This window comes from Choristoneura fumiferana, chromosome 3 (genome assembly GCF_025370935.1).
Source record: "Choristoneura fumiferana chromosome 3, NRCan_CFum_1, whole genome shotgun sequence".
NCBI classification, from domain to species: domain Eukaryota; kingdom Metazoa; phylum Arthropoda; class Insecta; order Lepidoptera; family Tortricidae; genus Choristoneura; species Choristoneura fumiferana.
Window position 1 is genome coordinate 14,747,716 of NC_133474.1, and position 144,179 is coordinate 14,891,894.

Below are 144,179 nucleotides of genomic sequence, written 5' to 3' on the forward strand. Positions count from 1 at the left end.
TAACTCGTTTAGTATAATATTCTATTTTTAAAAATTTTATAATGTTACTTTATCATAATAATAAAATAATCTCGGCCGTATCTGGGATCCTGATGTCTTCTGCATATCCGAGCCGTAGCAGGGTCACCTTAACGCCTTCACAGTAGAATAATCTCTTGTTATTTTACCGGAGACTATCCTGTAAAAATTAATCCATCTGAACATGAAACTACCGTGAGACTCATTCATATTAAATGGTATTGTACCGGATAACACACGTCTTAAATCGAGTTTAGCTCGACATGTTTCGGGCTAATCCGTAGCCCTTCTTCCTAGGAGCAATGCGACTCGGCGGCTGCTGCAACACGCGCACACCCGAAAAATGTCGGGCTAAACTCGATTTAAGACGTGAGTTATCCGGTACAATAAAATTTAACATTAATCCATCTGGCAGAATTATGTTTAACTGAGTACTTCATCCGTAGCTTCGCACGCATAAACCATTAGATTCATCAATTGTATCGAAATTCCGGGATTTTACTAAATTTCGGGAATTTACTAAATTCCGGAATTTTAGAAAATTTCGAGATTTTACTAAATTCCGGGATTATAGTAAATTTCAGGATGTTAAACAATTTTGGAGTTATACTAAATTGCCCTGAGAATTCAATAAATTATCTTATCTTATCTTAATTCCCAAAAATGAGTCGTAGTTTTTATACATTATAAACGGCTGTGCCAAATTTCATGACTATAGCCAGCGGATGAAATTTCGAGATTTTCCCGATCCCGTGGGAATATCGATATAAAAATTAGCTTATGCGTTATTCCAAGTGCCCAGCACCAGATTTCATTCAAATCCGTCTAGCTAATTTAGCGTGAAGGAATATCAAGCGAAAATTCCCATGAGAATTCCCAAAAAACACAACGTGGTCTTTGTTAACATAGCATTATAATCAACAGTGCTAAATTTCACGACTATACCCAACGGTTGAAATTTCGAAATTTTATCCCAATCCCGTGGGAATATCGGGATAACAAGTAGCCTATGTATTATTCCAGGTCTTCAGCTATATACATACCACATTTCATTCTAATCCGACTAGCCGTTTCAGCTTGAAGGAGTAACAAACACACAATTTCGCATTTTTAATATTAGCAGGGTTTCAAAAATAATTATGGAATATAAATTCAATTTAATTTTAATCTATGATTATGATTATCCAGCTATTTGTTAAAAACATGTACAGTGTCACAGTTCCAATTACAAGCTTCTTAATCAGAGGGCGGAGGGTTCTTTGACGAGGCATTTGTCAATGTTAAGCGCGAATAATTCAGCGCACTGGATTCCGTAGATGCATCGATTTATCTCTAAAAGCTTAGTTCAATCAATCGCTACGAACGCGTAGAGCGCGCTACGGGGCCTACGCCGTAGCAAATGCTGGAAACCGCCGTTAGAAAAATGTTAGTATGTCAGTTAGGGTGACTTTGAGCTGTACCTTATATCTGGTGTGGCCTTTAACAGGAGCAAATGATTAATAAATCGTACTCGTCAAACTCAACGACATTAGTTCAACAACTTTTTATTTAATTTTATTACACTTGAAAGTTTGTTTTGTTGGAATTGGAAGAAGCAATGTAAAAAATTTTTTTGATGTTTGTTGTGTGATAAGTGACGTTAATTGGGATTTAGAATGGCGAACATTGATAATACTAAATTAACTTTTTATGAAATAGGGCAAATCTAAAAGTTTATTATTTTTAACCGCCTTCAAAAGGGTCAAAAGGAAAAGTTTAACAATTCGGTTGTATTTTTTTTATCGTTACCTCACAGCTCCACGGCATTTATGAACTGAATTGATTTGATTGAATTATATTTCCGATATGGTTTCACGGGATAACCGTAAAAGTAACAAATTTGGAGTTGAAATAAAAAATACAAAAAGACTCCAAAAAACCAATCATAACTTGATTGCTTAGTAGCGACATCTCTTGTCTGGGTGAGCGGTTGGTTCCGAAAGAGTGTGATGTCTCTCGATGAGAGCGGAACATAGATGTCGCTAGTGCTGCTGCATAAGTAGCGTAGTAGAAATAAGCAACCTGAGATATGTATGCATAGGAAAAATTCGTGTCTAGATTCCTGTCCAGCGGTGGTGTAGGGGTTATAGCACGCAGCACGGATTGCTGAGGACCTGGGTTCGATTCCCAGCGCTGGTCTTTTTTCTGGTTTTTCTGTGCATCCATGTCTCAGTTTGTATTTCCGATATGGTTACCCGTAAAAGTAATAAATTTGGAGTTGAAATAAAAAATACAAAAAGACTCCAAAAAACCAATCGAATTGACAACCTTTTTTTAAAGGTTGACTGGCAGATATTCCCCAGGGACAAATTCGACTTTGTACTTAGCACTTTTGTGTGTAACCTTTTTGTACAATAATGAACAAACACTTAATGTCGTTCAGTTTGACGAGTACGATCTATATTTTAATTCTTTGCTCCTGTTAAAGGCTCCAACCAGTATGACATGAATGAACTTCGAAAAATTCAGCTTAGAATTTTCGCACTACAGCTAAAAATTTGTTTTAATAATTAACCAGCAGATAACCAGTAGTACACAAATAAATATTTTTTGTTAGAATACATTTAGTAATTAACAATTACTACAACTTAGATACCTATATAGCTACATGGCTACGAATAAATACAGACATTAACTTTATTAATTAATGTTGGGCACAGTTTAAAAGGTTTAAAATGAGTAAACAACACACAAAAAGTAAGAACTATTGAATTAAGTTAAGAGATGTCTCTCGCGGTAGCGAAAACCATCAGCCCTTCCCACGGGGCCCTAAAAACGCGCTCCTCGCCCGCAGCGTCGGCGCACCGATTTAATTGCATCCATTAATCCGCAGACAAGCTTCCTCCGCTTAAACGCATCCTTTTTACTGCCGATTTTACAGTAAGCATTATTATAATAACTGAAAATTACCGACCGCAGTGGACATTCAAACCTTGAGTTTTTATTTACGCGTACTAAACTATTATTACAATCCCCCATGGAAGTATTAAAATAGATTAGCAAACTGTAGTTGAATCGCTATCGAGATTAAGTTAATTGAAAATATGTGTTGAAAGTTTTATATATATATTTTAAAACCTTAATAACTTAAACATAGACATACGTATTTAGTAGGCTCGGGATTGCACTAGACGTACGCAAAAATCTATTCTATTTCATGATTCTACGTAGCTTGGCAAGGGTTGACAATTTGAATACTTTAATTAACTAGGCCGATTAAAATCAAGAATAAAAATGTTAATCAATGGGCGACTGTGTCGCACTTTCCATACTAGTTCTTGGACAAAACACATCAGGTATACCCTATTCGTTTAATCCGTGTCTATAATATTTTTGTTTACTTACCTTTAAATATTTTTTTATAGTACAGTTACGAGTTTGTAATCTAAGTATAGTTTAAAGCAGAATATGTATATTACCCCAATAGTAAGTACAGAATACTAAGTTCGTGTGGTTTACAAAACTTACGTGCTTAGGTAAATGTATACTCGTTTATTATATTCGTCTGTGCCTTGATCCTCTTGATAAACAAACTACTATTAAGATTATGTTAAAAAAAATTAGTCATTAACAAAATCAATTGATTTGTTAAAAATACAATTATCGTAAAGGTAGTTTAATTAGTAGATATCCAAAAGAAACAGTATGAAATAAATGAATTTATTGAGAAATAAAATAAAAAAAGGAATTAATTATTTTAACATTTTTTATTTATTAAGTATTTTATATAATATTCACATAGATTGTTTGTGGATCAAATAAAAATAATTTCATTTCAATTATCTAAGTGGCAATTATTCCATAAAATAACAGAGTATACCGGCCTGGTGCGTCTGCCGCATGCGCACGCGTCTGATAATTACAGGCAAAGGTCGCGCGCGCACATTGCGCCGCTTCGCCCGCGCTCCTCTGTCAAGGGCTTTATGTACTAAATAGCGTACCGTTAGGCTGGGTATGACAAATGTAACATTGTAGACTTTAATTATGGATTTTTTAATTTTTACGACACCAAGGGTCTAATTCATCGCTCTGTGCATACGTCCTGATATCTTAAATGTGGGATACTTATGTTATGACTTATTCGTAAAAAAATCAAAGTCAGGAAATCCGCTACTAAAATATTGCAGTTGATCTAGACTTCCACAAACAATATAAGATCTAAATCTATAAATTATTCAACGACGGAAAACATTGATATCTATCATTTATCATGTTGTTAGGCACTATTTATCACAAAAATATATCTGCTTATTCGAACAAAATGAACATACACGGCTCTTTCTTTAACACAATAATTAAATACAAGGATATTTTAAGATTTAAGTGCTGAAATTATTCCCTATTTTGTGATGCTTTAATGTACCTCTGTACCGAAATATACCTACAAATAAAATTAGTTTACCGCAACGTCTTGCTTAGAGTTTGATACTGAAACGTCATTATATATACTTTGTAGCCACTAATACTCGTATAATCCCTTAATACCGATTTGCAGTTTAATTGCGCATTTCTTTTACTGTCTTTACCCATCCAGACCTTGCCTCGTAAAAATGAATTCGATAAACATAAACGTTACATTTTACTTAATGATAGGCCGAAAGATTATTGCTTCATCAAGTATTCGCATGAAGCTACATTATATGGTTCATTTATGTAAATTACGCATTAAAAAGTACTATTTTCATCCCTTGGCAGCAAAAACATTAAGAGTCGCAAACATTGTAATTAGCTGGTATTAAGAATGCTTAAAATATTTCTGCAATCTTTGCACGGATAAAAATAACGTTTCAGAGGTGTGTTATCTGTATCCGCTGGTACAGTAGCCTTGCTAGTTACGATACGTTTTGTCATCGCCTTCTTATTGCCTACAGCAGAATTTAACGATAGTATAAATATGCATATTGTACAAGCGCGTTACATGCATATGTGCAGTCGTTTTAAGTATTTTATTCCTATTTGATAAAACCCTAGCCCTGTTTTGCTAATTTACATTGGTGTAACGATTCTTAAATTAAATGAATGTCAATTACTTAGATAATTGATATGAGCTCTACGTGCTCTCTACTCATAATAGACATTTTTCATTTTTTTTAGAAAACAGAGCAATATTTTTTAAAAATGTTTTAAAAATGAGGCTAACTAGTTATTGACTAACAGGGAAATAATGTTTCAAAATGCCGCATTATTGACCATTTTAAACAGTGCACGTTATTTCACTAAAATTAGCAGTAGGTAGATAATTCACTGATTTTGTTTATTCATAATAAATTGATTGTAAAGATAATATCATACATAAAAAGTCTTGAAGTCACGCGATGTGGTATTTAAATATTCCGCATCAGAAACGAGCCATTATATGTATGAAACGTAAATAATATATTGCCTCAGGTAAGAAACTGAGGTACAAAGGAATCTCTTTAAAAATTCGTAAATTTATGTAAAATAATAAGTGAAATGCTCGGTTTCCAGGGTCCGAGATCTTTGTACGAACATTGTACTTTGTACACAGCTGTTTTCGATGTATTACTTGTAACTCGGGGGCCGTATCATCCCGCAATGTATACTCGTAATACTACTAGCATAAGTTTTTCCCTAACTAATTTTTAATACAGAGTACGTCATAAAACAGTACACAAAGAATTAACATTTTCAGTCATTTATATTAACACACTTTTACATACTATTGACAGTTACGATGAAAGCGACACCCTCATTCACTTTTACTTTAAGCTTTTATGTCGTACTCTAAGTATGTCGTAGCATAGTGTGAGCTGCAGGCGTTAAGCACCACTTTAATAACTACTTGGTAGTTCTTAGTCATGTAAGGATCTATTATTGCTTGAGACGGAAAATTGCGCAAGAGCTCTTTTAAATAACTATCTATTACCAAGACAGCCGCCAGCGCATCTATGGAAGGTTTTTTTCTTACAGAAATTAGCTTTAACACTGAAATAGATTTTCTACATTAATACTATTGCTTCAAGCAGGGATAGAGGATTGATGGTGTTATGTGGGACATACCCATAATTGTTAACTTAATTATTACTTTGCATTTTCTAATAGATATCATAAATGTCAAGGTTTTGGAGAAAAATGTTTTTGACAACCAGTTTTTATGTCCATGTACGACGCTTTGCAAACTTTTATCCTGTTCAAAGAAAGCATGGGCTTAGTGACACCAGGTCGTTAATTTTATCTTCACAGGAAAGGCAAATTTTATTTTCTAGGGTATACAAAGGCTATTGAATCTTAGACTTCAAAGAAAATCCCTTGTTACATTTCACCCAGTATATTCCAGGTATTCTGCATCTCATGTACCTTCTTAGCACCCATAACAAAAGCTTCGCTTGTTTTTGGGCTAGGTAAATTGTTGTAAATTGTCCCATGATAAAATTACTAAATTAAACGAATAATAAGCCAGGAACGTAGTTTACGTTTAGTCATTTTATCAATACGTCTCACGAGAGTTTAAGTAATTTTAGTCCCATGATATTGATTTATTTATTTATCGCATATGTCTAGTTTTTAACCACGATGCACTTGCGTTAAGCCTCTGAGTTACCCAGTGCGACGACCCGAACTTTTTTAATAGGACAGTTCTTAGCATTTTTTTAATTAACTCGTCCCGATTCGCAATCCAAGGCGATCAATGGTATGTGGCCGTTAACGGTGAGAAGCGCGTTTATTGGTCGCCTAAAGCAGATGTGGCATTGAGCGGGTCGGCGGATTGTCACAATCATAACCAGATGAAATTCACGGTCAGTAGGCTCGTAATTGTGGCTCTGCTGTCCCAACGCCGATAGGGCTGCTGACGTTACAAAGCTTAATTGGTAGAAATAGGCAGCTAGGTATTCCATCGGAAGGATACTTTTTGATGAAACAAAATATGCAGTACATTTTAGCTGTGCTTTTCATTTCCTTTACCTTTAGCCCATTTTACATTTCGCACTTTGTTCAATTGTTCAAATTATAATTTGTCGTCCATTTTATACAATAGGAACCTATTATCTGAATGTCTTTTCGGTTAACAAAATAGGTACAGTACAACCAAAAGCTGTCGGTTTTCTTCGACTTCCTGAAAATTCGAACAAGAAAGAAAAAGAAAACCGATCTTTTGTTTTGAGTTTCGAACGACATTAGCAAATTAAGTAAGTAATTAAACAAGTGCACCTAAATACGAAATTACAAATACGGCATGGAACATTTTAGTAGCACCACAGTACCTTGTTCCACACAAAACACTGAAAACGTGCTTGTCAGTTACATTGCTAACTTCAAGAGGGTCCTGAAGTGAACACAGTGCCGCGGGCAGCCCTGGCAGCGCGACACGTAATTGCTATCGGCCGTCAGTAATCAACCGGCTAGGCCGTTTATCGGAAACATCTTTATTAAATTTACCAAACTAGTACTAGAGGTAGACAAAGGATACCAGCCATTAGAGCGTGTCCCACGATACTTAATTTTTGTATATTTTTTGTCGTTTGCGTCAAAAAGAGTCGTTTTGTTTCATTTGCTCCTAAATTCAATTATTACGCTTTTTTAAACCAGTATCAATTAAATACTAAGATATGATGGCATCATCAAGTATTTTAGTTATTTCGCTATCAGAATTAAATCCTAGCAGTAAAATAACCTGTATCCAAAACAACACCTAGTGACAAATTGACACCAGTTGGTATTCCTGTGAACAGTAGGTAGCTATGCAATTATTTTTTGCTCTACGTAACTAATTATGTACCAAATATTGCGATTTTGAGCTCATTGAATTATCAGAAGGCTTCATGAATGGTGTCGTTACAATTTCTAAGCTCACCTTTTATATAAAAGAACAATAAAAGTCGACGAAATCCTATCATGTCGGACGCGCACGCGATTCGACAGCTGCCTATGCGCGCCAGCAATTTATACGCTCCTAAGCCATAAATCCGTCCGCGTCGTCGTCTGAACTAAGCATATTTTTCACAAAATTACAAGCTTCATGCGGCGTAATCGCTGATGCATTCGCCGCTATAAATAAAACGTTTGCTGCGCGAGCGCGCTAAATCGAATCCGACGATGGCTGGAACTCGTCCGCGTTGCACCTGCGACAATTTTTATAGTATATATTTGCATTAATTCATTTAGGCCTGTTTTCATCGCGAAGGTGTATAAATGGGTTAGCCGGTAAGTGGGGGCTCTAGACCGGTGCGGTGACGTCGCAGGGACGGGGAGCGGGCGCGCGCGCGACGCTTTATAGACAAGCTCTTATAATGCTAGAGTGCATATAACGAGTTTTGGATCAAGACAATGATTTTAGGTATTTCGTGCCAGGAAAAGTATAGCCGATAATTTAATAAATACTAAATCTAAGTGAAGAAAATTGCAACAGATTAGCTAAAATACACTTTTGTTAATCTGTTGCAAAATTCTTCACTTAGATTTAGAAGTCACATTATAATCCTGGATTAAGAAACGCACGATTTAACGACATGCACTTTCCATGTTTCATTATAACGGCAGCCTAATCGCTTCACTTGTTAACATTTTTAGGTAGTTAACAATAACTTGGAGTGAAAATTTTCGTTAGCCAACTCAAAAAGTGAGAGAAGCGATATTTCTTTCGATACAACACCCCGCAGTTCACAACCTTTGCCATACTGTCACTTGAAAAATTTAGACAAACCGATGGAAGTCGATTTCTTACGGCGCCACGCCACTGATAATTACATGGATTTGCAAATATGCAAAAAAATCTAAACAACAATGTGTGCTTAAACTGTTAAAAGACAAAGTGTATATTACTTAATTCTTAACGTTTTTATGTTAATGTTAGACCGCTGCCTTCGAAGCCCCAGCTGAGGCTGTCAAACTGACATTAGTGTCTTGTAGAGCATGTGTCGACTACATTACCGACATTAGTCGCGCGGCTCTGGCTACTCGAGGAATCAAACATGCGTGTCAGTTACAACTTCTAGATATCACATCACAGCTAACATCTTACATACTGGTTCTCAAGCGGCATTTGTTTATTTGCATTTGTTTTCTATTTATCAGCCTTTGGATATAGAGACGGTCAGTAGAGTTAATTAACATTTATAATAAGGTAACGGGTAGGTAGTTTGCTGATGCGAGCAAGGCTCTCTTGCAGATTATAAAAAAATGTAACAGCTGATTTAAATTTAATGGGATTATTAGAGATTAACACTTTGAGCAGGCACATAATTCTTACTATGAAATAATTAGACGTAGTTTATCAAAAAGTATCCAAAGCACTAGTCATGTCATTTTTAAAATTCGCTTTTATTCGTACTTAAAGTAGATTCAAAATTTAAAAAAATAATTGTTGAGGGTTGGATCCTTTTTGCTAAACTACGACCAATTGAATTACAATTTCTAATGCATTAGTATGTAACTACAACGCTTTATATATTTAACGTAAGTATTAAAAAGGTAACTGTAACCACGTGAAAAACGCATCTGAATTAACGTTTTGTTCTTAAAAGTAAAAATATACGCTACACACATCCAAACATTATAAGTATTATTAACAGTTGTAACTGTTCCTTAAATGAATAAGTAAACAAAATATATAAAAAATAGATTTTTTTATTTTTTATTTACAAAACTAAAATAAAAACAATAAATTTAAAAATCAATAACCCGACTGCGTAAAAATACTCAAAAGAAGAAAACAAGACTTGGATGTAGGGACATAGTGATCTAGAACTCTATTAAGTAGCTAACTTAAACTTCAACAGTCGGGACCCATTAGGTACCTACGTACTAAGAATTTTAGAGTTGGTCACGATTGTCTATATATTTTTGTAATCTCATTTTAAATCCCTTCATTTTGATACCTTATTCGATAGGTTTGAATAAAAAAATTGTATATTCTCAATTTGGCGCTAAAAATCGGCCATTTTGATTTTTTAAGAATTTACCCGTACCCGTGTCACTCGCGTCATCGAGACGAATCCAATGACGTATCATTTATCAAAATCGGTTCAGCCGTTGAGTAGTTACAAGAGGACATAGGAATAGACATACGAGTAGGTACATACGAGTCAAACACATAACAACACTTCGCAGTCGGGTAATAAAAATTACACTAATCATTAATTAGGATGGAACGATTTTATTTTTTTTGGATTTTGAATGCTGAATAGTGTTAAAAAGTTGCGATTTGTTCAAAGGTTTATGAGAAAAATAAAAATATTCAAATTTACTTTGAGCCCTCTACTGTCATTTAAAGATTGAAAAAAAACTGTTATATTAAATTCCGGGAAATATTGTATTTTTACTTAAAATTATGTTGTCATCTAATTTAAAATATACTTTAGCTTAAGTAAAACGCTTTTGTAACGCATTAAATGTACCAAAATTGGAAATTAAATAGACGGACAAAACTACCAATACCACCAATTTTCATTTAAGTATGTTTATGTGACTTGTAACACGAAATTGTATGTATTGATACAATTTTTGATTGAAGCTGATGTCCCGTCAGTTTTCAGCATAAAAAATATTTATTTATTTTTATGTGAAATTACGAAATTTTCATACAAGAATCAAAATCTTCGAGGAAAGGTAGAGGGCTAAAACATATGTCGAAAAAATAATATACAAATATTTATGTAAGAAACTAGTCCATATGCAAGTTTTTAGAGGTATTCGAGACTGATTAAACAACTTTTTTTTTCTCCATACATAGACGCTCCACCCTACCGTTAATGGATGTTATTTATTTAAGAATAACATCCATTACACAAACTTCTCGTATTATCAGTCGAGCTTTCATAACAACTTTGTAAAGTATTGCGAACTTGGTCCTACACAAAACTTACTTATTACTTTATTACTAAATATTCGAAATTTTCCCGTGTGGGAACTACAGTCCAAGTCCTTTGATCCTAAGTGGAGGCCTATGCCCTGCACTGCAAAGAGATGTATATATGCATAGAAGTGATGAACACAGATATCGTTAACTAAATAATATTAGTGACTTCTTATATAATGGTAAAATGCCTTACGTGTGGTTCCCACTTTGAAAAAAGCTCAGAGTTTACGTTTTCAAATGGTTTAATTTAGTTTATTTTTAGCAGCGACCTTTTTTTCAAAGCTAGTGACGTTAAGATTTCAAATGAAAATTAAGTACTTAATATAAAAAAATACACATCACCAAAATATTTAAATGCTATCATACAAAAAACGGTGTAAACGCACGTGTTTGCGCGTGAACATGGAACGGCACTTGAGTAAGGAATCTACGGCCGGGGCCGGATCCGGGCCAACCGTCGCCGGCCACGGTTTATGTTGATTACTTCGTCTACTGGCTTCTAACGTTCTTCATACCTGCACTTCCCATGAAACAGTTAATGGGTGTAACGATTCTAGAATCCATAAATGATATAAACATTGTCAGTACATTTTGGTTTACAAAAACGTGTACCTTTTTTTAAAAGATTTTATTTTATTTCACCTGTCCCGTTGTCTGTCTGTCTGTCTGTAATAAAATCTTGCAAGTTAAATTCGACCAACTTCCCATAGTTGGATCGACTGGCATACTTATGTAAATTGCGTGACAATACAATAATCTGGTAGTGACATCCTGGTAGTCCGGCCAGGATCGTCTCCACAGGACGGAACTCTTCAACGGTTAATGGCATCGACTTAAATTTTGGTATGCAAATGTAGTTTGGGTGACAATACAAGTACAGTCAACAAAAGTACAGTCAGCAAAAAAGCTAGTATTAAAAATGATTTTTTTGCCAAAAACCTATTTTCAATATACCTCGCTTTTATTAGCGTCTCTTCAATGCTCAGTGGAGAATAAAAAAAAGTAGTTGTGGAACGCTTTAGATATATGGTAATCGCACTCTATTATTTCGACACTACGTTGTTTAACTCAGGATAGATAAAATCTCCACAAATTATTTGATATTTTCTTAGACTGAAACTATATCTGTTCAAGGCATAGAAAAAACGCGATGCTAATACCCAAATTATTCTAAGTCACAAAATCATTTATTATGCATAGACAGAATATGAAGGGCCCCATACAAAAGACATCAACGGGCTGGCGCGCGCTCCGCTGGCCGCACTTCGATTTCTCCCCACAAGAAAACTTAAAAAGCATATGTAAAATAAAAACACCTCACTTTTTATGATACACCTCATGATATTCTAAAAAATTTAAGCAGTTTTTCTTTAACGTAAAAAGATGTGGGGTGACGTTAAGAAGCCGTTAACTTGAATTGCAATGAAGTGTGTATGTTCTAGAAGTGGCAAAAAACATGAACAAGAAAGATTACTTAGGTACTATCAAACTAATTAAATTGTGGCGCACTGTGGAATGTTTTCGCTAAATATGTCATAGTAAAATCGCGATCCAAATGACGCATACTTTGACAACGTTCTACTGTGAGTAGCACAGAGACAAACAACCCATATATGTATGTGTAGGTATTTAATTATTTATTTTTGATGTATTGTTTAGGTTAGGTTAGGTTAGGTGTGTCTACTCTTGTTTCTGTTGTCCTTTCAATCGTTCAAAGGTTAACTGGAAGAGATCCCTTTAAGGGATAAGTTCGCCTTTGCACATCTCTTTCTCTTGTTAATTTTAATTTTCATATGTTTTATGTACAATAAAGAGTTACAACTTACAACAACAACAACAACAACAACTACAGTCAGAGACGTCAATTTAACATGAACTTATTTTTTATTTATTTATTCAACAACATTGATATATATTTCAATGGCTAGTTACATAGAAACGTCATGATTCTGAGAGAGCAATCGATCGCCGTTTTTGAGCTTTGGTCAGTTTCAAAAATTTAGTTGAGAACAAAAAAAAACATAATGAAAAAATAAATGTTGAAGTAACAACCTTTGTTATTTTATATAGGTACTATTTTTGCTTCAATATTACAACATGTGAGGACTAAAATCGGGTTATTATCAACATAAACTACTTGGTCCGCCCAACGTGCTCATAAATAGGAGACGTACACTCTCTTGACCCTATAGAAATATTTATGGTATTTTTCAACACCTTAGGCCATGTTAAAATAAAAGTGATTCTTGCACAACAGACACTGCTTAGCCTTTTGCGTTAACAAAGTATCAGCAGTTCCTCTGATGTTTCGCATGCTAAATAGCTCGAGTTAAAGATGATTTCTTTATCAAAAAATCTTATTTATATGCATTTTTTAATAAATTCCAGCAATTAGGTAAATTGAGTCATAATTGATAAATGTAAGTACAGATATCCAAAAGTACCGTCAGCAAAAAATCTTGTAATGTTCAATAAACGAAAAACAAGAGTCATTATATTGTTCAATCAAGAGTATTATCCTGTGGAATGGCAGCGCCATATTTAAAATTACTGTGCCAATCTTTCTTGACTGCAGTGGTAATTTCGCGAATTCGCATCACCAAACTATTAATTTTATAGATAAGCCTTACAGTGATAGTTAGCATAAATGCATATCTAATTAAATAACAATGTGACCTTCAATTTCTGTGAACTTTATTATTCATTATCAAATATCTGATAACCAAATTTTTCTCACTCTAACTATAATTACACCTGTCTGGCGAAACAAAGCCCTTTTATAGTCTTTCAATATCGTATAATACGAGGTTCCAAAATACCAGCGCACGCAGCCACACAGTGAAACTTGAGTAAACGATAAGAACGAAATTTCTTCCTGTCGCGGCGTTAATAAATGCCATCCTTGTCTATTTATGAACGCATTCTCAAGAATAAGCAAGCGAGATATAGGTCTACCAGTTTATATTTGAAATACGTAGCCGGTCGCTGCCACTCTGACAGCGTGCCAGCCGGTCGCCTGCCAAACAAGGGTGCCGGACCCGGACGCTTCACTCCTTAGCGTAGCACCTCTATCATCATCATCATCCGCTTATGTACGGCCCACTGCTGGTCACGGCATCCTCTCAGAATGAGAGGGCTTGGGCCGTAGTTCCCACGCGGGCCCAGTGCGGATATGGAACTTCACACGCACTATTGAATTCGCAGGTCTGTGCAGCCTTACTCACAATGTTGTCCTTCACCGTAAAGCTCGTAGTAAATTTCAAATGTTTGAACCCACTATCTTCTGCTTGACCTATAGTGGTTCGCCACTAGGCCACCACACCCCTTTTTTTCCCTAGCGCCTTCCAGTAACATTAATTCCACAGTCAAGTTTGTCAGCGGCGAGCCCCGCGCCTGCGCCATGTGGCCCGCACATGCCCCGCACCAAATTGCAGGTTATTTGGTTATTTCTATGCTCTCATTCAATAACACGGGCCCGCCGTCGCACCAACGCGTAAACATCAATCAGGCGCTTTGGTGGTCTAGAGTTTACAAACGTCACTATTTTATCTTATAATACTTATGATTATGATACAGATTGTTTTAAAGTTAATCCGGAATAATCCAGCAGGTGGTTAGGTACAGTTGAATGTAAAAATATGAACGTATCCAACACTTCAAAAATATCACAGACTCCTATTCCGACGTACATACTCGTAATAAGGCTGTGGTGCTGTATTTTTGAAGGGAAGGATTTCTAGCGGAATTTCAAAATGTAGTCACACCGTTTGAACATCAAACAATGTATAAATATCCTGAAAAACATTTACAGGGGTGTTCAGTGAAAGTGAGACAATCACCCGCTGGAAAACCGAGTATTGAATTTTAAATACTCTGTCTAAAACTAGATAATCAAATGTAATTGAGTAGGTATAATTAATTTGACTATTGGATCTTAAGAAATCGTAAAAGTGGTTTTTCTTTCCTATTAACATTTAACAAAATGACACTGAATTCCTACCTGTAAGTATATATACATACCTACCTAGTACAAAAAATTCAATTTTCATTACGACGTAACCCCTAATAAACAATCAATTACTAATCACATTTCATTTCGCTGATGAAACATAGATTAATATGAAAACAAGATGATAATGCATGACGGATATAGTTAGTAGCGCTCGCAGGCCTTGCCGACGGCTACCCCAGACTCCTGCGCAATTTATTATCGATAACACGCACGGGCCCGCATCCAATCGCCAAAGCGCGGGAACAGTACCTGAGCGACGACGTTTTAATTGTTACACATTGTTTTAGGCAGCGCGGCCGTTATCTGATGAAATATGTCCGTTATGATTGAACAGTATGGCGCGGCACATGGCGCGGCACGTGCGCCCGCGCATCCCCGCGCTGCTCGCTCAGGGATGAACTCTATAGACTTTAAAAGATACAAAACTGGATAAATCTAATATTTTTTTTATCACAGATGTAATAATCAGAGAATATATCTATGTAAGTAATACATTTAAACGAGAAATTTTAAATACAAATATTTTGTTATTTGCTATGCAGGGGTTGAGGTTTTCGGGGGCAAACAATCGATCTAGCTTGGTATTATCTCCATAAAACGCATGTGTTCGAGTTTTAGCCCTGTGAAGCTCGGTTGGACCATGTGCTTGAAATATCATCCCTGGCGTATTTCCTTCCACAATCGTTACTGCCACTTTTCGCCTATCCCGCTGTTAATGATCACGCTGTTAATGATTTATTCGTATCTTCATAAGTTTCACTAGATAAAAGTACAAACTGATGAAAAGCAGTCCTTTCTGAACCACCATCTTTGCAATAATCCATTTTTGTATTACACAGATGTTGATTCTGTAAATTGGTTCCTGAAACGCTATTAACAAATCTGAAATGAAATGATTGACTTATGCATATACTAGCTGTTTCCCGTGACTCCGTCCGCGCAGAAATATGAAAAACAGTTTACGTCCAATTTTCAGATCTACGGAATATACACAAAAAAACATATAAATCAGTGAAGCCGTTTCGGAGGAGTTTGGTCACAAACACTGTGACCCGAGAATTTTATATATTAGAGAAGAAGATAAAAGAGCACCCAGCTTTCTTTTTTTTTCTTTTCATCTCGTGTATTTTCTTAAGTCTGCGGCGAGGGAAGCCACGCGTCGTCGTGGAGTGATCGCTTGTTAATCATTTTTCGGTTGATGGCTCGCCGCCGCCCTTCACGGATTATTATATTCACAGCCAATTTTAAGGGTGCATGCAAACTTTAGAAAAAAAGTTGTGCCTACAAACAACGTGTTATGTAGAAAAAGTCTGGCTCATCAGTTTACAGTGTAACAAGAGCCAGAAGGACGAGTCCTACTACGTGCTGTTCTTAAACACATTTCATTATTGTAGTTACTGACTTTCAACGTCTTAGTGGTTACGTAGGTACATGTAGCAAAGGAATATAATGTAGAACGATGAACTACATATGTTGTACTTACACACACACACACACACACACACACACACACACACACACACACACACACACACACACACACACACACAAACATCACGCCTGTATTCCCAAATAAGGTAGGCAGAGCACACGAAACGTTACCGTTTCGGAGCCACTTTTAGCAATTTTAGGTTTTAAATTTGACAAAAACGGTACAATAGTGACAGGTTGCTAGCCTGTCGCCTACGTTATACTTTAACCTATACCCTCAGTCGCCTCTTACGACATCCACGGAAGAAATGGAGACGTGTAATTCTAACCCGTCACCACACGAGTATTTACTCATATTATTATTATTATAGTTGGTAAGCACTCGATTTTAACGTCCTAAATACCTACTGCCTCGCTGCAATACCTGCTGCCAGCTGCGTAACAAGTACCTTACGTTACTGCTTTGAAATGTTCTTTGAAAAGTGCATACAACCAGAGGTGTTCATAAATTTATACAGCGAATAGCCGAAACATATTACAAAACGAACATTCCTTAGGTAATATTGTAAAATGAAAGTAACACTGTCTGTCTGTCTCTAAGTTACCTCTTGCCAACGAACAAATTTTTAAAAAATTTAAATATGGGTCTGAGATAGTTTGAGACCATGCAGAGTCATAGGATGGTTTTTATCTCAGAAAAGTATAGTTTTCGCAGGATAGCGATAAACGAATTCTTCACAGACGATGTCGCTGCAAACAGCTAAAAGTGCAAATAATAATAATAATAATAATAATTTATTTATTTATCAGACAACATAGATCCATTCATTTGTTAGTACATACACACTTAAAAACTAAGTTAGACATGTTTAAAATTAAATTGAAAAATAAAAATTAATATCAAATGTCAAATATATAAAACCTTAAAATTACAATTACAGGTCAGACTTGACGTCCAAAAGAAATACATTTCCAAAAATTTGTCACCAGGCATTTTTGACAACATGTGTTTTGGTCCAATGGTGCAATATCGGACAAGATACATCCTCCGATATTGCACATAGAAGGCTGTTACTGCTGCCCTCATCCTATCCATGGCTGATGATATTCGTTTGCGTATCACGGCTCCAAAACTATCAGTACGCGCCTCCGCAAACATGCCGGATGCACTGCAGAACGGGGGCAGCCGCAACAGCATCCTGAAGGTGTTGTTATATTGGACCTTTAGAGCATTGAATGACTTTTGTGCGAAGCGAACCCACAAGCTGCAGGTGTAGAAAGTCTGGCAGTAGGCCTTAAAAAGAGTTACTTTGACCTCATTTGTACACCGAGCAAACCTGCGGGCCAGCATATTGCACCTGACAGTCAACGCTCTGCGCTCTCGATCCATGTCCATGTCATCAGTAAGTGCATCGGTGACCCAGTGACCCAGATACTTAAACTTTTTGACCTGTTTGAGTGGAGCGCCGTTAAGTACGATAGATGGAACAGTCTCATACGTTTTCACGCCTGCCTTGAAAAGCAACAACTCACTCTTCTTTGTATTGTATCTAAGTCCATGGCCCACCGCATACCGCTCACAGATTCTGATTAGCTTCCTTAGACCACTAATCGAGGGACTCAGCAACACCATATCATCCGCATAGCTGATATTATTGATGACATGGCCACCGACTGAACATCCAACCGCTGCACTGCTGAGCTCCTCAATAAGGCCATTTATGTACAGATTGAATAACTTGGGAGAAGTCAACCCTCCCTGTCTCACGCCGTTATTCAGCCTGTACACAGCAGAGAAGCTACTCCCCCATCTCACAATGTTCGTCTGGTTCCCATACCAATACTTTAAAAGCAAGAGATTTTCTGCTGGCAAAGTGGTTTCTAAACGTATTTTCCTCCATAGTACGTCATAGGATACCATATCGAACGCTTTGGAGAGGTCCAAGAAACAAGCATATACGGGTGTCTGTCTGTCAGTGTAGTAACGGATGGTATGCTTGAGACAATAAATCGCAGATTCGGTAGACAGTCCATGATTGAAACCAAACTGAGCATCATGAAGTTTCATATTGCAACATAATCGCTTATCAAGCATACCATCCAACACTTTAGCCGTTATTGTGGCTAACGAAATGGGTCTATAGTTTTCTTTATCCGACACATCTCCAGTCTTGTTTTTGATTATCGGTACTACTACAGTTTTCATCAGCATTTCAGGCAAGTATGAATGTGCAATGCAAAAATTAAAAAGAAGCGATAATACTCTCGGGAGGTGTACGCCTCCATTCTGGAAATGCTCCACACTGAGGCCGTCATGTCCAGGCGACTTGCCACGAGTCATGTTCCTAATAATTTCGGTAATCTCCTTAACAGTAACGCGTTCGAATGAGTCACCAGGACCGACCCCAGCGGAGAGCACCCCCGCGGAGGGCCCGAGAGGAGATTGGACCTGGAAATGCTTCATGAATAGATCTGCTATTTGAGTAGGCTCACTGACACCATTGACGCTCACAGGAATGCCAGGTTTAGAATTCAGGCTGTTTGTTGCTTTCCAAAAGTGGGAAAAATTCTTACTAGCGTGATGAGAAGCTATGATATTCATTCTAATTTGGTCTTGATTATTTTGACACCACTTTAGTTTAGCCTTAAACAAACTTCTAGACTCACACATACTTACAAAACAGGCTCCCTGTCTAGGTCGCCCCTGCAAACACCATAACCGAAAATGCAATTGGGCCTCCCTGTGAGCATCCCTGACATGCTTATTCCAACCGACAATACATTTACGCTTCCTGTGAACAACATTGCCTGCCTTACTTGCAATTGACGCATTGATTAAACTATCAACAATGTTATTATACAACACATCTATGATGCGCTTGTGACTGTCATTAAAACATATTTTATCCGCACAGCATCGTAACTCAGAGGGGAAGTCAATATCTCTGAGCAATGCATTGCACAATTTCGTATATTTATCTATTTGCACTGGATCCCTTTCCCCCCAGATTACACTGGTATTATTATTATTACTAGCACTAACATCAGACTTCCACTTAGATTTTATTTCATCAAAATTACAATCTATTTCCAACGGAAAATGATCAGACCATGTCACATTATACAATACTCTTATATATACAATAGCAAAGTACCTAAGTACGTAATAAGAGAATTAATTAATTATTTAATTATTTAAGCTCTGATCTTGCATTTAATTCGAGTTATTAAGTATTTGTATCAATACACAAATGTTTACCATTACATAACTATGGTATTTCGAGTTGCATTATTAAAAAAATCGGCCTTTACCTACACCTGGTAACATCAGCCATAAAACTAAGGCAAATCAAGCAAACAAAAGTGTAATAAACTCTGGTGGTGCGAGCTAGTGCCCGTATCGTCAACCGCGGTCCGCGACCCTACCATTGACATTGAACTGTACGCAGAGTCAGGGGAGGTCGGGCTAGCTTGCCACTTGGTAAATTATTTATTACATCCATAAATCCTGCTATTACAAAGCGTCTGATGTTAAATAAACGTATTTTTTTACGCAATGTTTTTGCAGGAACCACGCAGGGCTTTTTTTCTTGTTAGGTTTCTACCAGTTTTATAAAATTGGGAATAGATACTTGAACGGAAATTATGCAGCAAAGTAGCTTTTCTATTGTTTTAAAAATAATTGAAATTTATTTCGAAATAAATACAGATAAGTAGAATTAAATTAGTTATTTTTAATTTCTTTTAATACTGTACTTGCATTATTATCATCTAAACTATCAAATTTCAAGTCGATGCCATTAACCGTTGAGGAGTTCGTCCTGCGGAGACGATCCTAACTGGACTACCAGGATGATACTACCAGATTATTGTAGGTATTGTCACTAGACGTGCGTCAAATTCAGCTTCCAAGATTTGATCAAAATAAATAAACAGGACAAGGTAAGTAAAATCTTATAATAAACCGGCCAAGTGCGAGTCTTACTCGCGCACTGAGTTTTCCATGCAAATTTGTCGGTATTTATGAATATATCCAGGCCAAATTTCATAGTTCTAGGTCAACGGAAAATACCCTACAAATTTTGATTCCCTTGAGTGACGAAAAATAGGTTTTTTGCGGCATAAACGGCCGTAACTTTTTTTATGCTACTCTAGAAATTTGTTTTTTTTTACAGCTTCAAGGCACTGTAGTCTTGAGTGTATGGTTTTAATTTTAACTCGATATCTTCACGCGTTTCCGATATAAAGGGTTTTCACAGACCGACGGACGAGCAACAAAGTGATCCTATAAGGGTTCCGTTTTTTCCTTTTGAGGGACGGAACCCTAAAAAATATTTAAAAAAAATGTTAAATCGTGTTGTTAATGCTATTTAAAATGCGATCTCTCCGAAAAAATTCTATTTTTGTTTATATAAGCAGCGAAATACTATAAAAAATAATACTTAGAAGGAATTTCAACAAAAATTATATGTATTTATGAGTTATTGTTTGCATATTTAATAATTATTGCGTAAATACTAATGTAATCGGTTAATTAGGAAGTCATGCTTATTAAAATTATGAAAAGTTATCGTATCTATGTATGTATGTAAACTCTTTATTGCACAAAAGAAAAGAAACAAAATATAATTGACAAACTGTGAGATACTACAAACTTTGATATTGTTATGTATGTTTACCAATACTATGTGATTAAATGCTATGCATTTTCAAATAAGGTTTTTTTTATTAAAACCGTGCTAAGTAATTCATTGTTGTGCATATAATATTCTGTTATGTGTTTTAATTAGATCCTTCTGTAACACGTATTCGATAGGTACAATACGGTAGGTACGCGAGTAGTACCTACAAAATGGTCGTTAAAGATATATTTTATTGGAAGAAAATGTACACATAACTTTAGCGTTCATCCTATCTATTAAACAGGCATATACCCGCTCGAGACCCACCTTACATGAATTAATTGTTAAACATTTTAACACATATATCACTTCTTTTTCAATTTAATAATATTTAATATTCCCTGCATCGCAGTTCATTCGGCCCTGAGCGCCCCCCGCGGCCGCCCGCATGCGCGCTGATTTGCATGCTCCTGCGCAGATAGTCGGTAACGCCGCTCCGAAAATAAAGGGACCTGAATGACGCAGTTAGGCAATTACGGCAGGCGTTATCTACACACGATTGCCCGTAATAAAAGTGAGCTGGGGGCACAATAATATATTGCTTCGAATCAGGTAGGTATCTGTATTAAATGTTTCACTGGGAATTACCTAATCGCACGAGTTTTCCTTATACATACCATACTGTATTACATGATACTTGACTGGCAGAAAGAGGGTTTGACGTTATTTTTTTTGATAGGGATAAGGTTTTCTTTTGTTTTTATTTCCTCAAGTCCTGGACAGTTTTCGGTTTGGTTCAAAAAAGCAAGACTCGAGATGCCTATGATTTTTTATGAAGTAAGGATCTAGTAACCTATGGATAAAACTGTAGCATAAATTTATATTATTAATGTAATGTCTTGCAATTTGTTTGTGCTTAATATAAAATAAAAAATATAAATAAACAATAAAATTCCAAAAATCATAAAATCAGCAACATACAGAGTAAATATCTGGCAGACCCCAAACTAGACAGAGCCTGTATCTATCTTGTATATTATTATTATGGTATTTGTAAACTAGAAAGCACATAATTAAAGTTAAAATTAATTTAAATTCTTCCGATATCTTCATAGTCATCTAAAATGCACTTAATATTGGCTATAAATAATCAATTACTTAGAAAGTCCTTTAATTTCCCACAGGAACTCAATTAGCCCGAACACCGTTATGCAATAAAACGATAAGATTGCAAGTGTCCATTCACACAATAAAAACACCCTCAATTTCAATTTAGATTAAAATGAGCCAATAAATTGTAACATTTTTAAGTGTTTTGCGAAGAGGAGTTGTCAAACGGACCCGATCGAAGCTATGCGAGAGAAAACCTCTATTCGAAATACGATAACGATATGTGAGTGATAGATATCGCTTGTAGATGGCTTGTAGTGTTGCGTCTCTCTCTACCCAATATTGAGATAACGTAACCAAAAAAAAAGTTGGAAAACCCCCGACATTGTCACTTCAAAGTTCAATATCACAAAAAAGGCTGAACCGATTTTGATAAAACATGTCTAAGAACCATTGCTAGAAAACCTGCTCTCAAATAAAACAAAACCGTATTCAAATCGGTTCACCCGTTTAAGAGCTACGGTGCCACAAACAGACAGACACATAGCGGTCAAACTTATAACATACCTCTTTTTGCGTCGGGAGTTAAAAAAAGAACCAGATGGTGCAAAAACAGACTTTGATACAAATATCTACGAGCAAAAGTCGACTTCTCTAGCAATACAACAACGACTGTTATGTCTAACTATGTACTAACTAATAATAAAATAAGATCCCATCAGTATCGCTAGTAGAGGTGGGTAAATCCGGATCTGAAGATTCAAAAGAGTCAGATCCTCAAGCGGATCCGAATCCCTTAATGACTCCTTTCAAATCTTATTGACTCCGGAGTTACTAACTCCGACTGGATCGAGCGGCTCGCCTCGCTCGTGATCGCCGTCACGCTCACTCACACTGACTCGCTCCGTCCGCCTGCTTTCGCTCTCGCTCGGCTCGGATCGGATCGGCAGGGCTACTACGAAACTCGAAGTTCGTATCGTACCGTCCCTCTCGCTCTCGTATTAAATAGTATAAGTGTCAGAGGGACCGCACGACACGAACTTAGATTTTGGAGTTTCGTAGTAGCCCTGCGGATCGGATCTTGGACTTGGTTCTTATTATCTATGTTTGGTTGGTCGGTTCGGTTCGGTTCGGTTCGTAGTAGCCCTGCGGATCGGATCTTGGACTTGGATCTTATTATCTATGTTTGGTTGGTCGGTTCGGTTCTTGTACTTCAGTTCAGTCAGCGGGTGGGGCACCGCAGTACCGTACCGACACCGACCGACCGAACCGAGCCGGAGCGGATCGGCCATAGATAAATTAATAATCGCTCGAAAGAACCGGAGTCAATAAAGGAGTCGGATTCAATAAGCGGATTCGGTACCGACACCGGAGCTGGATCTAGTGAGTCAGATCACTTCGCGGAGTTGAGATTACCCATGTCTAATCGCTAGCACATCGCCCCGCGTGCCGAATAAAGCCCGGGCCATACTTACAAATAAATGAGGTGCAACTATTAGCGAGGACGTTGTTAATTGCGCGCGCACACCTGGGCCGCAGGTGAGGGGACGCCAGGCCTCCGACCACAGCCCCGGGGCTATTTCACAAAACTGCAAGACTAAAGGGACACTTGGTCCTGGACAAGACTTACAGAAATCGTAAATGGTTAACGCCGCAGGCAAACTTTTGTTGAAATAGCTTGAGTGAATTTAATGTTTATAATAAATACATGTGGTAGAGCCTTGCTGTAACCACTGGCAAAGTACCCGCAGTCCTAATAATGCTGTTGGTGTAGGTGGCGGTGATCGCTCACCATCAGGTAACCCGCATGCTCATTTGCCAGCTCTGCTATTTGATAAAATAATTAAATAATAAAAACTTTATTTACCTACTTCCACACAGGCTTCTAATCTATTACAATTTTTGTAAATCTGGGGGCATTGAACCGGCCAATCAATGTGAGAACTTGGTGTCTGTACTAAGAAGACCTGTATGTCAGATTACTTGATCACTAAGCCACCTCGGTAAAGCAGCAGAAAGCGAACTGATTATTTTACGATCGTACGTAGGCATTTTACTTAGCAGATACCCATCCTTCCACCGCGAACGGAACAGGCTCCGCACTGATTCGCTTTAACTTACCTATATCAGGAGTTTCCAATTAAACATTTAACATTGAGACTCCCTTTGCAGGCTTTAATTGTTTTCCGACGCCCTTATAAAGAAAATAGACGTCTTAGCTCTAGATATGGGTGCAGTGGTCTCGGGACTCGCCTGGAAGAGCAACACGTAAAATCAGTATCATAATAAAAGTCACTCGAAGTTTAAGACCCAAATCAAAGTTGAACGGCACAAAAGTAGAACCCAAAATGATACCCTATTACAGTCAAAACGGTTTAAAACTATACCGAAGAGACAGCAATACATATTTGGTCGTTAAACACGGTTGGTTGTTATAAAGAGTATTATTTTGGTTTATAAGATCATCTTGGGACTTCTTTCTTGGTCGTTACCTCCGATATGTCGTTATAAATATTGTTTTGGTTTTGACCATATTGTCTCAAATGATTGAGAGGGAAATATGACTTAAGGTTCTAAGTACCTACTTCCGTGCCGTCTACTATGCTTTCGTGAAACGGGTCCCAGAGCAGTGTGGGAATAGAGGTGCCCCGCTATTGTTTTAGGGCTCGCTTAATTGATTTTACGGCGTTTATTGGTGGTGTGATGACCATACGAATAAACAGTGCGTGAGCAACGCAGCTTTATGGTCTGTGTTGACTGCTTGTTTTTAATTAGCAAAGTTTTACTTATTAAATCGAGGGAAAGTGAATCTGAACGTTGAATACTCCCACTTGCTGGATGGATTATGAAACTGTTACAATACATAATTTATATGTGGCTCTGTGCACGACATCAGCGCCACCTAGCGTCCACAATCTTATATCGCTAGTAATAAATTAAATATCGTTTTCAGATCAAAATGAGTATCATTTTGAAGACCGGTTTTGTGAGTATCACTCAATATAAAATTTCAACCACAAACCATTTCATAAGGAAAATTGTTGCTGGACATGTCCGAGATGTAGAGGAATTAAGAACAAAACAGGGACAGTATTCAATAATTCAAGCTCGCATCATAACACAAACATCTATTACTAAAATTAGGTAGTTAAAGTCTATACAAATTGCTTTGTTAATGACAGATTCATATGAGTATGACAGATAACAGCGCCAGAACTATTTCTACTTTTGGCCACCGTGAGCGCTGCGATAGATTTCATCACCCCCACCTAGTACTTTATACATGAACGTGTGATTGTAACATGCTTTAGTGCGTAAAGGTTAAAACAGATATAAAAAATAATTAATTCAATCAGGCCTTCGTGAATGAGGCGTCACCCGCGCTCACCTCATGATAGCTAGGTCTATGCAACTAATGTGTGTTCATGCAGATCCTCCACCTACAAACGCGTCATTGCAATAGTGGTGGTGATGGTTAGGTTTGTGTTATTTGTGTGTGTTCTTACAGTGGAGGAGCTGCAAGAACACATTTTAGTTGTATAGACGTAGCTATCATAAGCCGTTATTCCGTTTACTTGACCTATCTAAAGTATCTAAGTGTACGGAATTTACTGTCAGTCAGCGGTTTTTTTTTATTTTTATTTCTTCTTTTCTGATTTCAGTTTTAATTGAAAGTAATTACCTAACCATTTATTCAATCGATTATTAGAATTCAATTATTTCTTGGTATTTTCATGTATTGCAATCGCCACGTTTTCCTAGTGACAGATGTATACACATTTAATTCTCTATCTCAAAAATACTGAACCGATGTTGAACAAACAAGTGTGTACTTACGTGTGTGTGTAGGTGTATGTTTGATTCACCTTCACGTTAAAACGGCTGAACGGATTGTGATGAAATTTAAAATTGCCGACCCAATAATTGTGACAGCGATTTAATTACTTGCATTTCACTATTGTGAGCTCAGTGTAAGATTATAACGCAGTAAATATCACCGAATTAGCAAGTATCACCGATAAGCCAAGGCTTGGCCCTAGCGTCTGTTTATTAAAATTTGGGTTAACGGTAAAAAAATCCGATTGATTCCTCTCCACAATTGGTGCCATCACTCTATTTATACATAGATACTCTAGGATTTTAATGGGACGTTAAATAAAAATACCTGTTAACACTTTCCCCTTTATTTAGAATAATTAGTAGTTATTTATCACATGTCTGACAGAATTTGTATATGTAAGCACACTATTTAAACATTCTCTTTACGGAGAACAGTTCATACTTCTTATTGTTTGGTATGACGCGGCCAAGCATGGCGATAATTACCCTATCTGAAAAAAAAAACAGTGAGACCGACCGGCCCGTTTATAGCTCAAATTTAATGGCCATGCTAGCCGCGTCATTCATACACACTTGTTATACCTAGTGCCATCCTCGAAGACGCGTGACGTCGCGACGGGTCCCACTGAAAAACAGCGTTGTGGCTTGCCGCAACATTATGCTGAGTGGGTCCCAATTTATACTATTCGATGTTTTTTTTTTTATTATTTCTTCCTAACGTGTTTTTTCTGTGTATCGAATATGTGTAAATAAATGTCTCTCTCTCTCTCTCTCTCTCATTTTGTCAAAATTAGCCATTAATGACATAATATTGTAACAAGAACCACGGCACGCGTCATCGTGAATGACTACCTGTGCTTGTTACGCTTGCAAAAAAACTTGTCAAATGCCAGCGCAGCAACATTTGTTCCGTAAAATGTCATGTAACCTGCTATAATGACACGTTAGACCACCAACATGTCATAATCATAACCGGGTGCTGTTCAATTAATACTAAGACATAAATCCAATAAAATACATCCTTATACGATGGTAAGAGCGGCGGAGATATGCAGCTGCGCCGCGCAAGCGACAAGCTGTTCAGGATTATACATAGGTACTTATACGTTGGGAATTTAGAATGAATTAAAAGTGTAGTATGGCTAGTAAGTATTTTGTATTGAAGAAGTTCTTTGGCTCGATACGTCCGTTTGCTTTTTTAAATCTATGTCGACATGTACACTTTTAATTACATTAAATACGGCATAATTAGCTTAAAGCGGGTAACAGTCAGAAAATACGTTCAATAGAAATAACACGGCCTGAAGAGGTTTTTTTTATTCGACTGGATGGCAAACGAGCAAGTGGGTCTCTTCCCTCCAGGTAGATCACCTCCGCCCATAAACATCTGCAACTCCAGGGGTATTGCAGATGCGTTGCCAACCTAGAGGCCTAAGATGGGATACCTCAAGTGCCAGTAATTTCACCGGCTGTCTTACTCTCCACGCCGAAACACAACAGTGCAAGCACTGCTGCTTCACGGCAGGATTAGCGAGCAAGATGGTGGTAGAATCCGGGCGGACCTTGCACAAGGTCCTGCCACCTGCAAAACAGGACTACCAGGCCATACAATATACATATTATCATATTGGGTATACCTATTAATATGATGTACCTATACTCACTATTGAATGCACATGCAATGGTGTCATTAGTCTTAAGGGGATAATAGTGACTATAATTCATGGGCCACGTTTTTGCGATTTGATGTTTCAACGCGCAATAAATGGCCACTATTACAAATAAAATTATACTTTGCTCCCTGCTCCGAAAAAGCTAGTCTAGCTTATAAGAAAATTACATCAAAATTTCAAAAATAGCTTATAGTAAATCAGATGCCTCATCTCTATGTAAAACTAATTGTAATAAAAACTTTCCCTGCGTTAAAAGAGATGATGAATGATTTTAATGATGCCATTTAAATTATACACAATATTAGTGATACCCAAAACGATATTTAGCAAAATATTTTTATGGTACAGTCGAGTTCATAAACTGTGAGCAAAAATTTGATCAAAATATCTGAACACGCTTCTACGCCTTTAACAATATAGTCGTGTTCATATATTTTTGATCAAATTATTGCTCACAATCACAAGTTTATGAACTCGACTGTAACTATTCTCGCTTCAGAACCTACATTTCCTATTTAAGTGTACAGTCAAAACTGAAACAAACAAAACCTGGGAGCAAAAATACTTAAATCTAGTAATGGTAACTACAATAGAAAAACACTAGGTAAAATAAAAATGGTCAAGGATCTTACAAATAATATCAAAAATACCCCATTAATAACACATAATTGCGAAAAAAAAATTGAGATCTCTCCGTTAGTGTCTTGTAAAATTAAACTAGTTTGCTAATGTTGTTTGAAACTCGAAACAAAAAATATGTTTTCTTTTTCTTTCTCATATGAATCTTCAGGAAAACGAAGTAAACCGTCGAGTTCCGAGCGACATTAGCATTCAAGGTCATTGTCTTGAAACTGCTTCTTTCTACAGGTCCAACATATTTGACTTCAAGACGTTATATATTCAAATAATCGAGTGCAGGCAGACATAAACGAGGGCGAACAAAAATAAGCGCATCACAACAGATAGTAAAATTTTGTTTGTGCAGAAGTCATACATAGCAGAATTGCAACTGACGTATTTATCTTATAAAAAATTGTTTCACAGGTAGAATTACGACATACATATTATGAGCCTGAACACAATTGGTTATGGCTACTGATACATAAGTCAAATCAAAAGTAATATCGGTAGGTAATACTTCTATCATAACATGCCCGAACGCAATTGGGAGCATAGTCATGTGAAAATAAAATCAAATAAAAGTTGATTTAAAGTGAATTTAACTAGTATAGATTCTGCTCTATTATGTAACATACGAACATCTGAATATACGTCTAGAAGTAGAGATCATGTTTTTCTAAAATTATGTTAGTTATAATGGGACAAATACTAGAATAAGAACCTCTTCTAAATGGTAAGAACGCGGTAAAAACAGCGACACTAAGGCTACGTACGTACTATGCGCTCTCTTTTTCAAGCGGTACTTTGAAGAGGTACGGCGCGCTAAAACCGCGCGGTTAGCCGCATAGTGCGTACGTAGCCAACCACGCCACCATTGAGACCTCACGCCACGCCATTATGATCATAAACACATCGAACGCTACAATAATGGTGGCCAAAGACTTAAAATACGAAATCAACAGATCAGTTCGCAAAAAATATACAGAAAAAACCCATTACGGCACAAAATATAAATACCTAAACTCATGTGGGCAAGGAAACTTCATCATACCAATCACCACAAGACTAAATCATAGTTAATTGGTTAGATAACCATATCGAACCTGCAATCCTGCACTACCTACATCCTTAAAGAATAAGCCTCTGATATATCACTCATAACTCCCGCCTGTGCATCACTATACGCCACTATTATTGTGAGTACATAATATTAGTCTAACAATGAGCACTATTCTGAAAAAATATTTCTTTATAATTTGCGAATAATCACATATTTTTAAATATGTCTAGGTGGGCTAACAATATCTATTTTAAAGCGGACATGTATTTGAATATACAATTCCAATAATGTTTTACACATATATTTAATGCAAAGAGAGCAAAATGCGACGGAGTTACAAATATCAATGACGAACATTTTACGCAACTATATTGATCTGTTTGCGAAGGATAACATCAAAACCGATCAACCTATAGTGCATATCATGTAGTTTAATATCACTAAGAGTAAAATATTAACTATTTTATCGAAACATTCCTATACACCATGCCTTTATTCGTATAATATGGTTTACAAATAAACATGACATAAAATTAAAGTTATGATGTAAATACATATATATTTGGCTACTTAAGGCGATCCGGTTCTATGTGATTATCAAATTCAAAAGCTGTAGTCTCGTTACTGAACTAACTACTTTTCTATGAATGTAACTCTTAATACTATCTCACAAATGATCTTAGCCATCGTAATGATAATGTAACAGCTAAATAATAAGAGATTTCTACACGATGCGGTCTTCATTCCGACAGCGCATAGGTGTGTTAAAGTAAAAGCGGAATAATTGTCGCTACTTTTCCTTATGCACATTTGAAAAGATCTGATCATGTAGAAACTGCTTTAGTCCGACAATGTTAGGAATTTCCCATTTATTCTATGTAACAGAGACATTTTGCATGATTTTGAACTTATAGGTGTTTTCACAGTGCCATGGAATAAACGGTAACTACCCTAAAGACGTTTTGCGGCGTGTTGGTATTTATTTGTGCGCTAAAGATGTGAGCCTTCTCACACCGGACTTCGACGAGCCTTTAGTCTTCTTTGTTTGCTCCTTCACACCCCTGAAAAAAAGAAATAAAATTATAATCAATCACCAGTCACTCAGTATACTTATTGGTAAGTATATAGATACATATATTGAACTTTAAGTTTAGCTTAAGAGGACTGTGTAGTGTAATCACCGTTTTTCATAAAGACCATTTTTTTATAGATATTTTGTTAGTCAATACTAAAGCTAGGTTTGTAATTTTTTTTAAATGTTCCCTATAAACTTAAGGTCATCTCGTGTCTCCTGTGTCTCTAACCAATCAATGTTTTAAAAAAAGGTCAAATCATTTACGTTAACTCTTCGACCCGTTATCGCCTTTTATATGAAAAGGCTAGATTTTGGTTTTACTTCACTATTCATCATCATCATCCAGCCTATATACGTCCCACTGCTGGGCACAGGCCTCCTCTCAGAACAAGAGGGTTACTTCACTATTGTCTCATGGGTATTAAGCAGACAGAAATTTTGTGGAAAACAGGTCGATCAACTAGGGATTCCCTGCCAATAAAAATGTACCGACGATTATAAAAAACAAAGCCTTATACCTAATTTAGTTACAAAACTTATCTTATTTATTATGGCAAAAAACGGTTATCTATATCTTTTCTAATATTATAAAGAGGAAAACTTTGGATTTTTGGATGTTTGTTACGAATAAACTAAAAAACTATTGGACAGATTTTAAAAATTCTTTCACTATTAGAATGCTAAAGTATTCCAAAGTGCCATAGGCTATTTTTTTTACAGTCTCGCGCGGTTTGCGCATCCGCCACAGACGCGGAAAGGTAAGGAAACGAAATCAATAGAAAATACGGGATCTTGGAGTACGGAATACGGAATTCAACAGAAGATTACATGGGATTAAAGCGAAAGAAATAAAGATATTATAGGTACACATGATAAATTAAATTTAGTGAGATGAGGAATACATATTTAAAATTTAATATCATTATTATTATATATAAATATGTTCAATACGTTATATATAGTTGTCATTAGAGGCTAAAAGGACAGAGATGGACGTAGATAATGGGACTTTGTAGGATATAAACTGTTCATAAAGGAAGTTGTCATGGATAGGACATGAGAGAAATATATGATTAGTGTTTGCAATACCCAAGCCACACTCACAAACATCAAACTTGACCAGTTTAAATTTAGCAAGGTTGGCGGCCATAGGCTATATTTATTAACAGAAACAATTAGGGGTCCGTACTAAAACTACAATAATGTAACTCAGTGTAAAAAAAAGTTGCCATAAAACATCTTTCATCGCATTGATTATAGAACAAAAAAATGTTTTACTATATTAAAGAATACATCAAAATCTACAAAAAACTTCGCGATACTATATATAACAACTTATTTACATTTTAAAAGTTGACAGAAATGATGAATAAAATCAAACCATTTTATCCATACCTTTGTATTAATCCTTATCCAAATAAATAATTTTATATTCAAGACGGTTTCAATAACTGTTGATTATTTTTTGAATTATCCAAATCGGAGATTCCATTCAAAAGATATTACGAAAATAAAAATATCAATCTAACCAAAAAATGCATTTACTCTACGTTGACGCGCCCCGTCTTCGTGCGTGTCGGGTGTAGTTTTTGGGAAATTGAGCTGAAAAATGTGTGAAGTGCCCTCGATTAGAGACCTTTTTAGTGTTCTGTGCCCAAAGGGTAATAAAAACGGGATCCTATTACTAAGACTCCACTGACCGTGTCTGTTTGTCACTAGGCAGTATCTCATGAATCGTGATAGCTAGACAGTTGAAAATTTCACAGATGATGTATTTCTATTGCCGCTATAACAACAAATACTAAAAACCGAACAAAATAAATGTTTAAGGCGGGGCTCCCATACAGCAAACGTGGTTTTTTTGCCGTTTAATGCTAATGTCTAATGTTGTATAGGTACGGAACCCTTCGTACGAGAGTCTGACTCTTACTTGGCCGATTTTTTTTACTTTGACCGTGCGAAGCCGAGGCGGGTCGCTAGTCCTGGATCTGCATAGAAAATTGTAGAGAATTGATAGATTGAAGATTGAATTGATAAAAAGGGGACACCTGCTCCTAGAGTCTAGGACCTAGACTACGAAGTGCAAAATTCGAACTTCGTATCTTGTCGTCCGCCCGCTGATGCTATTTAGATAGATAGATCTAATCTCCTATCCCTATCTCCTATGCCTATTCTTTAAACGAGCAATTATTGTATATATAATCAGAATCTCGGAAACGGCTCCAACGATTTCAATGAAATTTGATATATAGGGGTTTTCGGGGATAATAAATCGATCTAGCTTGGTCTTATCTCTGGGGAAACGCTTCTTAACGAGTTTTAGCCCGAGTCAAGCTCAGTCGCCCAGGTACTTGGTTTATTATGTGACGAGTGTGAGCACGTGTAGAGAGAGAGAGAGAGAGCACTAACAAGTATCTTGTGAGGTCCTCGATGTCGACCAGCATGGAGTCCTGGCCCATGTGCAGTTCGTCGCGCGCCATGAGCAGCCGCACTAGCGACTCGTTCAGCGCCTCGATCTGCGAGTGCAGCTCGTTTACTATCACCTGCAACAACACTGCAATCTTAATAACTAGTTTTTACCAGCGGCTTCGAACTAGAGGTGAGACGTATTTACTGGAATAGGTTTTGGCTTGGACGTGTGAGTACGCGTTCTCGCCCGCGATTCTTTTAGCGTACGAGTATTTAGGAGTACGGCGGCTGACAACGTTCCGCCAACTTGTAAACAAGCTGTTATATGTACATTTTTTAATTGAAAAATTTATAATAACTGCTGACAGTCCTAAACCTGTATGAAGTATGAGGGGAAGTTTTTAGTCGATATTTAATATGTTAAAATTTTTAAAAAATATGAAGAAAGACTGAACTGTGAGGTGGAATTCGATTCGATTTTGTTCGATAATATTCGTAAAACTACTAAAAGTAGTACGATGTATACGCAATCACGGGAGCGTATTTACGGGAATCATTTAGTTTACGCAATGAGTAAATTGAGTTAAGTACTCGTAGATACTCGTGGACCTAGTCTTTGGATCTAATCTTTTTGTGGACGCGTACTCGCAAGACTCAGTCCGCGTTTTGCCTAGTACGGTCTCACCTCTACTTCGAACGCGTATACCATATTACGCTGTCTGAATAAAAAAATGTGTTCTAATTGTATCTCTGTACAGAAAGCTCGGATTTTCAGTTTGACACAGGATGGTAATGGTAGGGTGCGACTTTTTATGTTCAGTTTTTCCTTTTAGAAATCTGGAAGACTGATAAGACAACATTGTTCGAATTAGTCTACGGTACAAACAAATGATTATTATTGTAAGGTGCTATGCCAAATGGTGATATTTATGTAGTTGCTTCAACAAGGGTGATATGTAGTAAAAAAGTTAACTGGGGTATTTTTGTCTAACCTTCGTGGAAAAACCGATATTTTCCCTTAAACAGAAGTTAATCTCGTTAGGATTTTTAAGTAGCGACGGAGAAAACATCAAGGTTAGAATAAAACAATATAAGTTTAATACAAGTAGAAATTTATACACGCCATTGGGATTGCGGTTTAGTTTAGTTATCATGAACTAAGTGTGTAAGTTATACACTTACCTATATTGTAATGTTATACAGTATAACATATAACATTACAATATAGGTAAGCATTATTTGACATTTCATAAACAACTGCAGTTTATTTTAAAGTTAACAAAACGGCGATCAACGTGACACCAATACAAACTTAGGAAACACGCAACAAAAACCTATTGTTTTATTTTTACGAGTCGCCGCACGCCAAGAACAAAATCAAGGTCAATAACGTACAAAAGACTTAAATCATAACAGTAACTATAGCTCTGAGCACACGTAAACTGTGCGAGGAATAACCATACTTCCGTATTAACAATACTTTTATTTAATGAAGTATTTATTGGCTGCGATTGATGTTGACAGTGTTTCAACTTGACGAGTTATGTAATACTTAGTTAGCCACCGTGACAAACTCTCAGAGTACCTATGTCAAATACTTTCGTCATAAAAATTATAAATTAATACTAAAGTATGCATAACAGAAATTTATAAACATTACAAAGATCATTTCTAAATACCTAAATTATAAATTAGAATAATGACTGTTGATGAATGTTTGTTTGATGCCTATGGCTTTACCTATTAAATGTCATTACTAATATATTTTTTAGTAGACATTACACAGATACTTATTCTGTTGTTCTAACCAAAAGATATTTTAGTTGCGTATAAACATGCTAATATCGTTTTCATTAAGTGTCTAATAATCTTTAACATATTTGTATAATGATAGGCGACTGCTGTGATAAATTTTAAATAAATGGGTCAATGATATATATCTGATCGTTTCCCAGCCTGACAGCAACAGATCTCGAGCGATTTCACTACTTTCTACCAAATGCGAATATTGCACTGATTTTATCTATTTGCATTCAGCAGAAAGTTTGTTTAGGTTGCTAATTTGGCTAGGTAGGTAATTTTTACCTGTCTACCCGAAGGAGGATTATGTTTTTAAAGCGTGCATTTGTATAGGTAGAGTCATTCACGATGACGCGTGCCGTGGTTCTTATTACAATGTCATTAATGGCTAATTTTGAAAAAATCACACGTCTTCGTGGATGGCACTAGGTATATGTATGTACATTTCTTTGGTTCTCTCTGTAGCCTACGGCTGGACGGATTTGAATAGATGAGATATGCTGGGTGCCCTGGTAGCCTAGTAACCTATGGTCCTTTAAGCATAGGATCGTGGGTTGTTCTGAATTTATGTGCAAAAACACTTGAAATTTACCATGAACATTACGGTGATGGAAAACCTTGAGAAAACCAACATTAGCAAAGCAATTAATAGTGCATGTGAAGTTCCCAATCCGCATGGGGCCCGCGTGAGTACTACAGCCCAAGCAGTCTCAATCTGGGCTTGTACCTATCCAGGAATTTGATAGCTATAGGGCCGAGTGGACCAGAGATGTGATTGTGGACAGTGCCCAATAAGTACCTGAAGTTGAGCGACGTTCATATCGGTGAGCAGCTGTCGCGAGACGCGGCGGCGGTCGGGCGCGAGCGGCGCGTTGGCCTTGCGCATCGAGCTGCGCAGCATCTCTGTCACCGGCGACGCGCCACGACTCCTGCGCTCGCGCTGCAACACAAAACACTATCTTAAGGAAGAAGTTCTTTTGCATTTTCTTGCTGATTTAGTCCCATGTTGAGGTTAGAAAAAAACACCGCTATAATGGATGTTACGATATAAGAGAGTAGCTTAAGATTAGAGTGTAACTTTTCATTGTATCATCATATCAGCCGTTAGACGTCCACTGCTGGATATAGGCCTCCCCCATGTATACAGACTAAGTAAAAGAGTGAAGCCACTGTCTTAATTTATTTTATCATATTCTCATAAAATTCACAAATAGTCAATTAAGGAGTATTCAAGAACATACAAACATTTTGATAGCAATATGATAAAGAAAAACCTTTTATTGTGTTATCATATAATAATAGAATTCAAATAGCTACCTCCATTTGAATCCGAGCCATTTCCTTAGCTTGAGCGAGGGCAATCCTAGCTTCAGTTTGGAGTGTAGCCTGAAGTGCGTAGAAATCCGATTCTTTCAGCTCAATGTGCCCAAGAGATTGTGTGGACCGGGATTTGTTTGTTTTCAGTGACAAGGTTGAAGGCCGTAACTTTGCTCCTGAAGTAACAAAACATCCATGACCAACTGAATACTGACTTAAGATTACTAATAGTAATTTACTATGCATGCTCACCAGTCAACAATTAAAACAGAGACACTGTTACAGTTGTTTCAACTATGTAATGTTAAATCATCAAACATGTAATTTAATGAAAAATCTATATTATTGAAATTTTAAATTGAAAGTATTAGTGTCAGCCTACTAGTGCAACATCATTGCTCAGTTTAGAGGTAAACGTGTCACTTATATAGAGGGTACAGTTTCAGTACACATTTCATATTTTTCATACAGGCTAATGCCTACTATTATGCAGGGCGTCCCAAGACCATGCCACATGGAGGGAAAGTATCTTAAATATTTATAAATTTAAACAATATCATTGCGTATTTGTTATAGGCCAAACATTTTATGTCAATACTTGAAAAATACTAGGCACTAGTGTAGATAGCACTTTATGATTTCTAAGACCGTCCTAGGTATAGTAGTTGACTGCTTTTATGCCCAGAGATTATAGTCAACAACATTGCACATAGGCAATTAGGTATCACCTATCTGAAAGGAAATATACCTAGTGCCATTCACGAAGACGCGTAATTTTGTCAAAATTAGCCATTAATGACATTGTAATAAGAACCATGGCACATGTCATTGTGAATTACTCTACCTATACATCTACACCTGTTGGAGTCTGGAGTGAATTTTTGTTCCCTATTTTAATATAATAGTCTCACTTTCCATTGCCATCATGTACGGTAGGTATATAATATATAGGTATAGATAGGGGACTTAGCCTTAAGACATACAAATGAACCATGAACAACAAATGAGGTTATTAGTTCTACCCATTGTGATTTAAATAATTGATTGAACACTCTTCCACAAACAATGCAACAAGTACTTACCAGTAGGAACTATGCCAATTTTGTCATGTTTTGTAATATTGACTGACAGGGGCCTCGTCTGGTATGGATGGTTGTTAAGGCTGTAATTAGACTTGCTGAAAATGCTTGATCTTGCCAAGCTTTTGGTACTATAGTTGATATTTTTATCCAGTTCCAAGGTCTGAGATTCATTGTCAGAAGCTGTTTCATTCATGAAACATATTTGAAGGTTCTTCCCTGCACAGCCACACCACAAAACAACACATTTTATTACACATAACACAGATAGCCCAATTTTAGATGAATAAATGGAGAGGAAACTTATTTAATAGATGGCCCAATATGATTATTGATTATGGATAATATGATTTATCAACATACAACACTCACAAGAAAATAAAAATGAAAAGGTAATAGCCATAAAAACAGTTTATGAGAAGCCTCATAAGTAAAATATATCTGCCTTTCTAATTTGCATTGAACTTCACCATTAGCAGACTAATTACCGAATTAGAAAAAAGTGTAAGGCTATGGCTTCATCCAAAATAAAACTGCATCAAAACATTAGTTTACAATGAAACATCATCTGGTGTTAAAGAAATGCTAGCAAAGTCGGTAGTTAGTAAGCTAAGTAGTTAAGTAAACTGAAGCATAGTTTTAAATGAATTTTGTGTTCAATACAAGGGTGGGGAGTGTCCAATTTCATCATAGGCACCCTAAACAATGAAAGACAAGTAATTAAGTTACATTTTCAGATGCAACATCTTACAGTTTAGTGTACACAACCCTAACTGTATTGGTCATCACTGTCGTCATTTATAAATTTGGGCAATCCAGAATGGAGTTGTTATGGCATCTCACCACTGTTTCAATAGGCAACTTTTAACACAGCAAAATTAAACAGAAAAAAAAGAGTTTTTTTATCTATATTTAATATAGAAGATATAATTTTATTTTGCCACAGTCAAGGGCAAAGATATCGACATGGTCAAAGTTACAAAAATATGTATACACGTCTTTATGCACTTAACATTAAGGTTGTGTATACATATTTTTGCAACTTTGGCCGTGTTGATATCTTTTCCCTTGACTGTACAATGAAAAAGTACTACATGTTTATGGGTGGAATTCATATAGTATGAAATATTCTGTTGCATGATGTACAAACTAACAATTTTACTGTAGGAAAAAGTGCTATACCTATGAATGGTTTTACCTATGGACACCATTGATATTTAAATAAATTAAAACCAGAAATTTACATTATTAAACAGATTAGACATCAACTAAGTTTTGCTGCAAGTCAATACTGTAATACATCAAAAAACTTAATGGATATGTTTGATTTGCTGCATACAGTTTTTTTTTATATCAATGGTATCCACAGGTAAAACCGTCCAGTTATTTTACTGTCAACTAATGTTTTACATGGTCCAACTTTTTCAAGTCCACCCTTATAACCCACACCACACATAATATGCTTACCTAAGGTCTAAGTTTTGGTCATGGAACATAAAAGTCACTTTAATATTATGACAACTTTAGTCAATCCGTGTACCACCAATACCACTAGATTGTCTGTAAGCCCACAAACTAAATGAACATCAATTTTTTTTGTTACTCACCATTTTGAAGCCTCGAGTGTAGGCTTGGCTTCTTCCCTGGCCTGTCAGTGTGACCCAGACTGTAAAATTCCTCACTGTCAGCCCCCATCGCCAGCCGTTTTCTGATCTCTTCTCTATCATTGCGTTTCTATGTTTAAATAAAAAAAAGGATAAACTTATGGTATGTGATAATATTAAATAACAATCTTAAAAGATAAATATGCTTAGAAATCAATACATTTTTACTATCAGTTGAATCTTCAGTGATTGTAACTATTCTTGTAAATTTGTCTAAGATATTGTTGTCCGCGAGAACTGGCCATTCGAATTCTGTTTCGGCACATTCTGCTGTACCAGTAGCTCTTGGACTTAAAGCTGTAACATCACAATGATATTCAGGTTTAAATTGCACATCTTGTTTGGCGAATTTCGTCTTGAGCAAATGCAGACTTCGTTTGAATCCTGATATTTGTACGTGGTCTCCATTGTTAGGCACTTCTATCGACGTTTTACTAAATCGCCTTTTAATGTTAGTAAATAAACCTTCAAACATCTTAATCTTAAAGCAGTCTTCTAAATTTTGGCAAAAATATGGCACAGCCTGTTTGTACAATTAAATTAACTAGCACGTTACAGTAAAATCAACAAAATATAATATTGACGTTGCTGTCATTTTTCTATTTGACATATAGGGCAAGGACAGTGACGTTCCATTTTCATCAACATTTCTAATGACCCAAGTGTCCCAAATAGCCCTTTGTGCCAATTATAGAATCGATGTAAGTGCAAAAACTACAAAAAAACTTACAAGGCAACAAACATTATCCACAGATTCATGATTATCATACGTAATCGTGTATAAATCCAGAAGGAATCTCGTATCCTTTTTATAATGTCTTTGTTCAGAATTAAAATATGGCATCGACGCCATCACTTAATAATAAAGTAGCGTAAGTAGCTGTTTTGATAGCAGTGCTAACTTAGCACAGTAAATTAAGTAACCGTAGTTCAGTTAAACACTGTCCGCACACCTTGTTTAGTGGTGGTGGCTTGGTAGAGACTGGCTGCCCGTGTGCCTACGCCGTTGAATCACCGTAGAAAGCTAAACCTACTACTTATTGATAATTATTAAATTGTTACACATGATGGTTGCGGTAGACGTGGTTCAGTCCAGTCAGACGCGAACCTTTTACCGTTACCTTAGTACAAAGAGGCGCGATAATTCAAATATGTAACGTATTGATGGAATAATAAGTATATAGGTATGCTAGCATTATTGCTTATTGCTCCAAAATTGATAAATAAGGTAAACTAATATAATATCTTACCCGCCTCTCTGCTTCTTTCGCTGCCTTCAAATGATTTTCAATGGCATCCAAATCTAACTTAGGCAGGGCCGTTTCTATATTGTAGACATCAAAACTTCCTGAAATATATACATACAATGCTTTAAAAAAAAAGCGGCCAAGCGCGTGTCGGACCACGAGTAGTTTAGTCACAATACTAGGTCTCCATAGGTAAGATTGTGGCAAATATTCAATATTATAATATCTTGACCGACCAAAGTATTACTCGTTACTTAAAAACCTACTTAGCCGTGATAGTTTTCCTTTGATTTTTCTCATTTTTCCAGCCAGGTTTAACTTGTAGATGGGGGGAGGGGACTCTTGACTCAAACAAGAATAAGCATTTTGAAACTTAAATACCTATTTTGAAAACGGAGCCCCGAATTTAAGGTCTTCGTAAACTTATCCATGATAGACTCAATCTGGATTGAGACGAGTAAAAAAAATTCATCTCCGCTTCACGTGTAGGGGACTAGCAATCTCTGAGGTAAGCTAAGCCAACGACAGACGGACGGACGGACGTGGCGAAACTAGGGATAAGGATTTCTTCTAGGACTACAGAACTCTAAAAATACGAAGAATATTTGAGTGCGGGGAATTTTGTTGACTGGTGTATTCAATTTTGCTGTATTATTTACAAAAAGTATACCTACGTACTTAGTTGTAATTTAATGTTTAGGTAGGTACCTATTTAGATGAATGCACACAAGTGCCTTTCGCTCAGACCTAGGTCATAGAAATCGATAAAAATTATGACGAGATGCCTAGGTGTTAATCTATCGAGTAAAGTGAAAGTCTATTTAGTTATTGGATATACAGATAACTAGCTGCAACTTATATAAGTAAGCTATCAGAAAAGTTGTTTATACATTAAAGACAACAGATAGATATAAGTAGACTATTTTTATTTATTATAAATATTTTTAGGGGCCTTGAATATCGCGCAATACATACTAATAATTAACCTTATTTACCTATACTACACTATTAATTAGCACAGAATAAGTAATAGTACAAGTACTTTTAGCTCGTTTGAACCACTTACCTAAATCATATTTGTCGGCATTTTCAGTTTTTCGGACGGATGAGATGATTTGAGCGGTTCTGGTATACTTCTTTGCTGATGCTACTTCCTTCTTCTTGTCTGTAGCCGCAGCAGATTCTCTGAATAAAGACATTATTTTCAATTCAATTCACTTCAGTACCTACGTAAATATTAACCACTACCACACCCATTTGTATATGAATTATGCCACCGGCCTAAAGCGCCACATCACTTCTACCAAATTGAGTTGATTAACTTCGCGTTGGTGTACCGCGGCATACCTTTTCTCTCGAATTTATCAGAGTTACATGCTCCGTCAAATCTATTTTTAAGGAGTAACGCCTTGCATAGGCACGTCAGTAAATCAACCTCGAATTGTACAGTCGCGATGTAAAGTACTGATCCGTTCACGGCACCACATCCAATGATCATACGTACCTACTTAACAAACAAGTTATACTAAATATTTATCCGCCAAATAGGGCTGAAATCAGTTTCGAATGTGAAAGATTAATGACTACTAAAATTCAAAACTTTCACATTGTACATAATTATTACCGGGATGTGAGTTAACATAGAATTAGTTTGTACGAGCGTACTACAAAGCGCGTAGATAGATACTAAATGGCAATACAAATATGTTCCTATGCTATTTCTGGCCCGATGTATGTGTCGGCGGCCAATCGTAAAATCCGCCAGATCATGAAATTCCTAGGCATATCGTGAAATGGCGCCATTTCATGAATTGGCTAAGGAACATCCGCCATATCGTTAAAAACTCAACGTTTAACGATTTGCCTAGTGACGTTTAGGCATATCATGAAATTCCGCCATATCGGTTTTGGCACTTTGCTGGTCGCTGCCGCGGCACGCTCGCTTCGCCAGCTCGGCTAGTGCGTTGTGGTCACAATTCATACTAACCAATCCTCGCTTCGCTCATCGTACCTAATTTTTTCTTTTTTTCGGCATATCACGATGTGCCCGGTATAGAGTAAGGATTTTTTTTTCATTCGAATGGATGGCAAACGAGCAATTGGGTCTCCTGATGGTAAGAGATCACCACCGCCCATAAACATCTGCAACACCAGGGGTAATGCTGATGCGTTGCCAACCTAGAGGCCTAAGATGGGAATATCGACGAATGTGTTGTTCTAATCGATCTGCCGTATTGTTTCTCAGGCACATCGTAATATGCCTGGCCAACTTTTAGGCATATCTGAAATGGCGCCATTTCACGATATGCATAGGAATAGCGTGATCTGGCGGATTTTAAGATCGGCCGCCGACATTGTACCATCAGCCAAATATGTGGTCTACCACCCTAAAGTTGATAATCGTTTGCATGTCATAAAACAATAATGCCAATAGACGTGTCTCTTAACTTGAAAGTTCGACTTTAGCGACATATCCATTTGATAGGAATTTGTTTAAAAATTGATAGTCCACTTATTTGGCTGATGGTACCTATTAGCACCCTAAGTTAAATACAATCGGGACGCATGCGGCTGCCTCAGGTGCTGGTTCACTGAGTCAATACTGAACTAATACTAATACGAGTATATAAAGTTTCTTAAGTTCTTTCGTGATTTCTCTGAGTTAAACTTGCTCTGAATAATATGTATACTTACATGTGAGATATGGCAGCTTTTCTAGATATTGATTCGGTGCTGTTCCCAATTTTGCTGCATATCTTATTTCTAGGCGAACTTGCTACTTCATTGGAATTGCCGTCGGTGACGATCGGTGCCAGTTCCTTTTTATTCCTTATCCATAATCTATCGCGCTCTCGCATTTCATCTAACTTTGGAATAATTTTTCTCAACTCAGTGCTAAGTTGTTTAATCGTATTTTCAACATTATTGCTCAAGTTTTTCGGGTCGTATTCGCTATCATATATAGTTATTTCATCTTTGCCGTCGGACAAGACAGCATCTGTTATTTTATTATTGGTGTTATTTTCTATCAACAAAAATGTAGGTCTACTGAGATGCATTTCTTTTATTGCATTACTTTCATTTTGTCTAATATTACTAGCTTCATTGTTAAGTACTTCTTCATTCCTCCTCTTCTCTGATGACATAGTAATGTCCGTACTCCGTTGGTTTTCATCACTATGCGTTTCTACGAGCTTTTTGATTACGTGATTTACTACTTCACTTATATTGTTTATGGTATTTTCAATAGGTTTTGCTAGAGTATCTTTAATATCTTTCCTTAATTCCTCTAAGTCATCTTGAATATTAATATTATAATTAAATAACTGTTTGATTTCATCTTCAATTTCTTTGTTAAAATCACCTATAATATCCTTAGTGTCAAAATTATTTTCTATGTCCGTGTCAGTGCAATGGAGATCGTAATCATTTTGTTCAACATTATTGTTGTTTTCCGATAGTGTTTTTAAAAGATCTGGTATATCATTTTGTACGGGACTCTTCGATGTTGTCGTCTTTGAAAAAACATCACATCGTGTACTCAATAACTTAGAATCCGTCGTTTCTTCTTGATTATTATTATTATTGTTAATATTTTTACATATAACAGAGGTGTCCTTTGAAGTAAGCTCTGGTTCATATGTTGATTCCGTTATTTCTATGTCTATATCATCGTCAGTCATATCATTTTCAGAGTGATAAAAGTTCTCTATGTTTGAAGAATAGTCCTGTAACAATATTCATGTCTGTGTATAACCCTTATTATACATGAAAAACCAAAGATTTACACTGAACTACACATTAAAAAGGAATAAACACGCAAAGAAAATTTAAAAAGAAAAACAGCCATAATCTAAAGTTACCTAAAAAATTCAGCAAAAGCGGCATAGTTGGGCACTTTTGCTGTTATTTACGGATGCAGCATATTTTCAAAGTTCATCACCTAAAAACTATATTAAATTTGTGATGCTAAATTCTGTTCACATCACTAAATCTCATGGACTATCTAGTAAACTTTGTCTCACCTGTAACGTGTGAGCCAAGTGTTGGAAACCCGGATAATTCGGATTCACGATCCCCCTGGGCACTGGCTGGCTTCCGTTCTCAGACATCTCATCAGTGTCCGAATGTTCAAACGTCCGCTCGTCGTCGATCGGGGTTGTATTCGAAGACACATTACTACCTGTAATATTGATTTTCATCCATTGATTTTTACATACTCGTATCCGTACGCACACGCCGCAGAAGCTATTAGACACAAAGGCGACTTACGGCGTTCGTTCACCCAAGCGATTAGTCGTCTAAATAACTACTGAGGGCCCGCATTCAAATTACCCACACCCTATTTGATATTTATTAAGAAATAAATGTTCGGATACTTAAGTACCTACACTTTAAAGAAAGTTCTACGTAAGTATATACAATACGAATTTTTTGTAGGTTCCGTCAATCGCTGGAGCTGAGCATATAAAACAAATTGTCATGCAGGCGCTTAGTAACTTACTAGATATATATTGTTCCGCAAAATTTAATCTGTACCATGTGAACTTCGCTAAAAGCTAAGACTTCATAAAGCAATCAATATGTTAGACGTGTCAAACTGATTTCAATATACATCTAACAAGCTTTTATACAAGTAGCAGGCGAGCACGGACTAATTTTGAGGACTAAATTAAAATGGTTTAACTCGAATGAAAGATTAAATCTTTTCACTTATGTCCTTTAGTTACACGTACCTAGAAAGCTTTCACGAGGAACTGGGAAAGTTTCCGTAGCGCCCTCCAGATTTGTCGCCCCTGTGTTATTGCACAAATTTAACAATCCCCTGTTATTGTGAGTGCTCAGCCTGTACAGGTTATTGCACACTATAGGTTCAGCGTTCAGGGTAGAGGTGTCGCTTGTGACATTTTTTTTTCGCGCACTCTTACTATCCTCAAATAAGTCAGTTGTAATTGTAATACTTGAATTGTTGTAACTAGAGTTAAATTGAAAAATTTCCGTCCTGCTGGTGTTATTGTAAAAGTTCTGAGAACCACCGTTGGCGGGTACGAGCCAACTTCTATTATCAGAGTTTATGTGGGACAGTATCTCGTGTCCGTTGACTGCGGCCACGTTACCATTCTCGGAGACCTGTTTGATCCTCATGATTACCTGGAATAAACAAAAGCTTCGTTAATAAACAAGGAAAGGGTCTCACCTTTGATTTGATTAAAATCTTCGGATCTATTGTGTGCTAATGGACAGGAAGGTAAGTTTGGGGAGGGTATTTCCCTTGAAAGTTAGAGGGATATTGTCAAGACGAGACAGAAAGGTCTTAGGGAGCAAACTTTGCGTCGCTCGTAACTAATCACCGGATCCCGTAGTTGCGTCGCACCGGTGCGTGCGTGACATTAGCTTATTTCGTCTTCTCAATTTATTTATGGAAAGAAAATATTACAACCCACACAAAAATAGTTAGGTTATTGTATGGAAGCATCTTTTTTAATGAGCCATACCTAAATATTTTCCTAGCACGAAAGAATGTTGTAAGAGTTCGACCAAATAAAAACATCGACAATACTGTTTGTTGCACAAGAATGATGAATTTAAATTGAGGCGGCCGCCACGAACCTCGTGTGCCTAAATATTAAATTTAAAATGTAGAATCAGGTTCTTTCGAGCAATTCTTAGCTAGGTATTCTTATTATTATACTCGTAGACCTCCATCTTCATCAGCTCGTCGCCATAACTAAATTTAATCTACTGTCTAAGAAAAGAGTTGTTTATATTTGTAGTTGGTTACTAAATATGGAGTGTGATTCCGTAAACGGACCTTCGGACGCGAACTCATCACTCCACTCAGCTGACAACCACAACTTGACCCGTTCGATCGAAGGCATTGCGCGGTCGTAGGGGTACATATTTTAATATCAAAAAATATTATATCGACTGTTAAAGTAACGATGATCAAAATATCGAAATTTTGAATATCGAACGATTCAAATATCTACAAAAATCGACGCTAAAAACACTTAAGATTCAAATGATAAACGATTAAAATGTAAATGTTAAAAAGTTCTACTAATAGTGCATTGTTGACATGTTTGGACATCGAAAGAAAATAAAAATAGATGTGTGATTATAACTTCTAAAAACGTCAAAGCGCAACTGACAAATTATAATAATAATAATAAATAATAAATTCATTTATTTCGGGCAACTTGGCCCATACAATAAATATTATGAGTGTAGAGTTAGAAATGAAGCAGAACTACTGACTTAACAAAAGTCAAAGTAGGTATTCAAAAGTTAGTAAAAATAATAATGTCATAGCGAGCGAGCAAGTTGGGCCGGGGAGAAGCGACTCGGGTAGGTTGGGTTAAGGAACTTAAGAAGGCTCGGGAGCGAAGCGAAACGAAGCCTTCAATATTAGGTCTTTTTATATCAGCGCATAAATACAATAGTTAATTATATGCGGATAATCAATATTCTGGTAATAGATATCCATTCGACTAAAAAAAATTCTTTCGAAGTTTTAAACTTCGGTCTTCGGTAGTTTTAAGTGGTTTCGATCAGTTTTTTTTTTCTAAATAATAAAACCATCGATATTTAGGGGCTGTTTCACCATCTATTGATTGATTGAACGGACGTTTTTTGACGGTTAAATGTGATGCCGTCTCCACAATACACACAACTACCGTCTCTGTCTATTCGAACAAAACAAATAGAGACGGCATCACATTTAACCGTCAGTTAAGACTAATCAATGGATGGTGAAACAGCCCCTTAGTCTTAGGTCATTTAACCACTCGATAAGAATGTTTATAATTCATCGCTATTTTAACTGTCGATATAATTGTTTTTGAATTTCGGTTTCGTTCGTTGACGTTGACATTGCAATGACCAATTAAAATCGAATTCGAACGATCGACATTTGAAATCAAACGGTGATTGTCGGTCGAGCGCAGCGATGAGTTCGCAGACGAGGTTCGTTAGAGAATCACAGCCTAGTTCACATGCTGTTAAGGTATACTATCCGTAACTGTAGTGGTTTCTAGATACACATGTTTATGTATATTATACCTCAGACATAATTAACAAACCTAAATGTTGTAAATCCAAAATTTTGGAGAAAATACTTAGCCAATCAAATAAAAGCTTTACGTATGACACAATGAAAATTGGTTCTGGTAGGTACCTGTGCTGTGTTAATAAAGTCCATTAACGATATTACTTTGTGGCCACTTGGCCGATCGTTTTCGTATCGCTACTCACCATTATAGGTTGGTGTACAAATCTTTTTACAAAGGCGGTTTTCGCTTCAGCGAAATATATTATGTTTCACGGATGCAATATCAGACGCCTGCCTCAGGCAACAATGTTTGTGCTACCTAACTATTTCCTTCGATGCAAGAGCCAAACACTAGTTACTAGATACATGTTACCTGAGACTTGTCGAGTATTGTGTGGTAACTTTAACTTGCCTTCCTCGTTTCTTCAATGCCTTCGCGATTAAGCCGTTAGCTGCGTCAGCCCGCGCAGTAAAGGAACCGTGCTTGAGGCTTTTGGGTTGTTATAATCATTGGATTTTATGTCCTAAATCCATAGAGGGCGATATTGCGGATCAGAGCCGGATATTGTAAGCGGCGCGCCCTCGTCCTTGCGACAGGCACGCGGCGCCGACCTCAATCCGTTTATACCTACCCCCTGATAAGCCTTACCATTATTAGAATAAAACAGTCCTATAAAAATAGAATTTTCACTTTCCACCTGCCGCCATTGAGGGCAAAGTACGAGTACCTATCTACCTACTTACATATGTACCTGCTTATTTGTTTAAGTTTTGATTAACTCAACGCATGTATATATACGAGTACCTAACCTACGTTGTGCCATGATGGTTGGTTATAATTATTATCATTTATTATTTAACTAAGTAAGTATAGGAGAATGCTTACTTCTGTTTATCCACCTATTGTAACTGTAGATAATATTTTTCTTTACTTTGACACTAGTTGGTTGAATTCAGAGGCCGTATTGTCTAACGAGCTGACGTTCGCGATCGCATTCACCATCTCTTTTACCGTCTGACAAAAAGGAGTGGTGAAAACGATTGTGATTCCAAGTGTGTTAGATAATAAGCTCAGTTTATGCCTTTATTTAGGCATATAAGATATAGTAACAGACAATGTCGATCCGTAATCTATGTAACAACTACTTGTAATGGGGTGTCACAGGGAACACGATCCCCCTCCCATATGCCATACACAATCTAATTCTCTCTGACAGACATCCTACAGATGGAGAATTTACGACAAACTTCTGTCTATGATCCCCCTAAACTGCGCCTGGTAACAGAACTCGTAGTAAACTTGGAACCTGTGTGTAACTTAAGTATTTATATCTGCAAAGGTTCGTGTCCGTAAACTGTAACGATAAATCAATTGAAATTTACGCCTCAATAGAAAGAGAGGACTCGTCTCAACTCAACCTAAAAGAACCCATTAAGTATATTTATGCAAAAAAATGCAAAATAATGTATAGGCGGGATTGTTTCGTGTACAGCCTACCCTCTTTACTTAATTTACCACCCAACTCGGAGGCTGTTCGGGTAGGGCAGAAAAGTTTCAATTTTATGTCTCTAGATAGCAAACTTCTTAGATAAGCAGCAGATTTAATTAATTTCAACTCGAGAACGAACTCGAGATAACGATTCTCACCAACTTCCATTGTATTCTATACAGTGTAATTGTATAGCTAGGCTGGCTTATCTGTGGAATTGGCTTTAATTTAATCTTAACATCAACTGGAACATTTCGAGATCAGGACTGCGATAGCTTAAGTACATTTCGTCAGCTCGTATTAAGATATATTGAAACGATTTCTAGTCTAGACGGTATTTAATCTCCTTTCGGCGAGTTCCGTCGCATTCACCCGAGTCAAGTTTTCCTCAATTCGAATGCGGTGTGCCGTACGTTTTAAATTGGAATTTGGTTCGACGCCTCTTCACGGAAAATATGTAAAGAGAGAACCAATTAATTTTTGATTCTTTTTTTCTTTAAGTGCCAGATAGACTTTCGAGTAAGTTTGCAAACTTAGGCTCGTCGAGCTTTTTTCCTCCAGTTCTTCACCTACGCCCAAGTTCGTGAACATACATAAGTAACAGGCGACACACGAGAGAAAAAGCTCGACAAGCTACAAGTAAATAGGTACGCAAATTTGCTCAGGTACGTTAAATCTGACCCTTTCAAAAAGCTTGTGTTTAAAAACATGTTATTGACTGCACAATCAATTCAAGTGTTTAATTGTGTTCTAATAGTATCTTTTTGCCTAAAAAACATAAGCTTCAGAATATCTTCTTTTTCTTTCAATCAAAATTTTGATGAAAAGTTTATTTTCTTTTAATACGGTACGGTAATACTGCCACGTTCAATATCTCTGGAAACAACACGACAATCCGATTAAAATTATAATTTAAATTTGTTTGCTCAACTTTATTACACAAAATTCATAAGCAATACATGGACTTATTTGTTCTAGCAAAACGGTTTCACATTTAATTTCCTACATTACTGCTTTACCTATTGTTGACCTTTACTCTATTTCACATTTCTAATGTGCGTAGCGTTGTTACAACAAGTATTTGAGTAAAACGGTAGGAAGGTATAACCGCTATCATTTCGCGCAATTGGGGTAATTTAAGTTCCTGTATAAAATTCTAATAGTTCTAAGAATTGATGACGTTTAAATCGGGTAGTAGTGCAAAGCAAGGCACGCGGCACGCTGCGGAGCTCCGGGCGGCTTGCCAACAAATTGATTTTTTGCTTACATCCAGAAACTAATCCTGTTAGCAGGAAAACGCCCCTGTGTAGCTCCAGCCACATAGCGGCAGTTTCCTTCATTAATAACAAATAAGGTAAATTGTACGAATAGCCTTTTCGTTGAGTAAACAGAGGCTAATGTAAAAACATCACGTTACAAAGGTCTAAATAAAGCAATTCAGGTTTGTAATTGTTAATTGCAGAGCCGTAACGATCTTTGTTCAGTAAATTCATGCGAACAAACAACGTCGTGGTGCCCTCCCCGGCTCCATAGAGACAATTAGAAGCTACCGAATATCTACTACAAGCGTTTGTGAAATAAGTAATTTCAGTACAACTGTTTCAGCAAACACTTTAGCATTTGTTACTTGATGCTTTATTATGTAATTTGCTGCCACTGAGGCCCGAAAAACATTAATGTATATACTTTAATTAAGTACCTACTTAAATATCATCTTACCCATCATTTCTTTCTCAGTCTAATCTTGAATTTGAAACCTTTATTACTCTTTAATATGTAAAGGTAGCTTAAAAAGTGTTTTTGCGTTCAATAACACGCATTTTCTTATAAACAGCGATTATAACGTAACATTCCCTTTAAGGGGCTACCCGAGGTTTTCATCGATTTTTGACAAGTTTTGAATCTTATCTCCTACTTTTGCACTACAGATAGAATTATAAGTAAAACGGCTATCATTTCTCCAATCTTTTATCTCCATTATTGTCTACCGGATTTTGAAAAAAATTAATACTTAACTTTGTGTGATTTTTTAAACATTGTCTGAAAAAACACTATTTCGTATTTTCGTTTCGTGAAAGATCTAACAAATACGAAATCTACATATTTAGGTTTGTCTTTGACGTCTCTTAAAACTGTTCGAGGGTTTTCATTTGAAACTAATTAACACGAAATTTATGGCCAGAAAACCAGTTTATTGGCCTAAAATTGTTCAACTTTGATGCCAAATATCTCGAAAACAATGAACTTTGAAGTAAACAAGTAAACACAACTATATTGCTTAAACCCGTTGTTGTTAACATAATAAGCTACAAAAATCATTAGAAAACTAAGGAATTCAGATCGAAGGTCATTGGGGCATGGGATCCCCTTAATTGAACGCGAAACAAAATTAACAAAACTCATTTTTTTTTACTTTCGGATTTAATCATAACTCGTTAATAACGATTAAACGTAAACATTCGCTATGACAGAATATGCTGAGGCATACCATGTCGCTAACTTTATAAGCATATACACTCACGCAACCTTCAAGGCTTTGACGGCATGAGCCATAACACAAGTAAGATGAAAATCTCTAACAAGCCAGCCGTTACAACGTATAACTACGCTTCGACTTACATAAAAGGGCTGGTTCTATAAAAGTCGTTTCAATTTAAAAACTTTATTCGTAAAAGGTCTGGCATGACTAAGTATAGGTACATATCGTATGGTTAAGGTAAACTACTGAACTAATATTATAATTGGGAAAGTTAGAGTCTGTGTTTACGTTTATTTTCACGACACTGCTCGAAAATGTAGACATAGATAACCTAAATCCAAAACACAAAACTGCCTATATATGTACACTAGCTTCTGCCCGCGACTTCGTCCGCTTGAAATAGTAATTTTGGGAAGTATTTAATTTATATAGGATACCTATTCTGCCAATAATAGTACATAGAAACTTCTACGGTTTACCAAAAATAACCTATTTTAGTACATTGCTACAAATATAAACTATTTTTTTTTGTTCTTCCATACATCCATCCATCCGATGTTCTTTGGTAAAACATAAATATTTTGCGGGTAGCCATATTTTAGCAATACGACGTGTATTCTACCCTGCCAACACAAAAGGACTAATTCTTCATAGTGAACTATTGACACCTTACGTCCTTTATTGTAAGTCAAGGCATTTTTACTAAGCATAGCTACACATATTTCCGATAAATATACTTATACGTAGTAACTTTTTTGGAATTCCTTAAGAACTTTCATCCCCATATTTTCAAGTAAATAGGTCGAAATTTGAAAAGCGCCATATAAAATGTTTTTTAGGGTTCCGTATCTTAAAAGGAAAAAATGGAACCCTTGTAGGATTACTTTGCTGTCCGTCCGTCCGTCTGTCTGTCAAGACCCTTTATCTCGTAAACTCGCGGAGTAAGGTATATATCGAGTTGAAATTAAAACTCTAAACTCAGGTCAATAGTCCCGAAAGCTGTGAAAAAATCACACCTCTAAGTCAAGGCAATCAAAAGCTACAGTCGTTAAAAAGGTGTTTCCATACAAATTGCCTCAACAGAAAAAGTTATAGGGTAGGTACTTCCGGCTGTCCTAGAAACTTGGAATTTTGCATAAAGGTAGCTCTTATAGCACAATAAATAGGAAAAATCTGAAAATCATAATTTTTCATGTCTGACTGTCTATGTGAATAAGCCATCTAAAATGACCCCACATTGCGTACATTTTGCTTATGAGCTTAAAAGGCTCTGCTAACACTGCACCATCCCCTCTGCTAACATCCCCTCGCAGGTATCATTTTCAAAAACGCTTAAACAAATATCTATTTATTTCTTATAAGTAGCCCAATGCCAAGTTTCATAAAGAACCATCGATTTATCTTGGACAATGACGATCTTCCATATAAAGTTTCATCCCTTATTTCACCCCTCACAGGAAGAATTTTTTAAAACGCGCGAACAAATATGTATTTATCTCTTATCACGTGCCCAAATACCAAGTTTCATAAAGAACCATCGATTTATCTTCGACAATGACGATCTTCCATATAAACTTTCATCCCCTATTTCACCCCCTCACAGGAAGAATTTAAAAAAACGTGCGAACAAATATCTATTAATCTCTTTTCACGTGCCGAAATGGCAAGTTTAATAAAGATTCATCGATTTATCTTCAATAATGACGACCTTGCGTATAAACTTTCATCCCCTATTTCATCCCCTCACAGGTCGATTTTTAAAAAAGCTCAAACAAATATAGAATTATTTCATATTAAGTGCCTAAATGCCAAGTTTCATGGTTTTATCTTCGATAGCTACGAACTTCCACCATATAAACTTTCATCCCCTATTTCAACCCCTGAAAGCCTCTTTTTCGCAATAAAAAATAGCCTATGTTCTTTCCCAGGGTCTATTCTATCTCTGTACCAAATTTCATCAAAATCGGTTCAGTGGTTTAGGCGTGAAAGCGTAACAGACAGACAGACAGACAGACAGAGTTACTTTCGCATTTTTAATATTATATTAAGTAAATTAAGTAATTAAGTAATATTAAGTAATTAAGCAATATTAAGTAATTAAGTAATATTAAGTAATATTAAGTAAATTAAGTAATTAAGTAATATTAAGTAATTAAGTAATATTAAGTAATTAAGTAATTAAGTATTAAGTATAAGTATATTAAGTATTAAGTATATTAAGTATTAAGTAAATTAAGTAATTAAGTATATTAAGTATATTAAGTATTATGTATATTAAGTATTAAGTATATTAAGTATAAGTATTAAGTATATTAAGTAAGTATGGATTTAACAGCTGACTCATGTATGGCTCGCAAAACACGACAACAATGTAACACATAACGGTAACAGGTCGTATCTATATGTGTATTTCATAGTACGATATGACTTTTTGGATATATTTCAGAATATTTTTCCGACGTGCTGAAACGACAATCGGACCAATCAAAAGTAATTGTCTGTTGCATGTGAAAATGCGTAATTTTGGTCTTTCTTGGGTGTTTTTTTAACGCATAATATGCACAAAATGCTTTTAGATTTTTACATTTAGGCAATTTTTCTGTAAGGTTTTACTGACTTCTTATCAAAGTTCATAATTTTATGGGTTGATACTCATGATTTTTGTATGAAAATACACATTTTGAAGGTTGTATCTTTTGATTTTCTTTTTAATGATTTTCATGAGATTATATAATACCTCAGAAAAATGTTTTGACAAATTTAAGCACCGACACACAGACTAACATAGAATGATTATTTACGTGTTTATTTTTTTATGTAGGTACTTACTGAACCCAATAATCGTGTACAAAAAAACTACACCCACCATTTTCTAAAATTATCTTGGTAACTGTGGAACAAACGTCTGCCACATTGTCGCGTCACCGCACAAAGTTATTATAACTAGTTGTTTTTTAGATTGAGACCAGAATGGACTAGACTATCTATTGCTCACTCTAACATCGGGCCACCATAGCGCCACCACTTCGACGGGTGGCGCGACATTATGGCAGAAGCTTTGTTATGACGAGAGCGACGATTAAGACTGGGTAAACGAATATGCTACACGGTGTTAGTTAGCTTAAATTTTCCTCTTCGGTGCTCCCTATAGGTCGATCTCATCGTCCGGGACCTGTACATACTTATTTAAAATTTGATTTTATAGCCTTTAATATGCAATATGAGGTAATAATTGTTTTAGTTATCTTTATTTGATGTAAGTATTTTAAGTTTAGGACATTGCAGTTTTATTTACATATGTAGTTTAAATTTAATTTTTTAAAATATTTAATTGATTAGTTCTCTTGAATTCGTAGTACACCAATTCGACGAAAAATTTTTTTACTGCTACTGAAACAGGTGAGAAAAAGTATATTAATAAGATACACGACCAAGTCCTTTGAGAGTAATATGGGCTATTTATCATCACGCAACGGCGAAGGAAACTCTACCCGAGACGCCGGGGCCGCTATGTAAATGATAATATTTTAAACAAGATTATACCAGATACTAGAGTATCTTGTGTAAGTGAAACGATAGTAAATAACAACAAAATAAGAATAAATTGCTCCTACTACTTCCAAGTATATTGTATTTTTCTTCTAGAGCACTTACTAGAAGAGTAAATTCGTCGTTAAGTCTAGAAAATGCTTCTATTCAACTGCGAAGGCGTGAACAAGGTCCGGCTTGCTCGAGTATTTCTGTGTTGCGATGTTTCTGAGGAAAATTTTAAGTGCTACGAAAGTCGTAGCTCTGGTGTTGCTGCTAGAATAACAAATTCTAAGAAGGAAGAAAACCGTTTACTGTATACGAAATTTTCTCAAATAGTAAAGGCACAATTTCACAGAAAGCAATGACTATCCGTTGTTAATTACTGCGAACAGGAAATTAAATTTCCTCAATAACATTCCGGTGGAGGCGGCACTTGCAACCTCCCGTAATGACCCACATAATGCGTGTACAAAGTTGCTTTATCGATAAAACTTCCAGGCGTCTTACGAGTCCCTTCGCGGGGTACCTAGATAAATATGTACGTAGTGCGATATAGAGGCGTGTAAATAAACGTAACGTTCAGTCGCAAACGGACCCCGGGGATAGAAATACCTCAAGGTGGATTTTACTCGTGTTATACTAGAATGCGTGGGACAGAATAGTGGTAGGACGGGATGGTGCAGGCTATTGATTCCCGCTGTCTCTACCCGCGGTCTGCCTTCCGCTTTCGTATTAAATATTTATATAAAGACATTCTTACGCCAGCGGACGCGGCCCTTCAGTCTATATCGCGTTATATGTGTACATAAGAGTTCATCCAAAACGGGCAGACGGGATATTTTAGGTGTTCCATATATAGTTGTGAAGGTAAAATGAAATAACGGATAACTTTGGATATCGGTAAGTTCGCCAACTTTGCTCTAGTTTCTTCACTCCCTCATTCGTAGACTCCCTCTAAAGGTCTTCTCTATCTCAATGTTTTTACCTCTAACCATAAAATAAATGGAGCCTAGCTGTCGAGCGGTAATTGAAAAGGGTCAGTGATCATGACGACGGACTATTACTCCACTTGAAGAGCTTTTAAGATATCGTGAAAGAACAAACACATTTAGTGGTCCGTGCGATCGTCCTCCGGAGCACTCACCCTCCACTTTAATTTTTCACGAGCCAGATAAAATCACTATCGAAGTGAAAGAGTTACAGGGATTGGTAATTTATTAAGGTTTCTTGCTGCCATTTGCTTTTTCTCAACCGAAAGTCCTTAAAGATAAATTGGTTTTTCGTAAATATTTTTTTCGTTTGGCTATTGATATTTGACGTACCACTTTAGGCTTTCTAACATTGATTTAAGCAATGTATACAAAGCAATAAACTAAATACCTAGGTAACAATTGCAAATTGAGATATGAAATTGCTCAGCGCCAGTAACCCATCCTATAGGTTTTCAAATTATAATATAAACAGAATCTAAGAACGCTTTTCGCTTGATATATATGTTTTTTTAATGTACGTAATGTTTGAAAAACATTATCTTGTCAGAAATAAGCGTAGGATTAATTCCGTGACGTGTACAGACTTTATGGTAAACGTCTGTGCCAGAAGCTCTTGTAATATAACAGTGCTATGCACAATGTCTTATAATTTTCCAGAAAGGACGTGGCGGGTGTCGGAGTGCGTGACCGCCGCCTTCGCACGGCCCAAAATGATGGATCACCCTCACAGCCACGGACAGACTGCATTCGGTAAAAGCCAGCGATGTAAATTTTAATTATGTAACGGCTATTAATATAATACAAACACTCCGAGATTTTTAGCACTCGTATACCGGGTGTGGCCTGAATTATGAGCAAATAATTAAATCATAGATCATACTTCTCAAACTGAACAACATTAGTTCAGCGACTTAAAAATAATTAGTTTTTTAATTTTTATTACACTTTGAGGTTATTCGAAGAAGCAATATAAAGCGAAATGCTTGATGTTTGTAGCGTGACAGGCGACGTCAGTTGTGTTCTAGGATGGCGTACATTGATAGCAGTATTTAATTTGTATGAAAAAAGGAAAATCCAAAGACTCCATTATTTTTAAAAGTCGCTGAAGTAATGTTGTTGAGTTTGACGAGGACGATCTATGTTTTAATTTTTTGCTCGTATAACAGGCCACACCTGGTATTATTTAGACGATTTTGTTGGAATGGACGACCGGAATTGTTTTGTTTATGTTGTATTTTTTGCGTTATAAAGTTAACATAAGTACCTATACATACTAAGGTCGGAGAACCAGGTAGATAACATTATACGTGTATTTGTAATGTAAAATAGACTCTCGAGGTAGAACGCATTACAAATATTTTCCACAGCGTGGTACAGTCGAGAAAACCGAATCACGTAGGTACCAGGGTGGAACCTTTATGCTACTAATATCATGTTGATATTCCATACAGTTACCAAAGAAATCATAGCTAAATTGATAATGAAGGTTCCACTCCGTTCATTAGAAATATAAACCCTTAAAGTCTCGCCGTATGCGTCCATTTAGTTGACCTTAATGACCCGAAGACTATCTAATACGGACTCCCAGTAATAATTTAAAATAGTACGTATATGTGAATGTTTATTATATACTTAAGCATAACCTGTTAGAGGATTTGCATAGAATATAAGCGTTAATTTGATCTGAGGCCGTATTGCCTAACGTTTCTGATGCTCGCGATTGTAATCAAATTACAGATTTCCCATACAATAACTCTGTAATTTTATTGCGAATGCGAGCGTCAGAACGTTAGAGGCTGCTTTTTAGAGGCTGTATACGGGTTATTGTGACTTGCTAGAACTGCTGTATCGTCTGCATACGTCACTATGGTGATTCCTGGCCTCGCTGGCAGGTTCGCTGTAAAAAATGTGTACAGTATGGGCCCGAGCACGGATCCCTGTGGTACGCCCGCCAAGATGTCGTAGAACTTGGATGTAATATGTCCTTCTTATACTTGGAATATTCTATTGGACACATATAATTTCAGAAGCTCAAACAATGTGTGAGGAAGTCATAGCTTAATTTTGTATAAAAGGCCACACCTTATCAAAAGCTTGTTTGATGTCACGAAATGCAGAACAGCAGTACTCTTTATCTTCTAACAATTTTCTGACACTTTCGTACACTCGGTGGACTTGCTCGATTGTACCATGTTCTGTTCGAAATCCAAACTGATGATCAGGTATTGGATTTCTCAGTAAGTATTGGGAGCATTCTCTGAAGTAAAAGTTTCTCAAAGAGTTTTGATACTACTGGAAGCAGACTAATAGGTCTATAAGAGGTGACATCAGATGATGGTTTGCCCTCCTTGTGATCCATAACTATTTGAGACACTTTCCAGAGTTGTGGGTAGTGCTTTGTTCTTAGTATCCCATTAAATAATGATGCATTGAATATTACTGCTTTTCTTGGCAATTCTCGAAGTACCTCTTTAGTTATTAGGTCAAATCCAGGTGCTTTCTTGTTATTAAGTTTAATGATTTCCTTGATAACTTCTGAAGGAGCAATGTGTTTTATGGGGAGTTCTAATTGGAAGTCTTGATTCATTACCAGGTCTATGTCTTGGTCATCAATATTGGGATGTCTATCATTAGGTACAAAGACTTGTGATAGATGTTCAGCAAACAGATTGGCTTTCATCAGTTGGGCACCATGTTCCCTCTCTGTTTTTTAAGGTTGGTTTAGCTTTTTGCGGCTGATTCATGCTACGAGTGGCCTTCCAGAGTGAATAATCAGTTGCCTACTAAGACAACCCACTAGGGGGTGAGTGATTCTAGCCTTGCTTGGACAGCCGCATTTTGCCCCAATGAGAGCTTACCCAATCTAATTCTAATGATAAAGTTTTATCTTTATGACACCGAAAACGGAGAGACAGGTTAGATTCTACAATTACATGACTATTTAAATATTATATTTTGGATATCTTACCAACCCAGCCTCAGACACATAAAACCGACCTCAAACCAAAGTTTTCTGTATCTCTAACAATTAAAATTAATGGTGAATAAAGTTTCTGAGTGTTCTTTTATATTATAATATCCCTAACAGTTTTAACAACAGCCACTATAGCTCTAGTGGTGTGCATGTTGATTTCGATAACAGTTCATTTGCTTGCCTTTGTGTGTAGGCAGATTAATAATGGGGCAATCTAGCTCCGTCTAGAGTTAATGTTTGTAATAATTATTTATATAAGGTGGGTGATCTTTCTCCTAGATTAATGTAATTTACCCAAGCATTTTACAACGTTTATTTTAAATTCGAATGACCCTTAAAGTCACTTCTCTAGCTTTACGTTTAATTTTAATGGCTTGATTATTTTTATAACCTTTTTGTCTTGAGTTTGAAGAAGTATTTTATGAAATGTTTTATATCGCTTACAACAGTTCTAACGCCCTTTACTGACCTTTCGTGAACATTACGACAAGATTTTCGGGTTTTGGTTCGTCAAGACAGTTTAGACAGTAAAGTCTCTAACACTTTACACCATTTAATTGATTTAATTTATCTTTTAGCAGTTTTTTTGCAATATAAGTGTAATTTGTTATCATTGTATTTACCCTGTGCGTTTTGTATGGCCCTGATATTTAGGCAGGAATTAAGTAAAGTTCATGTTAGCAATAAAGTGACCGACGGCAAATGAACCGTTCGCACCGTAAATAGCGCTTACGAGCACCCGGTGACCCTTTCCGCACTACCGACACTGCTCGATAGCTTGTTTTGCGATCCCATTACGGATATTCCTACATTCGACCAAATGCGACTTACTCTATATCAACTGAAAAAACTACTGGTTGTGCCCGGCTTCAATTACTCGCACAGATAAACGTTATTAATGATCTATCCACAATGCAGTTAATTTTCCAAACATAAATCTAAACCATTTTTCATTTTCTTAGTACCATTTAGATCTCATTGTCCGTTGTGAAAGTAACAAGTCACGCAAGCCGTTAGGCAACTGCGGTAAATGTAAAGAAACATTTTGTAGACATAAGTAACGGGGGTGCTTTTGGATCAGGCCATAAATATATTTTAAAAAATTAAGCAGCACGCTTCACTTGTTAGAAGGTTATACTCATAACTTATAAGTATAAAAAATACTGTGAAACAATGTGAACCGACACATATGTTATACTACATACATATATTACGGAGTGAAGTCATTAGACACCAGTTCGAATCGAGGTTTTTTTACATACGAAGGACCACACTGAAATGGCAGTATATTTAAGAATCATACCTGTAAAGGGCGCCATCCTGGCTATAGCTTAGCGCAGCCACTGAATAATGAATGCAGCGAGCAAGGTTATCTTTTATGTTCCGACACTGACTGCAGCGGAAGGCACGGGCTCGCAGGTCCTCGCGCGGTATGCACAGCTCCACTACGTATGAAGCTTTACGTCACTTAGGCAAACGAGGTTATAGTATAAGGAAAAGGGGAGGCGCGGGCGGAGCAGTACGGGGCCGAGACGTGCAGCCCACCCGCCTGGCTCTGCGAAATGGTCGCGTGGTGCCGCCGTCCGCCCGCCCCCGCCCCGGTGCAGGGCCGCCGCGACCCCACACAGACAACATCCGAACAACAGATGAATCTTCAATGCTTTTTTTAGTTTTATTTGATGTCATTTATTTTTACCAGAATTTTATTAAAAAAATATTTGTATTCTTATCTAGAGAAAATGAATGTAAATTAACTCTACAATACGTAGTAGCCTAGTGGCGTAACGCGTATCAACTTGATTTTCACCGGGTTGTTTTTAATTGACATGCATCCCAAATGTCTATACAAATACGGTATTTGACTATTTTTTATATTTTTTATAAATTCAAATTTCACAATGCCTGTTATCGAATAGATAAACAATTTTTACCTTTACAAATAACAAAGTTATAAAGGTTTGAAATTCAAGGTTAGACAGAGAAAGACAAACTTGCGTGTGACGTCACACGCAAGTAGCGCCATGCTTGCTACATAGAAAAAATCGTTTGAGAAAGAGACAGGTATATTTTCAAAAAATCACTATACATAATCCAATTTTAAACCGATTTAAGTTTTCTCTTCGCTAAACACTGTCTGTATACCTACTCGTATATTTTCATATTAATACTAGTGTTAAAACGCGGCTTCGCACACGTACCTAAATCATTAGGTCCAGCAGCTGAATTGAAAATCCGGGATAGTTTAATTTCCCGTGGGATTCCCGAAAATTAAATCGTTGTTTTCATTGACGTTACATTAAAAGAAATCATGGTCAAATTTCATGACTCTAAGCCCAGCGGTTTTCGTTTCGAGATTTTATCCCTATCCCGTGGGAATTCGGAATAAAAAGTAGGCTATGTTTTATTCCAGATGTCCAGCTATTTACATACAAAATTTCATAATTCTAAGCCCTGCGGTAATAAGTTCGAGATTTTATCCCTATCCCGTGGGAACATCAGGATAAAAAGTAGCCTATGTGTTATTCCAAACGTCCAACTATACCTATATACCAAATTTCATGACTCTAAGCCCAACGGTTGTTGTTTAGAGATTTTATCCCTATCCCGTGGGAATATCGGGACAAAAAGTATTTTATGTTTTAATCCAGATTATAAACTAACTTTAAGCCAAATTTCATCCAAATCTGTCCAGCCGTTTCAGCGTGAAGGAGTAACAAACATACTCACTCACAAACTCACTCACTCACAAACTTTCACATTTATAATATTAGTAGGATTTAAGACATGGCAAATTCAGGAGTTGTCAAATACCGTGTTGCGAAGCGTTGTATCTGCAGATATACAACTGATTCGTGCTTCTCTCACTCTTCGGATTGCGCATATTAAAAACCTTCATTTTTCCTAACTATTTAAATCGTTGCCTGCTACGAAACTGCTACGCCGCGTTTCGTAGCACCGGAGCATCGGCCGTAGCGCCCGCGCCGCCTTGCAGTATATAGGTACTGTATTTTCAATTAAACTTTCTACCTTGAAGTGAAATGAACTAATTATCTAGGGCCATTCTACTTTTAAATATTAAATTATGTATTATCCATTAATATTTTGTGAAATATAAGGCGGTATCTCAGCGGAAATTACACCAATTTCCATACAAATGGCGGGGACATACATGTCCACTGCGTAACCTACTTTATAGATAATAATGATTACTTTTTACACGTAGTGATAACTTTAAATGTAAGCTTAATTATGTGCTTATTAAAATGTTTTATGATAAAACCGAGCACTTTACCGTTTTTGTAAAAAAAAAAATTTGAAGAGCACATTACAAAAATGACTGGTCAACGAAAAGTAGAATGACAGAGTTGAGAAGTATATTAATATACCTATGTATGGCTCATATATTAGTACGAAACTAATTTTACAAGCAGACTTTCGTCCACTTCTCGTGGTCGGAGTGATTTGAAATTTAGTAAAGAGTCAATATCTCGAAAATGGCTGAACCGATTTTGATAAAACATGTCTAAGAACCATCGCTAGAAAACCTGCTTTCCAATAAAAAAAACCGCATTCAAATCGGTCCACCGTTTGAGAGCTACGGTGCCACAGACACACAGATACACAGACACACATAGCGGTCAAACTTATAAGACCCGCTTTTTGCGTCGGGGTTAAAAATAACCTTGGGTGGCTAAATAAGTATTTGATGCTAATGAAATAAGCTTATTGTAGAAATAAATGAGTTATTTTGATATGTCCGTTAGTTCTATAGTTTTAGGATAACCATTAATCGAAGTTACCTAAACTAAATATATCCCTCTTCACGCTTTAACCACTTTCTTTCACCAGTTTACTAAAATCCATCATGTGTGTTTTTACCATTGACGCAAACAATTTGTGGCAAACGGACGAAGCGATTCATCAGAGCATGCAGCGCATCAGTCGCGACCATATTATACTGCGCATTTGCAGATTCAACAAATGCAGCAGGGCTACTACGAAACTAGAAACTCGAAGTTCGTGTAGTGCGGTCCCTCTGACACTTATACTACTTAATACAAAAGCTAGAGGGACGGTACGATACGAACTTCGAGTTTCGAGTTTCGTAGTAGCCCTGCAGCTTTTGGCGCTTTTGGGACTTTACGTACCCGGCTCATGACCTACATATGCCATGCACGATGCATTGCTCACTGGGCAGGCAGGATTTGTAATAAGATCGTAATTTAGTGTTGTAAGTGCCACGTGTTACGTGCCATTTTTATTTTTTACCCCTGACGCAAAAAACCAGTGTAAAATTGACGCAAATGTCTGTCTGTATCTCTGTGACATCGTAGCTCTCAAACGTATAGACCGATATTGATGAAGTTTTTCTAATCAAAAGCTATTTAAATCGAGGTGGTTCTAAGATAAGTTTCATTAAAATCTTTCTTCTACAATGTCCCCCGACAGGTTTTCTCATTTTTCTAATAAAGTTATTATCAGATTCTGATTAAGTTTTTTCTAAACCTTTATCCGACACAGAACTAAGGTCATTGACATAGCTCAGAGAATTAGCAAGTTGAAGTGGCAGTAGGCTGGTCATATCTGTCGAAGAACCGACAACCGCTGAAGTAAACGAGTTCTTGAGTGGAGATCGCGTCTTGGTAAACATAGTGTAGGGCACCCTCCGGCCAGGTGGAGTGATGAATTTGCGAAAGACTGCTGGTAGAAGGTGGATGCGTCTAGCGGAGGACAGGGCGCAATGGAGCACTTTGGGGGAGGCCTATGTCTAGCAGTGGACTGCTACATGCTGATGATGATGATGATGATGAAACTGTTAAGGTCAAATCTTGCAACTTTTAGTTTCACTCACTTCTAGTGAACGAATGTAAGTAAATATGATAGCCAAAATGATTACGATTCGCTCGGATTAAAAATTGACTCTTTGTTACGATAATCTCTTACAACAGCAATAGTCTGTGGAAAAACCGCACCCACAAACAAAACTAAAATAAGACCACGGGACGCTTCCGTACACGTACTATCCGTACTACCAAGTAGCATTATTACTTTCCACTCTATACATAGCTTCACCTACATCTATTGGTATTTGTTCATTCAGTAGAATTTCCAGAAACTAGCGCCCTCTACAGGAAAAGCGTCATTTCCTTTAGCTTGCTTCACTAACCGAGGTAGGAAATTTGTAGGTGTCGCTTTAATCTGCTTTCATGAAGATCTTCGAAGCGTTTGCTCTTCTACTGTTTCAGCAATTCTTCGACAGGGGGCGTTGATAGTTACATGATGATGTGATCACTGTACAGTCGAGTTCATAAATAAATACAAAAATACTAATGTAGAGTTTATTACTGTATTCTTTGATATTAGGTATTTTTACTGTGTTAAGTTGGTGCATAGGTTATATCGATTCTTTAGGTTTTACGTGCCGTCATTACACCCACGTAATTAATCACAAGGGAGTCTTGAGTCAAACAATGTTCGATAAAAACCGATACCGGTCGTAGTAAATATAGATTAAAAAAAATATTTAATTAAATTAAATTAAGATTTAAAGAATTAATTATTTATGTGTGAATAGGTACTTGTTGAAGGAGCCCATCAGTTTTAAATCATAATAAACTGGAATAATACTATAAGGTTGAGAATTTGCTTTTGTGTCCTGTTTTTAGTGGTCCATTCAAAACTTACAATGAACCCTTACGAGCTCGCTCATATAGGTGAGTTTATATGAGATCAATAATTAAATTTAATCAAATTGAATTATCCAGCGTGCTTTTATTTTAAAACGGCATGTCCGACAAGACAGCTTAAATAGGCTTTTCAAGCATGAAAAAACTAATGATTTTAAGTTAATGTGGTTGTGATTTGACTACGTTAGGGTTTTACTTTTCTCGGTAGATTATTGTACATAGCGATATGTCAAATTTAACTTTCTGTTAAATAGGCTTTATATTCACGTTTCTGCTCTATTTCAACGTGGGGCCATGTTCATGGTGTACCTACCGAGTGGATAGTTTACCTGCAAGTAATGAGGAATAGCTAACAAATATGAAAAAAAAACGAAAAATGTTGCAACAAAGTACTCGTAAAAATAGGCACCAACCAATGCCCAAATTAAATTTAGTGTAAGTGCTCCCGTTACTTACACAAAAGGACTCAAGAGCATCGTTATCTTTAGGGCGCCGCAAAACTTGATTTAAAACGAAAGATAAGCTGAATGATTGTGCTCTAACCTTAACAGAGCCTTGATCGACTGATTAGCGCTAACAGACGGTTATGAATCATGTTTTTAGCATCGGGCCTTCAAGGAGCCTTCAAGGAGGCTCTAACTTTTTATGAATAACGTTGTAATAACTTTCTACTCTGTATCATCGCTTTCGAGGTATACGTCCCACGGCAAGGTACAGGCTTCTCAGAATAAAAGGTTTGGATCGTAGTTCCCACACGATTTCTTTGCAGATGTGTGCAGGTTTCCTTACAATGTTTTATGTAAATTGCAAATGTAATTTGACACATGAATTCCGAAAAGCTCAGAGGAGCCCTGGCTCAAACCCACCTCTGCCTGAGAGGCCATAGGTCTAACCACTACGCTATCACGACCTATTATAATCTTTGTATATGTAGGTCTCTTAATCCATCAATGATACTAAAATTCGAGAATACCGTTTTTCTTAAATACATAGAGGCAATCTATTTAACCGCTAAATCCAAAACAAACCACCACCAACAGTACCGCTTGTGTGGTACTGTTGGTGGTGGTTTGTTTTGGATTTGTTTGCACGGAGAATCAAGTAAAATTGTAAGTAATGCAAAGTCGAATCATGGAAATAGATTCATTTTTGAGCATATGAAGCAAATTTGATTCGAGCAGCAACTTGCCCTGTTTTTGGTAGTTGCTATGTTTTTGCAATTTTTTAACCGACTTCAAAATAGACTGCTAAAATCATTACTCTTCCTTTGGCTTTGCCGTAGTCGAGTAAAAAGGAGGAGGTTCTCAATTCCAGTGTATGTTTTTTTGTATGTTTGTTACGCAACTCCGCAACTCCGCCAGTTGTGGACCGAATTTCAAAATTCTTTTTTAGCTCTAAAGGACATACTTCCGAGGTGGTTGTAACCGGCTAGCCAGTCGGAGAAATGAAAAGGCGTGTGGTTACAAAATAAAATATAATACAAAAGAAAAATATATACAATTATTTCAGTCAGCACTGCTCTTGTAAATAAATTTAAAAAAACACTGGCCTGAGACTTGTAGGACTGGTAGGGAAACAGGGCAGAGTGTTAAGGTAGCCTCGGGGCGTCCAGTCGCGCCGGCGATCTGCTCCGAGGCAGCGGAGCGGAGGGAGGTGGAGATGTAAGTAGATCAGCAGGAAAAAGGAAGGGCTGGAATAAAACACCCTGCTTTACTGCTTGCTTGCAGCACCCATCCAAGTCTCGTTTTAGTGTCGGGCCAGAGAAAAAAAGCTAACGAGACTTGGATTAGGTTTTACAAAATATAAAAGAAACAAAATGTTAAAAATAATATTCACAATACCTGCGTTAGAGGCAGCCCTTATTTCACAATTAGATCAGTGAGATATTTAGCTATTCACCGAGTAAAATTATTATTTTATTTCTATCAAAGAAATCAAATTTCGGCTTACGCCTTGCCAAATAGTAGAGCCAATGACGGGGAAAAAACAAAAGAGTATCAATAATTTAGAATTTAAAATTTTGTTCTTCTGTAAGCGGCCAGTTGCGCACCGCGGAGGTTTGCCATGTTACATGGTGCCATTGAAACCAAGTCAGGATCTGATAATGGGATCTCAGAGAAATCGAGGGCAACCCTCGAATTTTTAAAGCACATCTATAGTGATTTTGGCATTTTTAACATCAAGTCAAGTATTACATTCAGAAAGTATCATTTGGTGAACTGGACCCTAATAAAGAAGACCGTAGGTACCGGTACTCTGTTATAATATACTTAACTAAGCTGTGATGATGATGATATAACTGATATAACTATGCTGTGTTTGAGCTTAATGGAATCGTTTTCAGATGCACTTTGGCTACAATCACTAAAAAGTATGAAAATTAAAAAAAAAATGGACCCGACTTCAAAAACCTTAAAAATAATTTTCTACTTGTTTGAAGTCGGTGCCTCAGCACGAGCCAGCAGGAGTGATTGAAGCCCAATATATAGTATGTAGGCGAGGTAGACGACTATAGTTCCACTCCTGCTGGCTCGTGCTGAGGCACCGACTTCAAACTAGTAGAAAATTATTTTCAAGGGTTTTGAAGTCGGTTCCATTTTTCGTTAAAATTTTTACAAGCTTTTATTTAGTTTCACCTGTCCCGTTGTGTCTGTCTGTCTGCAGTCAAATCTTGCAAGTAAAACTTGAACTTAAATTCGACCTACTTCCAGTAGTCGGATCGACATGAAATTTAGCATAAGTACTTATGTAAATAGCGTGACAATACAATATCTTGTAGTGACATCCTGGTAGGCCGGACTCTTTCGATTAATGGCGTCGACTTGAAATTTCATATAGAAATGCAGTTTGAGTGACAATGCAAGTAAAGTCGACAAAAAGTACAGTCAGCAAAAAAAGCTTGTATTAAAAAAGATTTTTTTGCCAAAAACTTATTTTGGGTCAAATCTTGCAAATTACTTAATCCCACTTCCAGTTGTCAGATTGATATCAAATTAGTATACATAATGTAAGTTAAATGTCAATGCAACTATAGGCAGCAAAAAAAGGTTGTATTCAAAATTAAATTTTTAACAGAATTTTTAGCAGGTGGTAGGACCTTGTGCAAGGTCCGCCCGGATTGCTACCACCATCTTGCTCGCTAATCCTGCCGTGAAGCAGCAGTGCTTGCACTGTTGTGTTTCAGCGTGGAGAGTAAGACAGCCGGTGAAATTACTGGCACTTGAGGTATCCCATCTTAGGCCTCTAGGTTGGCAACGCATCTGCAATCACCCTGGTGTTGCAGGTGTCTATGGGCGGTGGTAATCTCCTACCATCAGGAGACCCACTTGCTCGTTTGTCATCCAGTCGAATAAAAAAAAATAAAAAAATAAAAACTTATTCCCCGTAAATTGTAAAAGTACCCTCTCCTTAAAGATTACCCGATTCCTCTTACCCGTCGGTACAAGTATAACTCCATTCTATATTCACACATCAAGTGACTACAGATCAAACACGTTCATGTGTCTGATCCCAAGTAGAATCTACCTACTGAAATCCACCGTTAAGAGCACAACGTATACACAATCAAATATACTCGTAATGCCGCGTGTTTGTGTGAAATCCTATGAATCCTACTAGAGTTAAAAACCGGCCAAGAGCGTGTCGGACACGCTCGAAATAGGGTTCCGTAGCCATTACGAAAAAATTAAGTAATATTTTTCTAAGGATTTCGTATTTTATACGGACGGAATCTTCCAAGTTTAGGTATATTTTATACCACCTGCTATTTACTCTTAAACTACTAATAATTCTGAAGAAAACTTAGCCTATATAGCTTTCCTTGAAAGTTTGATATACTTACTACCATCCTGAATTTTTTCAAATGTTTCCACCCACCGGTTTAGATTTTAGAGGGGGGGACGCTCGATTTTCATGAAAATTTGCACTTTAAAGTTTAATATTTCGCAAACAAATCACTGAATCAATCGAAAAATCGTCTTAGCAACCCCCTAATGATTTTAAAAGACCTATCCAACGATATCACACACTATAGGGTGGGATGAGAAAAAAAAATCACCCCCACCTTACGTCTATGGGAGGTACCCCAAAAAAACTTTTTAATTTTTTTTATTAAACAATTTTGTCGGAATAGTTCACATATATATCCGTGCAAAATTACAGCTTTCTAGCATTGATAGTCCCTGAGCAAAGCCGCGGACGGCCGGACAGACAGACAGACATGGCGAAACTATAAGGGCTCCGTTTTTGCCATTTTGGCTCCGGAACCCTAAAAATGCGAAATATTGTGAGTGCATGTATGTGTGTATGTATGTATGTATGCATGTGTGTATGTATGTTAAATACTTTTTCACTCTATAAACGGTTGGACGGATTTGAATGAAGTCTGGTACTTACCTATATGTAGATAGCTGGATCTCAGGAATAAGAGATTAATGGGATAAGTGTCTTCAATAGAACATTACGTAAATGCAGACCACATTTGAATATTTGGGAATACTCACGGGAATTTTGTGAAATCCCATAATGTCAATTCAACATGACGTGAACTTGTAAACATAATTGGTCGTGAAGCAGTACAGCAGTGTATCCTAGAAGCGAAGCGTGCTCTAAGAGCGTGGCCCCGCAAAAACTCCTCACGGGAAAACATCCAACGTTATTGGTAGTGATCCCTTACGTGACATTCAATCACAGCTTATCTTCTACATATTTGCCTTGTTTCGAATATTTTGTCTCGCAAAATGTGTTATTTGACTTAACGGAGACGGAAAATTGATGTATTTGTTTCTTTAACGGGCGCCCTACCCCATCATTACGCCCCCGCACAGTGTATTACCCCTTCGGGACTGAGTTCCTACGTTCCAACGATTAATCCAGTCAATTCTACTAATATTATAAATGTGAAAGTTTGTGAGTGAGTGAGTATGTTTGTTAGTTCTTCACGCTGAAACGGCTGGACAGATTTGGATGACATTTGGCAAAAAATTAGTTTATAACCTGGATCCTTTTACATAGGATACGTTTTATTTTGGTATTCCCGCGGGATAGGGATAAAATTTCTAAAATTTTCAGCGGTTGTGACCTAGAGTCATGAAATTTGGTATGTACCTACCTAGATAGCTGGACGTCTGGAATAACACATAGGCTACTTTTAATCCCGATATTCCCGCGGGATAGGAATAAAATCTCGAACTAATAACCGCTGGGCTTAGAGTCATGAAATTTGGTATGGAGATAGCTGGACATCTGGAACAAAATAACACATAGGTACTTTTTATGCCGATATTCCCATGGGATAGGCATAAAATCTTGAAATATAAACCACTGGGTTAAGAGCTGGCTATGGTTCGACTGGCCTTACTTGGGCCTTACTGTGTGTTACCACGCACAGGCGACTCTGTACTTGGTCGTCAACTGTTGTTGCATGCTACCCTCTCTTATTTAGATTTAAGAAATGATTTTTTTCTCAGTAAGTGATTTGTGTAATCTTATGAGAAATAAATATCTTAAACCATAAACCATAACAGCCTTATTAATAAAAAACATCTAATTCTAATTTAATCCGAACTTACACTTGGACTAGTTACTCCTTGACTAAATAAGTATTAAGTCAGTTTTAAAATGTGTATTAATAAACATGGACTAGCGAGGTATTAGTTAAACATTTCTTAAACCTAGACTATGACGTAAACAATGGCAACCCAGCGTGAGAAAAAAATAAAAGAATGAGTCATTGAATGAACGAGGAATGAACCATAGAAAAAAAAACAAGAAATGTCTTTAATCTGTGGTATGAACCCACATCCGAACTAGAAAGTAACCAAATATAATATGCGGCCGAGCATGGCGCTGTTTTGTAGTGTATCTCGCTCACTCTTGTTATAGTCACAATGGTGTAAGTGTAGTGGTAATTAGTTCTGACGCTGGCCACCAGAACATGTATATGTCGGCGGCCGATCGTAAAATCCGCCAGATCACGAAATTCCTAGGCATATCGTGAAACGCCGCCATTTCATGATATGCCTAAACGTTGGCCAGGCATATCACGATGTGCCTGAGAAATAATACGGCAGATCGATTAGAGCAACGCATTCGTCGATATTCCTAGCTCTATACCGGGCACATCGTAAAATAGTTTCTTTTTTGGCCACTGGTGGCGCTGCGTTTGCAATGGCGGCCGTGACCAGCTGACCGGTCGTGTTTGTTTAGCGCGTGAAAAATGTCGGCGTCGCAACAAAATGATCTTTAAACCGAAAATAGTGATTGAATTCAAAATAGAAGTGCAAAAGAAGCTTTTGAACATCAGCTCCGTTCTTTTTATGTGAATCAAACGTATTCTGTGCACAATGTGAAAAACCATGGACGTCTGCCCGTATTTTAGAGGTTAGTATTTTTGTTGATAAATAAAGTATTCACTAGTTGTTTACTTATTTATATAGAAAAATTTAGTTTTACGACGAGCGAAGCGAGGAGTGGTAGTATTAATTGTGATCACGACGCACGAGCCGAGCGAGCGAAGCGAGCGTGCGCGGCAGCGGCCGGCGAAGTGCCAGAACCGATATGGCGCGGTTTCATGAATATGCCTAGGAATTTCAATGGATCTCGCCTAAACTGGCCAAATCATGAAATGGCGGCGCTCATGATATGCCTAGGAATTGTCATGATCTGCCTAAACGTCACTAGGCAAATCGTTAAACGGATTGAGTTTTGAAAACGATATTGGCGGATGTCCCTTAGCCAATTCATGAAATGGCGGCATTTCACGATATGCCTTCTAGGAATTCGTGATTTGGCGGATTTTACGATCGGCCGCCGACATATCATTTGCATTGTCAGCATAGATTGTCAGCCATTTAAAAAAAAACAGCAGGGCTACTACGAAACTCGAAAACTCGAAAGTTCGTGCCGTGCGGTCCCTCTGACAACTTATACTATTTAATACGAGAAGCGAGACGACGGTATGATTACGAACCTTCGATTTCGAGTTTTCGTAGTAGCCCTACAGTCACTTCAACATCATTGTTGTTATTACGGGAATAATACTGAATGAAACTGAAACGGTTGAATAAAATCGCATGTTAAGTAAATACACGTCCTTTTAGGTTGTAGTTTAGGTCTTAGTTTGTAGGTTATATTATAGGTTTAGGTTGATTCAAGGTTGATTTTATTTTTGTTATTTTAGTTGACATGTAATTTAATTATTTGTAATTTTAATATTTTTTTTGTAATTTGATTTGATAATTGTGATTCTTTTGTAGTGTTTTTTTTTTATTTTGTGTGCATGTTTTATGATTCATTAAATTAAATTACAGCTATAATACACGTTTAAAATAATTTAGTAAAATCGAAGATATCACGGCCCCAGACTCTTATGGCAGTAAGACTTTGATATGAGGCGGTATGTGACCACCTCTCGCATCACCTGCTAACTCATTTTCACCATATTCAACTATGAAAATTGGCAGTATTTCACGACTAAATCGGTATTTAGTTTTTAATTTCGTGTTCTGAAAGCTCGAAAGGATTTCTTTCGAATATTTTGTCTCGCAAAATATGTATTTGACTAACGGACGCGGAAAATTGATTATTGTTCTAACGGGCGCCTACCCCATCATTACGGCCCGCGCAGTGTATTACCCCTTCGGACTGAGTTCCTACGTTCCAACTTTAATCCAGTCAATCCTACTAATAATTATAAATGTGAACGTTTGTCAGTGAGTGAGTATGTTTTTAGTTCTTCACGCTGATACGGCTGGACAGATTTGGATGAAATTTGGCAAAAAATTATTATAACCGGGATCCTTTACATAGGATACGTTTTATTTTGGTATTCCCGCGGATAGGATAAAATTTCTAAAATTTTCAGCGGTTGTGACCTAGAGTCATGAAATTTGGTATGTACCTACCTAGATAGCTGGACGTCTGGAATAACACATAGGCTACTTTTAATCCCGATATTCCGGCGGGATAGGAATAAAATCTCGAAATTAATAAGGCTGTAAGAGTCTGAAAATTTGGTAGTAGATAGCTCGACATCTAGGATAACACATAGGCTACTTTTTATCCGAGATTCCGACGGAATAGGGATAACATCTTGAAATAACAACCGCTCGGTTTAGAGTCATGAAATTTGGCATGGTTGTTTTAATTTAACGTCAATAAAAACCACGATGTAATTTTAGGGGATTCCCATGAGAATTCAATAAAATCCCGGATTTCAATTCAACTGCTGTATCTAAATGATTTACGCGTGCGAAGCCGCAGGTAAACGCTAGTTAACCAATAAATAGTTGAGTGTTGTTATTTGAATGTAATAAATTTAACTAGTCTTCATTCTAGACACCTACCTAATTTCGCATGGAAAGAGGGTTGTGAAAATATTTGGTTCATCCCCGCACAGTAAAGCGTTCTTCAGCTTTAGGTGATCGCATAAAGCAGCTTCAGACCAAAAGTTACGATCATTTTAACGAGCACGTTACTTTAAAACAGGCGCTTCCTAGAAACTTGGAACATTTACGATCAATACGTGAATTGACGAAGTTAGAAATTATAAGAGACATGATTGGTGTACTTAAAAAAGTTTTTAAAAGCGTTTTCAAGCCAATTTTCGCCAACCATACGAAGAATAACTTTGAGATATTGGAAATTAACGTTAAGTCATCCGCAGCTCATAATAAAATGTAAAAACTTGGTAATTTATTTAGATATTTGATATTATCATGTCATCATATAGACGGAGAGCGGACTGCAAAATTTCGTACCTACTTGATACCGCGATGAAATACACAATGATTTCCCATAAAACTGATGCTGAGTCCGAATTAGATAGTCTGCCGCGGCGGAACTTGCCGAAAGTACCAAAAAAATAGTCAATTCCGGTGCGTAAAAAGGGGCGTCATTTAACCCATCTGATACTGAAATAATAGTCATGGCATCAGTTAGGAATTTACTGGTAGATACAGAAAAGCGAAATATGTCAGTATTTTTTGCCGGAAGTGCTTGGCAGACGCGCTCAAAGGTGACCATCAGAATAGAATAGGTCGAATTACCCAGGCACCATATAGGTATACGTGGCATAAATGTGCTCTTATGTAGAACGTGACTCTTTCAACTTTTAGAATCGTGATATCTCGGGAATGGTAATTCTTAGGAAAAAGGTATAAAGCCCATTTCGGTAGATAACTTTAAGATCTATAATTTTTGCCTTGGCTACTTATTGATAATACTTACCGTTTTTGAAAAAAAAAACAAATAACCTCAAATTTTGAACTTTGAACCCAAATGACTTTTTAGCACACATGGGATCAGTGGGTACTTTGACACTTTATTCCTAATGGTGTACCCAAGGTCTCCACCGAAATTCGGTTTGATCGGATTTTATGTAAATTGAAATGTCTATCATTGACCGGAGTAGATGTTGCTCACATAATCTCGTATGTCAAGGTGTTTCGGCAGTAACAGCCTTGGCAGACTTATATATTCCGGAAATGAGGATTCATACCTACCGACTGGAATTGGTTTCATGCTGGTATCAGATGGGTATATTTAGGGATCCTGGTGGTCACCTTTGAGAGCGTCTGCCAAGCACTTCCGGCAAAATTCAGTATCAGATGGGTTAAATGACGCCCCTTTTTTCGCACCGGAAGTGACTATTTATTTGGTACTGTTGGCAAGTTCCGCCGCGGTAGACTATCAATTTCAGACTTAGCATCAGTTTTATGGGAAACAATTGTGCATTTCATCGCGGTATAAAGTAGGTACGAAATTTTGCAGTCCACTCTCCGTCTAATATACCTACCTGTATGTAAGCCACAGAAAGAAAATACGAGTATATTCAAAATGATGGATGGCTATTTGGTAATAGTTAATTGTGCAACAAGAGAGCAAAGACGTTTTTTGCTGCGAGTGTTGATTTTGAATCCCAAGTAAGCGAACGATAGCGAGTGATTCTAGGTTAGAATCCTGAGACCAGCGAGGGATTAAACGCAAAACTTTGGTCTCGTGTGACACATACAACATACACAGACATCTTTAAAAGTCACTTAAGATTGCCAGACAACGATCAAAAGCCTCCGATAAGTAGACAGGTTTTGAATACGGAACGAAAAAGCAGTAGGTAATACGATACAAATCTCATACTCATAACATGCATTGTAATTTGAACATTTTAGTTAGAACTCCTTGCAAAATATGTCATACTTTTTAATACTGCAAAAAATCTCATCTTTGGGTGATTGAAAAGGTTGAACAATAAACATGTATTTTTTTATAAAAATAAACCTTTAAATATATTTTATTGAGATTTTATTCGAGATTAGTTGCAAATTCATTCAATTTGACAAATATTTATTCCAACTTTAAGTGATTAGGCAGTATACGGAAAAAAAGAGCAGCGGCTTTCGTGCAATGAGGTTGTACACTTTATTAAAAGAGTGGGAAAATTGTAACATTTGGAAATATTTCGTTGTCGTGTAATATATTATGATTTCTTTTAATTTTACCATTATAATTAATTCATTATTGACATATTTTTTAATACTAAAGGTAAGTATAATTTAAGATTGTAATCAACACAGTTTTTTTTTTTATTTGTTTCTTTTTAGGCCTACAGAAATTGAAAATCGAACTTATCTAGTATCGACTTGATCCTATCTCTCGCTTTGCAAAGTGACAAATCAAAGTCAAGTTCAAATTTTTGGAATTCAGTAAGTGGACCCAGCACTGTCCTCAGCATTAAAAAAAATAATGAAAAAGTTACTTTTCACCTCAGCAGCTCAAACAGGCAGGTTTTGCTATGAAAAATCAGTGAGCAAAATTGCATTTTGCTCACTCCGTGAGACAAAGTAGCTTTTTAATTATTTTTTTTAAATACTGAGGACAGTGCAGGGTCCACTCACTGAATTCCAAATAATGGATTTGAACTTGACTTTGATCTGTCACTTTCACTTCAATATGAAAACCGGCCAAGAGCGTGTCGGACACGCCCAAAATAGAGATCCGTAGCCATTACGAAAGAAATAAGCAATATTTTTCTAAGGGTTTCGTATTTCATACGGAATCTTCCAAGTTTAGGTATATTTTATACCTTAGGCTGCTATTTACTCATAAACTACTAATAATTCTCAAGCAAACTTAGCCGTTATAGTTTTCCTTGAAAGTTTGATATATTTACTACCACGGGATACCCGTAAAAGTAACAAATTTGGAGTTGAAATAAAAAATACAAAAATACTCCAAAAAACCAATCGTAATATTTACTACCATCCTAAATTTTTTCAAATTTTTCCACCCACCGGTTTAGATTTTAGAGGGGGGACGCTCGATTTTAATAAAAATTTGCATATTTCGCAAACAAATCACTGAATCGAAAAACCGTCTTAGCAAACCACTAATTTTAAAATACCTATCCAACGATACCCCACACTATAGTGTTGGATGAAAAAAAAACACCCCAACTTTACGTATATGGGAGGTACCCTAAAAAAAATTTTTTTTTAAATTTTTAACTGTACTATTTTGTCGGCATACTTTACCTTTATATCCGTGCAAAATTACAGATTTCTAGCATTGATAATCCCTGAAAAACCAAAAAAGAACTTTGATCCATGAAATAAATAAAAAACCGACCAAGAGCGTGTCGGACACGCCCAAGATAGGGTTCCGTAGCCATTACGAAAAAATCAAGTGATAGTTGGGAATGGGTACATTACAGTCAGTACCTACCGCCTCCGCGTAGCGCCGCACCGCCCCGCCACCGCTCTCTGTGTGTTTCAAGCTTAAAGTACACAGACTATAACGGTTACAAGTAGAAGGAACGATATGAATACAAAATTCCTACGTTGGTACCTACTTGTGCCTTCCATTTCTATTCGAACGACAGTAGCCAATAACGTATCGTCATTTCTAACGCGCTCAGAAACAGACAAAATTATAAAACTATAGTTTTATTTATAGAGTTGATACCTAAGTGGTGATTCTAGTTGTAGAGGATTATATATAAGTATAACTCACGAATGGAAAACTCTCATGTTATGTGCCACCGTGCATTTAGAATTTCTAGTTTTCCGCTCCACAGAGAAGAGTCTCCGAGCGTTCTAATTAGGTCGCCGTTGCGAAGGTATTGTTCGTAACTAACAATGTAACGCAGAGTTAGAAGTGAAACTATTTTTCTAGACTTGAAATATAATTTGCAGTTGTAAATTTAATGGGCACACTATATAGAAATATGTATTTTGATTTTCGTAATGCGTAATTTTTGGAGTTACGGAGACTTTAATTGCTACTCGAGTTAAATTTTATATGTTAAAGTTTATATCAAGGATTTGCCGAGAATTTCAAACCAGCCTAGCATTATTTTTGCCGATGATGTCTCTCTATTATTTAAATGTAGCGACAGTGATAATTTGGACAATATCAACCAATCCTTTCACAGAGTAAAAACCTGGGCTCACAGAACAAAATTTATAAATCAACACAAAAAAAACTAAAATAATGCAATTCAGACCCCATCAAAAACAAGCTCTCCAACTTAACAAGTACTTACTAAACTAAACATGGAAGAAGTAAATAATTTTAAATTACTAGGCAATAGATATATATCATACATATAACATGAAAAGAACACATTTCAAAAATAAAATCAAAACTGTCACAGTTTATTTATCAACTCAAAATCCTAGAAACACAAAGAATGTGCGCTATCTGCGTAGGTGCTACGCGTATGCATACGCGTAGCTGAAGTACGGTGTGCTTCTGTTGGGCCACAGCACAGATGCACATGACTTAATCGTGGTCCAAAAGAAATGCCTCCGAATACTTGCTAACATAAAAGAACAACAAAGAAACGGCTGTCGCTCTCATTTCATAAATAATAAAATATTCTCCCTCTATATCCATTCTAATACTAATATACTATACTATACTATTAATATTATAAATGCGAAAGTGTGTGTGTTTGTATGTTTGTCCGTCTTTCATGTCGAAATGGAGCGACAGATCGACGTGATTTGGCATAGATATAGTTTATGGGCCAGACAGTGAAATAAGCTACTTTTTATCTCGGCAAAGTGCAAGGTTCCTGAGGGAACAGCGCGCGATAACCGAACTCAACGCGGGCGAAGCAGCGGGCAAAAGCTAGTGAGTCTATACAGTTACAACACAAGCTAACTCCGGAAACACAAACTCTCACTTCCCGAACCTAAATAAAATTAATATGTATAAGAACAGCCCCTATTACAGATCTACAAATGTTTACAATAAAATGCCGGACAAAATTAAAAATGAATAGTATTTAGTAAAAATTAAAAGATTTTTTAATAAATAAGTGTTATTATACAGTTTAAGATTATTTGAACGATAGAATAAAATAGTAGTACTTATGTTATAATTAGTAAATATAATTAAGTAAAAAATAGAGTAATAAGGTAACAAAGTTAATTATAGTTAAGAAATGACCTAAACATTGTTATAGGTACCTATTATTGCAACACCCTTACTGGGTTGTACTACTGTAATATGTATGTGTACTGTGCAATTTCATTAAATAAATAAATAGTCATTGCAGGTGGTAGGACCTTGTGCAAGGTCCGCCCGGATTGCTACCACCATCTTGCTCGCTAATCCTGCCGTGAAGCAGCAGTACTTGCACTGTTGTGTTTCGGCGTGGAGAGTAAGACAGCCGGTGAAATTACTGGCACTTGAGGTATCCCATCTTAGGCCTCTAGGTTGGGAACGCATCTGCAATACCCCTGGTGTTGCAGATGTTTATGGGCGATGGTGATCTCTGACCATCAGGAGACCCGCTTGCTCGTTTGCCATCCAGTACAATAAAAAAAAATTGTCGTTAAAGTTAAATCAGCAAAGTAGATAGAGAACGATCAAAATGTACTCAACATCACTTTTCGTCAACATCGTTTGCTTTTTTTAGGGTTCCGTTCAACTAGGAACCCTTATACATAGTATCGCCTTGTCTGTTCGTCTGTCTGTCTATCTGCGGCTAAGCTCAGAGACCGTTAGTACTAGTAAGCTGTGATTTGGCATGAATATACTCGTACATATCAGTCACGCTGACAAAGTAGTAATACGAAAAAACTAAAAAAAAATTTTTTTAACTACCACCCATAGACGTAAAGTGGGGGTGAGATTTTTTCCACGACTAACCCTATAGTGTGGGGTATCGTTGGATAGGTCTTTTATAACCATAGGGGGGATGCCAAGAGTCAGTGATCTGTTTGCGAAATATTCAACTAAAGTGAAAATTTTTATTAAAATCGAGCGTCTCCTTCCCCCTCTAAAATCTAAACTGCTGGGTGGAAATATTTTAAAAAATTCAGGGTGGTGGTAGTAAGTATATCAAATTTACAAGGAAAATTACAACGGCTAAATAGTAGTAAACGTAAACGGAGTAAATAGCAGCCTAAGGTATCTATAAAATATACCTAAACTTGGAAGATCCCGTACACAATACGAAATCCTTCGAAAAAATATAACTTGATTTTTTTGTAATGGCTACAGAACACTATCTTGGGCGTGTCCGACACGCTCTTGGCCGGTTTTTATTTGTTTTTTTTACTAGGCATACAAAATAGCTTTTGAGTTGCAAGCACAGTGGTTACAGCAAATTGGATTGTAAAAGTACTATTCAGAAATTCAGAAGTCGTGTAAAAATCAAAGACAAAGTCAGCACACACACATAAAATCCCCAAATGCACACATAGGTAATAGTGGAAAAAGACAATGCGTACCCTGGCGTTGGCACGTTCACTAAAAGCAATCACAGTGGAGGCGTTTTCATAACAAAGAATGGGCTCTTTGGCGGCCTCAGCGGCAACACAGCGCGAGCGGATTGCTCTCTGAGGACTAAACTTTGAACACGCGAAATTTTTCATGAGCTTAGCGCTCATAAGTGGAATTTTAAATCAGAAATCTGGCCCTATGCTGTTGTTACCCATAAATAAAGCTTTAAAAGGGAAAAGTAATCCAAAATTCAGCGAATAGCTTTAAAAATAGCAATATAATGAAACGAAACGAACGAACGTAGATAACGTATAGAAAAAAAAATTGTTACATGGTTTAACAATAGGTAAGTATGAATGTACGATAAATATATCCACCAAAGGTTGACTGGTAGAGATCCCTTAAAGGTATTAGTTCGCCTTTGTATATTATGTATATCTCATTGTTTGTCAATTGTGTTTGTTTACTTATTTACTTATTTAGATTACATACATACATACATATATCTACGCTTATACTAATTTACCTTACCTATGTCAGGAGACAAGTAATTCTGAACATAGCACCAAAACTAATTAATTAGGTACTCCGTAATTACTTGAAGATAACTACACCTACATAATGCCAATATAGTAATTACTTAGTTATATTATAGCAAACCTGCTGAGGCAGAATGAAATGTCTCTCAGAGTAATGCACTAAAAGAATTTACTTGCTCACCCGCGACCTTATGATAGTTTAGCTTATGCAAAATATGCGTGTTCATGCAGTTCCTCCACCTCCACACTGTAAGAACACACACAAATCACACAAACCCATCTATCACCACCACCACACCACACTGACGAGTTTCGAACTCAACCAGAGCTCATCTTCAGAGTAACACAGCCGTACACCATGCTACCAGTTGTTAGACTAACAAACCACAACCCAGAGTACCTTACCTATATTAAGCGCTCTTTGAAGCTTTTATTTGAATTATTTATTAAAAAACTAAAAAACACGCTTTACTAATAAACCGAATGGTCGAAATACCTATTTCTTAAGACAAGCACAAACACGGCTAGGTTACGTTGTTTTGTTTTAGAAGTACAGTGCCAGCCTGACTGCTTTATCATCAAAATTTGGACAACATTTTGGCCAAAGAACGCTCTACTACAATTCCAATCAGTGGCAGACTAAGCCCGTCAGAGGCCCGGGGCGGCAAAGCTGAATGAGGCCCCAAGTTTAAAAAAAAATGTTGTTTAAAAAAAATATGTAGGTATACTAAGCACATTTTTAAAGTCTTGTTTAACGGGGATTTTGATCAGGGGAACGCGGAGGCATTTGGGGGCCCCCCAAGACCGGAGGCCCGGGGCGGGCCGCCCCTTTCGCCCCCTTGTTAGTCCGCCACTGATTCCATATAAGTCAATACACGGCTAGTTAGGTATGTCGTTGTGTTTTGTAGTTCCAGTGCCTATCGCCCGGCTCCATCAGCAGAACACCTTGAGAGTACAGTCCAGGTCAAATATATCTTTACACTTTACTACGTTGTTGCTGTCACTTCATGTTTGAACTTTTCTACTGACATGGTACTAAAGTGTAAAATAGTTATTTGTGCAACAAGAGAGCAAAGTTGTTTTTTCCTGCGAGTGTTGATTTTGAATCCCGAGTAAACGAAGCTTTCTACAATTGAATTCTGAGAGCCGCGAGGGATTCAAACACACGAGAAACGAGATGCAAAAAAACTTCAGTCTCGTGTGACACATACAACTTGTCACCTCAGCAGCGAGAACATAAGTTAGAATAAAAATAGAATAAAACCACATTATACCTACCTATTTACGAAACACACTAATTTAATTCATTGATATGGACCTCCGCAAAGTAACGCCTGATTCAATAAATTATTTAAAAACAAACAGTATCAAAAAAAAATATAATCCGATCATTAAGAAACAAATATAATAATAACATTTAGAAATTAATAAAAAGCTCAATAATCTTATGTACAATCGCCATTACATCTTTAAAAAGTCACCAGAAAGTTAAGAATGCCAGACTATGAGAGGTTTTGAATTCGGAACGAAAAAGTGCCCAGTAGGTACGATACAAATATCTTACTCATAATCATTGTAATTTGAACATAGAACTATTTGTAAAATATGTGAAAAAAACCTTATCTTTTGGGTGGAACAATAAACGTGTAATTTATTATAAATGTTTATATGATTTTATTAGGATTTCTTTTACATGATGGTGGTGATGTATATCAATATCTACAAAAAAATTCAGGATACCATATGTTCAACTATTGTAGTTATGTCACTACAACTACTTTTTTACATTTTTAAAAGTTGACTGTAATGCCGACTAAAATCAGACCATTGTTATCCTTACCTTTGTATTCATCCTTATCCAAATAAGTAATTTCATACTTATTCAAGACGGTTTCAATGCCTGTAGATTACTTTTTGAATTATTCAAATCGGACATTCCATTAAAAATATCAATCTAACCAAAAATCTCTACGTTGACGCGCCCCGCCGGCTTCGCGCGGATCGGGTAATAATAATAATAATAATAATAAACGTTTATTGCAGACCAGGGTCCATAGATTGTTAGTAACATGTAATCTTATTTAAAAGGGTTAATAACACAAAGAAATAAAATTATCATCAAAATTACTAATCAAAATCAAAATAAAATACATCAAAATTACAATCACAAAATTGAAATTCATTTTTCTAATATTATTCAATTCTAATTCATGAGCTTATAAATGCCGCCCCTGGAAGCCATATGAATGGAATTCCATGGAGTTTATGGGAAATGGAGTTGAAAAATGTGTGTGCGTGAAGTGCCATCGATTAGAGACATTTTTAGAGTTCTGTGCCCAAAGGGTAATAAAAACGGGACCCTATTAAGTACTAAGACTCCACTGTCCGTCTGTCTGTCTGTCACTAGGCTTGAAATTTTCACGGATGATGTATTTCTGTTGCCGCTAAATGTAACAACAATAAATACTAAAAACAGAATAAATAAATATTTAAGGGGTGCTCTTTACGGTAACAGCAGGGCTACTACGAAACTCAAAACTCGTAGTTCGTATCGTACCGTCCCTCTCGCTCTTGTATTAAATAGTATAAGTGTCAAAGGGACCACACGACATGAACTTCGAGTTTCGAGTTTCGTAGTAGCCCTGTATATTTATTTGTATTTTAATTCACTTAAAAAATAAATAATAATCAAAAGAGAATACATATTTAAGGGGGGCTCCCGTACAGCAAAAGTAATTTTTTTGTCGATTTTTGCTGTATAGGTTCGAAACCCTTCGTGCGGGAGTCCGACTCGCACTTGGCCGGTTTTTTTTATTTTGACCGTGCGAAACCGGGGGCGGGTTGCTAGTAACTAATAAAAATACATTTAATTTATTTAGAAGTTTTCGTCTCGCTTAGCTCTATTTATTTTACTTTCGGTAGAAACTTTCCGACCAAGAAACGTAAAGTAGGCTGATTTTCCTTCAGATTGATCAATGGAGGCAGGCGCCTCCTCGCAGACCGACCCTGAATCACCATTCATATATAAATTTGCATTAAGTTGCAAATTTCCTTGAAACAGTCTTAATACATTTCCTTTTCCCAACTCAGTGCCAGACGACGTGACATGGTTATTGTCTGGTTCGAACAATAATTTTGCTTCTTCTTCTTTGTCGGTATCACTCTTGACAGAGTGGTCGTGGTCATCGCTTCAGGTGTTGGTGGCAAGCTTCACAATACGCCGCCATTCCTCCCTGATGGCCGCCTTCCTCGTGCATTCATGTAGTGAGCCACTTACTGCCGCTTTTATTTGGTCAGTCCACCTCATAGGCGATCATCCTCGTGGCCTGGTACCCTCAACCTTTCCCTGGATCACAAGTCGCTCAATAGCCACCTCCCCTCGGTGGCATACGTGACCAAAGAAGGTGAGGATACAAGATTGAACCAAAGACAATAGACGCTGCTTGATGCCGAATTCTCTAAGTATAGACTCGTTGGTACGGAATTCAGTCCACGATACTCCGAGCATTCTCCTCCAGCACCACATCTCTAGGGCGTCTATCTTCTTCCTCTCTACTTCCCGCAGGGTCCACGTTTCCGCGGCGTACAAGAATATGGGGAATACAAGTGCCCGAACTAGCCGGAATTTTGCTTAGTAATTCCATATTAAGTATTATGAGATTTCGCTACCATTTCTGTATATTTTCGAGTTTCATAGATTGTAGCCAGGAACCCGTAATGTCGCCACTTTAATTTATCGATTTACTTATTTGTGGCTCTTTAGTAAGTTGTAATTTTTCAAAATGGTATCCATACTTGTATATTTTCTACATAACTCAAGCTAGAAAGCGTAGGATGCGCTCGATCAGCAGCAGAGAAAAAATGTAGCATGGAGCTTCGTAGTGGTCATCTTTTTGTCGTACATTTTGCGCAGGGATTACATTACAACAATAATACCTACCTAATAATAATTAATTCATGTATCGCTGACTGAAACAATATATGAGTGCCAGGACTAGTGTCCTGTATGGATTGCAATCCCGCAAAACGGGATCACGCATTCCCTCTGCTGGATCCCGCACCTTCAAAGCGGGGATCCGCGGATCCCGCACATTAAAAATTTGGCACTAAAATCCAAACATTTAAACATGAATCTAAGAAAACAGATTACTATAGGTAGAGCCATTCACGATGACGCGTGCCGTGGTTCTTATTACAATGACATTAATGTCTAATTTTGACAAAATCACGCGTCTTCGTGGATGGCACTAGATATAATTAGGTACTTATACTTAATAATAGAAAATAAATAATTCATGTTGCTAAATGTAAGAAATGTTTAATAAAAGTTGATTTTTACACAAAAATCTCTAGTTTCCATTTGAATTTATAACATAAGTTCAAGGATGAGTAGGTAATACCGCATATCGATCCCGCAGGATTAAATGAGCTGCGGGATTGCAATCCCTAGTGTCCTATGTATAATTAACAAAAACTATGTTCCTGCGCGGCAGTATTTGATAACTGACAATTAATGAAAAGTTTAATATGTTCATATTTCATCCTGTTTGTTGTGAAAATGACTTTTATTTTGTACCTATACTTTAAAGTGGATAGCGGTCTTGCGTGACTGTGTGACATTATTTTAACAAAGGAGTGGCGTGAGGGGACGCCTTACCGGTGCGTTAGGCAAAATAATACGAATATTTCCCAAGGAGTTTAATATCTTGACATTAATTGAACCCCCTCTGAAATTAAATTGGTGAGAATTTCGTTAATTGTCATAAATACCCAATTTAATTAATAGTAGGCAAACAGACATCACGCCTATCTTTATGCTACATACACACCTAGTACTCTTACGTACCTAAATGTCGTTGCTCATCACCAGTACCCTTAGTGTAAGTTTTCGGTTACAAAATACGTCTCGATCGCGTTCGCGTTAAAATCTCAATTTATATGGAAACACGAACAGCGCCTTTAGCGGAACGTTTGCGATGTTCATGTTTCCATACAAACAAACGCGATCGAGACGTATTTTGTAACCGAAAACTTTTACACTAAGGGCACAGACAATCGTGCCGCCAATAATATAAGAAATCGATTACAAATTCCGTGTAAATGCCGAAAGAACCGAACAAACGGCAGCCCTGGGCGCGTACAAGATAAGTGGGTGGAATCGGAGCTGGAACGAGTCGGCTCCAACTCCGCAGAGTCCGCCGTCGCCTTTGTGAATACTAATGCGGTGCTTATCAGCGCCTCGGCGAACGCGCGATAACTCGCACAGGTAAATTGGGATACTATTCAACTTGCTCCGCTATTCCTATGTAGTTTACATACATTTAAACTAAATTATAGACGCCCTGTATGCCTTTTGGTTGACTCGTTACGTGGAATCGGTGCTTGACTACGCCATTACGGAACCTACCAGTTAAGACTAGCTAGCTGATCTGATCGGTCCAACTAGGGGTTAACTTCGGGTTATAGCTGTACCTGAATAAGTTGTCATTATCTATGCTTAAAAATGTGAATAATGCGTAGTATACATAAAAAGTGCAAATGAGACGCACACTCGTACCGACCACGACCAACCATACAAAAAGTTAAACCATTATTATGTGGTCATTGATTGACCAGCAAAAAAATACGCTCTCTGTACGAGGCTATCATAGTAAAATAATACACACCTTGTGAGCAATTATAACTTACTACCAATTACAGTTCAGAAGATACTAGATATTATAGTTCAGTAACAGGCAAACGAACAGATACTGGGGCATTATTAAGTCTCTCAAAAAGGGTCCCAAAAAGCAATCTCAACAGTTCAATTATCATTTTGTTTGAGTCACTCTCGTTAATCTCGAAGTCATTTTCTGTCTGTAGTCCCTGGCATTAGGTACCTACCTAAATACTTAAAAAATATCTCACCATTCGTTACTTTGTGCACCCAAGCATAGCTAAGTATAGTGGCGCACATTGTAGGTAATTAGTTTACTACTACGTGCCAATAAATTACAAAATGTACCTAATACAGGGACTACCTACCTACTACCTAGTCAGCTTACCTATATATAACTTGAAATTTAGGGAATCGAACTACTGTGAATCTTAACGCTTAAGTATCTACATTAATTCTATATTGTTATTTCAATGCTAGTAGGAATACCTACGCACCGCCTAGGTATACCAATCCCACTTTATGTGGGGTTAATTATATTTACAGCAGCACTACTTGTTTGTGAAGACGCTGACTGCACGATTGATCGATAGGTCGAATATATTAAGTATAAATTTTATTTGGCTCCGTTTTACGAGGAACTTCCCTCACCCAACACCTTTATAATATAGCCTCGGACTCGACTCTTGACGGAAACTCATCAGTTTCAGGCGGTTCATTATGAGAGCTGAAGTCTTTTGTTCTCCCTAATGATAAATGTTGCGTGTCAGTATGAGGTCAAGCTCAACCAACAAAATAACGTTGATTTGTTGCTTAAAGCTCACTCACTTAGATAGATTTTTAACATTTACAGGTTTTTTTTATTATGGTCTGTTTTATTGGGGCTCGTCGGTTCTGTTGATAATTTAAGAACTAAACCAAAAAAATAATACAAGTATTTGGATTTTCTATATAAGTTACTGATCAATAATCAGGCAGTAAGCATGAACTGATATGCCAACTAAATTGAAAGTTACTACACTTTCATTGATAGAAGCGATCGCTCGTAAATACGTACGAATGATTCGTAACAACTTTACATGTACTTCTCTTCCACGAAAAATACTTTGACTACTCGTAGTAGGTAAACCAAACAAAAATAAATAAAAACAAACTGACGCACTCAATAGTGAAACAAAAGTTTACGTCAAGAAGCCGAGATAAGTTCAGCAAACATAAACATGTGAACTCCCGGGCTCCGAAGTATCTGAATATCTTCCGCAATGCTGTAATTTGAGCGAGATCACGACTGACGTCACTTAAGGACTCTCAAATATACCCGGGCTCCTCTAAATTCAGGTGAGAAAATATAAAATAGAGCTCGAGCTGAACAAAAGGACGCTAGTTCAGCTTCAGCGCAGTCATTACTCTTGGATCATACACGTAGATGTCATTTAGCTACTTAGTACTTAGATTTAGATGATAGCCTCTGTTTGTAGTACAAGTACTTATAGAATTTAATAAATCCTATATGTTTTTGCAGCTTTACTCGTATTTGAACTGTCCTCTAGCCTTTACATAATACACATCGATACGAAACTGCTACTGATATACACTATCCCTAAATATATGTATAGCGCAATTATGGTAAGATGATACTGTCTTTTATTGCGAAGTTGAATGATTTCGCCATACAATTGATAAACTTTCGCATGTTATTGCTTTCCTTATTATATAAACAAAGAAAGGCAGTGAAGTACTACACACGGCTTATACGATTGAAGCCGTATAAAAAAATAATGCAATTTGAGATTTTGTAACTCAATCTACTTAAAGAAAAGGGGGTTGTTTGTAGCGCCTACACTACAACCTTGTAATGAGATGTTATTTAACCAAACTGCCTTATGTATAGATCAAATATAGGACGCAGAAACAGCAAAGACTGTGTTAATTGAGTAAAAATGCTTAACTAACTTTTGTTCAACGCTCAGCCTCTAATGAGCCTTGGAAATTACGATATTTTACTGCTGAAAAAACCGGGGCTAAGGAAAAAACGGAGCCCTTTCTTTTTACGTTTCGAGGCCGCGATTTATTTTACTGTTATACGACCCGCACCAACTCCCCTTTTCCCCGTTATTCATTCCCAGTTATCACATTTATTCCGACCAACTGTACACTAAGTCTCCGACTCAGGATTACACCGTGCTCATGTTTTTAAGCAAATACAAACGAAATGCTGATAAATGTTTCAGATTTGAATTAAAATATTATAATATTTAATTTATTCAAATATTTTACTACTTTGTGCGTAATAACATGTGATCAAGCAAAACGAACTCATATAATACAATAAAATAAAATACGTTGATATGTTAGTGTCGCTACGTAAAAGTAAAATCCTAATTTAAAAATAAGAATCAAAAATAAATAAGAAACTTTTATCATGAATAAATCAACAACAAAAAATACAAAACACTTACTGCGTTGTTGCAACAGTGGTGAAACTTGCCTACAATCCTTTAGTCCGCGTGCACTGTGTTCGTGGTAGCATATCGTGGCCGGTGAAGGCGGTGGCGATGGCGGGCGCTGTGGGCGGGCGCGTCGCGTAGTCAACGCGGCACTACTGCCGTGCCGTGCCGTGCCGTGCGTGACGCGTTGTGCCGCCCCGCCCGGCGCTTCCTGCCAGCTATGACGCAGAGCTAGGAAAACTAAAAATCTTCGCCTAGAAGGTACGGGGCGCATACAAACTCAGTTCTCGGAAATTAGGTAAGTAAGGTACAGCAAAAAAACCGGGCAAGTTACCCGGGGACACATTGCGAGACTGGGTTCCTTGTAGGAATACGGATCTCTAGAAACGGCCTAATTATGAATCTTATGTCACGCTGAAGTAAATATATTGCTTACATGTAGCAAAAAAAAAATTGTCTTTTTTGGTTTGTTTAAAGAGTTTAGTTTTTTTTTTTTGATTCATTGAAACTTATTGTTCTGTTTTACTATAACCTAATTGTGAGGTCTGCCTCTCAGAACCTTTTAAGTTTATAATGTATATAAACAAGAATAATAATATACTCTAATATTATATAAATATAACTTTAAAACAATGGTATTACAAACATTCTGGGTGGTGACAAAAATCCCTTTTGATAATTAATCTCATTTATATAATAATAATGCGGCTACATGCCCTGGCCCCCAGCATGTTGCCAACAACAACAAATAAATATTTCTTACTATGAGTGGCAACACTAGCGCCCTCTCTCTTGCTTCAGCTCCGACTCTGTAAATTGTGTGTTTTCCAAATTAAATTTATTTTAATTATAAAAGGGCCTTTTCCTGGACATAAAATCAGTGCACAACAATCTACAATAGAAGCTCAATTCGCGGTAATAGAATCACAGCCTGTCCATTACCACGGTAATAGAAGATTTGGATATTTTGATTTCAATAATTATTTTATCAAATACTAATAACTATAACAAGCCCAAAAAGCTACGACACTGAAAGTTCAATAAACGCTCTTAAATAAAAAAAATATTCTCGTTTATTATGGGACTCATTTGAAAACTTCCCTAAGTACCACGGTAATAGGCGCCGTTACCTTACTGTAATATTTTTGACTTATGCCACTTTTGCTTCACCCAGCGAAGTGGGTATCTTGTAGGTAATAAAGGGTTTGTGGGTAAAATTATACCTAGAGCTTGGAAACGTCTCTTCCCACAAAACGTGAACAAAAGAAAAATTATGAAATTATAATATTATAATTATTTGAATGGAATTATTACTAATGAACAAAATTACAATTGTGCTAAGAAATTAATTCTCTCAAGTCAGTAACCGAAAACTTATGGGGTAGGTACTTCCGGCTGTCGTAGAAATTTAAATTTAGTGTACCTATAGGTAACTCTTATAGCACAAACAACTCGAAAAGCCTGAAATGTTTGTCTGTCTATGTGAGTAATCATCTCATCAATGATCTCACATTGCGTACATTTTGCTCATTAGATAGGCTCTACTAACACTGATGGCCATAGATACCTACAGTACGAAACTCTCGGTCCGCGAGTCCGACTCACACTTGGCCAATTTGTTTTGTTTCAGTCAGCAAACAACTACTTTTGTTCCAATACCTCAGGCACTACGTTTAAATATTCTAGCTCCTTGTTAAGTCCTTCGTATCCACGACTGGGAAACCGGCCGATAAAGATCATTCGCCCGGAAACTAGAATAAGCCCACGCGGGATTACCGTCTTTGAGGGTAACCCGGACCACGCGCCCTCCTGAAGCCATTTAACTAGGCTGAATAAGCAGTCTGTGTTTCCTACCCTGCTTTAAATGCAACTTATCGAAATTTAACGATCGCAACGAAAGATCAAACCGTGTGAAATTGTTTGTTAAGAAGGGCGTTGCCTTATTTGTCTTTCAGTGATCTTTATTATTTGGAAAATCTGTACTTGGGTAACATTTTTGTTTTATTGTGAGAGGAAGACAATAAACGAGCAAGTTTCATCTATTGGATCAATAAATGAAACAAAGAGTCATTTATTGGGAAATAATCACCACCGCCCATGAATACTAACAACTCAAAGAGTCACTTTTTTATGAATACCTACCTATGCAAAAAAATACGTAGCAATGACCTACAATAACCTACCTAGACGTTTCAAATGGTCCTTTAGACTAGAAGTACCGACGGCCACAGAAAGTCCATATATAGTAGTGCCGTGCCGTGTCCATTAGCTGTGCCGTGTCGAGTTTTATAGTAGGACGGACGGATCCATCTCTTCCTGTGGATGTCGTAAACCGACTAAGGGATATATGAGAGTGGGCAACAGCGCTCTCTATTGCCAACTATGAACTCAGGTCTCCAGCACTGATGTGTGGACAGCAAGGGGAAACCACCACTTTATTTACTTACTACACGTTAAAACATTCATTTGATATTAAATGTGGTTAATGTACTTAAAGTGTCCACGGAAAGAACGTGTCTAGTCACTGCAACTTTGTGAGTTATAGCGGTTTGAAAGTTAGCCATCACGAAAAATTGGGTAGCTATCATAATATCAAAATTTGTTACGTCGATTTTCATTTCATCGAAAACTATTCCACGAATTCCTTAACTTTTTTTGTCTAATCACATTATCTTCAATCCATTACTTTTTATATAATCGAAAAACTTTTTTTTCGTAAATCGTTTCGAATCTGTCTCAAATCGTAGCATAAAGATTCATCGAACTTACCAGTCATAGAATTATCAGTTATTAATAGTATCAAATTATCGAAACATTATTCACAGACGGTACGTCCTATATATTATTATTGCCACAAACAATGTTTCATCGAGGTCACGTTTAATCGAATGATACATTTGTTATTATTGCAGCACGTTCAGAAAATATATTGCGGTTAGTCGTAAGTTAATAGACAATTACCCTCTTTTTAAGAATCCAATCGCAAAGATCATTTGTGAAGCAATATTATCCAGGCTGCTATAAAAACATACCTACCTAACATCGAAGGCTAAGGCGGGAGCGAAGCGGAGCCTAACCTATCCGAGTCGCTTCTGCTCCTAACAGTCTTGCTCGCTCGCAAAAATCAAATGATTTTTTGCATTTGGCACGCATTATATTATACCATCTAATATTCAAGTAGTGTTTCGATGATATGTATTGTCATAGAATCGTATTATCAAGTATAGTACCTAACACTGGTGGAACGATTTTCTGTGTTATAAGAATTTTAGGAACTGAAACTTACGATGAACCAAAATTATAGCAAAGGCGATTCGATGAACGACTATGTCGATATACAAATAAAGTGATGAAGTAAAATTCGATTAGTTGATTCTTGTGTAAAAGGTAATTCGAGCAATTGTACTATCGATGAAACGAAGTTCGATAAATGATTCCTAAGCGATAACAAAATTCTGCAAATAGTGTTAAGGGAAACGATAATCGATGAAACAATTTTCGGTAAAATGATGGATTACCCGAAAAATTACTATGGTTCCCATTTATTTAAAAGTTAGATAAAAAATATATTTTATATTGTTTGCATATTATTTAATTCAATGGTAAATCATATTACTTTGCGAGCTCTACATTTCGAGATTAAAATCTCAATTTTAAAAAACCGGCCAAGAGCGTGTCGGACACGCCCGAAATAGGGTTCCGTAGCCATTACGAAAAAATTAAGTTATATTTTTGTAAGGATTTCGGATTTTGTACGGAATATTCCAAGTTTAGGTATATTTTATACCTCAGGCTGCTATTTACTCTTAGGGGCTGTTTCACCATCTATTGATTAGTGTTAACTGACGGTTAAATGTGATGCCGTCTCTATTTGTTTTGTTCGAATAGACGGAGACGGAATCACATATAACCGTCAGTTAACATTAATCAATGGATGGTGAAACAGACCCTTAAAATACTAATAATTCTCAAGAAAATGTATATAATAGTAGTTATAGTTTTCCTTGTAAGTTTGATATAGGTACTAAGTACCATTCTAAATTTTTTCAAATTTTTCCACCTTTTTTTGCAAACAAATCACTAAATCGAAAAAACATTTTAGCAACCCCCTAATGGTTTTAAAAGACCTATCCAACGATACCCCACACTACAAAGTTGGATAAGAAAAAAAAACACCCCCACTTTGCGTCTATGAGAGAGGTACTCTAAAAAAATTGTTTTTGATTTTTTTATTGTACCATTTTGTCGGCATAGTTTACATATATATTCGTGCAAAATTACAGCTTTCCAGCATTGATAGTCCCTGAGCAAAGCCGTGGACGGACAGACAGACAAGACAGACAGACATGGCGAAACTATAAGGGTTCCATTTTGGCTACGGAACCCTAAAAAAGGTGACTATATACTATATAGGTATGTTCTTTCCGTGGACCCTTCATATTCTCAGCTAAATATCGCTATAGGTAATCTTAATGTTTACAAGCTACTGGTAACAATAGATATAAACTTACTCAAACACCCGAGCAGCACGTTTCTCTTACGTTGCAGAGTCACGTAGGAAATAAAACTCTTCGCAAGCCATTTGAAGAGTATATTGAAATTTGAAATAAAAGGCAGTACCTACGCGAGAATACCGCCTCGTACCTACCTCTACTCAATTGAATTTCCTCAACTTTTCATGCAATTATCAAATAGGTACTATATACCAGCAGTTGCCTGCGAACAGGTCCCCCTTATAACTGTGTATTCTCTACTGCTTACTGTGTTGGTGTTCAATAAACAGTTATTTTATTGTATTTCATTTACTACGTGACTTTGGGGACTATCTTGGTACTTACTTACCTACTCATTTTTTTGGGATACATACAAACATCGCGCCTGTATTCCCAAATGGGGTAGGCAGAGCACACGCTGCACACGAAAAGTTGCTGATTCGGAGCCTCTTTTACTCCGCTCTTTTAGCAATTTTAAGTAGTTTATAAATTTGACAAAAACGGTACAATAGCGACAGGTTTGGGATACAAATACAAGTATCCGTTGTTTAGGTATTCTAGTCTTTGTAAGCAAAATTTCATGTAAAACTTTATCGTAGGTACCGGTGTTAGCGAGATTAACGTTATTATTTTAATGTAGAGTACAAAAGTAAGTGCATGCAATAACGGCTAGACTTTATGTTAATCATTAGATTAATGGAAATCTGAACCTAAGAGTGGTGTATATCATTACATTTTGTTCTTATTGCTAAATGAAACAAAAACTATTATAAAACTCATTTATTCGCTTTCATTACATCGTGCAAGATAACACAAAAGTTGGTTGGTAATACCCATCAGGGCCGAGGGCATGTCGTTGTGACAAATGAATGTCCCTCAACTCCATTACACCGAATTCGAAATTGGCGAATCTCTCGAGGATTTCCGACCCATCGAATGACTCTCTCGTGTTGTTCTTTTCAGCTCTAACATCTTGATTGGACGGTTGATTCCTATATTTGGAGTTGATCAGGGTCACGTGCAGTTTGACGTTCTGTCGACCATGCTCGTTGTTCATCAATCCTATAAAAAAAACATATTATAATATTCACTTCGGCTTCAAAATGGATTACTCGCAGTTCGCAGTAGTTCCTTTGACAGTACAAAAAACTATAAGGGTCCATTTTGGCTACCTACGGAACCGTAGTATGAAAAGAAATAATGCGCATAATCCGATTATATATTTCCAAGTGAAGAAAATTTAAATCCCGAAAAATAAATAAATAAAATGAATGCGGGGGAATATTTTATACGGGTACCTATGATTTTATCGATCACCTAATAAATGCATTTTTGGTCACCTAATAAATAATATTTGTTCCTAAAATAGTAGATCTGTAACCTAAATTGAATCACCAAATAATATTAAAACAGTTATCGAAAATGCAAACTGAAATATAGATGCACAGAAAAACCAGAAAAATAAAACCAGCGCTGGGAATCGAACCCAGGTCCTCGGCATTCCGTGCCGTGTGCTATACCGCTACACCACCGCTGGACAACGATACAGACACGAATTTCTCCTATGCACCTCATATCTCAGCTTGTGTTGTTTCTTATTTAGCCACTAAAGCAGCGACACTAGCGATATCTATGCCGTAGCCCACATCGAGAAACTTTTCGGCACTCCATCGGAACTAACCGCTCACCCGGACAAGATATATCGTTATTAAGCAATCAAATTAAGATTGTTTTTTTTTGGAATCTTTTTGTATTTTTTTATTTCAATTCCAAATTTATTTTTTGTTACTTTTACGGTCATCCCGTAAAACCTATATCGAAAATACAAACTGAAATATAGATGCACAGAAAAATCAGAAAAAACCAGCTGCTTGGTGGTCTTATTGGATGACCGTAAAAGTAACAAAAAAAGTTTGGAATGGAAATAAAAAATACAAAAAGATTCCAAAAAAAAACAATTTTAATTAAAACAGTTACCTAAATATCAATTAAAAATTACGTGGAAATAGTATCTATCATCAAATAATTATATTGGGTTTCAAAATATAGAAGTGTCATTGAATCACCAAACAATATAAAAAAAATGTTTACCTAAAAATTAATTTGTAATCACTGAAAAATAATATTAATTATCAAATTACGTGGCAGTTGTGGTTGTCACTTTCTCTAGCCTTACGTTTCGTTATAGTTTAATGCTGATGATGATGATTGATGGTGATGAGGATAATGTTGATGATGATGGATAGTTATTTGAAAAAAAAATAACGAAGTTTCATGCCGTAAATATTAGCAAAAAATTGTCGGTTCTGGCACTTCGCCGGCCGTTACCGCGGCATCGCCTCGCTTCGCTCGTCGTCGTACCTATCAGACCTGTAGTAGAATAGGTAGAAATATTTAATTAAGGTAGGTATTATTTTGGTGATTGAATTTTGATGATGAAACTATAATTTAAGATACAGGTTTACATTATTTTGATGATTAATACTTAGAGACAGTTTTGATTAATATGATAACTAATATATTTCTTAGGGACAGATATTATAATTAGGGTATTGCCGATTAGTGACACATCTAAAATTAGGTGACAGAAAATATACCTAGTTCCCTTTTTATACCCACCATAAATACCAAAATACTGTGGTATGGTGGTATTTTGTTAGAGAATGTCGAAAACAATGACTCAATAAAATGAAATCGTTATATAAATAGAAACGAGTTGCCTGCGCATAGCACCAGCCGAATCCATGGTGCCCTAGTAGCTTGACCTAATGGTCTCTCAAGCAGAGGATCGTAGGGTTTAAATCCTAGCTCGCACTTCTAAGTTTTAGGAAATTCATTTGCTAAAAATTACACTTGAATTTTACTAATTACTAAGTCGGAATAAGACAGTAAACAATAACAAATCTTGTAAAACCTACAATACACATTAACCGATAATATAGGTAATGCATTAACTCTTTTGTTGAAATTATTCAGTCTGATAAAAAAATGTGCGGTTTCCATATACATTGTTGAAATTAAATCACGAACTCAATGCATGGAAACCGCAAATTTTACCGACTAACTAGCCGTTACCCGCGATTCCGTCCGCGCAGAAATCTTTTATCGCTATCCCGCAGGAACTATGCAATTTTCAGAGATAAAAACTATCATATGTCCTTCTCCGGGACTCAAACTATCTGTATACCGAATTCCATCACAATCGGTTCAGTGGTTTAGACGTGATGAAGTAACAAACGAACAAACGAACTTACAAACTTACGCATTTATAATATTACTGGGATTTCAACAAAAGAGTTTACCTATGCATTATATAGTCCGGCATTAACTGAACTTGAACCACCATGTTCAATATTTTACCCCGTATAAAAGGAAAAAGATTATAAGGTCAATAAACTAGTACAAAGTCAATAACCTGACACACGCACGCGGCACAATTTTAGAAAATTAATATGGATTCTTGGCTTTTAGGAAATTTCTGACTCTCAGTAGTAGAAATAAGTAAGTAAATATCCCTACCTACCTACATGTGTGTTGTTACCTTACGTATAAGTCCAGAAACGTTATAACTGCGTAACTTTAAAAAAAAATTAGTTGGTTAGGCAGTTTTACTTTAGATATCCATCCTTATGCAATCCATACTAATATTATAAAAGCTAGTGTGTGTGTTTGTATGTTTGTCCATCTTTCACGTCGAAACGGAAGACGGATCGACATGTTTTTTTTTTCCATAGATATAGTTTATGAGCCAGAGAGTAACATAGGCTACTTTTTATCCCGGAAAAATGGAGCTCCCGAGGGAACAGCTCGCGATAACCGAATTCCACGCGGGCGAAGCCGCGTGCAAAGTATAAAATAATATCATTCAAAACAAATTTGTATACTTAGCATTTTTTTCGTGTAACTTTTAGGTATGTATTTCTTTTTCGTACAATAAAGAGAAAAAACAAACAAACAAATTAATTACTAATGCTCGCAATTTAATCTGTGCCTCGATGGAACCTGGCCCTTGCCGTGATAAATAGTAATTTATTGAATCAGGCGTTACTTTGCGGAGGTCCATATCAATGAACTAAAATTATTTTCTAAAATTATTTTAGTTCAGTGATAAATAGTAGTCGAATGTTAAGGTGATTTTCCACCGGCGAGGCGGGACGAGACGAGGCGAGACGAGAATTGAAATTTGTATGGCGGCGCCCACGGCGGCCCGCGGCGGCTCGCTGCGGCCGCGCGAGATTGCATGCAAATTTCAATTCTCGTCTCGCCTCGTCTCGCCTCGCCTCGCCGGTGGAAATTCACCATTAAGCAGGGATAGGATAATTTAGCTTTCTGTTTCTGAAAGTTTTTTTTTAAATCTGTCCAAACAAACAGGTAAACAAATCAAGCATTGCGGCACGGCGACAACTATGCAAGACCGGCTACCGGCGGCGCAGCATGCGTATTTTGTGGGTTTTCTCTGTTGCGCAATGCACCTATAGAGAAAACGGTCTTCGCTCGGATTTTTCTCATCTCACACAGTATAATCTTTTAAAGGGATTCCTTACCCTCTTTATAGAAGTAATCTGCGATTCCATCAGCTAACTGTTGTAAAATTCCAGGTGTAGAGTCACACTCTTCAACTTTAGCATATAGAACGTTTATATCTCTAGGATCATCATTCATATAAGATAAGCCTTTCATTCTAATTTTTAAAGGCAAATGTCTTTGCAGCAGTGGCCTGAAATAATTAATAAATAAATAAATATCATGGGACACTTGACACCAACTGACCTAGCCCCAAACTAAGCAAAGCTTGTACTATGGATACTAGGCAATGGATAAACAAACTTATATAGATAAATACATACTTCCAATACATATTAAACATTCAAGACCCGAGAATAAACATTCATATTGTTCATACAAATATCTGCCCCGGCCGGGAATCGAACCCAGGACCTCAAGCTTCGTAGTCAGGTTCTCTAACCACTTGGCCATCCGGCCATCAAATGTTAGATTAGACTCACTCGACAAACCTACAATAGCGAAATGAAAATTCTCTTAAATTGTCTCATATACGAGTACTATCGGCACATTTCAGGCAATTTTTTTTGACATTCTGTCAGCAATTTACCAATTTCGACACTATTGAGTGAAACAAAAAAAAACTAAGTTAGGACGTGTTTATGACATGCAAGTTAGAACAACTGGCGCCTTCGATCATCAATACGTCGTTCATCAAAGACTGGCGCCATCCACATAAATGCCACAGCTTCGTATAATTACCTGATAGCAAACGCATCACTTTCGTTTCGTTTACATATTTAATAGTCACGTTACAAAAACCTGTTGTTTTTAATACTAACATGATAACTTTCTCCTTCGCTTCTGTAAGGATCTTAGAAGCAAGCATCCTTTCTTCATTATCCATCAAGCACATAACTCCCAGAGTTAGATGTAGTTTCTTTGGCCGCATAAAAATGGACTCTTCTAGGCCACGGCCTGGACAATCCCGCAGAATGCTTTCCTTCAAGTCAAATAAAACAAAATAACCTATTTGCCACTTTTAAGATTTAAACTAAGCAGGTCAGCAAGAAGAGTAGTCTAGCTAGATCTAGGAGTTGTTGCGTAATCCTTGAAGCATAGGTACTATCTATTGATGAAAGCCGCATTGAAATCTGGTGCGTAGTTTAAAAAACCCAAGCATACCTACATACAGATAAATTATTGGAAGAGATTTTATTTTATATTATGTAATCCAAAACAATAGGTATATAAATGCAAAAGTAACTCTGTCTGTTAACCTCACGTCTAAACGGCTGAACCAATTTGGATAAAATTTGCTAGGTATGGAGATAGTTTGAATTTAATAGTTTTTATTCCGGAAAATTTAGTAGTTTCCGAGCGACAGCGATAAACGAATTTTTCGCAGGTGATGTTGCAGGCATAAGCTAGAATAGTATATTGTGTCTTAAGGGCGGTAAACAAGGAATTACGAACGAGAGTCTATTAGAAGCCCGAAGTCGAAGACTGAGGGCTTTAATGAGTCGATGTTCGTAATTCTAGTACCGCCCGTGCGACATACAATGTTTTTCATCACATTTGCGAGTAAAATTGTATATTTGTAAAAGAAAAACTAAGATTTTCCAAAAATTGCCGATACCGCTGACTACGCTCTTGGCAGCGCCAGCCTCCGCGCCACCCCACCCCACGTAGCATACGTGCCCGACCTGCGCGCGCCGCGCTGCACCACGCCATGCAGCATCACGCATCATTTACCGACCTTGGGCTTCATGACATGAAAATCAGTACGGGCAATGACTCATTTACCGACCACGGGTTTCATGACAAGCACATTAAGGTCGAGGGTTTTATTTGGGGGGTTGCAACCAAGGTAGCCTGCATGTTACCACACTGTTTACGAGCAAGTGTGATGAAAAAAAATAATAAAGATAGTTTGCAGTAGTTTGTGGCTTCACCAGCAGTTAATGTTTAAACTTGTATAAATTAATATATCATATCATCAAAATAAGTATTAATCATAGTAATTTTTCAACAGGTTCTCAATTCGAGTGTATATATTTTTTTGTATGTTTGTTACGCGATAACTCCGCCAATTGTTTCTGTTGTAGTCAGCAAAGGGTATTGCACCTGAAATCGTGTGAAATTGCTAATAATTTCTGCATTAATCATTGGGATTGAAATAAAATGTGTAGGCTTCTGTTTCATTCTTGAGGACATAACTATCATATCAAGTCTCCGCCTTGCAGCTCTCACATTCTGAAACAAACACAGGTCACAAGTGCTTAAATGGCATTCAGTACTTACTTATCCCATTTTTAGTACTTTCTAGTTAAATGAGAACTTACAGATGCACTAGATCCAAATATAGTAACATCCCCAGCCTGCCCTTGCCTTGGTATCTTAATTTCTGTTTTAGTTTCATGTTCAATTCTGCTTTTTGTATAACCCTTTTTGCCAATTATAGATCCTATATAGTGCCTGTAAAGAACAAAAAATAATTAAAATAATTAACACTATTTATTTCAGTATTAAATCGTTATGTATCAACAAACAGACACTTAATTAACAAAAAAATGTAATAAGTACATTTTAATGTACTACTGCCAATAGTCTGACTACTTATTTTTTTTACATAGGTATATAGAACTACAATAAGAGAACATAGCTATGGCACTACAAATAGTTATCAAACCCTCATTCTCTGCAGTGGCGCGCAGTGAGGGTAGACAACGCCAGCACCTGCACCCACATGCACCCATCAGTACCAGCAACGGAGAAGCCAACTCTAGTGCTGCATTCCCTCACGTCATGGCAGAAGCTAGGTACTAGTGCTGCTGACCCTCACTGCACACCACTGAATCTCTGGGTCAAAAATGTAATTACAGGTATAGGTATTCCAATAACTGATGAAAAGCTGAAGTAGCACTCTAGTCGAAAGGACTAGTAATTATTAGCGTAGTCACATCAATAAGGACGGAAGAAGCAGATTACTTTTTAGGGTTCCATAGTCAAATTAGGAACCCTTATAGTTTCGCCATGTCTGTCCATCTGTCTGTTCGCGGGTAAGCTCAGAGACCGTTAGTACTAGAAAGCTGTAATTTGACATGAATATATATATCAGTCAAGCCGACAGTGGTACATTAAAAAAAAAGGAAAAAAAAAATTATAGGGTACCTCCCATAGACATAGTGGGGGTGATTTTATTTTCTCAACTAATCCTGTATTGTGGGGTATCATTGGATAGGTCTTTTAAAACCATTGGGGTGTTGCTAAGACAATTTTTCTATTCAGTGATCTGTTTGCGAAATATTCAACTTTAAAGTGCAAATTTTCATTGAAATCGAGCGTCCCTCCCCCCCTCTAAAATCCAAACTGTTGGGTGGAAAATTTTGAAAAAATTTAGAATGGTAGTAAATATATCATATTTACAAGGAAAATTATAGAGGCTAAGATTGCTTGAGAATTATAAGTAGTTTAAGAGTAAGTAGCAGCCTAAGGTATAAAATATACCTAAACTTGGAAGATTCAGTACACAATACGAAATCCTTAGAAAAATGACAGAATCACAAGCACTATTGATGTAAGCAATAAAAAAAAGTGTCCCACTTTTAATTGTCAGTTTTGTGATGCAGTTAACATACATGTTGTACGGACCGTCACAAAACTTGACTAATAATTTTTTTATGGATAATTAAGGCAAATTTATTCTCTCAAAACCCCCAGTTACAATCGGTCTTCTAAGCAAGTTGTTTTAAAAATCTGAGTGAAAACTTTAAATTGCTTAGACTGCAGACATACTTTGAAACATGTACACTTGTGCTGAAACGTGAATCATCATGGGTCACTATCTCAATGTCTTCACAGTCTTCATACTCATCTTCATCATGGTAAATTGTTTCTGAAAGAACACATCCAACTATAAATATTTACAAAAAAAAAACAGTAAGCTAAACACATTCCCTTCTTGATGCAGAACCTTTTTATGTTACAAAATCATTTAGAACAGGGGTACCTAGTCATCTTTAAGCAGGCCAGTGCCACATTGTGTCAAAATGAGGTAGAGGCAGACTTGTCCACAATTTCTGAAATGTAGTTAGTCACCAGCAATAATATCTATCACAGTAGACCATACAAAAATACTCTTACCAGCCCTAGAAACTTACGCTAACTTTTTTGTGTCAGATATTGATGCTGATGAATTATATCACACTACAAACTGAACTGATGGATGGAATTATAAATAGGTAGGTCTTATGTGACGCCCTGTTAGGACACAGCAATATTAGAGGGCAAATACCAACCCCTGGTACAGAAAGGAGACTAGGAGATATAAAATAAATAATTCAAACCATTTTCATATAAATTTGATTCTTGATAAGTATTAAGTTCAGCAACTGGATCGTTACTTCTATAACATCTTCCTTCTATCCATATCAAGTCTGGTTTCAGAATATTCGAAGTCATTATAACTAATGAAGTAAAATACTTTTTTGTTATAAACTTTTATTATTAAAGAATTCAACGATTCAATTTATGTTTGTAACTTTGGTTTGTAATAATGTTTTTAACAGATAACTAAAACTAAATCACCGTCCACGTATTCTCACATCAGTTTAGGTTAATATAATGTACTCTGTGGTTAATAATTTATTAAATGATTTCAGACACTTGCTACTCTACTTTTTTTTAACTGTTATCATAATAAAGCTGAACAGTTTTGCAAAATTTATCTTTTTTAACACTAACACCCGTTCTCTAGTAGTAAGGTACACAATACAGACTTTGACAACTTGATAACGTTTGACTTTGACTGACATTTAATTTTGTGCCACGTTTGTGATTGGTTAAATAACTATAAAAGAGCCAATCGAAAGCTAGGCTGTACGTACAGTACGACGCTAGCGTGCTAGCCCTATACCCTATATATACTACGAAGTGCAAAATTCGAACTTCATTCTTACCATCTCGCTAACGCTTATATTATTAAATAAGTACAAGAGTGAGAGGAACGGTACGATACAAACTTTGATCATCCGGCCATTGACCATTTCAATTTGAAATGCTCATTCATTAGTGGCAGGCCAGCAGGGCTACTACGAAACTCGAAGTTCGTATCGTACCGTCTCTCTCGCTCTCGTATTAAATAGCATAAGTGTCAGAGGGACCGCACGACACGAACTTCGAATTTCGAGTTTCGTATGGTTTCATAGTAGCCCTGCAGGTACTACTACACTACTGTCAGTGTCACGTTTCTTTTTCTGATATGTGTAAAGGCAAAAGAAACTTAATTCCATAGAGCAACTTGTCTGATATGAAAAATGCTGTCTTGTTTTTGCCCAAAAATGCAAAAATAAAATTTTAAATAATTTATTGAATCAGGCGTTACTGTGCGTAGGATCATACCAATGTACTAAAATAATTACACACTGCCCACCCGCGACCACACGATAGCTACGTCTATGGAATAAATGTGTATTCATGCAGCTCCTCCACCTCCACACTGTAAAAACAAAGATAAATCACACAAACCCAAGAACCCAACAATCACCACCACCATACAATGAATTAACTATGACACACAATACTACATAATGCAGAATTAGTTTAGGAATTTTGACCGAGATGATGGATATAGTTATTTGTGCAACAAGAGAGCAAAGTTGTTTTTTGTTGCGAGTGTTGATTTTGAATCCCGAGTAAGCGATGGATTCTATAATTTAATCACGAGCGTTAGCGAGTGATTCTAGGTTAGAATCCTGAGAGCAGCAAGGGATTCAAATACAAGAGATGCAAAAAAACTGGTCTCGTGTGACACATACAATTTTTCACCACAGCAGCGAGAACATAATTAATTTAAATGTAACATAAGAATAAAACCACATATACCTACCTGTTTACAAAACAAACACATTTTTTTTTAATATAATCCGATATTAAGAAACAAATATAATAATCACATTTAAAATCATAAAAAAGTGTCCGGTAGCTACAATACAAATCTCATACTCATAACATGCCAAAGAGTATAAGTACCTATGTACATGCATTGTAATTTGAACTTAGAATTTCTAGTCCTAATGTCACACTTATTTTTTAATACTTACTGCAAAAAGCCTCATCTTGGGGCCATTAAAAAGGTTGAACAATAAACGTATAATTAATTATAAATGTTATTAAACCTTTAAATATGAATTTTATTAACATTTCTATTACATAAACATAAAAGATTTGTTAAAAATTAATTCAATTTAACAAATATTTATTCCAAATGTAGAGGCAGTATACCAGTAAGTATACGGAATTCTTTTATACTTAAAAAAAAAACAAGAGAAGCGGCTTTCGTGCAACGAGGTTGCATACTTTATAAAAAGATCGGGAAAATTTACATTTTGGAAATATTTCGTTGTCATGTAATTTATTAGGTAAGTATCGATATATTTTTAATACCAAAAATTTAATTTAAGATTGTAATCAACACATTTGATCCTATCTCTCGCTTTTTTCGTGTTGAAGTGAAATGACAGATCAAAGTAAAGTTCAAATATTTAGAATTCAATGAGTAGACCCAACACTGTACTTAGCATTTAAAAATAATAATTAAAAAGTTACTTTTTAATTATTATAATTTTTTTTTTATTCTAGACAGTGCTGAGTCTACTCACTAAGTAACAAATATTTGAACTTCACTTCAACACGAAAAAAGCGAGAGATAGGATAAAATGTGTTGATTATAATGTTAAATTAAATTTATAGTAAGTATTCAAATTTTTCTTTAATAAATTACATGAAAAATAAATATATGCACCATTGCACCAAAGACGCTGCTCTTGTTTTTTTTAGTACCTACCTACCTAGCCTTTGTACCTAGCGTTCCGTATACTGCCTACCTCTTAGAGTTGGAATATATATTTATCAAATTGAATGAATTTGCAACTAAATCTATTTATGTTTATTTAATATAAATCCTAATAAAATCATAATTAAAGGTTATTAGGGACATTTATAATCATTTATACGTTTATATTGTTCAACATTTTATGTCCCAAAGATGAGGCTTATTGCAGTAGGTATTAAAAAATAGGACATATATACAAGTACGTAATTTTAAGTTCAAATTACAATGCATGTTGTGAGTATGAGAGTTGTATCGTACCTACTTTCGTTCCAAATTTAAAACCTCTACTTGCCGGAGACTTTTGATCATTGTCTGGCATTCTTAACTTTTTGGTGACTTTTTAAAGATGTAATGGCGACTGTACGTATCATTTTTGAATAAAGGTTTCTAAATATGATTATTATATTTGTTTCTTAATAATCGTATTATTTATATATTGTTTGTTTTGTAAATGGGCAAGAAGGTATTGTGTGATTTTATTCTAACTTATGTTCTAGCTGCTGAGGGGAAAAGTTGTATGTGTCACATGAGACCAAAGTTTTTTTGCATCTCGTGTGTTTGAATCCCTCACTGCTCTCAGGATTCTGACCTAGAATTTTCGCTACGCTCGTGAACAATTAAGAATTCGCTTGCTCGGGATTCAAATTCAACATTCGCACCAAAAAACAACTTTGCTCTTGTTGCATAAATAGGTAACTATCTTTTTTTTTCATGGAACCTGATGATAAACACATTATTATGTGGCAATGGCAAATAAGGTATCTTCGGAAAAATCGCAGGAGATTGTGTGTGTTTTTTACAATATTGATTATTCAAATTGTAATTGTAAACATCGATATTATTATAACTTTGTTTATGTAAATCTGGAAAATTTATTTAGTACATAACCTTGTTAATAACTTTTTCTCAAGTTATGAATAAGGCTCTTTGAAGGATTGGTTGAAATGTGTCACATGAACCAATATAAGAAATTTTGTTTTAATCTGACTTCCAACAGTACGCTACCAAAAACAACGTGTGTATTATTATAATTGTAGTCTATTTCTTTCTAACTCAACCTACTTTGCTCAAAAAAATACAAATGGTTTAAGTTGCATAGAACCTGTATTAATTTAAATCGGCAAGGAGATTTTCACAATAAATTTGGCCATTCAATAACATATCTTGACTACAGTTCCCATCTTTGTATTTGCCACTGCAAAACAAATTTATGCGACACACTAAGCAAAATATTCACTTTTTAATTTGTCATTCCTTTAACGACAGGACATAATGTAGTTTTGTTCATTTGCTCCCAACCACTCTAATACGATATACTTTAGCATTTTACTTAATGTTTAATGTCCCCTTATATTAGCATGTTTACGATATTTAATCAACTTCGAAAACAGAACGTTCATCCTTCCAATTAATTTTTTGATTGTCCATATCAGATGTCCACACTAACTGTTCTTAGAATAAGTATCACGCTTAAATCATTTTTGGTTTCTTAAGTACTAAAAAACAATAAACGTTCCTACCTTGTCATTATAAAACATGAACTGTGTACGTGTTTTTTTAGGGTTGAATACTTAAATTTATAACCTGCGTACATTAAACTTTCTTTTCGATTGACAACAATTAACCCAGTTCCAATGATTTAAAAAATACAATTGGGTGGATATTTTTATTAATTGACCAACAAATAAATCGATAAGATGTTCATTGTCCTTTACTGAAGTCAATGTTATGCAATTTGTCTGAAAATTAAATGTAGTTTTAATTTGTTCGTTTCTCGATTCGTTGTAGAATTAAACATTTTATATGTTGGTTTTAAAAACTTTTATTCATATCAGTTTTGTACAAATTCATTCATCAATAACGGACCAAAACAACCTGGTAAGTCCTTATGTTACTTTCTTTAGAACAAATCTAACAATGATACAATAGCCTATATGGATTAAAAGACCTAAATGCTAATAAGTGCATTCATGTTTGGTTATAAATCAGTTTTATACCAGAGTAACGACATTGTCTATGTTCTAGAACGTGGACAAAATAAGTACGAGCTCTATTTGATATGTTGGTGCAAGTGAGAAAGAAGCAGAAATAAATAAAAATCAATTTAAAATAATTCAATAATTGATCTGATTATTGGGTGAAATAGAAAAAACAATGTATTATTGGTCACAACTGTTAAACTAAAATGGTAGCAAGTTAGTGTAAGTCAAAGTGTTGAAATCATTTAAATGTGTGTGGAAAAGAAGGAATGTTTAAACAGTCAAATTTTATACGACAATATTATTCAAGTACTTATGGTTAACTAAAACAGTATAGATACAGTCTAATCTAACTAGAAACTACAAATATATATACAGTAGTCTTTAGTACTTAAGTGACTGTATACGGACCAAGTAAGAAACGTCTTTATGTACAGTTGCAATTACGTTACAAACGGTTAAGTAAGTGTTAGTCTTTGCGCAAAAACGGCATATCCACAACTCCAAAACCACAGTTGCACTGTCCTTATTTACGGATTACCGTAACTTCGAAGATTAAGCCTGAAAAGGTAGTCACAAGGCAATGTAAAATTGCCATGCCACTTTGGATCGATAATGCATCACAAAACGGTACAATCCATCGGTCCATCGAAGCTAAGCCTAAAAATAAAAATCATGTCAGACAAATTGGGCATGCCCACATCCCTAATAGACTTCTGACAACACACTTTCACGGATATTTCAAAGCTGATGACAAGCCAATAATTGATTAACTTTGAGCCAGTTCAAAAGCGAGTTCATACTCCAACTCGCACTTAGCCAATTTTTGGGTGACTGTGACCACAACCTTTTTTGAGAGCAGCAGGGCTACTACGAAACTCGAAAATCGAAGTTCGTATCGTAGCGTCCCTCTGACTCTCGTATTAAATAATATAAGCGTCAGCGGGACGGTACGATACAAACTTCGGTTTTTGGAGTTTCGTAGTAGTTAGCCCTACTGAATCCGCGCCTGCTAAGCCTACATAATACGTAGATAGCTATGCCAGTTTCCCTTTTAAATTCGTTATACCTACTAACTACTTACAAGATACTACACAGTGAATGTTTAATTAAAGTACTTAAGTATCCGAAAAAAAACAATCATTTACTTAGTTAAAAAGATTATTTAAAACTAATAGGTACAAATCAAATATAATAGTTCGCAAACGGATCCTTAACGCTTAAGCTTTTATTTTTTTATTTTTTACCATAATTCGCACAATGGAAATTTCCTTGACGAAGTTTCATCATAGCCGAAAGACGTCCACTAGCTGTACATAGGCACTGTGCTAAGAAAATGTAAGTTCTTAGACTTTGACATAGGCGTCCCCCAAGGCTCCTTACATTTAACTAACTATTATCTATTGTGATTGAACTAAGGTTTTCGGAAGCCTGCAACACCTACGTGCCGCGGGTAAGGGCTTTTATTATATATGTGGTTTATCTGGGAAAAGGTACCTTGTTGTCGGTTCTAGTTTCCGAGATAATCGCGCTTAAAGTAAAATGTCGAAAAAAATCATTTTTTCTTTTTTACTCTATAAGTACATATATTAATAAGCAGGGTCTAAATTTTAATTTGACAGAGACAAGTTTTTAAATCGATTTTTTATGAGTTAAAACATCCCTTAAAGTTTAGTAAGAAAGGTACATTATTGTCGGTGCCGCTCTTGAATGCTTTCTGTGCGCTCGGTATCGGTTTGGAAGACGTGTCGGACGTCGGTACTTTGTCGGCGCGTCATCATCATCATCATCATCCCAGCCTATACGTCCCACTGCTGGGCACAGGCCTCCTCTCAGAATGAGAGAGCTTGAGCAGTAGTCCCCACGCGGGCCCAAGCACCGCTCACCCAGACAAGAGATGTCGCTACTAAGCACTAGTGCTTACCACCCTGCAACCTGAGATATGTATGCATAGGAAAAAATCGTGTCTAGATTCCTGTCCAGCGGTGGTGTAGGGGTTATAGCACGCAGCACGGATTGCTGAGGACCTGGGTTCTATTCCCAGCGCTGGTCTCTTTTTCTGGTTTTTCTGTGCATCCATGTCTCAGTTTGTATTTTCGATATGTAACTAAACATTTTACGTCCGTCAATAAGGTACCTTTTCAAATACGTTAATTATTTAGTGTTTGTTGATACAAAATTATAGGTTTTTGGTAAGAGTTTTAATACTACAGTGTTCTTAAATTGAGACTATTAAAATTAATCGTAAGTTATTAGTCGTTTTCAAATGATATCACTTAATATCACTAAATAGTTAACCACCGACGATAAGGTACCTTTTCGAAAATATATAGTGATTGTACCAACTTTTTACTAAACTTTACCTTGAATTTTGAGACTGAAAAAACTAGTTTTTTAAGATTTGTCGTGTTAATTTGGTCTCATTGGGCTATGTTTAGCGTACTAAATATCAACGTTTGTTGAATTTGACTGTTTAATTACATTAGTAAACCACAAATTTATTTCTGTTAAAGAAATTTTTTATATATAATAAACAACGTTAATTCAAAAAGGAGTAAGTAGTTCTTATTTAGTGTCCAATTACGCATAATATTTTTTCCTTCGATAAAATCCAATGGAAATATACTATAAATAGAAAATTAAGTAATAAATCCATCAACCTTTGTTTTTTTACTTTATGCACTTTGGTAAGGTAAACTATAGGAAAACAGTTGTCTAATTACAAAATTGTTTTGAAACCTGAAAGCTCGTACAATCTACTCCTCAAATAGCATGCTATCTATGTAACTTCCAACAACAACATAATTTTATTGGGTGTATAAGTTTGAATTCAATTTTCTCATAATCACCTTTTCTGGCTTTTGAGGTTCAACATTTTTTTTTAAATATCTATTAAAGCTACATGCATGTTTCTTACATGGTTCGATAGCTAAATGTATGTAGATTATGGGGATATTAATAACTCAATACCGACAACAAGGTACCTTTTCCCAGATAACGCCACATATTATTGTCTACCTGGAAATCACCTTGATAATTCGCCACTTTTTTCTGCCTTACGGCATGAGACGAGGGTAAAATGAGATGGCGAATGACGATTTACACGGTTCGACACTCTACTCTTTTGCATCCTTGCATCAATCACCTTTCTACCTTGTACCTTGTGCCGACTAAATTAAGCAACAACAACGTTTTAAATGCCCTTTCTTTGTAAAACAACGAAAATAATACAAGAATTTTTAAATTTATATAAATCATTAACTATCTCGTGTTACAAATATCGAATATAGCGAATCTAATAACGTTTAAAGTTCTGTTGAACAGCGACTCTTCATCTTCATAATGCAACAAACAGATGTCCAGTCCAGTTTCTTAAATATGCCGTGGATTTATTATCTACTACTTCCGCCGTTATACATCATTTTAGGGAATCTGTAAAATTAGAACAGCCATTAGTCAAAAACCATGGACGAAATATAGTTACCTATTTCAGTTCTACTTATGTCGATATTCAGCACAACACTTAGAAGTTTGCCAATTTAACCAAATTCAATGGAATCAAAAATACAAATTTAAATCGTGTAAAATCTGCATATTTTTGTGGAAATGATAATTATCATTATTTAATATACCATGAAATGGCACTATTTGATGGAATAATGGCAACTAACCGATGAAAAGTCAAAAACGGTTGATTTCTCGTTTCATGAGAAGAACTGTTCTATGGAACACAAAGGCATATTGCGTTTGCATCACTTGTGATGTCCACAACACGAAACCAAATTTAAAAGTTTTTTTATAACACTGAAAATCACCAAAAACTCCGTAGTATAGTTTACCTGACAGCTCACGTACCACAAAGCCTAGGTCGCATAATATGGCGGATGGCACGATGAAACGTCACTTGCTCGTAATGACAAATCTTTAGAATAAATAAATGTCATGCCGTCTTTGTTTTTATATGCCGACACACCTTAGAAAGAAAGAGATAATACGTGTTTTTTATTTGTATATCGATTTTAAACATATTTGCATAACAAAATGTGTATAGTAGAATAGGGCCTCTCCATGTGTTTACTTTACTTCCTCTGAGCATCTGGTCACCCTTCATCTGTCAAGTGCAGTATTGTATTAGCTTATAAAAAGCTTCTTCTAATCTCATTGCTTGGAGCTTGGTCTATTGGTTGTGTGTGATGTTGAAAATGTTGATGTTTGCAAAACAATCACGATCACCTGACTTACCTAATATTTGCTGTTAAAGATGATCATTCACTTACCATAAATAAATTGATCAACTATTATTCTTCGTAAGGTGCTTAAGACAAAGCAAATTGTTATTGCATTACAGAATCTGTAAGATCGATTTTATATTAGAAAATGTGCCTTTTTCTTTATTTTTATTCATGTATGTTCGTTTACACCTATCGTACGAATTATTTTTACTACATACCTACATTGTCATATTGTTAGTTAATACAGTGCTTCAGTCAGGGTGATTTAAGTTATTAATGGGATATTTACTTGTGTGGAAGAGTCCTCCTACCTACCATAATTTGGCGTTCAACCAATTTTTGTTTCACATAATCACCCGAATTTACATTATAAATGATAGAAAATGAGTATATAGACTCTATGTTTTAAACATTAAAACATTAACACATATTGTATTATATATTGTATAGTCAACAAAAATAGGTATTCAACAACACAAAAGGGCACTGGTTATAAGTAAGTTTAATAATTATAGGACTGCAATATACTCATAACAAAAGTTTGATGTTAGGTACTATGTCACTTTTAATCTTGATTATATTTTAAACTAATTCTTTCTTTTTCAGGTGGAAGTAAAATGCATGGATCATGTAGAGTCATAACATTTTGCTTGTTAACTACAGTTTTGCCGACTATACTCATAATAATACCTCTTTACTTAAGAAACATGAGATATGCTGATGTTATGTATAAGATATCAGATTCGGATGTTATCCAGATTCACAAAGGACAATCATCCATTTTTTGCAAATCACATTCCTTAAAAATGAACACAACATTTAATGCATTCCAAATGAGTGGTAGACCTGAACTGTCACCAGACAAGAAGAAACATATAAGACTAAAAAAATCTTTGACACTTCCTGATGATACGCTGGAGTATTGGGGCTTCTATCTCTTTAAAGGTGCTTCCGTTGAACTCAAAGCATGTTCAAGATATTTAGGGGCTAAAATTTTAGTAGTTAAAGGTGACAAAATACTCAACACTTGTGGTATTCTAGAAGGTAACAAGTATACAAAAGATCCTCCTCATGTTGACAAACAAGAACATGTGATTGTTACATTAGAAAGTCCTGGTGCAAAAAAAGAGGCATTGAAGGCACCTCCTCTTATACCATTAGAAAATGTAATTGATTATAAGGATAAGAATAATACAGAAACTGTGATTCCTTATGATACAACTGATTCATTCCAAAATAACTATGGCAGTGCTGAAAATAGTTCTGACCAGAAGAACAAATCAAAGAAATTTCGAACCAAACGTAATACACAGAACCCTTCTGTTCATCAGCCAAACACTGTGCTTGATGCAGGCATTCACCATGGAGGCAATGCATTTAACACCACAATCAGAGACCAGGATAGCTCAATCTCCAGCTTTGAAGTTAGTTTACATGAATGTTATAATAATGACATTATTATTAATGAGCCTTTTCCATTCTCCAATCTTTGTAATAGTACAAAATATTTAGAAAGGACTACTACACTAAAAGTAACTCATGATATATTAGTAGATGGATATTACTATTATATATTTTACAGCGATAATGATATTGTGAGAAATAATATTCATGTTATTTTTGATATTTATAAGCCTAAATTTCAGTACACTAACATGTCAGATTCAAAAGTTTGTCTTAATAAAACAGAATGTGTATTTAATGTAGACTTTTTCAGTGATGAGTTGGTCATTGTGGAAGTGCCCACTAAAGATGGGCTGTCAAATGATGATGATACATCCATATTGACATCAATGTGCCATCCAAGAATGTCTGTGTATATATTTTTTCCAGTTACAGTTTTATTGTTGATACTTTTGTTTGCGTTTTTATGATATTTGATTCAAGTTTTTATTTATTATTTGTTAGTCAAAAAGAACATTTCCAGAAATGTGATATTAATTTATTAGATCTAAACTATTGATTTTGTAGTTTACTTATGATCATGTGATAGTTTAATTACTAGAAGTAGTGGTTAAATATTTGTATGTAATAATTGTTGTTAAATGAAAAGCCTTATGCCTTAGCTTGTTGAATCTAAGTAAGTACTTATCCTTAGGGACTGTTTCACCATCCATTGATTAGCGTTAACCGACGGTTAAATGTGATGCCGTCTCCGTCTATTCGAACAAAACAAATAGAGACGGCATCACACCTAACCGCCAGTTAACACTAATCAATGGATGGTGAAACAGCCTCTTAATTTTTCAAAAGGATGTATATAATTTTTATATATTTGAATGCTGCAAGAAAAGTCAAAGCCTGCGCTGTCTGTATTTGTATATATATATTTTGGAACAAGTGATTAATATGGGCATTATTTATAGTGCCCGGGCATTATGAATAATGACAAGCTATTACGGGCCTAGTAATAATTATTATCTAAACTTCATTATTTATCACATTGCCCGGTCATTATGAATATCGCTACATGATCATAGGGCGAATAGTTGGGCGATTTGATTAAAACTAATTTTTGGCCAACTGAATTCTGATTATTTCATACATAAACCAAGATACTAAAATGACGTTTCGCTTTCATGTGTTGTGTTGTGTTACCTGTTTTTTAAATCTCATAAATAGTGATGCACCACAACCGGTAATCACCGAAAAGTTTCGGTAAGTTCCGATGTTATAATTATGTATAAAAAATATTAAGATATGAACGGATCTGTGACGTATTAACACACGTAGGGCACTAAAGAAATTCTAAAAAAGGTAAAATGGGTTTCATGAAAATGCCATCGTTTAGGAGATATTTCGGGTGACTACACCGTGCAGTTAATGTACGCCTTGTTAATGCACGGCCTGATAATCCGTGCTTATGTGCACGAATTATCATGTCGTGCATTATCACCCCGTACCGAACTAGCAGGGAACCAATAATGTACGACGTGATAATTTGCGACCATGATAATGTAAGGCATGATCATGTAGCCTGCAAAAGTCGATGGACAAAACATAATCGTCTGACGCGAGAAACGGCGCCATCTATGTGTTTGAAGTGTATTAGCGGTATTTACTTTACTAAGTTAGTTTATTGAGATCTCACTATATGGCGCTGGCGCTGACCTTAAAAAAATATTTATATTCATGTTAGAAATTGGATATTTCGCTGCCGTAGTAACTAAATTATATTCCTGCCTGGGTGGGAACACCGTGGGGTGATACCGCGAATCGCGTAACGACATTTTCTGTCTCCATCGTACTTGTCGTAAGAGAAGGAGAATATTATTATTCGCATTACTATCGTTTCTTGTCCTTCAAATATTCCAACGATAAATTCTTTGGTGTGTGTGAAGTTCTCAATCCGCACTGGGCCCGCGTGGGAACTACGGCCCAAGCCCTCTTATTGTGAGAGGAGGCCTGTGACCAGCAGAGGGAAAGTGTATCTATAGGCTGGGATGCTGATGATAATGAAATTATTTATTTACGAAGACCCATGTTGCGAATTAGTGTGAACTTTAGTAATAAAAATAATTTTAAAATCTAGCAGTAAATTTACAAAAACACAAACTCAATGTTATCGCCTGGTGGGATTTGAACTTGTGACATACGAACGAAGTTCACAACCACTTGACCATATTACTGTTCTTAAGCGATTAAAATCGGATCTATATCGGGTCGTCTTAAAATTAATCGGTAAGTCATGCGTGTTTAACGAAACTTAAAGAGGGTAGACTGAAGATCTTTAAACTACCAGGCTAAGTTTTTATTACAAAGATTTTGCTACTTGATCAGCTGCTTGCAACATCGTTTGATCGTCTCTTTCAAGTTGAATCTGCTTATTATCGTAATTATTTTTTAAAATGAGTTCTATTTTAACATTTTATTGAGGAATAAAATGTTAAAATACAACTTTTGGTCAGGTGCTAATTAAATAACTGAAAACCTCACACGACACCCAGAAAATATTTTTTCATTTTATTTTAAGTTAGTTGTTTGCGTTTGTTTTCGAATACCTTCATTATTTCCTAAAATAATTGTATGTTTTACGTAATCAGTAATTCTACTTCATTTCTAACTTTACGGTCGTAATTTTTAATGCCAGATTTAGAAGAAAGCCAAACTGACGCAAAACGGCCAGTATAAAATTATCTAAGGGGTATGAAACATCCCTAAAACATTTAATTGGCGTATGCATTCGTAATATTTAGACTGGGCACAATAAAAAAAGGATTTAAAAACTCAAACACTACCTGATTTAAAACATAGTGTAATCGATTCTTCTCTGGATTCTGAGCAAACTTCTTTCTGGTTTTCAGTTATTTAATTAATATATAGTACTTATAACATTAATAACTGCGTCAATATTTAATGAAAAGGAATATTGTTTTAGGAATAAACATTTTGTTTTAAACTTCAAAACGTGTATTATTACTATTGCAACGTTATCCTTTTTTCAGTTTTTTTTAAATTTCCATTTCAGTTATCTACAAAATTAAAATATAAAGTTATAAATTAAAAATAAGAACAAAAAAACAATTCTGTTATGTAGAATACGAACTCATGATAATTTACGAGCTTATCTAAGCAGCCGATCAACTCAGCTATCGGCACATTGCTGTTATGGGGATAAAATATCGATCATATCATAATAACTGTTTAACAGCGCCATCTAGTTCATTTCTTGTGAACATCTAACAAAATCGCCAACTCTCGTGTTCAAACGATTATAGAACGTAAGGTGTCCATCCACTAATGCAGGCCAGTGTACATTATTGTTTCGCCCTACTACATCGAAGTTGGTGACAGCACGACCTAGCAGGAAGGATTGAAACCCATAGTAATGTCAAGTACAATAATTGTAGTAATTGTAATGTAGGTGATGTAGACGACTATTGTTTGTTCCACTACGGGTGGCTCGTGCTGAGGCAACGACTTCGATTTAGTAGGTACCTAGAGAAATATTTTCAAGGGTTTTGTAGTCGGTCCCATTTTTTGTTATTTTTTTGGAGTCGGTTTTACTTTTTTGTTATATAAAATTCGTATGCCCAGTTGGGCATGTACCACAGAGGGGAACGCGGTAGAGGTGAGACGTATTTACTGGAATAGGTTTTGGCTTGGACGCGTGCGTACGCGTTCCCGCCCGCTATTCTTTAAGCGTACGAGTATTTAGGAGTACGGCGGCTGACAAGACAACGTTCCGCCAACTTGAAAACAAGCATGATGCGTGCGCTCGTCGCGCTTGGAACTATTCGCAAAACGTCCGCCAACTTCGGGGTCTTCGGGATCGACTAACTCGCCCTAACCACTGCGCGATGAATTCCAGGAAAAAGGAGCGAGTTATCATTTGTTCAAAAAACACTTTTGATGACATTTCGGTTGTCCGATATTCGTAAAACTACTAAAACTAGCACGGTGTATATGCAATCACGGGAGCGCATATTTACGGGAATCATTTTGATTAAGAGTCAATTGAGTTAAGTAGTACTCGTAGATACACGTGGACCTAGTCTTTATGTGGACGCGTACTCGCAAGGCAAGACTCAGTCCGCGTTTTGCCTAGTACGTCTGACCTCTACCTACGCGATGAATTTCCGTAGGAAAGCCCGCGTTGCCATATTAAGGCGGTGGCAGCTATCGCTCGTCGAATGCGGCGGACTCAAGGCCACTTACAATACTCTTTGCCGAGTACACTTACCGTGTTCTTTACACTTTCTTATAATTACCGCTCTTTATGCCTAGAGCAGCAGAGCTACTACGAAATTCGAAGTTCGTGTCGTTCGGTCCCTCTGACGCATACGAGAGTAAGAGGGATGGTAAGATACGAACTTCGGAATAGGCCCTCTGGTAGGCCGTGTCAGATATTCTTATGCTACATCTACACGCTTGCCAAGCTTCGGCAAGCTATCACCAGCACAAGCGTGTAAACGGCCCGTTTGGATAGGCTTGCGTGAGCTTACCAGCGCTTGTCGCCTATCCGAGCCGGTGTCGGTTTTTCATCACAGATCAAAGGAACTTGCGGTAAGCGTTTGCGACCTGTTTACGCGTTGGCTCGTGTTTAGTGTCGCTCAGGAGATCACGCCGTACGGACGGATGTACCATTAGTGACCATTATTAATGCTATTGGACAAACGAAGAATTTTTATCCTTCTCTCAACGCTCAACGCAAGAGCCGAAGCAACTGCGAGATCCAAGTCTGCCATGCTTGCCTGAAGAGCTACTATGAAACTAGTTCGTATCGTACCGTTCCTCTGACACTTGTACTATTTAATAAGAGAGCGAGAGGGACGATACGATACGAACTTCAAGTTTAGAGTTTCATAGTAGCCCTGCTGTTCGGAATACACCAACGCGCTTGCAAGCGTGCAAATGGCATTCAAGTGTTTGTATAGGCTTGAAGTTGGTAGACGCTTGGCAAGCCTCGACAAGCGTGTAAATGTAGCATTACACGCTCCGCTGTGGCAAATATTTAATTCAGATGCAACTGTATGGACCGGAGGCCGTATTGTCCAACGTTGACGCTCGCGATTGCAGTTAAGTGAGTTTTTGTATGTTCATTCGGCTTCGTGTCAAAATGTATGAAACTGAAATGTAGGGTAACCCTAGATCGTACAAGCTTAGAACGCGCAAGTTTGAATAATATCACCTTCATGTAAACTTTCATCGTATAGTTAAAAGGAAACCTTCATGTAAACTCATCGTTTAGTTAAAAGGAACCTTAATCACCATTCTGGCAAAAGACTAATTTTATGAAACAAAATTTATTCCAAAAATATATAAATAAATCGAAATTAACGTAAAAACCACGTAGAAAACAAATTTTTGTAGATTGAAATAGCAAAAGGGAAAATAGGATACAATAAGGACCCATCGATAGAAATTAATGAACTATTAAGAGGAAATTTTGATTTATTATTTCCACATAGTTGTGTCCAAAGTGCGTCTCATAACAGGCTCAGTAGGCAGATCTTCTGGAAACAAAATTAAACTTGCGTTTGAATACAATCATTCATAGACATTAAGGTTCCGATCGGGAATGGAGCGCTACATTACTCAAGTACATCAATAACAATACGTTTACGATATTTCATACATTTATTTACCGTATTACAAAAACAGTTACCATATTATGTACAAATGAAAAAAAAGTTACAATACATTGTTTCTTTCTTCTAGTACTTTTGTGATTAAAATAGCCTCTCCAGTACCCGATGAGACCCCTCTGCAAGCGGCAGAGAGGCCTGCGCGGAACGGGGGCCATCCGGCCGAGCCGGTCTTATTCTATATATATTAAACTTATATTGATACGTCTATTATACTATTATACGTTCATTAAATTAACTAAAACGCAAGTAACGGTCCAAATAAAATTAGTTCCAATAAAAAATTCGGCACAGCAGTACTTAGGAGGCCTCTCCTAATACTCACACCTTATATATATCGCAATTGAACGCTGGACACAAAGTATGAACCGGGGAATAGTGGCAACTCAGATAAGGTTGGCCACATCGCTGGGCATTTCTGTAATAGTTGTGTGATAGAAGTCCTCAATGTCCTTCAGTGCTCTCTTGTCTGATTCAGTTACGAAATTGATGGCAATTCCCTTACGGCCGAAACGCCCACCTCGCCCAATTCTGAAACGTAATTAAATATCAACTGAATATTTTATTCTTTTGAAGTGATTTGAAAAAGCCATATGCTTTGTATGAAGAAAATTACTGCAAAATAAGTATTCAAAATGTGTGGATGGCAAATGGAAAACACATACCGGTGAATGTAGTTTTCGCGATTGGTGGGAAGATCGTAGTTGATCACGCAAGAGACCTGCTGCACGTCAATGCCGCGAGCGAGCAAGTCTGTAGTAATGAGGACACGCGAAGATCCGGTACGGAACTGCCGCATGATGACCTCACGCTCGCGCTGGTCCATGTCTCCGTGCATGGCAGACACGGTGAAATCACGCTCGTGCATTGACTCAGTCAGCCAGTCCACCTAAAGATCAAACAGTAACTTTGTGAAAAATATACAAGGATTTAACTAGATATTACATTTAGAATAGGATAGGCAGTGGTGGGGCTATGGTTTTTCCGAATCAAATGCACCTACCTACATGGGAACTGTTTGCAAATAGTGTTACATAAGGTAAGTTTCAAAATGGCTTAAAAATTTATTACATTGGCAGTTCTATCAATAAAGCAGTGTTTCCACCAATAATGTGTAAGGATGTATTGCAAGAAATGTGTTTTTATTAACCAATACAAACATTTCATTTACACATCCTCGCACAGCACATCTCTGGTGGAAACAGCTGAGCAGAGCGAGGCGAGGTAAATGAAGCATTTCTATTGGTTAATGAAAAACACATTCTTCGCACATTATTGGTGGAAAAGCGGCTGGGCTGATTTACATCCGGATAGTGGCTGGTAGCGACGCGACGAGGCCGCCGGCCGCGGCAGGCTCTCCTAGCTGCCGGTGACCATTGGCCTTCCACTCCACGTACAGACCTAGTAACAGCGCAGAGCATACGGCTCTGCCCGTGGCGTCTCGAGCTCGCCCGAGGCTTCGCGGGCAAGATACGCGTGGTCGCCAGGCTACAAGTGGGCAGATACGGTGAGGCCGCGCGCTTTACGTGCCTTTCAAGCGATAATGGTCTTTTAAGTAAGTAGGTAGTTTAAAATTCAATAATATTAAAAGTGTTTGCTGCACCACTGCCAACTCAGTCTGAATCAGCGCTAAATGTATCAAATTACCTTGCGACGGGTGTTGCAGAAGATCACCGCCTGAGCGATGGAGAGAGTATCATAGAGATCGCACAGGGTCTCCAATTTCCATTCCTCAACTTCGATAGAAATAAAGAACTGCTTAATACCTTCCAGGGTAAGCTGTAAACAAGAAAACAATTAAGGTTAGATGGCTTTAACTTTAAATCAACTTATTACAACAAGTTTGACATTTGCTTAGAGATTTCCACATCAGTTTTAACTAACAGATATTTCGAGGCTACAGTACAGGACCGTGACAAATGGAAGTCCCCACTGCAAGCCCTATGTTCCTGCTGAAGTGCCACAGGATTTCACAATAACCATTGCTAATTTTATTATTGAATTGGCCGATAAACAGGCTAATGGTTATGTGTCACCCATATACACATATTTAAAAAAAAAGAGCTTTATTTTTTAACAGATAATCAGTGGTCTGAATATGGTTTTTAAAATATAATATAAGCAATACCGCAAAATCCAATTTCAAGGTATTCAAGATAAATATCACCAGCATTAGTACTATTCTCTTGAGACCCAACATAATATTTTTTGTTTTCACAATTTGAACCAAGCATCAATCAAGTTCAAATTATTATTTTTTTATGTCCTCAAGTGAGGACGGGGGACCCAGGAGGATAGTGCTGGTGATATTTATCTTGCATTTAATTTTTAGACGAGTTAAGAGAAAAAAAATACTTAGGTATTTGAAAATATAAAAAAATAGTATAGTCCATTCAGGATAACATTGGACTCTAGAAGGTCACAGAAGAAGGAGTTCTAAAAATTTTTTGGTGAAGTAATAATGATGATGAATAGAAGAAGTAATAAGATGAAGTCATAATTATGTTTACTTTGTAAGTAGTTTAATATGTAATGTACCTACATACTTACAAAATAACACAATATTAATAGGTAATTTGCTACATACTATGAATTCGTTTTATTAGGGTTTGATTTATATTATACATAATTTAATAACTGTTCATGGACTCATCCGCCTTCATTCCCTGTTTTAAAATATTCTACTCGTAGTTTCTGCTATGAAGCTCAAGCTTTATTAAATTCCAAATTTTATCAAATTTGGTGCAGGCTAGTTGTGAAAAGTTAACTATTTGTATATGATTGAAGGTCATCACATTTTGATCCAAAGTGATGATTAAGAACTATATAAATAATGTACAGAATATTTCTTGAGAACAATATTATAAACGTTTTGTTTCTTGCAGAATGTTCTTTACCTCTGCCTCTTTAGGAATTTTATAGGAAGATGTTATTGTTTTTAAATTATGATATGAAAAATAGCAAAGTTAATCTCACTAATACTAATTATAATTGCAAAAGTTTGTAAGTCTGTATGTATGTTTGTTTGTTACCCACCACTTACCATCTTAACCGCTGAACCAATTTAGTTGAAATTCAGTATACCAATAGTACAAGTCCCAAGGAAAGACAAGGAAAAATGCAAAGTTTCCATAGGATAACAATAAACGGATTGTACGTGAACGGAGTTACGGGCAACAGTTAGTTAATGAATAATTTAAATTAATATTGTCATCTTCGATATTTTAATTACAATTAAGTTTAGACCAGCCATATACTAAAAAAATGCAATTTATTAAATGACTTTCTAAAGCGTGCATTATAAAGAACCTATTTTCCTACTGTGAATTCCTATATTGAACAGACTGTAGGTATAATTAAAACGAAATTAAAAAGTCATTTTATCTTGTTGTTAATATTCAAGTTACCAAATCTTTAATTGTAATTATTTAATTCTTGTATTTACAAGAATGAGCTTTCAATGTCATTAACAGTAAATTTAAAGTCATTACTGTGATTACAAGAATAGTTATGTTTATTAAAGTATGTGAAGCTAACTATAAGATACTAAAATATAACTTAATTACTAGATAATGTAGCAGTAGGATTGGGATGACCTGTTTTGTTTACACCAAACTGCATTAATGGCTACTTGCTGTAAACACATAAATCTCGAGATAGTGTTAAGCTCAGTTTAGTAGTGTCAAATTGTATACAACTGTCAAGCTTAAGCCTGGATTAATGACTAAATCTCGATTTATTTTTTCCTGCAAGACGGCCTAAGACCTAAAAGAAGGCCAATGTAGAATAACAAAATTCTATATGCAAAAGGTGCTATAATTTGTATTAAAGTGCCAGTCAGGGCCACTAAATATAACCTAAGCAACAAAAAGTTGGAAAACCCCCTAAATTGTCACTTCAAAGTTCAATACCTCAAAAACGGCTAAACAGATTTTGATAAAACGTGACTAAGAGAACCATTGCTAGAAACCCTGCTTTCAAAAAAAATAAAAACGCATTAAAATCTGTTCACCCGTTTAAGAGCTATGGTGCCACAGGCAGACACACATAGCGGTCAAACTTATAACACCCCTTTTTGCATCGGAGGTTAGAAAAGGGGCATTAATTAAGCTTGCATCAGTGAAATTTGCCACAACTTGATCATGATCTTCATGCAGTTCATGTGCAAACCCATATTTGTGAACCCAGAATGAACAACAATAATGCACAACTTGATAATTACATGAGGGTTTGAATTTTATCAATTGTTTTGTTTTGTCTTAATCAAAACTGCACCTCAATCCACAAAGAAACTCTAAATGATTGTTCTAAAAACACCACATGTTATTAATAATAAAGCCTAGCCAATATAAACAATGTAATAATTACCTCCTCCTTTTGCACAAGAATGCGCACTGGATCTCTCATGAAGCATCGAGACACTTCCAAGACATCATCTGGCATGGTAGCCGACAGTAAAATCACTTGCACATCAGCAGAAAGCATCTTGAACACATCATGGATTTGGTCTTTGAATCTGAAAATAAAAATTAGCATGTTAATAACACTGTCTACATCATTTGTAGCAAATCTGGGTCAATGATATTCATAAGTATGACTCACCCACGGGACAACATTTCGTCAGCTTCATCAAGCACAAACAGCTTTATGGTATTAGCTCGCAGAGCTCGACGGGTGATCATGTCATAGACACGGCCAGGAGTACCCACCACCACATGAACTCCACTCTCCAGCTGGCGGATATCCTCGCGCACATTGGTACCACCAATGCAGGCATGGCACTTAGCATTCAAATGGTCTCCAAGTGCAATAACCACCTAAAAATATATTGTTATTTAAAACAAAACAAAAATCCACACTGGATTATTAAACACAAACACAAATGCCACAGAAATAGCATGTGAAGGAAGTAGGTAACTTAAATTCACTAACCTTTTGGATTTGTTGGGCAAGCTCTCTAGTCGGAGCCAGAATCAAAGCTTGACACTCTCTAATACTAGTGTCAATATGTTGCAGGATTGAAATGGAAAAAGTAGCAGTTTTGCCTGTGCCAGACTGAGCCTGAGCTATAACGTCGCGGCCCTGAATACAAGGCATAATAGCGCGTTGCTGAATTGCCGATGGTTTCTCAAAACCATAGGCGTAGATTCCTCTCAGCAATTCTTCTTTTAAATTCATATCGTCGAAGCTTTCTACGACTTGATGCCAGTTTGTATCTAACGCCCCTTCGGGCTCCATGCCCGGTGGCCCATCGTAACTAACTGGCTCCTTTGACGGCCCATTCTTAGAGTCCTCCGGCCAATCTTCTGATCTGTGGATATAGGACATAATTTTAATACTTTTTATACATGTGCAATATTAAATGGACGAAGGACTAATGTAAGTGAACGGCAACTGAATTGGCAAAAATCATGATCTCGCATCAAATGAGCTTCTGTCAAAATGGCATTACATGGTTAGCTTTGGCTGTAAATGACAAAAAAATGAAAAAAAGCTGAATAAATGCCACAAGTTTCATTAAAACATGATTACTCAACATTAGCGAAGAAAATTACATTAGACACGTGCGCTATGCGGAATTTATAATACCATGTTCTCCTGCCAGCGCCATGTTGGCAATCGGCAACCCCAAACGGGGAGCAAGTATAGGGGTATTGAAGAAAAACTATGCTGCTATGAAAGCAATATACAATACGAGTTCAAAAATTACACAACTTTACCTTTATAATAAAACAAATAAACCTCAAATTAACACAGAAAGTGCTCTTACCTTCTTTCTGGTGAGTACGACATCCTAATATCGCGGTAGCTGAACGGAAAAGAACTAGCAAGGTCAAGTTGAGTTTGATGAACAGAAGCTTTTTTTTTGATGATTGGTAAACTGGTGCTTAGATGATCTCTACTGTTGAAATATATTATTCGTATATTTCAAAATGATTTATAAAAAGCTTAAAATTTTGTAAACGTGCGTATTCACGAGAAGATGAGTAATACTAAATTATTAGGAAATAAAACAACGGAAGTACGTCAACGACAAGAAATTTCAATTTGACTTAAAGAGAGACAACCAATTGAGTTTATGCTGTAGAAAGAAAGAAAGCAAAGATTTCGATTCTCAAGAAATCTATAATTTTGACTATGGTTCGGTCAACGAACATCATTGACGATTTATTGTGGAAATTCACATTTTACTCAGAATTTTAAGAAATTTTAGTATAAAAAAAAATTGAAAATATTTTTTTATTTCTAAAAACTGATTTTTAATGTATTACGTTATGTGTATATTAAAATAAAAAAAATACATTTCAACGATTATGGATTATCTAATCGAGTAATCGAAATCGTACTACGCAAGACAATTTTGGATTCGATGTCAACAAGGATGTACCAGGAATGTACATCTTCGAAATAATACAAGAGAAAATAAATCTTATTCCGTTTATATACGATTTGTTTTTACAGAAACAGTCCTTTTTATTTGTTCTCATCATGATATATGTAGTGCGGTACCTACAAAATAGTAAAAAAAAAATACGGTAATACCTGCATGGCTCTGTAATACGAAGTGCAAAATTCGAACTTCGTATCTAGCCGTCCCGCTGACGCTTACATTATTTAATACGAGAGTGAGAGGGACGGAACGACACGAACTTCGATTTTCTAATTTCGTAGTAGCCCCGCCCCGCTGACTCTCATGGACGTAGTGCGGATATTTTTTTTTCTCGTCTACCCCTATAGTGTGGGATACCGTTGGATAGGTCTTTTATAATAGTCATTGGGGGGTTGTGAAGAAGATTTTCTGATTCAGCGATCTGACCCTATACTACGAAATGCAAAATTCGAACTTCGTATCTTGCTGTCCCGTTGACGCTTACATTATTTAATACGAGAGTGCAAGGGACGGTACGATACGAACTTCGATTTTCGAAAATTTCGTAGTAGCCTCCCTGTTTTAGAAATATTCAACTTTAAAGGTGAGCGTCCACTGCATCAAAATATTCGGAATCAAGCCATACGAAGCGGACGGATTGCTTTGTATAGATTTATATGATACTGCGTGCACTGGATCGGCATATCGCCGGAGAGAGATTCCTCCGTCCGACGCCTCGTACGGTGCTTTGCGTACGCTCCGATTCCAGTCCAGTGAACGTTTAACTTAGTCTACTTAAAGTGATCCTTTTTTACTATAATCGAGCGTTCCAAAGCTAAACCGTTAAGTTTGAACTTTTTTAAAACATTCATGATGGTAAGAGTAAATCAAATTTACAAGGAAAACTATAATGGCGAAGTTTGCTTGAGAATTCTTAGTAGTTGAAGAGTAAATAGCAGCTTAAGGTATAAAATCCATACTAATATTATAAATGCGAAAGTGTGTGTGTTTGTATGTTTGTATATTTGTCCGTCTATCACGTCGAAACGCAGCGACAGATCGACGTGATTTTTGGTATAGAGATAGTTTACGGGCCAGAGAGTGACATAGGCTAAGTACTTACATAGGAACAGCGCGCGATAACCGATTTCCACGCGAGATAAGCCGCGGGCAAAAGCTAGTACACCTTAACTTGTAAGATTCCGTACAAAATAAAAAATCCTTAGAAAAATATAACTTAATTTTTTCGTAATGAAATGAAAAAATGAAATGAAAAATGAAATGATATATTTAATGGCTACGGAACCCTATCTTAGGCAGACGTAGTGGTGATTTTTATTCGACACCCTATAGTGGACTACGGATTAGCCGGAAACATGTCGAGCTAAACTCGATTTAAGACGTGAGTTATCCGGGTCATTATATTTAATATGATACTGAAACAGTGTGGTAGGAGCTCCGCTTGCGCGGAGCTCCTCCGTGTGTGTAGTTTTTTTGTTTTGAGCCGATGCAAACTACAAAGATTTTATCTAGTAACTATCTAGTTTATTATAAAATTGGGAATAAACGCGATTGGGAAAAAACCAAGCAGGGATATCTACGAATGGAAAAATCATGTATTAAGGAATAAATACGTTTGGTGCAAATTAAGAATAGGAAAATATGCGAATGGAAATTTTGCTACAAGGAAATAACAATTTTGGGGAAATGATTTAACCAGCCTTATTGGTCCATCTATAAACATGGTTGAAATAAATCGATCAATTTGGACAGAAGTCCACGAAAATTTATTTTATCCACAGACATGATATGAACAATTCCGTACTTTTATCACTTTTTCTAATTGAATATACTAATCGATTAAAGTGCGATACGACTTTTTTGTCTATGGTTGATCAAATAAACCGTTAGGTTGGCTACTATGTGTTGACTTCCTGTGGTGTTTACCGTGTCTATGATTACGCTGCCATTTTGAAACGGCAGTGCTTAGTGCTTTTTGTTCGTGTGGAGCGTTTGCTCGTTGCGAAGAGAAGATTGTGTAGTAGTCAAGTGCTGTAGGTTTAAATTAAATCGAACATTCAAAATGAGCTGGCAAGATTACGTCGATAAACAGTTAATGGCATCCAGATGTGTTACAAAAGCAGCGATTGCCGGTCACGATGGGAACCTTTGGGCAAAGTCTGGGGGCTTCGAAGTAAGTCATCGCAAAGTTACTACGTGTCAGTGATTTGCATTTAAACCTCATTGTTCTGTGAAACTGTGGCTGGAAGTGCATTGACAGTGAGAAAAGTGCATCAATTTTTTTAGTAAATGGGTGATGAATTTTGTCCGGCTAGTTGGACAAGATGGCGACATGTGGTAGCCTATTGGAATCGGAAATGTGAATTTTGTCCGTTTATAAAACATTGCTATCTAAAAATCGTTCATCCAACCTGACGTACTCATTATCTGCACTGTACTTTTAGTTGTTTATTTTTCTCTCGTAGAAAGAATAACTTAACGTGAAGGTTGCCGGCCGGCAGGGTTGTGCATTACCTACAACAGTATTGATGTGTGTCGTGTCGTGTTTTAGATCTACATTCTTCACAGGAAATATCACATAATTTACCGGATAAATCGAAACAGCTTAACGGCATATACATTTATTTTGTAACATTAACAATATCTTTTTTCGCTTTTAGTATCTTCGTAAGGAGTTGAGGAAAGTTATCATTGAGCAACTGCCTGTCGGTTTAGGTACTTACCTAATAGGAAATTCGCCTATCAATTTTCTTTATCTGATAAAGCTGTGAATCGTTTTGCAACGTAGGTAATCTTAGCACTCAATATTTTTTCATGTACTTACCTACAATATCTTTTGTCCTTTAGGGCAGCCGAACTCACTGAAAAACAGACTAGCATGCTGTCTTTTTCTTAATCATACAAGATAATTCCAACCAGATTCAGACTGGATTAACTAGACAAAAAAAATTGATCTGAACAGTGAGGTCATTGTACTGTAAGTCTTCCAAGCCTAACTGTTGACATAATCTACAGAAGCAATTTATATTTATTGCCATAAGAATAATTTGACTAACTGACATTGTCTATCAACAGATTCACTATGCATAATCTAAACCACTGGAGCGAAAGACTAACATTTTGGTAGACATTACAAAAGTGCATTACTGTGATTAGAATAGGGATAGCCTATCTTGTGTTACACTGTGACCCTAATGCTAGTGATTCAAGTTTTTATGATCAATGAACCTTCCATTTCATCATAGTAGTAAAGTATAACCTGAGGTCTGATACTTAGGAATCAGAATTGCAATACAATATACCATGTCATACAATACTGTATCAGGGTCATTCTAAGTTAAGAGGTATCAACGATGTCCATGATATATATATATACATGCTTTTTTTTTTTAATTTGGAACAAATGACCTAAGTACCTCGTAATACATTGATGGTCAGTTAATTTCAATTCATTCATTTACTTCATTTTGTCACAATTGCGCCTCAAACACGAAAAATTTCTCTTCCTGGCCTGTCCCTTTCCCCTTTTTATTACAGTAAACCAGTAACTTTATTACAATTTAAATTAAATGTATTAGTAACTAGATTTGACTTTCTGAGAACAATTAAATTTGGTATATTCCATAAATTCATATAATAATAATTGTAATCTAATAAATTAAGTACCTTAAAATTATTTTTTTCACAGAATATGTTCACTATAAACTTTGTCCTCCATATTTTGTGTCCTCTCCTCTGGCTTTTGGTAATCTTACAAATATTGCGTTTATGATCTTAATTATTGCAATCTTAATCCTAATTGAAATGAATTTGATTGAAGACTAATAACTAGGCTTGGGACTTGGATGCTTACCTTGGTTCTAGAATCCATGGAGTCGTCATATGTTATTATAAAATTTTTGAAGTAAAAGTCAGTCTAAACGATATATTACATACTATGATAATGTTGATGATGTAACAACATCATAAAACAAACACATTATAATATAGTGCAGGGTTTCTCAAACTTATGGCTCCACATACCCCTGTTAAAGTTAGAAAGTAATAAAACTGGCTGTGGGAGAAACTAAGTTTATTTTTATTTCAATCATCATGATAATATAATGCATATTATTTATTTCAGTAAGAATCTAAGAATCGTCTTGCCAACGAAAATACAAACTGAAACAAATAAGTAACAAATTTGGAGTTGAAATAAAAAATACGTCAAAAACCAATCTTAATCATCTTGCCAGTCTTGCATCCACCATCACGTAAACCTTGTCGCGATCCCCCTACCGTCGAATAGCGAACCCCTAGGGGTTCGCGTACCGCACTTTGAGAAACCCTGATATAGCGCAATTAAATTATCATAAATTTTATAATTATAGTGACCGCGGTTCTCAGGTGACGCGATACATATACGATTTACACTGATATATTTATACTGATAATTTTTTCGTTACTTAATATTTAAAAAAATTAAGTAATATTGTCACTTTTGCTATATACAAATAACCATTTTTATTATATTGTGTTAAATGTGTAAGTAAATAAAATGTTAAATATTGTATAACTTTGACTTTGACTTCGAAAATTGTGTTTTTAACATATGACAACTCCATGGATTCTAGAACCTCAGTAAGCATCCAAAAGTCCCAAGCCTACTAATAACCAGTGTTATAAAAATCATCTTTTTTACACTTATTGCCAGTGATTTTGATTGTGATATCCATAACTATGGTTGCAGTTTAATGAAATTGGTCTCTCCTCTGGTCAGTTTTATTTCACAATTATTTATCTAAATACTATATTTTACTATTATATTTAAGATTATACTGACTATTTTATTTACTAAGAATAAATAAATGTTTTTACTATTATACCTGCTTTCACATGAAAAAATATCTCCCCTGGCATATTTCCATTGGCACATAATTTGCCATAATATTCAGCGGGGTTATGAATACTAGCTTAAATGAACCATTACATTTTAATTTGTTCATATCTGTAATATGTGTAGTGGATTTTTAATCCCTTTCTTGTTTTTGAGGATACCAAGGGAGTGACTTATTACATAAATTATATAAGAGAGTACCTACAGTTTCTCCCCTGGTCCCTTCTAAAACAGTTGAAAAATTAAAAATTGACTGGCCATTATGTGGATATGCACAAATTAGTTGTTTTAATACAACTGTCAAGTAGTTATATTAAAATTGTAACATTTTTGTTGCGCCGCGTTACTTAGGAGGTGAAAGTTTTAGTGATTTATCTAAGACATAATTGCGCTTGACCTGTTTTAATTTGTATGGTTCAACATCATGAATCTTCTTTGGTTTGGTTATGTCTATAACCAAGATAAAATAACACATTTCTGTATGGTTAAACAAAAGCACATACTAAACCTCAAAACTGAAGAGGTATATATACTTTAACTAAATGTAAACAAACTTCAGCTGCCAGATTTGGTACATTCAAGGTTTTTATACATTTTACTTATCTATCATTGTAATCAGTAATGTAACAAAAATTTCACAATTCTTAATGGAAATAGTTCCAAGCAAACCGATTGCATATATATATGTCTAAGATTAGACATATAATTAAATGTCAATAAAACAAAATGGCAGATGCCGTCCTTTCCAATGTACAACATTTTTTTTCTAATATTTCAAATAAAGCCTGACCAGCATCTTGCGGAATTTCATTGGAACTAATTTTTTAATGATTGTCAGTGTCACTGTGGCAGTTTCTTTGAACAATAACAAAAATGCCCTAAACAATTCATAGTCAACAACAGATCATTGTAAATAATGTTTCTAATAAACCACTGAAAAAAAAAATGCTTGGGGAATGAAACTATTTCACTACAAAACCTTTTCTAAATTAACATCAGAGCTAACAGGTAAATGTTGTAGACAAGTCAAGATGTCATTGTTCCGACTATACTGAACTATTGCCATATAAATAAGAACAATAGCACCCTCTTGACAATAGTCATATATTTATGGTTTACGTTTGTAAGTTTTTTCTCACATCAATATTAAGTTTTTTTTTTATATCAGTATTACATAACTGGTGAAACTGTGGCAACATTTGTCTGTAATGAATTGTCAAGTTGGTTCGCCTAATTCTGGACTCCAGTATAAGTGCCAGCCAAGGATTTAAAGATTTTGTAAGGATTTGATACATTATTCATTCATGGTAGTTCCAAGGAAATGCATGATTGTAAATTTACTTAATAACAAAAAATGCCTTTATGCACTGATGTGTTTACATGATAATAGTACATTGTGTCTTAAGGGTGGTAAATAAAGAATTACGAACGAGAGTCTATTAGAAGCCCGAAGTCGAAGACTGAAGGCTTTAATGAGTCGATGTTCGTAATTCTAGTACCGCCCGTGTGACAATGTTTTTCATCACATTTGCGAGTAAAGTTTTGTATTTGTAAAAGAAAAAATATAATTATTCCAAATAGGTATTGGCGATACCTTAGGCTGCGCTCTTGGCAGCGCCGTCCTCCCCCTCCCGCTGCATGCGCGTGACGTGCGTGTGTGTATGTGGTCCTGCTGCTGCGCGCGGTCCGCAAGGTCCGCCCGTATTGCTACCACCATCTTGCTCGCTAATCCTGCCGTGAATAGCAGTGCTTGCATTGTTGTGTTTCGGCGTGGAGAGTAAGACAGTCGGTGAAATTACTGGCATTTGAGGTATCCCATCTTAGGCCTCTAAGTTGGCACCGCATCTGCAATCCCCCTGGTGTTGCAGGTGTCTAAGGGCGGTGGTAATCTCTTACCATCAGGTGACCCACTTGCTCGTTTGCCATCCAGTCGAATAAAAAAAAGACAAATTGGCGTAAATCGTCAATAAGGGCCTTATCACACTAGCGATTCGCGGGAGAGTTGAAAGCGAGGCAAGCGTGCAGTGAATTCGCTGCGAGCGTATAACGATTTCGCCGCAAGCGCGCAACGATGTCGCTGCTGCGAGCGCATGGCGAGTTCGCTGCTTTAGCGCCAAAAACGCCATATTGTAGACTTTCGTATAATAAATAGGGCGTCTTCGGCGCTAACGCAGCGAACTCGCAGCGACATCGTTGCGCGCTCGCGGCGATATCGTTTCATGCTCGCGGTGAAATCGTTACGCGCTCGAAGCGAACTCGCTGCGCGCTCACCTCGCTTTCAACTCGCCCGCAAATCGCTAGTGTAATAAGGGCCTAACTGGCTACCGCCTAAGGGTGGCCAGTTATTGATGATTTACCTTACTCTAATTAAACGCATTTTATGATGATTCTTGACGTTTTTTACGCGCCGACAAGCACTGCAATGGGCCCGCGTGGGAACTAATGCCCAAGCTCTCTCATTCTGAGAGGAGGCCTGTGCCCAGCAGTGGGACGTATAGGCTAGGATGATGATGATGATGACGCGCCGACAAAGTGCCGACGTCCGACACGTCTTCCAAACCGATACCGAGCGCACAGAAAGCATTCAAGAGCGGCACCGACAATAAGGTACCTTTCTTAATAAACTTTAAGGGATGTTTTAACTTATAAAAAAACGATTTAAAAACTTTAAAAGCTCAAAAAATCTTGGTAATGGGTCCCGACTGATAACCTTAAATGAGCGTCTTGACAAGAGTTCTAGACCACTAGATTTATTTTGTTCCTTTTAGTTTTTAAGGCAGTCGGGGTTTTTTTTCATATCATAATTTAAAAACAATATAAAAAACTTATTCTATTTTGTTCAAAACAGAAACGTCTTCCTATAAAATACCTAAAGAGGCAGAGGTAAACAACATTCTGTAAGAAACAAAACGTTTATAATAAAATTAACTCAAGTTATATTCTGTACATTATTTATAATAATAATAATAATAAATTAATTTATTTCAGGCAACTTGGCCCATACAATTAATACCTTACAGACTAACGTACATATTTATTTATATTTTTTAATCTCCAGTTTGGATCTAAGTGCGACCAGCGATCATATACAAATAGTTAACTTTTCACAACTAAACCACTGCACATAAAATTTGGAATGGAAAAAAGCTTGAACTTCATAGCAGGAACTACGAGTAGAATATTTTTAAACAGGGAATGAGAGTCCACCAAACACAGTTATTAAATGTATAAATATAAATCGAATTAATATTATGTAGCAAGTTACTTACTAATATTGTGTTATTTTGTAAGTAGTAAGTACATTGCATACTTACCTACTTACGAAACAAACAAAATTATGACTTCATCAGTATTACCTACTTCTTTTATTCATCATCATTATTACGTGTGTGTTCTTCTAGAGTCCAATGTTATCTTGAATGGACTATAACGTATTACAATTTTATGTGAACCAGTGTAGAAGTTCATAAATATTTGAATAAATAAGTAAGTATTTGAATAAGTGTAAGTGAAGTGAATAAACAAATAAATCATCTGGTTCTCTAGCAGCTAGCCTACTTGGATGTGTTTCGGGGAATGTGTTTTTCAAGAACCAATAGAAACTCTTTATTTACTCCGCTCAGCAGCACATCTCTAGTGGAAACAGCTGAGCGGAGCGAGGCGAGGTAAATGAAGTGTTTCTATCAAGGTTTGAGGATATATATCAATGGATATATATCCGATATATATCAACTGATTTTTTACGATATATATCAACAAAAAAAGTGGTTTAAATTTTTTATTATATTAAGTTATTTTTGGCCTTTGTTACTGAATTTCTACTGTCCAAATGTCGATGGCGTTGGAGTAGAGTTAAAACATACTCTCTAATAGTAAGTTTTAATCCATAAATGGCAACACTTCTGCCGACATTATAATTAAAGAAAGATTTCGAAAAATTTCGACACGAAAGAGTAAGTTTTTTGTTTATTCTATTATTTTTTCAAATAAAGTAATTGACAAAGTGCAGAACGATTTCACTGTATGAAAAATTCTTCTTCAAAATGGATATATATCAAACTTGATATATATCGGATACTTTCGAATCCTGGTTTCTATATCGGTTCATAAAAAACACAATCCTCGCACATCTCGGGTGGAAACTGAGCCTTATCAAAATAAAACTGATGAAGTGCGTGTAGATTCGGTGCCATAACATCTTTTTGGATTTTTTATCAATGAATCATGGAAATTACGAGACAAAGACGTAATAAAATAATGCAATAATCGAAGAAGTTACGTAAAAAAAACGAAACATGTCTTTTTAGATTTAATATAAACTTAAGCATTAAAATAAAAACGAATTTTCATACATCTTCACACTGCAAATTCACTTTATAGCAGTTAAGTAGTTCGACACAATCGGGCAGTCGCTAAAACAGTTAGTTGCTTCACACCTTCATCTGATTCCCCAATCCTGGGCACGTGTTGTTTTTCTCGGCCGCCCTTGATGCATGTGGTTTATGTCAACTACAAACCCACCGTTTTACCCACAAGTAAACTGTGTTCCTCTGCAAAAAAATGGAATATATGTAATATAATAGGTAATCCATCATTTCACCGAAAATTGTTTCATCGGTTATCGTTTCCCATAACACTATTCGCAGAATTTTGTTATCACTTAGAAATCATTTATAGAACTTCGTTTCATCGCTCATACAGTTGCTCGAATTACCTTTTACACAAGAATCAACTCATCCAATTTTACTTCATCATTTTATTTGTATATCGATCGACATAGTCGTTCATCGAATCACTTTTACTGTAATTTTGGTTTGGGTTTTGGTCCACCTGCCGGTCCCGATGTATAAATAAATACTTGAAGTTTGTTTCCGTTTCGTACCATTGGTGGCAGATATCCAGGGCCCCTACTCTGAAAGGCTTTTTCATTCGTTCGGATGGTGCCGTCTGCCGTCTCTTTAACTCTTATGATAAGTGACACGAGGGAGACGGGGACGGAATGATTCTTCGTTTGAATTTCGATTTCCATAGTAGAGGCTCAGGGCAGTGGCAGTGGCGTACAGCAGAGTTAATGTTAAAAAAGCGTGTAAACAAACTGAAAAAGCCTGCACATATTTTGCAATTTGCACATCCTGCTATGGAACTGCTACCTATTGATATACAGTTATTAATATTATTAATTTGTAATCAGTTAATCACATACTGGCCACTTATGAATGCTTATCATTCTGACATAGGATTGCCAGATTTATTATTTCTGTCATTAGTCATATTTCTGTCATCATCATCACATAATTTGTCGAAAGTAAGTCAACAAGAGTGTCCGACACGCTCTTGGCCGGTTTTTCATTTGTTAACACTTCGAAACAAGATAGCTCGAAATGATGTGAGCAAATGACGCTCGATCTTTTAGGAGCGCAAGTACCCGGTCTGTTACGGGTTGTTTCGGAAAAAGCTGTTAACAATTTATTCCAAAAAAACTCTGCCACAAAAACAACACAAAAAGCTGTAAATTAAAGTTAAAATAAACCGCAGGATAAACTTCATTCACTTAGTTCGTTCATTCGTTCAGTTCGTTTGTGTCCCATCACTACCCTCGTGCCTAGTAACGGTTTGTTATTATTCTGTCATTTACGTTATAAATTAAATATGATAATTTAGTTTTCTGGTAACGTAAATGGATGATTAAATCACTTACGTGTGATAAGGAACACCGTGTTTTGTAACGCTAGTCATTGCTGACCTTTTTTGCACGAAATAACTACACCATGCACCATTTTCTACGAGCTCCGTTCACCGGTACGGGGTACGGACTATCAAAAATGACAATCTGTCGCGGCCAACTTTGGTTTTCATAAACGATCATGGCCAAATTGCCATATAGCGTTGGAAGAGGGGAAATAGATGCAAAGGCTCATCCCGTCTTTAATTATCTAAGAGTAGTACAGATATTTTTGTACCACTGAGTGTTTATAAATATTTGAAAAAACCCTTGCGTAGATTTTTATGAACTTTCAGTAGGTTAAATAATTTAAAAAAATATTTGTACAGATATTTATGAGCTTTCAGTTGTGTAGATATTACTGAAAGGCTTGCTCAGATTAATATGACAGGTGACATGTGTATATGTTTGATGGATGAATCTGCTCAGATTTGAAGCCTTGGTTTTGCTCATATATTAATGAACTCGACTGTAACTACGACGACTTACTTATCTTTTTCTAATTTTAATACAGTATGACTTTGTCCTGATACAATAGACGGAGAGCGGACTGCAAAATTTCGTACCTACTTGATACCGCGATGAGATGCACAATTGTGTTTCCCATAAAACTGATGCTAAGTCCGAATTTGATAGTCTACCGCGGCGGAACTTGCCGAAAGTACCAAAAAATAGTCACTTCCGGTGCGAAAAAAGGGGCGTCATTTAACCCGTCTGATATTGAAATAATAGTCATGGCATCAGTTAGGAATTTACTGGTAGATAAAGAAAAGCGAAATATGTCAGTATTTTTTTGCCGGAAGTGCTTTGCAGACGCTCTCAAAGTCAAAGTCAAAGTCAATTTTGACAAAGTTATTTGGGTTCATTCATAGGTCAAAATTTAAAGGTTATTATTTTTTTCGAAAACGGTAAGTTTTATCAAAAAGTAGTCGGGGCAAAAATTATAGATCTTAAAATCATCTACCAAAATCGTCCTTATATTTTTTTTCTAAGAATTACCATTCCCGAGACATCACGATCCTAAAAGTTGACGAAGTCACGTTCTAAATGATAGCACATTTATGCCACATACCTATAGGGTGACTGACTGGGTAATTCGACCCATTTCTTGAAAGGGGTTATTCTAGGGGTTGTTTTTGGCCAGTAAACCAGGGATTGGAAATCAGTAGTTTTAGTTATTCGATAGGTACGAACCCTCATTTCCGAAAATATGTCTGCCAAGGCTTTTTCTACCGAAACACCTGGACATACGAGATTATGTGAGCACCACGTGAGATTCGACTGCAAAAAACCATGAAAATAATTTTGGCAGTCTGAAGTCGGTCGGTGCCTCAGCACGAGCCAGCAGGAGTGATTGAAGCCCAATATAAAGTGCGTAGGTGAGGTAGATGACTATAGTTCCACTCCTGCTGGCTCGTGCTGAGGCACCGACCGACTTTAGATTGGTAGAAAATTATTTTCATGGGTTTTTTTGTAATCAATTCAATTTTTTGTTATAAAATTTTTGTAGGGCTCTGATGTATGCTAGAGACCCGAAATTCGAGCACGTGCCTCGAGTCTTGACTGTAGTTTTATAATGAGTCTTATACTGTAGAGTGACGACCTTATAATGTAGACTCGCCAGGACTCGTTAATTCTCTTTAACACTAGCATTGAAGGTAGCTATAGTAGCATACTCGTAATAATAAGACCTGAAGTTTTTTTACAAGCTTATTTTACTGGCCCTGTTTATTGTTGTTGGATCAAATCTTGTGAATTCATTTTGACCCACTTACAGTGGTCGAATTTACTTAAAACTTGCCACACATATGACAGTTAGATAACAATGCAAGCACAGTCAGCAAAAAAGGTTGTATTAAAATTTTAATTGATAAAGAAACTTATTCTAATAAATAATTGTATTACTTGTCGCAGATATCAAAAGAAGAAATCGCAAAGATAGTGGCTGGGTTTGAGAACGAATCGCTCCTAACGAGTGGCGGCGTAACGATAGCGGGCACGCGGTACATCTATCTCAGTGGCACAGACCGCATCATCCGCGCCAAGCTCGGCAAGGTCGGCGTGCACTGCATGAAGACAACACAAGGTGAGCAAACAACGCCTATTATAATGGAATGTGAACGACACGTCATGCCCTGCCCACCTAACCCATATTGACAACCATAAAAACTTTTTGCTTTATTCTTTGATAGAAATTTCGGTAGACAGAGACAGACATTGTTTTAAGTACATTAATGATATTTTGTTACTTAATTAATAGACGCCTATGCCACTCATCAGAACGATGGAACTTTCAGATTATCTTTTGTGAAATAAGAATTATTTTTGAAAGAGATTTTTTTAATGACAATTTCAGTGGTAAACATTGTTTCACTGATAACGTCGAGGGCACGTTGAAAAAGTTTAAACTTTCATTTATTCGGTTTTAAGTGCAGTAACAATAACAATCTCATCAAATTAAAAAGGTATCACAAACAAAACATTTTGTTCCAGCCGTCGTCATTTCTTTGTATGAAGAACCAATTCAACCCCAACAAGCTGCATCTGTAGTAGAGAAGTTAGGAGACTATTTAATTACCTGTGGTTATTAGAGGTGAGTGTTAAGATAAAACCATCATTATTTAATTCTATGGGTGCGCAGAATAAGCGGATTTCTCATTATTATTTAGTAAATATTTACTTGAATGATAACAATGTAAATTCATAAAACGTAACTTATAAATTAATGAAGAATTTTACGAAGCTTAGTTAATTATCTTTTTTGTTGTAATTTTTCCTTGTATCTTGCAGATAGTGGCTATTTCCTTGGTTTTATCAGGTTTATCATAGAAATATTTTTTCCGTTTTGCAGATCGAAGCGCGCCCGTGATCTAAGAATACTATAAGATTAATATTTTTTCCACAGGGAAATAAGTAACTGCATTTTGTATATTCTATAAAGTGATAAGGACCGTTCATTTGTTTTGATATTTGATAAATTATGGCGCCATCGTGTTTGATGCGTGTAGTAACTGTGTACGGATACAATTACTTTGCGGATTCTGGATAATTTTTTACACGCTCACCGCTTCCACAACGTAATTGTTACTGTAAAATGGTTTAAATATGTATTTAAAAAATGCTTTTGTCGACCATTGTAGCGAGGCGTATTTCGCTTATTACCGATCAGGTCTGAAAAGCATGATGTATAGAGATTTTTTTAGAGGGTTTTCTCTTCAAGTATCCCAGTACTTGCTAGAATTAAACAAAGAAGCAAACTGTCTTATTAATACATATTAGTGAAATCTTAAACACCAATGCGGCAAAAGTACTACAGATGCTTCAAGAGAAATTCCAACTTTAAATACCACGTAATGAAATTACTGTAACAATATACAAAATATATATATTATGATTACAAATATGCATTCGTGTAAGGGCTTGTTACAAATTGAAAGACACTGTAACCCAAGTAAAGTATTACGATTATAATTGAAAATCTCTAGTCCCACTGGAACCATCGTGAGAGTATTCGGATAGTATGAGGCGGAGGGCGGCCCGTGCGTGCGCAATGCGCGTGCGCCGCAGGACGGCACGGGGCCGAAGTGCCCGCGATTGCTAAATTTTATGCTATGCTTCCTTTTTAATTACGCCGCATTTATAACTTGTGTAGGGAATAAACGTTGCATTTTTGTTTTACTTACTCTTAGCTGCAGAAACTAGAAGCGCTCAATTACCCTGTATCCTCCAATAAGGCTTGCAGTTAACGAAGGGTGCATATTGTTTAATATTTGATATTACTACTATAGCTTTGTACATTGTTTCTGATAAGCGATGGGAACTGTGTCTATCTAATAATAAATGATTTGTATTATAAAAAAAATGCTTATTTTTACCACTCCAAAATAGTCTAAATCCTGATCAAATGTCGTAAGCAACAAAATCATACCGTCTTGAATTGTCATATGGTCTTTTACTTTTTAAAATACCAAAACACCGTTTGTTCTTTTGCAATGTTTGAAATGTTTTTTTTTTGTAATGAATTTATTTTGACAAGTCTATTTGTCTGACTACTTGATTATTGCATTGTTTGTTATGGCGGTTATCACACTGCCGCCGCATCCCGCTACGATGTACGGTGCTTGCTACGGTTTTTCACTTAAGACTAGAATCTTGATGTGTATGCAAAAACCCGCATGGTATAACTTAGGACACACTGAATCCGCATCTGCGTGCGGGGTAGCGGTGCGCGCGACGGTAAAGTTTGTCGCTCCGTACAGGCGGCGTGCGTGTTGTGGTGACCATAGAGCTCTATTCTCTACGAAATCTCAAACTAATCCGGCCGATGTAATGATTTTAATATTCAGGTACTAGATTCAAAGAAAACCATCAAAAGATAGAGACGAAGTGAAGCTTAATAATAAAAGTTAAAAAAAAAAAATGTTTTGCTAATGAACATAATTTATTTTCTTTTGACAAAATCTACACTATTAAGAATTAAGTACATTCGAATACAAGGATTGGTATAAAATGTAAACTTGTATCAATAGCCTATCAACTGATCTTGGTTCTTTAATTACACCACACGATAATCATTCATAACTTCTAAACCTACAGAATTGAGAAATTATTACCGTTAATAATTTCATGATCAGATTTTATACAAAGTTATCGTTTTGCTTTAAATAAATTAAAACAGGATAGTTGGCATTAGAATATAGGTACTTAAAATTTATATTGTGATTTATCTACATTTCTACACTCCTATATACCAAAGGTGATTGTAAAAATAATAGTACAATACATATTAGCTTACAAATCAAGTATGCGGTCTTTTACAATATTAATTGAATATTAACGCGCTATACATGTGGCTTATAATTATTATCATTACAAACTTCAAATCACACTATATTCAACACGACTTTAAACAAAGCAGTCAGAAAAATCTTTCAAATTCGTGGGTCTATAATGAATCTTACTTGTAAAAAGTCAGGCGTTGTAAATTCTTAAACTTCCATTTGTAGTTGTATTTTTGTCTATTACGTACTATGCAGCAATATTTCACTAGTTTTTTTAGTAAATCGATTGAACATGTCTTAATAACTTGTGCAAGGGTTCTGTATTATTATTAGGATTATAATTACAGGTATCTCGTTTAAATTTCACGAATAACTTGGAACAAATTGTCACAATGTGTATTCCGATCAGACGATTAAAATACCTAAATAATATTCTTCACGGATGTTCTAAAGAGTAGTGTCGAGATTTTTTCCAAAAGTTCCTGAAAAATCCTTTTCGCTGCTTTTGACCTGGATGATCATCACCTGTTGACAAAAAACTTGTGTTAGTTTGTAGACAAACATCAATATAAACGACCAGAAAATATTACACAATGTTCATCATTGTAACTGCCGACACGGGGTTCACCCTTTCGAAATAAAATTACAAGCTGATAAAGGTTTCCGGTAGGACAACCCACGCTAAAGATATCTCATTCTCGTTATGAAAACGGGCTTTTTAAAATACAATTTTGATACGAAGCTAATAAGAAGCTACCACAACAGACGCATCGTTCAATGTTGGCTGGCTCCTATAAAATGCCTAGTATCTTTTTTTATTAAGTCCACGATAAAATATGGGCATGCATGGTGTATTTTTGTAATAAATGCTTCAAGCAGCACTCTTTTGTAATAACTAGTTAGTGGTTATGAACACTATATGTCTGTGAGTTTTAGCTTTCGAAGAGCTATTGAAATTATTGATCTCAATAGCCGTGAAATATAAACAAAAAAAAAATTACGTTTTCCTAGAGATAGGACAGAACAGGCTTGATCGTTTGTCTGCCCCCGAAAGTCGCCACAGTAAAATTTACCGAAATAATTAGAGACGTTTCTGAGATCCCCGATAGAAAAAAATGTACAAAAATTGCTCGTTTAAAGATTCTGATACGCTGAAAAGGCGTTTCCTAGTTTAAATAGTCTCGTAGATAATTTCCACTAGCAAAGTTGTTGGGAATCGTGTCCGGGGCAAGGAAGTGCGAATGTCAAGTGTACGAGGGGCTGCCGCACTGCACCGCACCGCGGGTCGATACGTCCACGGAGCACCGACCCGCGTCACCTACCGTGGCTAAGCTACCGGAGACGACCCGCCCCACTCAACACGCCGTTTTAAATTATTGTACGTTCAATTGTACTATAATATTTGCAAAAATAAAGAATTAACTACAATTAGACAGTAATATCTTTCAGCAAGTCTTTCTAATTAAGTCTTAAAATATCGTCCTTTATAAATTTATTCTATGCACGCCATTCTTTGCATAGGATTAGTTTAATCGACAATAATTTCAAACTGTGTAATAAACTGACTAAAGTAAAGAACAATTTCGCTGCAGAAGTTTTCGCAATCAACAACTGGATAAAAAGAACGTCTCGCGTATATATTAGGTTACAGATTACAGTTAGGTACGTTCGTTGCTTTAGTTCAGACGCCATGCAGCGTTACACGAAAAAGTTACGATGCCTCACTTATGTCTGCACGTTTGCAGTCTATGCTCAGCCAAACCTAATTACACTAATTAGCTGCAGTTTTTTTCTTAGTCGTTCTAGATAGCGAATCTAGAAAGAAGCTCACAAGACCATGAATATTTTTAAAATTATTCTGTATCACGGCAGAGTTAGCCGTTCTCTTTGGTTTTCGGGCCGACAGAAAAAAAAATGGAACGTTAGATGAGGGCAATGTAATTTTTTGTCGATGAAGTAAGAGCGCTACGTTAGTAGGGCATCCAAGAATAGAGCTGCAAAGTAGGTAGGTATTCTCCAGCGAGCGTTCCACATGCCACACGCGCGGCCAAAAATAGTCGTCGAGGTGTTGCCGTCTGACATTCGACTCCGCCGCCAGTCCCTTCGCGCGCCATTGCCACCGGCTTACGGCCTGTTATATCAACGATTTTGTGGAAACCTAAATTCCTCTATCATTATCGGAAAGTAGATGGGTTGGGTATGCATAATAATATGATAAATCAGTTAATCATCTTAAATGCATTCAGATTTAGCACGCGGATTTATGATGTTGGGTAAAGTTAATAATTTCAAAATCTCCTCGTAATCGTAACTTGACTTGACACCCGATCCTTAGTAACAATAGCCCATGACTTAATCTAAGCCAGCATTTGTATTTATGATAGTGTCTTGCGGTCTATTTTAATACGCCCAGTGGAGGTCGCCCGATTCAAGTTCAATGGCTAGACTCCCCGCAAAGATTGTTATACTCTGTTCCAACGGCAGGCAAAAAAACGAACATTGAAATATACTTTGTCCGGTGCACTTGTTTATCATTTGCTCTTAGTACAAACTTTCAAAGTATGGGCTGTTAGTGTTCACTCAAGACAATAAAACTTGTTGTATCATCATGTTTTAGAATGACGTTGAGAGATACATGCGAAAGATTGTCCATAGTAAGTTTTTTCACCTGCCATTGGAACACGTACACGTTCTCTGTTAGCCATTTTCATTTTCACGTTGTTATATTCTTATACCAAAAGTGCTTTTACAATGCTGCTTTGGCTACAAGTCTACACAGTTTTTGTACGTAGGTATAGAAAAAGACTGCCACCTATTTGATTGCAGTCAGTCACACCGTGGTTACACCACTCACTAGAAATTAGCTATTCATAAGACATCGGCTAGTTTTGGTCATCCGTTCCGGACGCAACATCTTGCTGCTCCGGCGGAGCCACAATGGAGCCCAGAATATTAACTAATACCAATCGATCCGGTTTATAAAACGGTTAGTTGGTTATGGAGCCGCCTTATGCAGTGCTTTGGCGTCGTGACTTCGTATCGTGATCATTTTTTCTAGAAATGATTCCGCACCATGAATCACAACAAATGAGAATACTTCCTGACGAGTTTTATTTCTTCCGTTAACAGTGATTCATTGTTGAATCACGCACCTTTGTGTACCCACATATTATTGTTAGGACAAAATTGTGAGATGATACGCCTACCAGCTGCTTAAACATTGAATTGACGAAATAAGCATTTAGGAATGTGCTTGAAGAATTTAGACCTCGTTACAGCAAGATAATGATAGTGGTAATGTAGTTAAATCGGGTCACCAAGTCGGAGTAGGAAAAAAATCTGTAGTGTCTGGGGTGTTTGGAGGGGGGGGGGGAGGGTAATCCAGGGGTCGTCGACTCTGCGGTGAAGGGCACGGCGGGGTCGCGTTCGCTTTCGTCGGGCGGGCGGCGACGCGCCGTATTGATCTCGCAGCCTCCGCTCTCCGCACCCAGCCAGCTACATCTCTACATTCGGGCCTCTGAATGATTATTTCGCTCCGAATTTCTTAGCTTTATTCTGTAATCTTTTTTAACATTCAAATGAATCGCTTTCGCTTATTCAATCTCAAAATTCAATTTAAATTAGAATATTTTCTATTCAAAGGAAAATATTAATTTATACTACAGAGAGTCAATCACGTCCGCTAATTGACAAATTGGCAATATATTAGCATATCATAAATAAATCTTATTATGATTTACGTTTTGCTAATTAACCGACTAAATTCGGCCTAAATATTCAGAGACCCGAGAATCCAAGACGTACTCAGATTGATGTAGCATTATCTATTCTTACTTTGGATAGATATTTAACTAAAATTAAACAAAGCAACGAAAGTCAATTGGGGTTTTTCTTAAATATTGAAATTCCGCCCCAATAAACTATCTAAGCATTTACGTTTCTGTATTGAAATACGAGAGATATAGATAAGTCAAATGTTTAAAATCCTTGAATGTAGCAAATCTGGCAGCTGAAATTTGTTTACATTTAGCTAAATACCTATCCAGACCAAGTATAATGGCGCAATGTGCATACTCGTAGAATAGACGCATAGTCAGTCGTTAATATAATTTGAACATTCTTTTTTGATAGAAGTACAGGTGTATTTACACCGTGTAAGTATGTAAATACACACATGAATGCAACCAGCACAAAGAACTTGAAGGGAGATATTTCTGGGTAACTACGCAAGGTAACTAGGCAAGTATTTTAAATATTTAATTAGAATTTTTATAAATTTTATTATGCTTATTAATCGTACCATGCTATCTATGTCTGGTTCCTATGTCAGAAATTACCTGATGATGTTCATGAATAATATTTTAAATAATTTCCACTTGCTGTGGACCAAAGCAAAACTTGATATGGCATTATACTACAAATCTTGTAAGTAATGACCCTCATTTGACCCCTGCAGTGTTCCGTCATAAAGGCAGTTATAAAGCAGGTCTTACACTGTTAAGCAAATTGACAGTTTGAAACGTTGCTGTCCTACTTATAATAGCAAAGAGTGACAAAGATAGAACTTTAATCACATGATGCGCACCCGGCTTTAAACAGTTGTCATTTATCGTGAAGTGCGAAATGTAGGTATAGGAGTATTCCCAATGTATTTTTACAAATTAAATTATTAAATTGCTACGTTACAAGTAGATCTCTGATCTGATATTTAAATTCTTTTGTATTTACAAAAGAATTTAAATATCAGATTTTAATGAGAATTATCTATTAATATCACACCATTAAACAAACATAGGAATAATCGAAGCTAAAAGAAGAGAAATAAATAAAACTATTTGTCATGGTTCATTTAGGACCCTAAGCCGTGCTTGAATTATTGTCAAATTGTAATGCCACAGATTATGTTATGTACGACCTGAATTTTTCTAGGCAATGGAACCTGGCTGTCTCACTGTGACGTCATCCAGGGTATTTCGTAAAAAAATATAAAAAATTAAATACTCGTCCAAATTCAAAATCAATGAAAATGGTATCCTAAAATATCCTATTCTTTCCAAAAATAAAAACTATGGGTTATTTTTTTTTTTTGGTGCATCATATAGGCACATAGAGGCGCTAGTGTGGCGAGAGGTCTCCGAAATGTCAAATCTCATAGTTTTTGGGTGAGCTACGCGGGTTCATTTATAATTAGAATAATTTTGTGAATATTTTGCAATATCTGAAATTAATTATGGCAAATATGCGTTCCGGGGCAATGAATGTCTGTGTTTTGAGACAGTTTTGTCTTTCGAAAAACCTTTGTCCTCCCTTTTTTCCGAACAAAACGGGGACTATGCAACAATGTGGCATGCTCGATATTTTTATGGTACGGTTTTAAGGTGTATTACTTAAATATGATTTTAATCTAAACTTTGTTTTCACGCCCGTAATAACAGACTTTGAAAGCCATACTTAAAAACCTCACGCAACAGTGCGCCATCTAGCGAGGCAAAAAACGATAACCCTCATTGCCGTATCAATCACAACGCTGACATGATGTTTACATGATGTTTTAGAGTGGGTGCTAATAGGGAAAATCCCTTGCACTCTTAATTAACTAAACGAGAGAGGAAAATATACAAGTTATAAATAAATAATAATAGCTTTGGACCGCGACTTCGTCTGCACTGAATTACTTTGTCGTTTATCCTACGGAAACCGTGGCTTTTATTTAACGAGCTGATTAATAATAATAATAATAAATAATAATTTATTTTATTCAGGTATAACCCAATACATCATCATTAAATACTGTTATAGGTACCTTG

At 36.4% G+C, this 144,179-nt stretch overlaps 6 protein-coding genes across 17 annotated transcripts in view; 2 read left to right on the top strand and 4 right to left on the bottom strand.

The window, feature by feature from the left end:
• Positions 1 to 26,216: 26,216 nt before the first annotated feature.
• Schip1 (Schwannomin interacting protein 1) lies at positions 26,217 to 87,554 on the bottom strand. Of its 4 annotated transcripts, none has more exons than XM_074085814.1 (12): positions 87,425 to 87,554; positions 44,570 to 44,984; positions 43,859 to 44,016; positions 42,528 to 43,561; positions 40,900 to 41,018; positions 39,837 to 39,934; positions 38,530 to 38,656; positions 36,926 to 37,141; positions 35,844 to 36,019; positions 35,326 to 35,466; positions 32,727 to 32,860; positions 26,217 to 30,303 (listed from the first exon to the last, which is right to left on the bottom strand). In XM_074085814.1, exons 2-12 carry the CDS (start codon positions 44,976 to 44,978, stop codon positions 30,222 to 30,224), a joined length of 2,694 nt encoding a protein of 897 aa, XP_073941915.1. In that variant the 5' UTR covers positions 44,979 to 44,984; positions 87,425 to 87,554; the 3' UTR covers positions 26,217 to 30,221. The 4 variants fall into 4 exon arrangements, with proteins under 4 accessions (XP_073941915.1, XP_073941914.1, XP_073941918.1 ...); XM_074085813.1 differs by lacking the exon at positions 87,425 to 87,554 and adding an exon at positions 59,654 to 59,895; XM_074085817.1 differs by lacking the exons at positions 44,570 to 44,984; positions 87,425 to 87,554 and adding an exon at positions 59,654 to 59,895.
• A 5,116-nt stretch (positions 87,555 to 92,670) lies between these two features.
• On the bottom strand, positions 92,671 to 101,230 carry LOC141426702 (activating signal cointegrator 1 complex subunit 1-like). Its single transcript, XM_074085818.1, has 7 exons — positions 100,758 to 101,230; positions 100,207 to 100,306; positions 98,754 to 98,886; positions 98,536 to 98,664; positions 97,251 to 97,411; positions 96,450 to 96,622; positions 92,671 to 92,967 (listed from the first exon to the last, which is right to left on the bottom strand). Exons 1-7 carry the CDS (start codon positions 100,870 to 100,872, stop codon positions 92,699 to 92,701), a joined length of 1,080 nt encoding a protein of 359 aa, XP_073941919.1. The 5' UTR covers positions 100,873 to 101,230; the 3' UTR covers positions 92,671 to 92,698.
• Positions 101,231 to 109,414: 8,184 nt separating this feature from the next.
• Positions 109,415 to 113,914, top strand: LOC141426704 (uncharacterized). 3 transcript variants are annotated; one of them, XM_074085822.1, is made up of 2 exons: positions 109,415 to 109,594; positions 110,121 to 113,914. In XM_074085822.1, the coding sequence occupies exon 2, from the start codon at positions 110,132 to 110,134 to the stop codon at positions 111,386 to 111,388; it is 1,257 nt and encodes a 418-aa protein (XP_073941923.1). In that variant the 5' UTR covers positions 109,415 to 109,594; positions 110,121 to 110,131; the 3' UTR covers positions 111,389 to 113,914. The 3 variants fall into 3 exon arrangements, with proteins under 3 accessions (XP_073941923.1, XP_073941921.1, XP_073941922.1); XM_074085820.1 differs by having other exon boundaries at positions 109,416 to 109,635; XM_074085821.1 differs by lacking the exon at positions 109,415 to 109,594 and adding an exon at positions 109,697 to 110,010.
• A 2,476-nt stretch (positions 113,915 to 116,390) lies between these two features.
• On the bottom strand, positions 116,391 to 122,590 carry eIF4A (eukaryotic translation initiation factor 4A). Of its 3 annotated transcripts, none has more exons than XR_012451254.1 (8): positions 122,373 to 122,590; positions 121,535 to 121,913; positions 121,205 to 121,419; positions 120,971 to 121,118; positions 118,250 to 118,381; positions 117,268 to 117,491; positions 116,928 to 117,133; positions 116,391 to 116,467 (listed from the first exon to the last, which is right to left on the bottom strand). XR_012451254.1 is itself a non-coding variant. In XM_074085819.1 (7 exons), exons 1-7 carry the CDS (start codon positions 122,393 to 122,395, stop codon positions 116,989 to 116,991), a joined length of 1,266 nt encoding a protein of 421 aa, XP_073941920.1. In that variant the 5' UTR covers positions 122,396 to 122,590; the 3' UTR covers positions 116,391 to 116,988. The 3 variants fall into 3 exon arrangements, 1 of the variants encoding a protein (XP_073941920.1); XR_012451253.1 differs by having other exon boundaries at positions 116,391 to 116,470; XM_074085819.1 differs by having other exon boundaries at positions 116,391 to 117,133.
• A 2,335-nt stretch (positions 122,591 to 124,925) lies between these two features.
• Positions 124,926 to 137,453, top strand: chic (profilin chickadee). The gene is made up of 4 exons (XM_074085830.1): positions 124,926 to 125,166; positions 135,506 to 135,677; positions 136,085 to 136,184; positions 136,443 to 137,453. The coding sequence occupies exons 1-3, from the start codon at positions 125,056 to 125,058 to the stop codon at positions 136,180 to 136,182; spliced, it is 381 nt and encodes a 126-aa protein (XP_073941931.1). The 5' UTR covers positions 124,926 to 125,055; the 3' UTR covers positions 136,183 to 136,184; positions 136,443 to 137,453.
• LOC141426705 (uncharacterized) overlaps positions 137,211 to 144,179 on the bottom strand; it is a 173,109-nt gene continuing 166,140 nt past the window's right edge. For all 5 annotated transcript variants that reach the window (XM_074085825.1, XM_074085827.1, XM_074085824.1 and 2 more), the window contains one exon: positions 137,211 to 138,897. In XM_074085825.1, coding sequence (XP_073941926.1) covers positions 138,809 to 138,897 — 89 coding nt within the window. In that variant the 3' untranslated portion in view covers positions 137,211 to 138,808. The remainder of the gene's footprint in view (positions 138,898 to 144,179) is intronic.

What these genes read in the sequence shown, in the direction of transcription:
- Schip1 (XM_074085814.1), bottom strand. Translation starts at nt 44,978, where the DNA reads ATGAGGATCAAACAGGTCTCCGAGAATGGTAACGTGGCCGCAGTCAAC. An exon ending in AATTGGCATAGTTCCTACTG is followed by an intron (nt 36,020 to 36,925) that starts GTAAGTACTTGT and finishes TTGTTACTTCAG; the next exon opens with GAGCAAAGTTACGGCCTTCA. An exon ending in TGGCTCGGATTCAAATGGAG is followed by an intron (nt 35,467 to 35,843) that starts GTAGCTATTTGA and finishes TTTGTGTTGCAG; the next exon opens with CGCGAGCGCAGGAGTCGTGG.
- LOC141426702 (XM_074085818.1), bottom strand. Translation starts at nt 100,872, where the DNA reads ATGACTTCGAATATTCTGAAACCAGACTTGATATGGATAGAAGGAAGA. An exon ending in ACAAGTGTACATGTTTCAAA is followed by an intron (nt 98,887 to 100,206) that starts GTATGTCTGCAG and finishes TGTTCTTTACAG; the next exon opens with GCACTATATAGGATCTATAA. An exon ending in GCAATTTCACACGATTTCAG is followed by an intron (nt 97,412 to 98,535) that starts GTGCAATACCCT and finishes TTTGACTTGAAG; the next exon opens with GAAAGCATTCTGCGGGATTG.
- LOC141426704 (XM_074085822.1), top strand. Translation starts at nt 110,132, where the DNA reads ATGCATGGATCATGTAGAGTCATAACATTTTGCTTGTTAACTACAGTT.
- eIF4A (XM_074085819.1), bottom strand. Translation starts at nt 122,395, where the DNA reads ATGTCGTACTCACCAGAAAGAAG. An exon ending in GACGAAATGTTGTCCCGTGG is followed by an intron (nt 121,119 to 121,204) that starts GTGAGTCATACT and finishes TTTTATTTTCAG; the next exon opens with ATTCAAAGACCAAATCCATG. An exon ending in TTCTTGTGCAAAAGGAGGAG is followed by an intron (nt 118,382 to 120,970) that starts GTAATTATTACA and finishes TCTTGTTTACAG; the next exon opens with CTTACCCTGGAAGGTATTAA.
- chic (XM_074085830.1), top strand. Translation starts at nt 125,056, where the DNA reads ATGAGCTGGCAAGATTACGTCGATAAACAGTTAATGGCATCCAGATGT. An exon ending in CAAAGTCTGGGGGCTTCGAA is followed by an intron (nt 125,167 to 135,505) that starts GTAAGTCATCGC and finishes TACTTGTCGCAG; the next exon opens with ATATCAAAAGAAGAAATCGC. An exon ending in CTGCATGAAGACAACACAAG is followed by an intron (nt 135,678 to 136,084) that starts GTGAGCAAACAA and finishes ATTTTGTTCCAG; the next exon opens with CCGTCGTCATTTCTTTGTAT.